Source organism: Fringilla coelebs (genome assembly GCF_963513975.1).
Source record: "Fringilla coelebs genome assembly, chromosome: 22".
Taxonomy (NCBI): domain Eukaryota; kingdom Metazoa; phylum Chordata; class Aves; order Passeriformes; family Fringillidae; genus Fringilla; species Fringilla coelebs.
This window is the reverse complement of record NC_140048.1, coordinates 2,278,185-2,418,529: the sequence shown is the minus strand read 5'-3', so window position 1 is coordinate 2,418,529 and position 140,345 is coordinate 2,278,185. Positions and strand designations below refer to the sequence as shown.

General features: G+C 48.3%; 8 protein-coding genes across 11 annotated transcripts; 3 read left to right on the top strand and 5 right to left on the bottom strand.

Moving 5' to 3' along the window:
- Positions 1-25,512: 25,512 nt before the first annotated feature.
- On the bottom strand, positions 25,513-52,935 carry CDC42 (cell division cycle 42). The gene is made up of 6 exons (XM_084220024.1): positions 52,857-52,935; positions 40,211-40,352; positions 35,866-35,938; positions 32,892-33,001; positions 32,599-32,796; positions 25,513-26,918 (listed from the first exon to the last, which is right to left on the bottom strand). The coding sequence occupies exons 2-6, from the start codon at positions 40,313-40,315 to the stop codon at positions 26,829-26,831; spliced, it is 576 nt and encodes a 191-aa protein (XP_084076150.1). The 5' UTR covers positions 40,316-40,352; positions 52,857-52,935; the 3' UTR covers positions 25,513-26,828.
- Positions 52,936-54,911: 1,976 nt separating this feature from the next.
- Positions 54,912-60,781, bottom strand: LOC311162142 (uncharacterized protein C1orf50 homolog). Its single transcript, XM_084220323.1, has 4 exons — positions 60,612-60,781; positions 59,620-59,706; positions 57,261-57,392; positions 54,912-56,296 (listed from the first exon to the last, which is right to left on the bottom strand). The coding sequence occupies exons 1-4, from the start codon at positions 60,762-60,764 to the stop codon at positions 56,105-56,107; spliced, it is 564 nt and encodes a 187-aa protein (XP_084076449.1). The 5' UTR covers positions 60,765-60,781; the 3' UTR covers positions 54,912-56,104.
- Positions 60,782-60,923: 142 nt separating this feature from the next.
- P3H1 (prolyl 3-hydroxylase 1) lies at positions 60,924-68,744 on the top strand. 2 transcript variants are annotated; one of them, XR_014616684.1, is made up of 15 exons: positions 60,924-61,456; positions 61,849-62,001; positions 62,169-62,358; positions 62,817-62,948; positions 64,767-64,906; positions 65,598-65,687; positions 65,798-65,850; positions 66,214-66,335; positions 66,512-66,639; positions 66,745-66,840; positions 66,955-67,105; positions 67,565-67,682; positions 67,872-67,947; positions 68,117-68,253; positions 68,331-68,744. XR_014616684.1 is itself a non-coding variant. In XM_084220289.1 (15 exons), the coding sequence occupies exons 1-15, from the start codon at positions 60,956-60,958 to the stop codon at positions 68,448-68,450; spliced, it is 2,211 nt and encodes a 736-aa protein (XP_084076415.1). In that variant the 5' UTR covers positions 60,924-60,955; the 3' UTR covers positions 68,451-68,742. The 2 variants fall into 2 exon arrangements, 1 of the variants encoding a protein (XP_084076415.1); XM_084220289.1 differs by having other exon boundaries at positions 68,113-68,253; positions 68,331-68,742.
- Positions 68,745-70,130: 1,386 nt separating this feature from the next.
- On the top strand, positions 70,131-73,762 carry CLDN19 (claudin 19; the record flags this gene model as incomplete). The annotated part of the gene is given in 6 exon segments (XM_084220179.1): positions 70,131-70,353; positions 71,274-71,438; positions 71,670-71,757; positions 72,188-72,334; positions 73,713-73,739; positions 73,741-73,762. Coding segments are annotated over 6 exon segments (672 nt in total).
- A 6,383-nt stretch (positions 73,763-80,145) lies between these two features.
- LOC311162175 (claudin-16-like) lies at positions 80,146-82,487 on the top strand (the record flags this gene model as incomplete). The annotated part of the gene is made up of 4 exons (XM_084220382.1): positions 80,146-80,259; positions 80,604-80,706; positions 81,644-81,808; positions 81,958-82,487. 4 exons carry the CDS (start codon positions 80,146-80,148, stop codon positions 82,485-82,487), a joined length of 912 nt encoding a protein of 303 aa, XP_084076508.1.
- Positions 82,488-84,979: 2,492 nt separating this feature from the next.
- Positions 84,980-94,372, bottom strand: YBX1 (Y-box binding protein 1). Of its 3 annotated transcripts, none has more exons than XM_084220438.1 (8): positions 94,055-94,372; positions 93,647-93,710; positions 90,265-90,298; positions 88,139-88,228; positions 87,617-87,919; positions 87,180-87,259; positions 86,812-87,089; positions 84,980-85,355 (listed from the first exon to the last, which is right to left on the bottom strand). In XM_084220438.1, exons 1-7 carry the CDS (start codon positions 94,209-94,211, stop codon positions 86,843-86,845), a joined length of 975 nt encoding a protein of 324 aa, XP_084076564.1. In that variant the 5' UTR covers positions 94,212-94,372; the 3' UTR covers positions 84,980-85,355; positions 86,812-86,842. The 3 variants fall into 3 exon arrangements, with proteins under 3 accessions (XP_084076564.1, XP_084076565.1, XP_084076566.1); XM_084220439.1 differs by having other exon boundaries at positions 84,980-85,350; XM_084220440.1 differs by having other exon boundaries at positions 86,812-87,077; positions 94,055-94,301.
- A 3,447-nt stretch (positions 94,373-97,819) lies between these two features.
- On the bottom strand, positions 97,820-106,994 carry PPIH (peptidylprolyl isomerase H). The gene is made up of 10 exons (XM_084220227.1): positions 106,907-106,994; positions 106,499-106,563; positions 105,875-105,898; positions 105,338-105,382; positions 104,883-104,925; positions 103,358-103,450; positions 101,767-101,854; positions 100,873-100,913; positions 99,598-99,686; positions 97,820-98,011 (listed from the first exon to the last, which is right to left on the bottom strand). Exons 1-9 carry the CDS (start codon positions 106,970-106,972, stop codon positions 99,618-99,620), a joined length of 534 nt encoding a protein of 177 aa, XP_084076353.1. The 5' UTR covers positions 106,973-106,994; the 3' UTR covers positions 97,820-98,011; positions 99,598-99,617.
- An 8,130-nt stretch (positions 106,995-115,124) lies between these two features.
- Positions 115,125-117,058, bottom strand: HIPK4 (homeodomain interacting protein kinase 4; the record flags this gene model as incomplete). The annotated part of the gene is made up of 2 exons (XM_084220381.1): positions 115,125-115,439; positions 115,583-117,058. 2 exons carry the CDS (start codon positions 117,056-117,058, stop codon positions 115,125-115,127), a joined length of 1,791 nt encoding a protein of 596 aa, XP_084076507.1.
- Between the last annotated feature and the right edge of the window lie 23,287 nt (positions 117,059-140,345).

Genomic DNA, 140,345 nt, shown 5'->3' with positions numbered 1-140,345 from the left:
CCAAGCCAGGGACCTGCTGCCTTTTGCCTCCATCGCTGTGATGCAGTTTGCTGGATTCGGAGTGGATGCAGTGCCTGATACCCAGGTATGCTCCAAGCTGCCCACAAAGTGCATTTTGCTTGTCCCTTGTCCTTCCTCCAAGCCAGAAGCATTGGCTTTTCACACTGTTCCCTACAGTCTGGAGCTTCTTGCTTCAGCACATGCTGCTGCTGGGTCCAGCTGTACACCCTGCCTCATCTCCTTTCTTTAGCCGTAGCTCTCCATTTGTGTGTTCTCAAAGCTCACCTTTTCATAGGCTCATGGTAAAACCAATGTCTTCTCTCCCTTTGGCCTCTGTGGTGGCAGAGCTTGAGGGATATTTTGTTAAGTTTAACTTGTTGCAGAGAGACCATGGTAGGATGGGAGAAAATGATGCCTGAGCCTCTGAAAAACCCTTACTTCCAACAGCTTCTCTCTTCCCCTGGTGGATCCCACTCCTCCAGCACTTCTTTTCCCCACTCCAGCTTCAGCCTCAGGTAAGGAATTGTCTCCAGTGAAAAAAAAAGATGCCTCACTCTTCTCCTGAAACAAGGTGTATGGAGACACTAGCTTCTCTGTGACCATAGACAGAGCAAGATATCTGTGTTCTCCTCTTCCAAGGCCCTCTGCCTACTCCACCTGTCCCCTGCATCCCACATGCATCAGACCACATCACACTATGCCTCTCCCCACCACTGCATCCTGCCACATGCTCGGTCCCATTCCAGCCCCACAGGCCCAGCACTAGGTCCTCATCCTCAGTCCCCCAACATCTTCTCCTTACTAAGCTCATCCCTCCTCTGAGAACTCACTGAGGCTGACATCTCCACCCAGCCTCTCCCCCTCATAAAACCTTTCTGGATGTCCCACTGCCAACTCGAGATCATCACAGCAAAAATAGGACATCACCTCCAAGTCCTCTCCACCCTGCTCCAAAGGGTAAATTCATTATTTTTTTCCCATTCCCTAAACTCACAACTTTACCAGCATGATCTGCTTCTTTGGTTTTCTTTGCCTTTTCTACTGGAAAATCCACCTAGGTGTCAGGTACCTTCAGCCTCAGCTACTTCAAACTCTGGGCTTCACATTTCCAATTCTCCATCCCGGATCCAGTCCAAGCCCGGCACAGCCAAGCACATGTGCAGAGCTGGTATTTCTCTCCAGCTGTTTTGACCACATCACGCTTATGCCCTTTACTAGGCAAGGACAATTCCATCACTCCCAACTATCTCATTCTCCCTCCCTGGGCATGTTCAGCCTCACCCACTGCTCCTTGCAAAGCAATTAAATCACTGTGGGTGACATTAATGATGCTGACGGAGCATAAGTTAGCACTCACATCCTTTCCCTCCTTCACACCATCAGTGAACATTACAGCAAATCCCTTTGCATATTCCTTCAGCAATGAGCACTCTAATTCTCCTGCATCTCCTTCTCTCCCTATATCCACATGACTTTACCAGCTAGCTGTAGGGAAGCAAGGTGATGGAGACAGTAGGAAAGAAGTGTCTAGGACTACCAAAGAGATACTTCTAGGACAGAATGGTGTCTTACTGCATGGGCAGGTAAAGAAGAGGATCAGTCCTCCTTAGAGTTGCCACACCACACACATCATGCCACTTGTAATTGGGCATGATGGGCCTCACATCAGTCTGGCACAGGAGATCCACACTGGGGTGACCATCACTTCCACCTGCACTTGCTGAAGATGTCAGTGGTGCCTTGGCCATGCAGTGTGTCCTTCAGCAGCACTAGGCTGCAGCACAAGGCCATGCTGAAGGACAGACACCCGGCAGAAGCTGAGCCTTTGACAGCAGCATGATACCGTGACAACAGGAGGGCGCCCAGCCAGCGCTCCTCAGAGAGGCCTCCCAACCCTGGCTGCCAAAATCCTGCTTAAGCACAGGAAAATAAATTGTGCAACCTACCTTGGACTCAGTTGTAACACTCAATGTGGGTGGAGGGGAGAAAGGGGCAGGAGCGGGGCTGAGGATTAGGCCCTGCATCACAGCATTTAGACTGGACCACACTAGTACCTGGAGCTCAAACAGCAGCTGCACCGGCCTCTGCCCTTCTCATCTCTCACAGGTATGCCCAGGGTGTTTCTGCAGCCACCAAACCACCAAGCAGGAGCTTACCTTACCAGGGATCCAGAGATGCAGCCACATGCAAGTCCCATCCTTGTGCCTGTGCTCAGTCCTCTCCTAAGCTGGCTTCCAGACCTGGCAACACATTCCTTCTCCCATCCCAGATCTGACCATCAGTATTTTCTCAAGTGCATGTGCAAGAAGTGTTGCCTAGGTGATCTCCATACCATTGTGGATCCCCAGACTGCTCTGGCAGTGCCTCAATGCTAGATGTTTGGTCCAAAGGAGCTAAATGATCCACAGGATCCTCTCCTTCCAGCTCTTCATCACCACAAATGAAATCACAGATTGCAAGCCTTAATTAGAGTCATTTGCTCAGCAGTGCAAAAAAATAACCCACCCCAAACCCCTCAGTGGCTGTTGAGCCTACTTGTCCCTCTTGGCTCTGATCTAGGACAGTTGTTGCATTATCACAGCTTTGCTCCCATAGTTTACATAGGCAGATAGTGATGAGACCATGGGAAACTATTTTAAGCCAAAAGAGGTGAGATTAGATTGGGTGTTAGGAAGAAATTCTTTACCCAGAGGGTTGTGAGGCTATTACAGCAAGACTTAATAAGAAGAGGTGGGAAAATGCAATCGCCTGTCTCTTCAGGTGTCTCAGCTTCCTGAGCTGGGGGTTGCCAAACACAGCCCATGAGAAAGTCTCGCCACCACCTCAAGCCCTTTCCAAAGGAAGACTATCAAGCAGGGTGGCAAAGCAGCCAACCAGCAGGTAGGTAATCTGTCTTCATTGGTGAATATACTATATTATAGGAACTGAAACTATGATGGCTGGTCACCTCTCACCTATCTTATCATCCCTAGATGCCCATAGGTAATCCCATAGAGCTACATAAACCACTGCCAGAATGATGTACCTGCTGTTTGCTCACCAAGTCAGAGCACAATGGACTGTGACTTCTTCCCTACAGCATAATCTGAGAAGCCATCAGCTTCTCCAGCTCCCATCCTTTGGTCTGCAAGATCATTTTGACTACCTTCATGTACATCATTATTTTGGATACATCATTGGTTAAGATACAAGAGATGCACGACCCCACAACGTGCCAAGGAACTGTCAGAAAATTACTGTGGCCAGGAAAGGATGTAGGAACCAGAAGTGCTGCTGCATCTTCCCTCATATCTACAGCTTCCACCAAAGACACCCAGGAGAGCAGCACCTGACATCATCAAATTTATAGCCTCCACTTTTCTGAAGGACAGCAAGATGGTGTATAGAAGTTTATCAGCAAATAGCTCATGAACCCAAGAATTAAAACTTTCAAAAGGGAGTTTTCAGGCTGCTTCTGTAAAAAGAAGTTCAGGCATCCTTTGTACTTCAGAATTTCTTGTTAAGCTACTGTCCAGGAAGGAAGTTGCAGAAAATTTAATGTAGCAGGGTTATAGAGGCCTTGGCTGTAAAACAAGATGCACAAGAATGACCACAGAAATATAGAATATGTTCAGAATAGAGCAGAAGGTGTAAGCACTATGGTTACTATGTAGCTTAATTTGAAGTGTGAAAAAACATGGAATTCTGGAGGAAAAATAAAAAGGAATTTTTCAATGTGGGTGGAGGGGAGAAAGGGGCAGTATTCATGTGGCATCTCAGAATTACCAGGGGTAACATACCTTGCACAGACAACCTCTATGAGGCCAATACAAAGTGATGGTCTGCCTGCAGCCACTTTCAAGGACACCATGAAGATCACAGAATCACAGTGTGGTTTGGGCAGGAAGAGACCTTAAAGCTCATTCAATTCCACCCCCTGCCATGGCAGAGACACCTTCCACTAGACCAAGTTGCTCCAAGCCCCATCCAACCTAGCCTTGAACATTTCCAGGGATGGGGCAGCCACAGCTTCTCTGGACAACCTTGCAGAACGATTATACTCTCAAGGGGTCTGGGACCACAAGGGAAGAGTGGGACAGACCAGACCTCCAGGATGCTGTGAAGAAAAGTGAACTTTGAGATGACCATGGGGAAAGGCAGAACAACCAAAGTAAAGAAGCAGCAGTGGAAGCCCCGCAGATAGCTCATCTGAGACCTGGCCTGGGGTGAGTATCTGACCAGCTAAAAAATATGCCACCATTTAATTTCCATCAAGAAACCTAGCATATCTGGGAGGGTCTCAGAGCTGAATTAGATGCAAATTAAATCAGTCCTTTATGACATTTTTTCTCAATAAAGTCACTTCATCATCTCAATTTTCCATGTGACATAGCTAGGAAATGTCAGGCTGATAAGAAATGTCACTGGGGTTATGGTGACCTTGGAGCCCGTGCTCTGGGGAACCTGCAGGTTCAGGAAGTCAAGGCATCAATTACTCATTGGCCTTAGATTTTTTCTTTTACCTTCTCTTGGTTAGAGAAGGCTGGTGTCTGTCACTGTACCTGCAAACCTCACAAAGGTTGCAACACAATGCTGGTCTTGGTGAGTGCCAAAGTGCAAAATCGTAAGTGCCACGATAAGAAAAGGCACTTATGGAATGGGAAAGCATCTTCCAACATCACGGCTGTGAGCTGCCATCCAAGGGCTTTGTCAGATGAAGATGCTGGAGGCAACAACGTACCATTTAGGGGAGCAGAGGTGAAGATGAAGATGTGGCTGTGGAAGGAGAGATTTCAGAGCTGTCCAGGCAGAAGGCTCCAGGCAGAGGCAATGGTGCAGGTGTTGCAACTTCCCCAAGCACTCTCTGAGTTTCTCAGCCAGCATGAGCTGGAAACGTCCCAGAACCAAGCAAACAGCCCAGGAGAAGTTGATCTCTGGGCTAGTGGGGATGGTGCCTGAAGAGCAGGTGAAGACAAGGTTGTAGAAGGCAATTAAGAGTGAGGGTAGTGGGACACATGTATTTTAAATCCTTCTGCATGGCTCTGCCACAGTTTAAGAGCAGCCCTTTGGAAGTGCCCAAGCTCTCCTAGCAGAGCACTTTCCCAGCTGCATCCCATGCATCTTCCCATAGTGCCAACACTCTTTCGCCCACATGCTTCCCCATGAAGAAAAACTCCTCGTGCTATGGAGGCAAGAGCAGAAGCACCTGGTTGGGCAGATGGAAAGCAGAGCACTGCTGAAGAAGTACTCAGCCCACCAGATATTTGGAAGGAACCCAATTCTGCCATGGGGCTGAGCACTCACAGCACACCGAGAAGGAAGCAAAGGATGCAGTACTCAGTCAGGAACGGCACTGGGTGTTCCACAGATCATCTCAGAACAAGGGCTGTTCAGGGATGTTCTGAGCACAGTAACAGACCCTGCACCTGTTTTTCAAGCCAAACCCAGCTCAGGAGGGTCTGTTCTGCATCCTGATACAGCAGAGACCCTGAGCTTAACTCTAAAAGTATAATAAAAAGCCCCTCTAACAGACAAATTCACAATGATCCAAATGATACCAACCCCTTTTTTTTCCTTTGCAGTAACCAGTGGGAAAGCCACCTCAAGCTGGTTTTGCCACATCCTATTTCTGTCTCCATCTCTCATTTCCTTCTATCTAATATTACCTTCCAAATTCCTATTCTGATCCTTGGATAATTCAAACATATTGCACTGCTGTACAAACTGTATTATTTTATCCCTTTCACCTGCCACTTTTCTTTTAGATAAACAGTTAAAACTCCCAACATATCACTTTAACTCTTTGACTGTCACTAGAAATTGAACCAGCTGAGTCTTTCGCAGGGGAAATTCTTTCTTCACCTTTTCTTCTCTGTTTTGTGTGTTAAGCCAAGCAAAATCTTACTTGTCTTAGCACTGTCTTTGGATAATTTTACTTAAACTCTGCCTAATAGTTTTATCAACTTCTAGCCCTATTGTATCTGTCTAGGCCTCACTTGTGGTAAAGCTGTCTTGATCACAGCTCCTTGTTAAGACCTACTTGTTTCTTGTCCCAGCCATCACCTCTCAGGATGTGAAGGCACTGAGTTGTGCACAGGATATGAGATTCAGATACACCCCCAGTATATCTCACACCAGTTTGCCATCCCCATGCAGTGAGCATGGACAGCACCATGAGCAGCAGCTGAGCAAAACACTCCCAAATGAGGAGCATTTTCCTGATGCTCCTCCCACACCACTGTCATCACCCAAAGTCCAGGCTTGCCTCATCCTTGCTGTTGGATCTGAGCTCAAAGATGCTCCAGCATCACATCTTGCAAATCAGCAGAGTTTGGGCAAGCCCCAAACAAGCCATGGTGGAGCTGGAGAATAACAAACACAGCAAGCAAAGGGAAAAAGTTGCAAGCTACAGTTCCCCTACAGACAAAAAACAGGAGCACTTCACTCCTCATCCTCACATTCATCACCCAGGGATCCCTGTTCAGTTCCTTGGGCTTAGTTGTGCCTCCACTCCTCAAAACCTAGATCCACCTCCTGTAACCATGGGATCAGTTAAATCATCTCAAATCCTTCAAAACATCTAATCCACTCAGTCTTCCCAACCTTAATCTGTTTGGTTTCCCCTAACTTCCTTCAGGACACAGGATCCAAGGGGGTTTTTGTTGGAGGGATGGCTGTTTGGAAACAGCTCACAAATCAGGGGGGGATCTCACAGCACTCTGAAAACTGCTGCTGGCTGCTTTGCCATAAGCCTTAAAAGGCTGCCAGGAGGTGCCTGGGTTAACAGGGCTGCTCCACTGAGATCCTCTGGCTCAGCCAGGGTCACTGATGATCTGCGCCACAATGCCTCTCTGAGTCATCTGTTTCCTTCCAGTCACTGAAAATGGCCTCAAAGTTTGTACATATGGTGCTTAATCCCCATTTGGACAATAGGTGTTTGGACTTTAAAAGGACAATTACTGAAGGAAAGCAGGGGCAGAGAGAGAAGGGTGGGAGATGGCACAGGGAGGATCACAGGAGGCAGGCCAGTGGGGCAGCAAGCCAGGCAGGGCTAAACATCCAGGAGGGATGAAGCCACAGGACAGGCATCCTGGTTTAGCCCACAGAGGCTCAAAAGCAACAGTCAATGCTAAATCTCAGAGGCATGAGGACCAAGGGACCATGCCCACCCCAGAGACCTGAGTCTGTCTGGGGTTTTCAGTCCCTGACCTGGCACAGAGCCCTTTCCCAGCACACTGCTCTGGGGTCAACATGCCTTGAGTCAGCAGCATGGTCATGGCTGCATGAAAGATGGTGGTAGGGTTGGTGGCCTCTTCCCAAGGCCAGGATAGCACCTGGTAACACCTCCTCCGGCCTAAATCCCACCCAGCTCTGGGAAAGGACATCCCCTCCCACCTGGATGGACAGCTGATGCTGCAGGAAACAGTGGTGAAGCTGACCTACTCAAAGGGGAATGGTGGTGTGTCCAACCTGCAAAGGTAAATGCTGAGCAGTCCACAACCAGCATCCAGGGTTTGGAAGCTAGCATGTCTGGAGGTCCCAGAAACACTCTGTACAACACACAGAGCTCCACTCCCACCAGTGCGAGCACTGTGGAATGTACAAACAAGCATGGGAGCAAACCTGGGTGAGCCAATGCAGGAAGAACCAGCAGGGCTTAGCATGGGGATTTGGGGCTGGGAAAGCCTCTTGCCCACCAGTTCGCCTCCCCATCCTAAAGGAGATGATGTGCAGTAGGGAAGGGGATTGCTCTCTCTCCACCAGAAACAGAGCATCACATCTCCATACTGAGGCTCCTGAGAAACAGGGTCACAGTCAAAACACCTCCACTCCCTGCAGATTCACTGGGGTGGTGCAGCCAGGAGATGTGAGATACAAAAGTCCTGAGAGTGCTGAGCAAAACAGCATGGGACCAACCTTCCTCCCCAGCCATGCTTGCTGTCCCTATCATGCATCTGTTTGACACAGCCCCACACTTCTGAAGCAATTAGCAGCTGAATTGAATTAATTCCTAGCATGCTGGGTCCAACACAAACAGCACAGGCTGGCCCATGCCCCACACCTTCATGCATTTTGGAGGGCCTGGGTGTGCCTGCCAAGAGCAACACAAATAACCCACTGCTTCTCCAGGTTAAGAAGCAGCCCTGGAGGACTGGAGCATGATGGCTGAGGCTGAACTCTGCTGCCGGCTTCTACGCCCACAGAAAAGCAGCCTCTGTTAACCAGTGGGTCAGGAGGGAGGCAAGTACAAGGGTCCATGTATGCAGTGCCTGTCCCAGGGGCCTGGGGAAGAGGCGTGAGGGCGGGGGGCAGGCAGCAAGGGAACCCTGAGCCAGGGCACGGGGGTATTTCATAGAGAAGGTACTTGCAAACGGCACCTGCAGGGTGTTTATCAGCCCTGCCAAGGCTCCAGCAGCTGAAATAACAACTTGGGGAAAGGGGAAAACACTGCTGGGCCCCCAAGCCCCAGCCCTGCTTGGCTAGGCACTGCTGGGATGCAGGCCAGTGGGTCACCACAAAGATCAACCCATCTCCTCTGGAGCCAGAGATGTTCCTGGGCTTGAGGACAGTCCCTGGCGGGGTTTTGGGACTCAGCCAAGACCTCCTGTTCATGTTAGAATGACTTGATGCAGCAGCGCAAGCAGGGTGGACAGGCTTTTCTGAAGCACATCACAATTTTGGATGAAACAGGTTAAAACCAGGGCCCTCCTCTCCAAGGACATCATGTGACAATGAAGGGACCCAGGCTGTTCTCCAGGAGACTGATAGATGAGGACAGGAGGCACAATGGCAGCAAACCCTGCCCCTTGGCATGCCAGCCTGCATCAGGCCAGCTCCGCTTGGAGCCGTTTGGCACCAGGCACTGTCCAGCTGCTGCTAGGCCAAGATGCATCCCCAGCAGGTCAGAGCTGCCTGTCTGATCAAGTGTGCTGAGACAGCCACACAGTAGCAGCCAGCACACACCAGAGCTGGCACACCAGGAGATGTGTTGGGAGCAGTGTGGGAGAGAAGTCGGTAGGCTTATGGTGATGCTGAGAACTGTCTTGCCTGCAATTAGCAGGTACTAGGGATCCCAGATGGCATCAGAGAAGCTGTAATCCCAGTGTGCCATCCTCCTCACCTTTCACTATATTGGAGCTGTACTTAGCCCACCCAGCATCCATGGCAGGACAGGGCCAGAATTATGCTGCAGTCATCTGCTGGAGGAGAGATGAGAGCTATGTCATCAAGGAGTGTCCTCCAATTCACATTTCCCATGTATGGCCAGGGACAAGCCTCTTCTTCTGTGGGGTCCCTTCAAGTACACTTGGACAGGCAGGGGCTTGCTTCCCATCCTCCCCATACTCCCTAACCAGCTCCATGACCAAACAATGGAGTAGGATGTAGGAACCAAGACACCCTGAAGAGCTGGGTTCAGACAGCCCATGTGGACACTCTGCTGCTGTGTTGGAGGGTCACAGTACACACACAAGTCATTGGCCCACAGACAGTTCTCTGCCACGAGCCAGAGTCTGTCCAGCCCCGCTTGTAGCACATGGCCAGGAATTCACTCCAGTGTCCAGCCTGGCTCAGGAGACATTTCCACCCACACTGTAAAATCACAGCTGCCGCCCTACTCATGGAGCCTTAAGCTGTCATGTCATCCTGGCAAGGAATCCCCATGCTGGAGCACCTGCTGGCACTCAGCAAACTGTGCCTCAGTGCAAGCATCCCAAGGACTGGGGGTTCTAGCACCAGGAGGGCCCAAAGGCTGCCAGCATGCACATAGCAGCCCCTTTACCACCCCTGCCTAGCCCTTGGTCTCCCTCCAATTGTGCCTGTGGGTACCCAGAAGCTTCCAGCCCCATAACACATCTGCAAAGACACAGAAGAGGAAAATGTGAGGCAACCAGGGCATAAGCTGGCAGATGGATCAGGGGTTGAAGGTTTGACAGTGGGAGAGCCAGACCACTATACCTGGCAGAACCAAGCTCTTCCTAAGCACCTACCCAAGGCAGATGGGCTGGGAAGAAGAGCTGGAAAAAGGATCTGGAAAATGACAGGCCTGCCAGCCTGACCGTGGAGCAAATCATCTTGACTGCTATCACACAGCACATATAGGACAACCAAGGGATCAGACCCACCCAGCAGGGGTTTAGGAAGGGCAGGTCCTGCTTAACCAACCTTTCTTTTTATGACCAGGTAACCCACCTAGGGAATGAAGGGAAGGCTGTAGATGTCTACCTGGACTTCAGCAAAGTCTCTGACATGGTCTCCCATGGCATACTCCTGGAAAAGCTGGCAGCCCACAGCTTGGACAGGTACATCTTACCCGACAGCCAGGCCCAGAGAGTGGTGGTGAATGGTGCTGCATCCAGTTGGTGGCCAGCCACTAATGGTGAGCCCCAGGGATCAGTGCTGGGCCCAGCCCTGTTTAATATATTTACTGATGATCTGGATGAGGAGATCAAATGTACCCTCAGTAAATTCATGGACAAAACCAAGTTGGTTCAGAGTGTTTATCTACTGGAAGATAGGAGGGCCCTGCAGAGGGACCTGGACATGCTGGATAAATGGGCTGACATCACTGGCATGAGGCCAAGTGCTGAGTCCTGTAGCTTGGCCACAATAACCACATGCAGCACTACAGGCTGGGGCAGAGTGGCTGGAAAATGGCCCAGTGGAATAGGACTTGGGGGTGCTGGTCAACAGCAGCTGAACGTGAGTCAGCATGTGCCGAAGAAGGCCAAGGTGGCCAAGAAAGCCAATGACATCCTGGCCTGTATGAGGAATAGTGTGGCCAGGAGGACCAGGGAAGTGATTCTCCCCATGTACTGGGCACTGTGAAGCCAAACCGCAAGTGCTGTGTCCAGTTCTGGGTACCTCAATTCAGAAAGGACATTGAGGGGCTGGAGCAGGTCCAGAGAAGAGTAGCAAAGCTGGTGAAGGGTCTGGAGCACATGTCCTGTGAGGAACAGCTGAGAGATCTGGTGGGTCTCGACCTGGAGAAAAGGAGGCTCAGAGGGGACCTTCTCGCTCTCTACAACTCCCTGACAGGAAGGTGTAGCCAGATGGGGGGGGTCAGGGTCTGCTCCCAGGCAACCAGCCCAGGAAGGTGGTGGAGTCACTGTCCCTGGAGATGTTTAAGGCACTCAGTGCTGTGGTCCAGTTAACGTGATGGTGTTCATAGGTTGGACTCAATGATCTCAGAGGTCTTTCTAACTAATTCTGTGGTTCAGTGTCTTCTCAGTGTATTCCAGTGTGCCCAATGGCTGCTGCCATATTCCCAGGGTCTTATCCTCAGCAAGGTGGACAGGAGAATGAAGGAAGCCATAAATACAAAACATGACCAGAGATTGCATATACAAATGCCACAGCAGTGGCAGCTAATTTTGGGAATGTTGTGTAGGCAGCTGAACTCCTAGGACATCTACCCTTCAGATTCTCACCCTTCCCATACAAGGTCTTCAAAGACAAGGCAAGAGCCAAGGAAGCAAACCTCTGAAACACATGACTGAACAGAGTCTGCCGCAAACTCCAGGCCAGCTGGGACTGACCCAGTACACCATGGCAGCAGCGGTGCCACCAAGCAGACTAACCCAGCATTGCCACAGCTGCAGACAGAATGATTCCCTTGGAATTAGGGCCCTACTGCAACCACTGCTCAGGCTCGCGAGAGCTTAGGAAAAACAATGTTTCTGTTTTGTCTTTGTTCCCCAGATGCTAGCTCTTCCCGAAAATAGAGGAGAACCTCCCAGCCAGAGATGCCAATATAAAGCAATCTAGACAGCTGGGTGTCAGCCTCTGGTGCTGGTTGTGTTGGGAGTGTCTGCTCCTTCAAGCTTTGACAGCACTTGTAGCGACTAAAATGATCCTTGTTGTCACTGCAGTGACACCAGGATAGATTCCTTCTGCCTTCCATGCCTTCCAACTAGCCTTCAGGAGGGAAGCATGCAAGGAGCCAGAACTGGCAAGCTCAGCAAGCAGATTTAGGAGCTTTTTGGATGGGACAGTGTCAAAAGACTGACAGACCCAGCTGTATACTGGAGCTCTGGTTCCCTGAGCTGTTCCCAGGAATGAAAATACAACACAGACCTTCCCAAATCAGCACCCTGGTCCCAAGACATGCCCATGGGTCACTGCAGTCAGCAGTAGCTCCTCCAGTGTCACTTGCTTTCATGTTCCCCCCTTATTCATCCTCATTTTCCAAGACTCCAGGACCCAGTGTTGGTCTTTGGATACATGCATCACTGATGCAAAGCTGCAGAATTGCTCAGGCACCCAGGAGGGAGCCTAGGTTCCCCCCAGCTTTTTTGGTGTGCCTTGGGGGTTGGTGCTGAGAGACAAGGGGGTGTGGCAATGAACATACAGCACGTGGAGTCTCCCCTACAGCTCCAGCTGTGGCAGGACCTGCAGGGTGCACTACGCTTTCCAGCACTTCCTGGATTGCTTTTCCAGCAGTTCCTAACTCCACCCAAGACAGTAATAAAAGGCATCTGGCACATTGTCCTGGTTTAACCCCAGCCAGCAGCCAAACCCCTTGCAGCCACTCGCTCACTCCACCACCAGTGGTATTGGAGAGAGAATTTGAAGGGTCAAAGCTGGAGAACTTGTGGGTTGAGATAAAGACAGTTCAATAGGGAAACCAAAAGCCACACACACAAGCAAAGAAAACCAGAATTAATTCCCTGCTTCCCATGGGCAGGCAGGTATTCAACACCTCTAGGGGAGCAGGGCCCCATCCTGTGGAACAGCAACTTGGGAAGACAAGCACCGTAACTCCAAATGTTTCCCTCCTTCTTCCCTCCAGCTTTATATACTGAGCACGATGTCATGTGGTCTGAATACCCCTTTGGTCAATTTGAGTCACCTGTTCTGGCTGTGCCTCCTCCCAACCTCCCATGCACCCCCAACTTCTTCCTCAGCGTGGCCTTAGGAAAAGCAGAAAAGGCCCTGGCCCTGTGTAAGCCCCACTCAGCAATATCAAAAGCACCTCTATATCATCAACCCTCTGTTCAGCACAAATTCAAAATACAGCCCCACATCAGCCACTATGATGGCAGTTAACTCCATTCCAGCCAAAACCAGCACACAAAGAAAAGGAATAACATGGCTGTAGCTCAGAGGCTCCATTATCAGTACACAAATAGATGTCCCTCCTCAGAAGCAGGGGACACGCAAGAAATGGACTGGAAATCTGGCTTCACTCATGACACCTATGGAGAGCACACCTGGAAATAAAACCAGGGCACTGGGGCTGAGCTGTGATTCTACCAGGCAAGGCAAAGGTGGGAGTCAGACTTACCTCCACCTCCAACGCAACCACCTTCTTGGCATCACTGCATCAGCAATGAACCTCTAAGTACACAAACAAGCCCTTCCACAGATTTAAAGCTGGGAAAGGGCATTGGACATCATGCTTGGCTATAATGGCATCGTAGTTGGTTCAAAATGTTTTCAGCAGCTGCCATCACCCTGGAACTCCCCTCAACAGAGATGGTCAATGCTCCATCCCCTTCTGACCCTAAAACTCTGCCTTAGAGGCAGTGTCCTGAGTCTCTGTGCTTCGGGAAGGGAGGCCACAGCCTCAGCTAACCCTCAGTAACACAGCAAGGGTGTCTGCCACCTCCTGCTCTCTTCATCAGGATGGCCCCCCGCAGGACAGGAGCAGCAGGCTGAGCAAGCAGCACCCTCAGCCACAGTGTGTTGCGAGAAGTTTTAAATATCACAACAATAAATTGCACCTTCTGCAGATCTGGAGCCCCCTATGCAAACTTGGTTATCTTTACAACCAAAGCTGCAATCTTCCCAAGAATAAAATCAGGTCTGTTAGAACAGGACTATTGTTTTCTAAAACAAACTGCTGTAGGTCACAGGAGGGGAGAGGAGGCAGAGATCCATGATCATCCATTGTCTGGGTGGGCTTGTTAGAAACAGTTTGACAGATTAACCCATGTTGGAGTGAGGCTGAAGCCAAGGCAAGATGAAACTAGAAGGGAGCAGAGTAAGGGGAAGACAGTTGAAGGAGGGGAGGTTGAGCCAGAAATCAAACTGTAGAGGCAGAGTCTGCACTATGCAGTGGGCAGGGACCTCAGGAAGGACCAGGTCAAAATGGCTTTAAATGGAAAGACAGTATGTTTAGATAAGGCATTAGCAAGAAATTCTTCCCCATGAGGGTGGTGAAGCCCTGGCACAGGTTGCCCAGAGAAGCTGTAGCTGTCCTATCCCTGAAAATGCTCAAGGCCAGGTTGGATGGGGATTGGAGCAACCTGGTCTAGTGGAAGGTGTCCCTGCCCATGGCAGGGGAATGAAACAAGATGAGGTTTAAGACCCCTTCCAGTCCATATTAGTCTGGATTACTGTAAAAAAGCGGATGCCCATAGCACTATGTGAAGGCTTTTCTGCATCCACTGTCAAGTTCATCACTGAAGGGTGGCACAAGTATTATATGCGCTCCACAGGTCCCACTAGCACTGTGGACACACCACATGGCCCAGACCCTTCCTCTTTCCAACCAGGGTTACAAATGTATCTGAGCATACACCTCAGTCATCCCAGGCAAATTATGCCCTATTCTGTCTCCATACAGGACTGAGGAACAGGTCAGGCTTGATCAGGGCATGAGGTCAAAGCTCACACTTCTAAAGGCCCATCATGCAACATAATCCCATCCTCAAAGTAATACTGCTCTCTAATCATGGCAGCTGAGCTCCAGCCAGACACCACAGCTAGGTTTTCAAAGGTATTTCAGTTCCTCATCATACAGATTAAAGTCTGGAGGGACTTTCAGAGGCACCTTAGTACATGTATCCATCAAGCTCCTGAGTTATTCAGGCATCTCAAAAGCAGGCATCTTCTGCTCTGCTGCAGCAACAGCCATGTCCCCATGTTCCCTGGCCAGTATCTGTAACTGGCAGCAGCTCTTCCGTATCCCATAAAACCTTGGCAGATTCCAGCTTCATCACTCTCAGCAGACAGAAGATACTCCCACTCTTTCACTGAACCACAAAGGGCCAGCCTGGAAACTCAAGTGGCACCTTCTGTTGATGCAAGAAAGGCAAAAGGCCCAGGAGCCAAAGCTGGGGAGAGCAACTGGTCTGCTGGCAGTGTACTCCCTCAGACAGGTTTGTCCTATTTAACTTATAGCAGTTTCTTTGACCAAAAAGTCCCAAACACCCCAGGTTCACCAGTGCTAACGACAACAGGGGACAGCACTGAAGGGACATCTAAAGAGATAGGGTTTCTGGGAAGCATTCTACCCACCCTGGACTATGGAACAGCCAAAGAAGGAAGGCATCCACAAGGATTTTCAAGTTCAACCCCTGAGTCTGCAGAGGACATCCCCAACAATCCTACCCTGTGCCTGAAAGCATTGTTCAAACACTTCTGGACCTCTGGCAGCCTTGGGGCCATGACCACTCCCTGGCAAGCCTGTTCAGTACCTCACCACCCTATGCGGGAAGAATCTTTTCCTAACATCAGCCTTAACATCCCCTCAGGACCTGTCAATGGTCACCAGAGGGCAGAAATGAGCCCCTGCCCCTCCACTGCCCCTTGTGAGGAAGCTGTGGACTGCAGTAAGGTCTCGGATCGGGGTACCCGAGGGGGATGGTGCCCGTAAAGCACTAACCGGGGACAGTGTCAGGGCAGCCACCAGGGATATGCTTCCTTAGCAGCCAGGCAGACTCAGGGAAACCCAAACTGCTCAGGATAGTCAGTGGAACAAACTATCCCACTAACCCTCAAGTCTCTGTCCTCTTCCTCCTGGTCCTCTTTAACCAGGGCTGGGTTCATCCGGAGGAAGCCAAAACCAACACCAGCAGCAATGGGAGCACAGCTGGATGTGGCTTGCTCAGCCGATGCGGCAGCTCTGGCACAGCTGTAAACATCTCAGCAGTTAGTGCACACCCCAGTATTGATGTTGCACAAAGGAGCTGGAAATGTAAATGACTGCACTGGAATCACAACCGGTGGCTGCTGGTGCAGACAGCACCAGCAAAAAGAAATCCAACTCCTCTTGGCACTGGAGCCAAGGACCGGGCTGACCAGGAACGAGCAAAGCCTTTACGTGTTTGCCATCTAGTGGGCTGGGAACAACCTGACATGGGCTGTCCTGAGACAGCCGGAACTCACCTCAGCCTGAGGCACGGCAATGTCCCAGTTCAGCCCCCTGATGCTCTGCGGTGCAGGCAAGACAGTGAGGTGGACCAGCACCTTGCAAAGCATCCTGCCGATGAGAGCCCAGCTCTGGGAGAACATGACTCAGGACAACATCCATTAGGGCAAGGGGGCTGTGTTTATGTGGTGAAAGCCAAAAATCCACCCCAGGCAGCCAGGGTGGTGCTGTCACAGCCAACACCACAAGCTGGGTGGGAGCTGGATGTGCTGAAGGGCAGGAAGGCTCTGCAGAGGTATCAGAACAGGCTGGATTGATGGGCCAAGGCCAACTGCACAAGGCCAAGTGCCAGGTCCTGAACTCGGGTCACACCAAAGCCAGGCAGTGCTCCAGGTATGCAGAGAAGTCTGGAAAGCTGCTGGGCAGAAAAGGACCCGGGGGTACCGCACATAAGCCAGCGTGTGCCCAAGTGGGCAAGAGGCCAACAGCAAAACAGGACCAGGGCAGTGATTGTTCCTCTGTGCTGGCCACTGGTGAGCCCCCGCTTCAAATCCTGGGGTCAGTTCTGAGCTCCTCACGACAGGAAAGACCCTGAGGGGCTGGACTGTGTCCAGAGAAGGGAATGCAGCTGGGGAAGGGTCTGGGGCACCAGGAGCAGCTGAGGGAGCTAGGGGGTCTCAGCCTGTAGAAAAGGAGCAGTCATCCTGCACATGACAGGAAATGGAAAACTACCAACCCAAATGCTAGATTTGATCCCAGGTAAAGCCCCATAACCAGAGGAGGGGACCCCATGATGAGGTTGTCTGCACAGGCCCCAGTGACGCACATGCTGAGCAGCAGTGAGAAATTCCAGATTACTTCCTGCAGCCAACTCCATCTCCACCTGTTCGCCCGCTGCACAAAAGTGACAAATTCCCATGTTAACCAAACACATCCCAAATCAGTGATCAGTAAATCAAACAAGGAAAGAAGAAGATGCTGTGCAAAACGTTTTCAGGTTTATTTTAAACAGGCTTTAGCTATCAGCCAGCACCTTTTTGTTTGCCCTTGTTTTCCATAGGAGACTTATTTTTCTTTAGTTTTCCCTTTTTCTTTTCATTATTTCAAAGGAAGTAAAAAAAGGCCTGCAGCCTCACAGCATCCCTGGAACTTGGGTACCACCACCAGAATCTGTGAAGAAGCCCAGATTTATCTTCCTCAGGCAAAACAGACAGCCAGTCAGCTAGCCTCACTAGGGCTTGGTGAGCTCATTTCTTTGTCCTGAAATCCAAAAAAACACCCAGCCCTGCAAATACCGTGCCTGTACCAATACCTACCTGGTTTACTGCTGGAGCTCTGCTCCTGGTACAGAAGATGAGCTGGGAAATGCAGCTTCATGGAAAAGGCTTTTTCCTTGTGCTTCAGAGGCAGATCCCTGGAAAGCTGCAAGTTACTGGTGCACACTTCTGTGAGCTGAGCTGAACGGAGGCAACACAGGACAAGACTGTCCCTCCCACAGTAAACCCTGACAGCGAGCGAAGGGTCCCATGTCATACCAGTTGTGCTCACAAATCTCTGATTTGCTCTATAGGAGCCACTGAGCTCCAGTTACTGTCACACAGCAATCCTGGAAAACTGAGCAGACCTTATCTGCCACCAGGATCCAACCCCAGGCAGTCATGGCTGAATCAACATTCATTACCTCACCTTTTGCTGGCTCAAGACACTCCAGCTCTGAAGTAGGGCTAAATCCCTCCAGGGATCTGGACATGCTGTGGCTGCCCCATTCCTGGAAGTGTTCAAGGCCAGGTTGGACAGGAGAAACCTGGTCTAGTGGAAGGCATTCCTGTCCCTGGCAGAGAATTGGACCTAAATTATCTTTAAGGTCTCTTCAAACCCAAACAATTTTAGGGTTCTAGAATGTGCCATAACAATCCCCTCAGTTTCTGAGTATCCCCTGCCATGAATTGTGGCTTCACCAGCCACCTACATATCCCAGCACTGTCACCACCAGCAATGAGCCAGGGATGCTGTGCTCCAGAGTGGGCCACCAACATCTCTTAAAGCCACATGTTGGATAAAAGCAGAGAAAACCACACAGCCCTATCACAGCCCCCCCCCCACCCCAGCCCATCACCCTGCCCTCCCACCTCTGCCTGCTCTGCTTTTCAGAAAACAAAGTGGCTTCTCTTCTGCAGCAGAACCAGTCCAACATGGCCAGATTTCAGAGCTCACCAGGTTCACAGGAACCAAGCCTCTTAGCTGCCAGGATGATGCCTCAACAGTTTCTGAAAGTGATGCCCAGTTCAGACTCTCCACAAAAGAAGGGAAGAAGCTAGAGCAGGTTTCCAGGACAAGCCTTTTTCATGCTCTAAGTTCCCACATATATCCAAACATCTTCCATGGAGACTCAGCACAGTCCTGCACCTCCACAGCACACACAGGCTGTAAGGAAGAAGTTGGTTGCATTGCCAGGCCATGGCACACTCCTTCAGGTCCAAAGCAGTCACTTACCTTGCCTGGAAGACATCAGGTCTCAACTCTTGCAGGCTTCCAATCATTTGAGCTTTGCCCCCACTAGCCTCAGCTGCATTTAAAAGGAATTGCTTCTCACCGTATGCTGACCCTGGGATATAAGGAAGGTCCACAGCCCAGAATGGCACAAGCAGGTGACAGCCAACAACTCAGAATCAAGGAGGAGCCCACACCGCTACAAGCTCTGGGAAGTGTGCAACATTGTGCTAGCATCTCCAGTTCCCCTTGGATAGCCAACAGTGAAAGGTAGGAGGGAGGAGATCTGGGAAACACATGATCCAAGCCAGGACTAGCTACAGATCAGGAACACGGGGCTTTTTGACGGTTCCCACTTGATGGGAAGAAGAACATCACCAAACCAGCAGAGAACTATGAAGGAGGGGGCAAGATACCCATGCGCTTCACCACTGCCACAGCATCTGACAATGGAACCTCTGCTCCAATCTTATCCTCCCAAAACATTCTGGAAGGGCCAAGATGTGTGTTTCTCCTGGGGTAAGCTCCCTCCAGCTGTAACTGTTGTTGGGAGCACAGGGAGGTTGTCACAGCTATGCGGGGGACAGCAGCCTAGACCTAGGTCCTATACTAAATTCAAGGAAGATGTATGTAGCACTCTGCTTCTGAGACCCCCATCCTTCCAGAGCTGGGTGCTGGATTAAGTAACCAACCTTTCCCCTCTGTGGAAAGAAATTCTCTCTCCTCCCCATGCAATTACAGGTAGACTTTGGTGAGCACCATCCCCCCAAAATAAGTGACGCTAACCCTACACAGTACATGTCCAACTCTGGATAGGATTTCCAGGGACTGTACAGACAGGACCAGTACATCCCTTGTACTATGGGGTTTAGGCTTCTCCCTCACACACTGAAAACACCATTTACACAGCCACTTCAGGCCGAGAGTTGCAGCACAAAGAGGCACAGGGGCATTGCCACATTTCTCTTCACAGAGAAAAGCAAGGCACAATTCTTCCCAAGAATATTTCTGGGTTTCACAATCTCTGAACCTCAGAGAAAGGAAAAACAATTCTTATCTCATCTGCTGTGCCTGTGTTTGTGCAAAAGTAGAATGCAATATGGAGATTGTTTCCCAAAGTGATAGTGTTTTGTTTCTTGGCTTATCAGGGCCAAGCGTGTGTGTGTGTCGGGACTGTCGGCTGACAGTCACAAGATGCTGTGCAGTTGGAGTGCAGTGGAGCGCTTGGCAGGTTCAGTTTAGATGTAATGTAATATAGTGTAATATAATAAAGAATATTATAGTAAAATAAAGTAATTAATTAGGCTTTTAATAAGATGGAGTCCTCCTCATCATTCCTCCTTCGTCGGGGGAAAAAATATCCACTATATGGGTGGGTGAGCAGATGCACATACACATCCAATATGTGCAGGCCGCCACCCCAGGCTGCCCTACACAACCCTCAGCAGGGTCCTGATTTCTTCAAAACCAAGGAAGAGCTGGAATTTCAAAACTAACAGAAGTATTTTCACACATACATCAAGACTAAAGGTCAGGAACTCAGTATATATCCAGTTTAATTTTATGTAGTTTATTCCAGCACTAATACTGATGGCAAGAGATTAAAGGTGATGGCAAATCTGTGCTTCAGAGCTCACACCCATTTCTCACCAGAGCCCATAGAGACGCCTCCCGTAGAGATTTTAGTCTTCGTTTTCCTGCTCCAGAACTCCACCCCCTTACCTTGGAACACGATGCCAACTCCCTTGCAGGAACCAACCTGTATGACCCTTACAGTCAATTCGTTTACCTCATCAGGCTTTATTAGCAGCTGTGACCCAGGCATCACTGCAGGTCACCCAGGAGGCCCGGACGGCTGTTTGAGTCGAGCCCACCATGTCCCACCCTGCGGGCTCCCGCTCCAAGGGTCACTCAGCTCCAAGGGTCACTCAGCTCCGGAAGGTCCCATTGGCCGCGGAGGCTCTCACAAGCATTGGGCCAAATTCCAATCTCAGCCCTTCTGTCGCAAACCACCAGAGGGCAGCTGGAAACGCACCACAGACAAGCACACAAGGTGAAATGTTCCACTGCTGAGCATTCCCCTTGCCCAGCTACTGCACCACAGGAACTGAAAAGAGCCCAGCACACACACTGTCCTCCAGGGGCCAGGAGCTGCCTACCCATCCATGCCTCAGGGAAGCACTCTGCCAGGGACCTAACAGAATACATTGCACAGGGCCCGTGTTCAGCTGGTCCTTAGCTCACAGGGCCCACATTGACAATTCAAGCCAAAAACCTCCCTGGCATAAGTTAGAAAATTTACTAACTTCCAGGAACCACTGCATTAGGGGGTGATAAGATAAATATACCCCCTTGCTTACTCTGACCTTCCAAAGCTGAGCAGTAAGCAGAGGGTAGCAGCATCAGGATGGGTCTAAAAAAATACACAGAGAGAAGTCCAGATGCTGATCAGGATTTCCCAGGTCCCTCATCCAAGCTCCTCCATCTCTTCCACAGTCAATTTATTTTGCATTCAAGCTTTTTACCTAAGCCCATGATAAGCTGTATTTTCATCTCATCTCACTGTAGCGAGGAATTGGTCAGTCAGCACCACCTTCCAAAGGAAAAACAGGGAGGAGCCCTAGACTTGCTAGCGTGTTTGTGGCAGGGCAGCAGGATTTCTAGCTAAGATAACCTTGTTGTTGAGCTCCAGCCTGAACCAATGCTGCCAGGTTCTTGTGCAATCCTGGACAAGTCATTTAGGGCAGAAGTTCACAGAGAGCTCCAGCCAACTCGCAGATCATGGCTGTTTTATTCCCAGGCTCAATTTCAGGAACTGATTCAGCCCATGAAAGGGACAGATCACCACTGGGACCAAGGTGACAAAACTAGCAGAAATTCACGAGTGCATTTTGGTAGCTAGAACTTGTTTATTTACAGTTTAATCAGTTCAGGATTATTCTTTGCAGTTTTTGAAGCAGTAATTTCCTCTGTCATGCTTGATCTTTTTAAAGAGCAACAATACTGAGGAATATTCTTCAGAGGATGCAGAGTTTGGGCAGCCAGAGGAAGCAAAGTAAGACACCTTCCAAGCACAGCACCCCAGAAGTACCCCATGGAAAAGAGTTGGACAGGAAGAGTGAGGAGGCTGGTTAACACTAGATAAGGCAACAGGAAGGCTAGGTCAGGTCAGTGCTGACAATGCTCTTGCAAGTACCACTGTGAGTCTGGTTTTAAAAGGAGGCAGCTGCTGCCATCTGCAAATTGAGACCTAGATGGTGACCAAGTACCAGAGGACACTGCTGTCTCTTGTGAACATGAGAAAATCATTGGTCTGTTTTTAGCTGTGTGCAGCAGCAAGCAGTAGAGGCAACAGGAACAGATCCACCAAGCAAAACCAACCCAACAGCTACACTGAGATTTTGGGAGCCCTTCAAACTCCCTCCAGTCGGGCCTCAATGAACCAAATTCCATTCTCTACTGAAGGGCAATACCAACTCACATTTCACCTAATGCAAATCTCAATAGCACACTCCAAAACCACTCTAGGATGTGAAATAGAGCACATAAAGATAGAAAACTCAGGAGATTTGTACATCAATCCAATGTAGCACTAAAGCAGCTCCACAGCTGCATTCTAAGGTCAAATCTCCTTTTTGAGAACCCCTTAGGAAGGGCAGACACAGAATCAAGGCAGAGACAGTGAAGCACAAAGGGAACTATCCCAGGTCAGATGAACTAACACAATCCACAGAAAGCCCTTCGAGGCCACAGTCGACAGATAAGTGGGGGGTGTATGACAGGTTTGTGTAATGCCATGAAACCTACTGCTCAGAAGCCTGGGTGACTCAGTTGTGTTGGGGAAGATGCCACTGCTCCTGAAAGCTCTTCTCTCAGAGGTCCTATCAAATATGCCCATCTCTCCTTACTTGATACCCTCCCCATACTTTAATTAGGGCCCCACTATGTATAATGCCCAGCACATTACTGGGAAGGAGAGGGAGGAGAGGAGTGAAGAACACAGCTGACCAAAGAAGCTGCCTTCTGGGAAAGTTGCAGAGCTCAGCCTGTCTCACTGATCTCCCAAACACTTCAGTAAAGATGACCCTCACTGCATCTGATGTTCAACAGTACCATTTCTTCCACAGCATAACGGTATCCCATTGCCCCACAGGGAAAGAGGCAAGAGAGAGCAAGAAAAGGCTCATGACTCCAACATAACAGAGCTCAGGAACGCTTGGAAAGAAAAAATGGCCACTAGTCTGCGAGGTACAGAAACAGCAGGATTAGCTGAATCATCTTATATATAGTGGGAAATTTCCACATACTATCTACATCAGCAAGGGAGGGACTGAACTTAGGTTATGCTTAAAATTATCTTCTGCTCAGGAAAGCAACTGCTGCCCGAGAGCACTCTTCCCAACAGTAATCAACCTTGAAGTCCAGTGTCTTGGTGTGGATTTCAGGTGGAAGTACGTCCCCTACAAGAGGCAGGGTTTTTCTCCACATTAACTACTTCCATATTTAGTTCTCAATTTCCATACGTCAACTCCATTGACAACAGCACAGTGGGAAAACAAACTGATTCATGCTGTCTGTCACCGCAGCACACAGGAGTTTACCTGACACAGCTGTAGGAGTCACACTGTGGGCACTCTCCCACCTACTCCCTAGCCCTCTACAGCAGATATGCTCTCCGACCTTGCACTCTTTTTGGTATCAGCTTAACCCTGAAAATGGGGTCCACTAGTTCATCAAGAAAATATTGTGTAAGATGTCAAATTTCCATGCAATGAATGTAACTGTCTCCCTGTACAGGAGCTGATGGAACTAATGTGAAGGACGTGTGGGAACACACAGCCCAGACAGGGAAAAGAGATGATTCCTACTTCAGAGACAACAACCAGCTGATCAAGTGCCACTTGCTTTGAGTAGCCAACAGAAGCAAGAACCTGACTAATATTAGGAACTAGTGGTTCACAATGAGAGCCAACCAAAACCCTCAAATCACAAACTTAATCCTTGTGCAGAAAGAAGTGTCTGTTTAGTAAGAGACTTATATGAATAACCCAAAAATTTTAATAAGAAACTGGAGTGTCCTAGCCAATAAAACACAAAGCTGCTCTTCAGCCTCCATGTAGCCCCCAGCCCAAGCTTGATACAATTCTCAGGCATCTTCCCATCAGAGATGTTTGGCCCTTTACACAGGACCCCATTAGCACATGTAAGGCCAAGCTGTACAGGACTTGGAGCTACCAAGTCTAGTGGAAGGTGTCCCTGCCCATGGGAGGGGGTGGAACGAGATGGACTTTCAGGTCCCTTCCAACCCAAACCAGTTTGGGATTCTGGGATTTTTTGTAGCAGCTGGTTAAGCAGCCAGTCCAAACCTCATGTCCTATTTGTGCATATGAGCTGCTGCAGGTACCTCAGTAGCCCTTACAGGTGAGAGGACAAGAGCCATTAGCCACAAGTACATCTGTGCTAATGTAAAGAAGCAAATCCTCTGTCAGTAACGTGAGAAAATCCCAGCTCATACTACAGACTGGTTTGCCATTCTAGGACAAAAAAAGTGCCACATATTCCCACCTGCCTCCAAGCCCTGTGCTCTCAAACCCACTAGCTGAAAGTGGCAGTTCCAGAAGGGGAAGCAAGTGGTGGATTTGCCTGCTTTTGACAGTTTTTCATGCTTTCATACGTGAAGGAAGACAGTCACCACAGAGCTCATTCGAGAACCTGGCAAGAGAGAGCACATCTCACACATCTAGCCTCAGACAAACCTCTCCACCACACTCCAGAAAAAAACAGGCATAGTGTGAAACAGCATGAGAGCTGTTTGAGCTTGTTTAACCAGTCACAGGCCTAGGACAGCTATATCCTAGCAGATCCAGGGAGCTGCAGACTTCTGCAAAGCTAATGAACACTAGGAAGAAGGAAACAGCACCACTCCTTGAAAAGTATGCTTTTCCATCTAGCACCTCCTGGATACCCTCCAGAGCCAAGTTTAACCTTGTGGCCTTGATTCAACAGAACAGACTTTATTGCTTGAAAGGACTGGCACAGATCACTGCCATGAAGATGTATGCAGAGGGACCACTTAAGGACATATCCAAGACAGAAAAGGCTTGACAGGGTAACCATGAAGAAGTCATAAGGGTTCTCCCTCCACTCCAAAGGCAGTTTCTTGCAGGCAATCCCTTGGTCTTGCTGCTGGCTTTAGACATAGGAATTAGGATTAGGTGTTACAAGGTGAAGGAGCTGTAAGAACAGCCACCAACACATACCAGCATAACCTTCTCCAGGAAGCCCAGGGTTCCAGCCAAATCTCCCCATAGAAGGCAGCAAGTAAAACTGAATTGCAAAGTTGAACAGCAGCACTAATCACTATGAAAAGTGAAAAACCACACATTTTACACTAAGATTACACTAGGATTAGAGTACCCAAAAATCAGCTTCTTAAAAGAAAAGTGAGGCTCTTTCTAATGTGTTTTAATAATAAATACAAGTTTGTATCAACAGTGTAAGACTTCACTATTCTTCTCAAGCATGAACAAAAAGGTGTGAAGTGTGTGCAGTTTTGGGATAGGTATGACATCATTTATCCCTTTAGGCTTTCTGCTATCCACCCATGAGCAGGGAACAACAGGAAATTTCTTGACAGAAGAGATTCAGGAACCCAATAAGCCCCAAAAGCCAGCTTTTACTATTTGGGAGCATGCACACTGAGTACTTCTTTGTTTAAGAACTACCGAACCCTCTTCTTCAGGGGGTCTGACAGGAAAGATGCTACACTAAAGATTAGAGCGATTTTGACAGGACTGAGGCCAGAAGCAGACTGACAAGGATTAAACATTAAGGAAAGACCAAAGCTAGCTCACAAGGAGGAGAGAGGGGCTCACAAGGGATAAAAGCCATATTTACAAGTCCTTCACACTCAGGAGAAAGGCAAAGGAAATAACTACCCTCAGGCAGGCTTGTGAAGATACTTTAATACATCTGAAAAGAATGCATATACAAAGAACTTAGACATGAAAAAGCATTGGTTCAACACTAATGAGTCTACAAGAAATTGAAATTGTGGAAGATGGAGAAGATTCCCTAAGTATTAAAATTATTTGAATTTGCAAACCAGAATATATTTTTGGTAAAATCCTTATGATACTGCAGATGGTCTATGGAGAGACACTGCACATGATCCTCAGGGGCTGAAGCCCCTCTTACAGGTTCAAGGTTACTCATGAGCAAAATGCAGAAAAAGGGGTTCCCTCAACTGGTCCCAATATGGTGTCACACCAAACACCAGAAGCCCCTCCCTGCACTTCTTTTCAACTGACACAGGTCTATCTTTCCACCTCTCCCTGAAGGATGCCAAGCCATCCAGCAAGAGATGCACCATCAGAGCCAGCTCCAAAACCCATTGTAACACATCCCAGGTCCCTTCAGGGTGTCCAAGCAGCCATGTATGTGCTGGTCATTGTAAGCACTTCTCTAATAATTAAGGATTGGCAGAAGGTAGATTCATTAAAAGCCAACTGACCCAGCTAGGCGTGCTTCCAAAGGCGCAGTTATTTCTTCAGCACAAGCCAAAAGAATATGATGGCAAAGATTAAGGAAGAGACCGGCAAGTTAGTCTCAAGTCTGATGGTGCATCCAGAGAAAATCATTCTCCTGTTCCTAAGGCTTCGTAACTTATAGGATGGGGTATAAATTTATTACCTGCACAGTTAAAAAGCCAGGGCAAAAAGATACAAGGCAACTTCAGAGAAGATGTATTTTCTACAATTCTTCTTAGAGGAGCACCAGCTTGGGACATTTTGCTTTCATGACTAAAGTCTGCTCATACCCGGGCTGCTGGCTGGCTGCAGAACAGCCCTACAAGGTCTAGAAACCAGAACCAAGTCTTGCCACACCAGCGTAAGGGGCAAGACTTCAGTTAAACAGCCTAAAATTAGTCTGTTATAGAAAAAGTCATTGAGCATGCCTTGATGTTAAACAAAAAAAATTAGAAACAATAAACAAAATTAAAAAAAAAACTAGTAATGATCAGTGTCTTCTGATAATACATAATTACTCAAAATTAACTAGTTTAAGTGAATTGAGGGGGCACTGGGGAATAAACACTAACATTCTCATCTCACACAGGGATCGTGTGGGGGAGATGGGAGTGCAGGGCATTTGTCATTATTGCAAAAACAAATTTTAAAATTTGTATCTTTAGTTTGATTTTAACATTGCTTTTAGTATGACATCAAACACCAGCTTTGCAGAAGGGGCTGTGGAGGGACGTTCATAGCAGCACACACCTGCGAGTCTTCTTCGGCTCCGGGGGCTCCAGGGCAGCCAATATCGCTTCGTCAAATACATTCTTTAGGCCTTTCTGAAAAGGGGCAAAGAGAGAAAGGGGCAGTTTCATTTTTGATTTTTCACACAAACAAAACCCCAGAAAGCCAAGTGGCAGCCACACCCCTCTAAGGACACATGGAGATTTCCATCCCTAAAGCCTGCCTGCCCAGCGAAGCTCCATACCAGTGCTCTCAGCAGCTTCTGAGCAGATCATCTCATTTTCAGAACAAGAAAACTAATCCTCAGAGAGCAGACCAGTGTGCTTCACAAGTGGCAAAACACATGCACCAAAGTAATTTCCTTAAGGCAACTTTTATGAGTAACTGGCTACTCATATTTCACCTGCTAATAACAAAGTAGAAAGTGCTGCATTCAGATGGAAGAACTTAACCTGGAACACACCTGTGACAACACACCCCCGTGTGTCAGTGGAGGAGAGACAAGGTAAGTATGCAATTATAACCTTGTCCAGTACATGCTCTGGTCAGGCATCCAGCCCTAAACATCCCAGGGTTAGAAGCAGCTAGGCAGAGCCCAGAAAGCTGCCACGGTAACAGAGAAGTCAAGCTGGGAGGAGTACAGAGGGGTACCATACATTCTGGTAAGGATTAAACTGGAGCCAGGAAATGCAACTTCAATAAAGTTTCATCAGTCATTTATACAAACAACTGCAATTTTTAATTTCAAAATTTAAAGACAAGCTACAATCGATGTTTTTTCCTTAAAACAATAAAAATCAGAAGCACGATAGTAAGCAGCAGCTTTACATCTTACAGTAACAGGCTTTAAGGATCTATTATTGAAATGAAGAGCTCTACCATGTTAGTGAAAGCAAAAATTTTAACAGTTCATAAAGCAGTAGCAAGTACATCGATATTTCCTTCCCCCCAAGGACTGACAGATACTCCACTAAAGCACAGATAGCCAAAGCAACAGCAAACATCGCACTGCACACAGGAGAACCAGAAAACCCTTCACTTTACATCATCATTTGCAGATCACCAGTTCAGGTACTTTTGTCATGCAAATACAGTTAAGAATCACAAGTAGAAATGGAAAACACACCCATTGTTTCTTCCAGTTGGATTCAGGAAGATCAAACATCATCTCTCATTTTTTGGTCGTTCTTTAAATAACAATGTAACCAAATCATTTCCCCCAACAGCCTGAATTATAAAGCTAGCCACACCTGGCAACCCAAGCAGCAGGGAGTTAAGCGAGTCCAGTTCATGTTCCAGTCACAATGTTTTACTAAAGATCTCAAGTACTGTTTTCAGTCCAAGAGCTAATACAGAGGTTGCTCTAAGATGGCAAGCAGGCACAACAGCTTTCAATCAAGGTGGTTTGATTCATTTTTAACCGGGTTTCTACAGTAGTGGGACAGAGGAAGCAGCAGCAAGAGGGGAAGAAGAAAGTTTAGAATATACAGCACTTCCTTTTGGGCTGAGTTTCCGGAGGCTCGAGGGCAGCTAGGATAGCCTCATCAAACACATTCTTCAGACCTCTCTACAAGACAGAGGGGAGGAGAAAAAACAGCAGCCAGGTTAGAGGATTAGAGAAAAACAAGCAGATACAAAGAGCATTCAGGAGCAGGCTGAATTCACAGAGGCAGTAAACAGATTTACTTTGCAAAAAAACAAAGTAGATCCCAGGAGAACATCTCATTTAGATAACCCAGAAGTCAATGACAGAGATAGAACATGTGACAGGCCAAGTCGGACAAAATCAACACTCAGAGGACAGAGGCACAAACACAGCAAGAACATGGGGGAGGGGGCCACACAAATGGTGACGGTTTCCGCTCCACTGCTGTACTACTCTGAGTTTACAGGGGAATAAATCAAGCACAGAGCAGCTTGCCCCAGCAGGGGGACCCAAAAGGTCAGTTAAACCTTTTGTCATCACCCACTGTGGATAAGTGAACACCTTGGATGCACAGAATATTGCTCCCAACACCCCAGGTCCAGAGCAAAGGCTCCAAACAACTCCTCTGCTTTGTGAATTCAGCCCCTGAATAACTGAAGGTCTCCAAATGGCTGGGAGCACACATTCTGGGATGGAAGCAGGACCACCCTGGTAAGCCATCATCACTGGCAGTCACTAACTCCCAGTCTTTAGAAGTGATGCAATACCTTACCAGTGCTACTCTGACACTGGGAGCCAGCATGGAAATGGTGCATTTCAGTTATTCAGTTTAGTTGCCAAAGCAAGTGTAACCACAGAAAGACAGGAACAGCTTTATGAGTGCAACAATTGGGATCCAACACCAGAAAAGCAGTAACAGAGCTGCAGGACTCTGCAGGGGTTACACTGGAGCACGGAGTATGCGCTGCATTTGCTATAAGCACAACAGGAACAGTGCAAGGCATTACCACTCCCACCCAAGTCTGCCAAGTTACACACCACACCAGAAGTGAAACCTGGCTCAGTTTAGGCTAACTGGACTCGCCTAAATCTACTGTCATGAGTGCACCCTTCAAAAATTCAGGAGAACTGCTTTTTGACAGCTGAAAGCAAACAGAAAAGCTTCAATTACATCCTGTAAACAACTGCAATCTGTGCAAAAATTAATTTCTTTTCAGATCATTCAAATGTAACTGGTTTCTCCCTTACAGGTTACACTGGATATATCCCTTTTAGAAGGTCTTTAATCTTATTTTACTGAAGCACATACATGGGAGACCTCTAAGGCAGTGCCATCTGGAAGCATTTAAGGCCATCACATAATATGCAAGATTATACTTGAAAGAACAATAGTTTAAGAAAACTACAGTGTACATTCTGTACATCCTCCCCGGCAATTTTTCTTTTTCTTTAAGTGAGTTGCAACTCAGGCTCACAAAAGAGCTAAAGACTTCCAATAAATAATGCCTCTGAAGTCTAAATAGTAATTAGATTTAATTTCTCTGTGAGAATAAGGCTGTAGCATAAAATCAATTATGTACGGTTAAACAGATTAAGAACCCAGACAAGGCAAGAGTCAAGAAGACAATTTTACTTAAATTCTCCCATTCAGGGATTCCTCTTATTTTTGTATCGCCTGCAAGAAATTTGTTCAGCAGTGCAGAATTTGGGATTTGTTTTGAAGGACCTAGCAAAAAAGGGAAGAGGATAAAAAAAAGGACTGAGACAAAACTGTTGTGAAAATGGACCAGGGTTAAAAGCCTGGATGACCAAGAGTACCAACATGAAGGGAAGAAATTGTGTTCAATACCACAGGCACACAGGCCTGTTAAAATAATGACTTTTGTGTTACACTGGAAACAGGCTGAGATCAGGCTTCCTCTGTTTATGGACAGCTTAAAGCACTTTATATATCTGTGTAAAAACTGGCAACCCACCATCAGGAGGAAAAAGAAACCAAATACAGCATTCTCTCTGGTGTGAGGTACTAGGATCGGGCTACAGAAAGTGCAGACACTTGTGCCCAGGAGTAATAGAAGTAACAAATCACCGTAGTTGCAATCTGTCAGTCACCCTTTCCTAACAGCAAAGCCTCACCTACTTGTCACAGTAGCACTGGGCAATTTTATAAAGCAAGGCTGGAGACAGACACTGAAAATGCCTTCATCACAAAAAGGGATTCCACAATCTGAGGAAAGGGGGATAGAACTGGCTCTCCAATACAGCAGTTATCCAAACTTGGGAAGAAGATACTCTGTCTTTACAGAAAAAACTCAAAAACTCAGCCTCTCATGACTCACACAGTACAGAAACAAGTAATGCCAGCTCCATGAGTCTATGAGTATTCGCTACTGCGGTGTCAAAGTAATTTGTAAATTAGTTGTGAAGGAAAAAACCACCCTGCACTGCTGAAGTGAACTGCACAGACAGTATCCAAGGCAAAGAGAGACTGAATACCCAGTTGAGCCTCACTTCAGCTAAAATCAACTACTATAAGCATCGCCTTGCAGGTAGGAAAATAACGCTCCAGGCCAGGGAAGCAGCTGCCTTCTGTGTTCAGCAAGCTGCCAGTGAGATCACAGCAGGAGCTCCACACAACCCTTTGCAGATCAGTTACACTGCTGTTCACCAGCTACTGATGACAGACCCAGGGAAAAAGTGTTTGGTAAGTCAACAACAAATGAAGGGAGAAAAATGGAGCAGATGCAAACCAACTAGTTATCCAGGTGAGAAGGCTTCTGAATCCTCCTCCCAGGTCACTCCTGACTGCTAAAATCATCACTTGGTATAGAAGCACTAACGCTCTGGAAGAAAATTCAGGCTGAGCTTCCAAGTGCATAAAGTTGTTCACTGCAACAGATCCAGATTAGTCTATCGGGAAATAGAAAGAATGGATAAACACCAACATTTTTTGTCATATCAACTCTTGCTCTAGTAATTCTAAATGATTCCATGCAATTTGAGCAGACACAAGCTCAAGTCGAAAGCAAGTCAAAAGCTACAGAGGAAAGGGTCTCAGAGAGCAATACAGGACAAAGGCCCTGGCAGGTATTTACCCAACTAGCAGGTTCTACAACCTAGTAAGCAGCAGCATTCAGGCTGTGCCAGACACCATCTAAAACAGTATTTTGGGGCTGAACAGATCCAAGAAAAAACTACAGCTCAAGCATAAACAGCCCTCAGCTTGCCTGTGGTCAGTTAGGAAGCACGGCGAAGAGAACCTTTTGATCAGAGATTCCCAGGATGAACAGCAGCATGCCTCACCACACAACCTCCAGTGCCAGTGTCCTGCACAACTCCAGCAAAGCCACTTCCTTCACAGGAGATACCCAGGCAAATCTTTGTTACAAAAAAAGTCTGAGAATTTTAAATGGAAGAGTAAACATGCAATCTGGGAAAAAGGGGCAAGATAAGTAGAACTTCAGGATTTGCGAAGTTTGGTAATAGCTTTGTGCTCAAGGAGATGACTGAACAACATAACTGGAAAGAGTGAGGGGCTTGATACTGTGCACCCCTGGTTCCATGCACATCAGAGATGAACAAATTCTTTACAGACCAGCATTAAGGAAGCTGTTCAGAGTGTTATAGTCAATTCTGCAAGAGTAAGAACCTAGGATGAAGTTCCCAGAGCATCCAAAGTCAAGGCAACAGGTCAGCTAGCTAGAAAATGGCTCCCACTCTAGTATTCCTAACTGAAAGGGAAAAGATAATTGAGTTTCTTGCTCTCAAATCAGCTACTGTAGTTGGCTTTTGACTCACATTCACAAGTTATAAACATGATGTAAGAACTGTCTTAAGAACTATTTAACTGTTACTTTCTGTTTTAACAGAACTTCTATCTGGAGGAAGGACACAGGAAACAGTTCACCACCAGCTGCACAGGAAGAGAAGGCAGCTCTCAACTATGAAGGTTTCCAGTCTTCAAAGTACCAGCATTAACTTTAATGAGAAGCATTTTTTCCTTTTGCCTGCTTGTTTCAGCAGTGACGTGCACTCTGTGTTCCAACCCAATTATTGTCCATAATGTACCTTCTAAGTTATCAACAGTTATTTTTCTCCAGCACAGAAGCAAACACAGTAAGTACACCCTCCTCCATCACCCACACTAGGCCTAAACCACACAGGCTGATTTTCTTTGTACCACTGCCAACTCTCTGTGCCTTAGAACAACACGACAAAGAGAAAGCTACACTGTAAATAGCAGAAACAGAGCTTACACCCTTTCACATCCACACTGAGTTACTTTTCCCTGGAACTGAAAAAAAGTATGGAATAAAAGTAAGCAAAAATGGTCAAAGACCAACCCTTACCTGCGTAAGTGCAGAGCATTCCACGTATTTTACAGCCTTCAGGTCCCGGGCCAGCTTTTCAGCAGTCTCTGGAGTTATGGGCTTCTGCTTGTTCTTGGCAAGTTTCTCAATTGTTGAGGGATCATCTCTTAAATCAATCTGGGTCCCAACAAGCAGAAAAGGAGTCTTTGGACAGTGGTGAGTAATTTCAGGTACCCACTAAAGACAGAAGAGACACAGCATTTGTTACTAACCACCTAAGATAACTCCTGACACACTTCAGCAGCTCCGTTTTCATGCAGAATTCAACCAACCTTTTCTTTCACATTTTCAAATGAAGAAGGAGAGACCACGGAGAAACAGACCAGAAATACATCTGTCTGTGGATAGCTGAGGGGTCGTAATCTATCATAGTCTTCCTGACCTAGAGAGGAGGAAATTAACATTGTATTAGACCCAGACAACAAAATCCTGCCCTTTACAGGGAGTCAGAATGCACATTTCATCACAATAACATGGCTGTGATTAATCCTAACTCTTAAACAAAGAGCCAAGCACATAGTGAACTCAAACATTTGAAAAATCTATGTTTCAAATCCAGAATTCATTCAGTTGCTACATAACAGTGAGCTGCTGAAAGTCACAGGAAAGCTGGGAAGCCTCCAATACATTTTGAGATCAAACACCCTCAGACTGCATAACACTCTCTTCAGTTATGAAGGAAAGTTGCGGAACGTCGATCCAGTTATAGATGACCACTCATTACAAGTATTATGCCATCAAATTTCACTACCCTGCAAAAAAACCCCTCCTCTCAGGAAGGGAGAAAAAAATAGTTTTGTTCTGATTTACACTGTGAGCACTCAGTGAAGTGTCTCCAGGCATGAGGAGGAGAATGTTGCTGGTACACATGACTGTGACCAGGCCACCCAGCAGTATTCCCCTAAAACCTCACCGAAGTCCCAGCATGGAATGTGCTTTGGAAGAAGCCAGCCTCCTCCTTTTGAGTCGCTATGGGCGCGCAGTCTCTGCAAGGCACCATTAGCACTGATCCACCAGCCTGACTGTTCAATTTCATTCTTAAACCTCCTCCTGCCCAATTCAGCAGCACTGCCTTTAGAAACCCAATTTGGCACCGAAGCTGCTGCCCTTACTGGCAACAAAATCCAAAACACTTGTTTAAGATGTCTCAGATTCTAACTAATGCTGTCTCACTCATCATACAGGACAAAGACCTACAAGATCTTGAAGGAGCCGACACAACAGCTAGGACACTTCAATGGGGAAGACCTACAGTTTGAAAATGGAAATCTAGACATTCCATCCTGTCTACTGTGCTTGGCTGAACAGAGACGAGTGAGCACTGACCAGAATCATAGTCTCAGTATGGTCTGAGGTGGAAAGAATCTTGGAGCTCATCTTATTCCAACTACCTGCAATGGGCAGGGACACCTTCCACTAGGATCAGATTGCTCCAAGCCTCGGTCAACCTGGCCTTGGACACTTCCAGGGATCCAAGGGCAGCCACAGCTTCTCTGGGCAACATGTGCCATGGCCTCACCATCCTCACAGGGAAGAATTTCTTCCTAGCATCTACTCTAAAATATCGTGTTGCAATTAACAGACCACTCCAAAAGTCCGTCTTCGAAGTACAAGCTCAAAACAAAGCCTTGGGTTTTAATCTGAGAACTAGCAATAGAGGCTTCATACATCGCTAAATTTTGTCATCTATGCTAGCTGTTATTTAGAAAAAGAAGGCAACCATTAAGAACACATACTTTCCCCTCAACAGTCCAGCTCTGGAAAGAAAGCCTTTACATTCACAAGTGCACAGTCACCAACATGCATTAAAGTCATTCTCAAAATTACTAGCTGGATCACTGCTCATGTTGATAACAGAAAATGTGTGTAACTACACACACAACACCTCTCAGAGGTCTGAGCCCTCAGCCAGAAAACAGGCAGAGAAGGACCAACACAACTCCCCACCCAGGGACCATGCAATGCTCGAACTGCTGTAGGACCACCAAGATTCCTACAGCAGACCATACAACGTGTCAGGAAGGAGTCTCTTTTCCACCTAACTCCTCATCCATGAACTAGGGAGCTTACAATAATGGGAACACAAATCATATTTGGGAGGAGAAGATGGAGAGCTAAGTGAAGCCATGCTGAAGAATACATTCAGTACAGACAGCTCAAGGTACAGATGCAGTGCCAGCTGCAGGTTGAGCTCTGGGTGTCTGGTAGCTCCAGAGGAGCTGGCACTGACCCTCTGCACCACGAAGGGCCCAGGGACCTGTGGCACAGTCAGCTGATGCACATTCAGAGATACAGCAGGAGCCAAGGACTCAGCTGGAAGCTCCCAGACTTTCAAACACATGCTGTGAGGGATATAAAAGCCCACGGTTTGCTTTGTTCAGGGTCTCTTCCCAGAGGCACTAGCTCAAGCTGTTATTCTGGTTTTGCACCACAATTAAATTTTAAGGTTCTCGATGCCTGAGACATCTATGGGAAACCTGGGGCTGAGGCAGTAAGGAGACCTTGTCTGACTGTGGAGTGTGTACACACTGAGAATCAAGCGAGGCCCCACTGGGTCACTGGAGTTGCCACTATGAACAGGCTTCAGCCCCAGCTCAGGTGGTGAAGTGTGACCGGATGGCCAAAAAGGAAAGTTTCTGTAACAGCTATAGGGTTTAACTGGAAACCTAACACTGTTTCATTAACCAAATTAGACACTAATGATGCATGTAAGAACACAGCTGGAAACAGATTAAATTATATCAGACAATTCTAGATGAAAGCTTATGAACTAAGCTCTCCAGAAGGGCTCTTTTGAAGAAGAGTTTACAATACCAGTTACTGCCACATCACTTCAGTATTATTAGGAGGTAGGCACTGAGTATCCAGCAGCTGAACCAGTTTGTATCATTTCTTTTCACACATGCAAAGCAATGTTTAGCTGTTTCATCGTGCACATTTCTCCAGCCTAAAACTGAAATGCAGCTTAAACAAGAGGCCAACAGATTTTTAATTTTTAAAAGGAAGCAGTGAGAGGGATTATGAAATCCACACCCTGACTACATCCACATTAAGGATGCAGAGACATACAACACATTTAAGAGGTTCTAATATTAGTCATTCTGTCTTGACAGAATCAAGAGAGATTTCCCCCTTCTATTAAAAGAAAATCTCAACCAGAAAAACCCCAACTGTATGTCTTCATGTTCAACATCACCTCAGGTAAATCTTGGTAAAGTACAATGACACAAGCACTTGGTTTCTCACCTGCAGTATCAAAGAGGCCGAGGGTGTAAGGCTCTCCTCCAATCATCACTGTTACAGCATAGTTATCAAAAACCTGGCAAGAAAAGAGACACATGTTTCAAGGAGACATGACTCTCAAACCATCATCCTACCCACTTTGCCAGAGTACATCTGATTTGAATAAGGGACACCTCCACAGGAAAACAGAACCATCAGGCTTACAGTGCTATAACCACTAATACCATTAACAGAACAATTCCACATGTAATAGTGATACTCCAGCTGTTTCCATGACATAGTCAAGCAAAGGCATATAAGGTACACCACTGAACACCACATAGTAAAAACCACTGAGCAAAACACCTGCAACAGTGTTTGCCTGTTACTGCAAGGAGGCTTCCCATGCTGCCACAGAAATTCCAAACTTCAACCTTAGTCTTAGACACAGTAAACACATCCTCACAAGGACAGAACAGGTAGAGTCAGCCCTGCCATTCAAGGGCACACAGTGATGGGGCTGCATCTCACAGTACCTAAATCCTCTGAAGTCCATATTTCTGAGTATCTAGGGAACTCTATAATAGAGTCCATCCTTTCAAGAGAGATTTATCCTCCATCTTTGAAGGAAGCAGTATCTGGTAAAATATCAGGCTGTGTCAAATCCAATCTAAAAGGAGAGCCTGGCTCCAGATACCAAGTTCTATTGCCTCTGCAACAGCACCTGGTACAATAGTACTGCCTTCCAGGACATTGCACAGATTAAAACCAGCACTACCTAGTGTTCCACCCACTAAGTGGTTTACAGTAAAACTGAGCACAAGGGCCTACCCAAAAGCTCAACTCCTACACCCACCCATTCAGGAGAGCACTGTCTGAAGTCAGCATCCTTCATTTCAATAATGATATTATCCTCAGAACCACGACAGTACTGCAGAAACTACCTATGGCAAAAGATCCTCTCCACTGCAAAAAAAAACCCCAAACCCACCACCTGGCCCTGCAAGTTGCTGCACGGTCACTTGGGGCCAGTCAGGATCTCAAAGAATGACGAGGAAATTCTGCTTCCTCACAGAACTGCAGCCTGAGCAGTTCTCACAGCTGAAGTAAATCCCAACAGGAAAGATGTCAGCAGCCACCTCAAAGGCTTTTCATGGAAGTGAGCAGGGAGGGATGTGGAAAACAAGTAGTCACATGCATCTGTTGTTAATATAGTAAGAGCTTAGATCCTTGGAAAAAGAAAAAACAACAAAAATTGAAGCAAGAGCAATGAGACTGCACTTCAAAGCTGTACTCCCCAGAGTTCAGATGTCTCCTTCCCACCTGACTGCTCAGGTTAAAGACAGACCTAACACTATCCTAATTTTTTCAGCTTTCCATAACTTACAATGACTGAGAAAGCAACTATGGCCACTGCACACTGCATATCCCCAGAACATCATCCAGAAGCAGAAATCCACTTCTCACACTATTTGGAATTAGCACATTCAAGATTTTAAAGCACTGGAAGAGACATCACCACTCGTCCCCACTACCTGCAACCCAATCCGTCACACACCGCACTGGGTTTGCCTTACTGAACACACAAGAAAGGGTCTAACTCCATATCACACCTTGAGACTGAGGGATGATTGAAAGTATTTTCACAGGGCACATTCAATGTCCCATGACTATACTGCTTCAAGACCCCAAAAGACTTATCAGGATGAGGACTCCTCTGTTCCTAGGAACAGAACAAGGAACCAGAGTGATGAAGGTCAGAGCATTTCCTCTTCCACATGTCAGAAGATGGTCGGCAGCTCAATCTCCCAGCAACATCCCCCCATTTTTGTTCAGCTACCACCTGCAGCTGGCCTTTCAGGGCAAACTAGCATGTCTCCTTTCTCATATCTTTTTGTTTTTAAAGCTCCCTATCTGCAAAATGGAATTGCTTTAATTTGAATTTTTGTGTTAAGGTACAGCTACTATTGAAATGCTTGGGGTAGAGCCCTAAGGAAGGCCAGGGTTATGAGGCTGGCCTTCACAGAAACCAGGCAGTAGTACAATTCACAGACAATTTCATCCTCACTTGTGCCAAAATGGCTAAAAAACAGAGCCCAAAGCAGTTCCTGCCAATGCCAGACAGCCCACTGCAGCATGAGCTCTCATGGGACAGGACTCACACTTGAGCAGTCACAACCCAAACATTGCCAGTGCCTTTCCAAAGATGTGCCCCTCACTGCCTTGATTTTTGAGAATGGCAACAACATCAAAAGCATACAGGTAACAAACTACGTGCAGTACCACCACGAAACCCATATTCCACTGGGAAATATCCTGCATGAAGAGAAAGGATTGCAAAACATAGCACTAACTGAAGAGAACTATCAATCGGACTGAATGATGTGCTCTCCATCCGTACTGTGGCCAGGCCACTGTACAAGAACAGAAGTATCCGTTCTATTTCTCTGTCCATTTATTACTAGAAGCATTAGCTGGAATATCAGAGGTGACGTACCAGTTTCCAGAGTCTGAAGTATGCCTCTAGGCTCTTCACAGAATTAGGAAAGGGCCTCTGATATTTCCAGAACCGTGAGTTCCTCAAGCCATGAAGTTCAGAGGTAAACAACATTTTGGAAACATGAGGCAGATTTAAAAGGCACTACAGAGAAGCCTTAGCACACCTTGAACACACTTCACTGGCAACTAACTTTTTGGCACATTTTCCACATTCCTTGCTAGCAGAGATTTACAGCTAGTGCTACAGTGTGCAGGACAGGAGACCAACTTGAAGTCTTTCAAAACATACATTTTAAGATTATAACGTTTTTCAGCTTAATCACTTCCTTTAAGGGATAAGTATAGAAACACTCACTACTGAACTCACTGATCAATTTCATTTTGCCTTGACTATAAAGAACACCTTAAATAGGACAAGCAGCCTTTCACAGGTTCAGCACAGAATGTAGCTGCCCTACAAGCATCACATCAGGATATCTGACACCATTCAAAACTTAAGAATGGCGAAACAGTTTCAAATGCCACTTCTCTACCAATCCATAACAGAGCCCATGAGAGAGGCTGATCCCAGGTCTCCGCACCTACAGCACAATCCACTAGTGGCCACTGCCCCTACCCTGAACATTATGAGGTTTGGGAGTCCTTTCACATTCAGCTCCTGATCTACAACTAAAGATTAACATTTCTATTTTGTGAAACTCTGTCCTACCCAGGACAAACCTCGTATCTGGCAAGTTGAAAAATTCTGGATAGCCTATAAAGCCAGTATCTCAAAAAAATGTGATGATGTTTAATGCAACTTCTTTCCCACAAGGAGAAGACATTTTTGTAAAGTCGTATTCTGAAAGCGCTATCAGGCAGAGCTACCTGCCATCTCAGAGGATCTACCTGGTCTTCTGAATTACTTTGTAACACAGAGAATACTACCAATCCTTTCACGGGCAGATGTTCTCTGTAACGCATTTCCTCGTCCAAATTTGTTTGGGATACATAGATAAACTCTTCAACTTGTATATTAACAGAAGATGGCCTTTTTGGTCCATAACAGAGAAAATTAGTAAAAAGAGCATCCAGCTGCCAGTCTCTTGCAGCAACCTCACTAAAAATTGACCCACCTCAGTGGCAGTACACCGATCTTGCATATGCAATATTAAGTAGAAAAGCACTTTTCTAACAGGAAGACTGTACACATGCCTCACAGGCAGTCAAACTGCTCTCAACTTGAACTTTGGATAAATCAAGGGATTCAGTATTTCAGAAAACTGAGCCTGTGAAATTCAAAACGGTTACTTCAATGTAGTTAAGGACTATGCATACATTTGGAAGTACAAAAGAATGTGACTGCATTCCAACACACTCCTCATACTTAGCTGAAGTTGACCAATCACCCTCCATAATGAGGGTGAGAAAAATGAGTGAGAAAAATGAGCCTCAGAAAATGTTAACTGTAGTCACTGACTATTCTAGCAACATGAAACACTCCCTTCCCTAAAAACAAAGATGTAGCAGGAAGTGAGAGCACAAAGGAGAGCAGGCATTCCTACTGCTTACTCTCCACTGATCTGCAGTTATTCGCACTGCTTATCTCACTCACAGAATCCATCCGCAAAGAAAACGCAGATTCTGCACAGCAGTCAAGTAGCAAGAACTGACCATATACAGGTCAACTGACTAGCACTACCAGGTGCATGGAAGGCAGCAGCATGGTATCAGACTGATTCTCACTTTTCCATGCTGTATTAGTCAGTCTCCAAGAGGCCATAAGAACATGTATTAGGGCATGCATACCATCAAGGTTAATTCGAAAGGGAACTCATGCCACCCCACCCCACCAAACCCAAAGAACAATTTGAGCCATTCTCACACTTACCGTTGGTACATATTCCGATGGGAATTTATTTGTTGTATAAGAAATTAAGAGACAGGTTTTACCAACAGCACCATCACCCACTACTACACACTTGATCGTCTGCATTGCTGAAATCTACTAGAATATCAACTCCAAAGAGAACCTAGAAGAAAAAAAAAGATACATATATTTAGATGTTTCCCACATGCACTAGATAGCCATGCACATCACCTTTGACAGGAGCCCAAACCACTAATAGCACATGTGAGATATGAAAACGTGACATTCCTAAATGAGTTCATAGATCCTTTCCCTCCACCACACACACAAAGCAGCTCACATTCATAAGTGGAAGAATTTTTGCCAAGTTACCTAGGGGTAGGCAAAAACATCTTTTGGCTTTTCCAGACTCGATTTTTATGCATGGAAGTATATAGCCTCAGACACACTGGAAACTGGAAGCATAAGCTCTGGTCTTGAGAGCTGCTCAGGAACACACCTGCCTTCCAGAGAGTTCCCTCTGGAGAGCAGCTCAGTGTGAGACACACCAGAAGTGTTTATGGAACAGAAATTAACATGTACAGACAGAAATAAACATGATTATTTTCTTCTCTCCCTGCCTTTTTTAAGACCTAAGCATCATTTTACAATTTTCTGCTTAAAGTTGCTAGTTAACACATACCTTTATGCCCACTGTGAAGTGTTAACAGCACTGAGAGCTCAGGAGGCCATTCAGATCCCAAGGAGACCAGATTACTCTTGAGACATCACAAAATCCAAATGCACCCAGTTACTCCAACACAGTCTCAGCAAAAACTTTAGTACACCAATATCTCCTCCAAACACTTGCTGGCTATCTCCAGTATTGTACAGCTGTCTTTCTTTTGTGTATTACTTTAATTAGAGGTGTACCGAGCCTCTGGTCATGCCTTCACATAGATGTGTGAAATCCTGATCCCAGGAAATCAGTGGCAAAGCTCTCACTGACTGTCGGCGTAGTATCATCCAAAACTTTTATTTACGGCAACAAAGACTTGCTGCAAAATCTCTGTAAAGTCGTGAGGGGGAGCAGGAGGTGTTGCAAGCAGCAAATTTGCCATCACAGGAACAGCGAAGCTTTAGCAAGCAAGGATGCTGCCATGGCTCTCAGGTCAGGGTAACGGCAAGTCAGGGTAACTATTAAAAAATCTGAATCAATCCCTCCTGAACTATGCATTCTGGAGATTTCACTTCTTACAGTAATGTAAATAAAGTACAGTGGAAATCCAGATTTTTGAGGCTTTAGTCACAGTCAGCAATATGATTTGATACTGTATATCACACCATCATACCTGCAAGGAAAGGAAGTTGCTAGGGAGTCAAAAGAAACATACCACCCCCAGCTCTTCTTTAGATACCACAGGGTTGCTCTAAGATTTCAAGAAAGACAGCTACCTTCATAATAAACATCCTCAAAAGTTCCTAAGAACAGTACTTAGAGGGGAATACTAGCTACAACCATGCCCACAAGACCTGGACAAAACCACAAGCAGTTTTAGGAAATGGCAGCAAAGATTCTCAGGGCAGGCCATCAGCGAGCACCTGGTACACCAGGCAATCACACTGCCATCTTCATCTATAATTTTTCTTTCAGCAAGCACAGAGATAATAAATTATGTGTGTAAGCATCAGGTGTTTCCACCAGTGCCCCATTTCAATATCAACAGAATCTATTGATTAATGCAGATCTCAGATTCCCAGCAGACATCCAGAAGGATGTACTGTGCGGATGTATCAACAGGCCCTTCATTAATACAAGAAAAAGCTCTGCAATTTGGCCGTAAAACAAACACATATTTACTCAGAAGAAAAAAGCAACTACTTACATTTCAAAAGACATCTTCTGTGTTCAGGCCAGTTCAACTGTTTACATCCAAGTACTATTATTCAGTATTGCCTCAGTTGTGAAGGGCTCCCACAATTCTGCCTTGCCATGCTGTCAGCACTGACTGATCCCAGAGAAAGTCCCATTTCAGAAGAAAAAAAAGCCAACCAGACAGAAAGCGGGCAGTGGAGCAGCACAGCTCAGGCCCATATTAAGAAAGTCTTCATGCTCAGAGAGAAGGTGCAGAGGGATGAGCCACTCATTACGGTGATTTCAAACGGAAAATATGCCAAAACACAGGCAGAGCAAATGAACCCAAGTGCATTCCAGCTAATCCCAGACACAGTCAGCAGTATGCCCTGCTCACATAGGCAATACAATTCTACCATCTACCTTTCAGTTTGGCAAAGCCCAAAGCATTCAGGTCTGCCGCTGCTCAATGCAGGTAAGCTGCTCCCTCAAAGAATTCCTCTCAGAGTCAGTAAATGAAGTACAAAACAAATCTCTAGACTGGGTTTTCCCAGCCACTTCTCATATGTTCTTCCAATTTCCACTCAAATTTGTTACACTACCCAGCCAGTCCCTGGAACCTCTGCTCCAGCTGTCCTTGCTCACCCTAGGGCTAGCACAAGTGGAGGAACATCCCTCTCATGTAAAAGCACTTAGAGTCAAACCTTTAGAGAAGCATTCTTTCCACGCAGCTCTCCCCCTGGCAGACCAGAACTCCTCCATGCTGTAATCCTCCCTTCCTCTTCCACCTGTAATTTGTGGGTTACACATCTGCTTTAGACCACCTGTCCAGAGCCCAGAAAGTACACTACAGATAAAATCCTGGCTCTGAAGCATTCCCTGTGCTCACTGCAACAGACCAATCCATGACTCTCCATAAACCCAGATTTTGTATATTACCAAAAAATTCACATACAACTTTGTAAAAAGAAAAAGCATTTAAAGCTCATTACTCCAGAGAGCATCAAGCAAGCCACAATACTAGAAAGTGTCTCAGGTCACAGAGTGTGCTGCAAGCCTTTGCTTCTTCCCGGTCCTTGCACATAGGCAAGTCCCCACAGTGACACTGGGAGAGAAGCTGTTGTTCTCTGGCAAGGGCTCAGGTCAGAGTCTGGGGCTGACACAGCACCAGCTGCACATATCTCATATTATGCCTACCACAGCTCCGACTCTGGCAGTGAGCTATAAGCCCTATCCACACAGCTCTCTTGAAGAAACACCAGCACTGCAAATCAAGAGCATCTACAGGAGCACTGCTCATTCATTCTCCCTGCACCTCCAATTCCCTCCGTTGATCTGTGGTGCAGATCAACGACTCAAACACACACACCACTGCATGGGGTGAGGCATACACTACCATTTTCTACCAGGTGACCTGATCCTTTCAGTTTTCTGGCAATGGGAACAAAACAGAGAGCAAATAACCCAAAGCCTTGTCTGGAGCCTAAAGTAGAATCTGAATGGCGCAACAGGAGTCTGTAAAAGCCCAGGCAGAGCTGCTTTCTTTTTGTTTTTTTTCCTCCTTTCTAAAACACAAAACTAACAGCATTTACCAAGAAAACAATTGAACAGGATCACAGGAAATTCTCTATGAAACAAGCAAGTACCACTGCTCTCACATGAGTTGTTCAATTCTGGTTGCCCCCACCACAATTAGATGCTTCAAAATTATACATTAAAAGAAACAAAAATTTGAGCACATCCCACAGGTAAAGAGATCCCCACACATTTTTTAAATGCATGTATAACTTTATGCTTAAATACTGAAATAAGATGTGTCAGTTTTAAATAGATTTAGGCACAGGCCTCCAAAGTCTTAGCAGTGGCAAAGTAGCTGGATGAGCTAATGTTTTGCACTTGTAAGAAGTCCACAGATCACAGCCGAAAACAAGCTCATTTATAAGGAGCTTAGATTCACTATCCTGGGACCTCCTCTTCCATAGGAATTGCTTTAAGGATACATACATCATTGACTTGTGGTTCAAAAGTAATTTAATCCAATTTGAGATTAACCACAGAATAACTCATCCCCAGAGTACAACGACAAGGAAAATAGACACAAAGAAGTTACAGAGGCTTTGGGCTTGTTGCCCCCCAGAAGCCACCACCTACTAAAAGGGAGTCTGTACGTACAACACCCAGCAGAGAGAGCACTCCAAGCAGTTTTAAATATCTGAAGGAATTAAAAGAGACTGGAAAGCACTGAAGTCATTCCAGCCTGAGGACAGTAAGTGGATTTTGAGCCATGTAATTGTGTGCCATCTGGCCAAGCCCAGACAGGAGAGCTCATACAGACTAGGAATGCAATGCAGGTCAATATGACTTAGTTCTGTTCAAGGAGCTCTGAAGACTTCTTAAAAACATAAATAAAAAAATACAAAAAAAAAGAAACAGAGCATTGCACTGATTTGATCCCTCAAACCTCTCTGTAGTGTAATCAAAACTTTCAGCAATTCAGTAAAGTACATGTTAACTAATGATACTTGCAGTATTTGCTGGATTTTAATCCGCTCAGCATGTGACCACAACAGCAGGATTTCAGAGAACTCAACACTGTCCTAGAGAACTGGGATCTGGCATCTGGAAACTCTGGATTACACAGCCATGTAAACTCTGTCAAATTCATAGGCCCATTTTACAGAATTTTGCTTTAAAGCTCAATTACACTTTTATGGAAGACAGCTGATCTGCATTTAGGATTAATTCCAGAAGTGTTAACAGACACGTGAGTAATACAACAAACAAGGATCGGAAGTCTCCAGAGGGACATTCTGGAGCTCGGTAATCCTTCCTGGAGCAAAGGAAATTCAGGAGGGATGCACTTTGGTCACACAGGCCTATTCAAGCACCAAGACACTGACTGATCACAAGAGGCTGAAGAAACCATGGTACCACAGTACCTATGGCAGGTTCCCACTGACTAAGCACTAGCCATACCATCCCAAACACACTTGCACCTCCTGTGCAAGTCTGACTTTCCCATCCTAAAGGCAAGCATATGAAACATGGTGGTACTATGGGGGCACTTGGCTTTCACAAACTTTATGTAACTTAAGAGTAGCTCAAATATGTTCCAGTACCCATGTGCACTATTAACTGGAGAATTAAGTGAAATTTTGTGGGGTTTTGTACACAGTCAGTGTTCCCTACTAAACCCAGAGTTAAGAATTCGCACGGTCTCACCTTCACTCTTGCTTCATGTGTAATCTGAAGAAGAAATCACAAGCCGTCAATCTTGTTAAAATTTCTCTAACTTCACTACTGAACTAACTACGCTACTGAAGTTTGTTTTCAGGTTAAAATGTGCACATTCTCCCAGCTAAAGGAAACTGTGCTGTCAGATCTGTCTGCATGTCCTGAACTCGCTTCCTGCCTCAGCAGCACCACCACTTCCTCTACCAGGCAGGACTGAAACTGCTGCCATTTCATCACTACAACTGGCTACCTTAGCTCACTGAAAGGTACTGCCAACTAAGAACCAATTTGTGGTGCTCTCTGGGATACACCATTAGCATAAGAGTTGAACCTTAACCAGTTCATCACAGCTTACAGACCCAGTTTGGCTCCTGCTCCTCATTCAAAGAAAACAAGCAGCCATTTCTGAAAACTAAGATTTTTTTTCTCCCCATCCAATGTCATTTTACTGTTAACAGTTTATTCATCCAACTCAAAGCACTCAGGAGTCCACACTGGCAGGAACAATATTCACAGGATTTTATTCATGATCTCAGGCAACTTACTTTTGCCCTGCCATGGTAGTTTCATTTCATATCCTATAAAACCACACAGTTCTAAATAAAGTCCTCCTTTGTAGTTGATAATTTCTTCCCAAATTAATCTAATCCATTTCAAGGTCCTTACCCTCAGCCACCTCTTCTATACCTACTACAAACACTTTTGCTTTTCAAAGTGACAAATCTCTCCAGTCACAGGGGCACCAAGGAGAGGTACTTGGCTGCTACAATCCCAGCAACCTGATTTGCCTCACCAGAGATACCTACCAACATTACATTGAGGAGGCACTCTATGCCTGCATTACAAACACTACATGACAAAGGTCACCACATACAACACACTGTTTCTCTGCAGAGATCCCAGGCCACTAACGAAGGGACCACATGAGCTCAGCTGCCAACAGCACAGAGAGAAGACCTTGGACCTCTTGGTACAGTCACAAACCTGTGATGTAAAACACAAACAGAATCCACTCTCTGATTAAGAGCTAACTACAGAAGGATGAACTGGCACAGAAAGCAAAACTGGTTTTAAGAGTAGTATCACCATGGCCAGAATTCTCCTCTGCACATGCACAGCAACCATCTACAGACACAATGAAAATCCTCCAGCCCAAAGTCCACCTTCCAGCTTGCTAGGAATTATCTTCATGAAGATCTCACCCCAGAACTAAACACATCTGCCAATTCATGCTAGTAAGGTAGTAAATGACACATAAAAAAATATATTAGGATCTAAACTACCTGGCGCCCAAGCTCAACTGCCCATCCTGCCTACAGCTTAGGCTGATGCAGACAATCTCTATACACAAACACATGTGCTCCCAGAGGTTCCAAGTCAAGCTTATCACCTGGGTCTTCAGTTTCTTAGGTGAGGCTTAAAGCGGCTGTTGAATTACAAACCAGCAAGGTATTGGAGTTCCACTCCTCTAGAACAAGGCAAATCATGAAGTCCAAGCTAAAGCCTGCAAAAGCACAAGGGACGGACCTGAGACACAATCTTGTACTCCATCAGTTCAGGATCTTGAAAAGGCTATCCTGCTTTAAGCATTGTTTTGGGCTTAACTGTCACTAACAGATCAGACACAATCCTTTAAATACCACCAGTTTTCCCTGCAGAGTACAAATTCTGTCTCCAAAAACCAGTGTTGCTATTTACTTTATAAGCATGTCTAATTATAAAACAAAGGCACAAAAGTTCAGTTGCACTAGAAGCATTGTCAAGATAAACACAAGAATTCAGGGAAAGACCTGGATCTGCAGTGAGTGGGTTTTTATCTGAAGTTGAAGAGACCGACAGCAGCAGAGCATACTGCTGGGCTCCATCCCACATGCTTGCCCACATCAACAGTCTCAACCTGGTGTTGGATGTCAGCATGAAAAATTTGTGGGCAGGCACACAAAAACAAGCAGTGGGAAGAGCCATCACCAACAGAGCTGGATCAATACCATGACAGCCCTGATTTATCTCACAGGTTCCTGTTGTTCTTGAAACCCACCACGTTTGCTATCATCACAGGAAGCCCTGTTGGGAGATAAAGCACGTATCTGAGGTCCTCGAGCATCCATGAATCTGCAGATTAAAGGACTCACTAGAGCCTGTATACCCCAGCACCTCTGCAGGTTTGAAGTTCCATTTCTGGACAAATTACTATGAATTGCCAAAGAAGCAATAAGAGATCTCCTCTCAAAATGCAACTATCATAGAGCTATCACAGAATAGAACAGAATATGCTGAGTTGGAAGGGACCCTACTGTTTGAGGTCAACTGATATTTTCTATACTTAATGCAATTTTCTCTCTACAATTCTGTAATATGAGAGCTGCTTTGCACATCTTCCTAAAGACTCCTCACAACCTCCTGGTACACACACACAAAACAGGAAGTGAAGACAGCTGGGCAGGGGAATTTGAATAGCCTGAGCTCAAACTACCAGCAGCACTGTAACATACATTCCAAGTTTTGAAACTTCAAAAAAAAGAAGAGAAAAAACACTCCATCCCATTTTAGCCCTAAATTCAACACAAGAAAGCTGACTAGCTAGATAGTGTGACTCAGCAGGCTCTGCTGCCATATCAGTTACACTGCGGAGCAGCTGTGCCTGCACCTCCTTAGCCACAGGTAGTGCCCACTATCCCACTTCAAGGCTCCAACCAACCACCTTCAACTGAACACAAACTCCACAGAAAAAAGCGACAACTTTCCCATTATCACTCTGGTTAAGGTTACACTGTCAAAAGTAGCATCACCACTGGAAAAACCTGCCCCAGATTAAGCACTGGGAAGTGTGTGGGGTTACATTAAGTCCTTTTCTGCCAAAGGCATTTTAATCTTATCATATTACTCTTCACTTTCGCCCTCTACAGGAGGCTGTATTCCTCAACCATACAACAAAATCCTGTTCAATATTTTACTACCACTTAAAAAAACCTATTTTCACTAACTTAATTGCATACTGATAATATTTAAAAATACAAGATGGACCTACACTCTTATTTGAACACAGCATCCAACCAAGGCCCACGTGGCCCTGATGGTTCTCCCCACTTTCCCCTGGCCAGCTACATTCAACAGAGGTAGAAAAGATATTGGGAGAAGATCCTCTATTTTGAGGCATGTTTTCCTTCATGAGAAGCACCCTGTCTTGCACACTGCAGCAGATCCTGCTTACCCCTGTTAGGCTCAGGGAACAGAACAGCTGCAGGTCATCTATCCACACAAACAGAAAGTTCTCATGAAGACGTGTTGTGTTCAGGGAGAATAGCTCAGGCTGTGTACCAACATGCTGTTTGAAGATTCCAAAGATAAAGCCTGGTTAAAAAACACTGCGAAAGCAACTTTTTCTAGATACTGGGCTATCCTGGATTGCTGTTAAAATAAAGTAGCTGGAAGGCTCACCAACACCATGACAGCAGCAGGGAAGCTGCCCTTCATTCACCTAACCAACAGAAGGAACCAGAGCAGCTGGAACTACCCCACTTCGCCCAGCCTAAGATGAGCCCCAGCAGCCCTCTCCTCAGGACCAAGAGCCTGCTGGGCAACTGGCAGTTGTTCAGTCATTGCCAAATGCACAAGAGGCTCACGAAAAATTAACAGCATTCCAGGACACGGGAGACTCAGCAACACTTCACACGCACTAAACCCCGAAGTACCACTGGACTCAAGATAACTGCTCAAACACACTGATGCAGGCAGATCCAGACCCCACAAGAGCCCCTCAGCATTCAGCTGTTCCCCAGCCGCTTGGTGCGCACAGTCATCCAGCTCATGGAGTGGCCGAGGCCTTCCTGACTTGCATGCAAAGCTGCAGGAGCATTTTTGTCATTATTTCCCCAAACAGAACACTCATCATTGGCCAGAAACACAGCACAGCATCCTTCAACTTGAGAAGAGCTGAGCAATTCAAACCAGCTTGTTCCAAAGCAAGACAATTCTGGCAGTCTCAGCTACTGCTGTGAGTCTAGCAACACACGCCACATCAATCCTCTGCAGCTCCCCCAGGATCTCTACCGGTCCCAATCCACAGCAGCCTAAGGCTTGCTCTAACACCATCTCAGCTTGGTGAAAACCTTCACCTGCCAGAGTTTGGTCTATGCTGGAAACACATGCGGATCCCACACAATCTCATCACAGGCATGGACAATTTGGCAAAAACATAACTGGAAATACCTACAGAAGACTAGGCGTGCCTTTCCAGATGAAGGACCCAAAGAAGCCCCCATGTACTTTATTAAAAAAGCTTCTGTATTCTTTCATGAGCCAAGAAAATGGTGCATGGACCCACTCTCCTGGTAGGAATTATGCCACAACACTCTAAAGTAATGGGGTGAACTGGCAGCACAAGAGCTTAAAGCAGAATAATAGCTTTTAAAAGCTTTTCAGAACAAATTTTTTGTTTTCTCTTTATAAAATATCACTTGTTTGGAAGAAAAATCAACACTCTCAAGGAAAGAACAGCTGCTCTACTGAAAACAGGCCAATTAATATTTTGAAGTTTTACAACTCTTTAGGTCAGAGTCATTCTCTGAAACTCCAAGGGGAGATTACAAAGATTAATTACATAAACTCTGCTTCTTGTTCTCACTGTTCGCAGTTTTCTGCACACTCAGGGCCAGGCAACCAAACCCAGTTCATCCACTCAAAAGCAACCTAAAGGATCCCCCACAAGAAGCTGGGAATTACCTGCCTTAATGCCATTCCTGTCACTCATCTCAAGTATTGACATACAACACTATGGGCTGCAAGAGGTAGCTGACCACTATATTGGAGCGGCCAGACATCCTCAGGGAGAGAGAACTTTTGTGCTAGGCTTCAGCCCTTGCAGAAACTCTGGAGAAAGGTATTTCTTTACCTACCACTCCTAATGGCAGTCCTTCCTGATGGATATACACTTAGCTTGTATAGTGTACAACCATAATAAAGTGTAAAGTGTAGGGTCTGGAGGAAGCCAGACAATTAAATGGTGACAGGCTGCAGAAATGTAAAGATATGCAAAATTTTAAAAGAAATTTAAAGTAAAAGCTTATCTGGTCAATAAATTGCTGTATTTGTCATATATTAACAAGGATACTTTCACCTACATTTAATGTAAGGGAGTGAAAGGAGCCAAGGAAGAAGACTAAGTGGTTAAAGAGGGTTTCTTGCTACCTGAAGCACCAGAAACCAATTTTACTTCCATTTGATTTCAAAGAACTTTCATGTTCTGAAATGAAAAAGATGTCATACTTTCCTCAGCAAAGAATCTTTTCCTAAAGGACAAGGATAACTACACCCCCTACAATTCCTCCTAACTGTCTCTTGCTCCAGAAACTCATATCATAAATTCATGATGGAGTCAAAGGACAGCAGGAGAGCTCAGCTGACCACAAAGAGCAGGCAGAGGAATAAGCAGAATAAAACACACAGGCCCACAGACAACTTTCAAAAGCTGAAAGCACTCACATGGGCATCAAGCAGATTACATACACCTCACCTACAACATCTTACATAAACCTCAGCTGTAGGTTTGTTTATTGTCCAAGTCTTCCGCAGCTAACAGCAGAGCTGGAACGCAGCTACACCAACCCCCCATGGTAACAAGAGAGTGGCTGAAAAGGTTTTAATTGTAAGGTCCAGCTATATATGCTCATAAGACATGGAAAATTATTTTAGTACTACAGCTGCATTTTAACCAAAAAGAAACTTTACATCAAGATCAGTAGCCAGCTTCATGCTGCACTTTTCATCAGCCTCACACACGGTTTACAGCAAGGAAAGCCCACAACACACAAGAGAAATCCCGGGCAGTTTCACAGGGGCTCCATTTCTGTTTACTGTCGGTTTTTAGCAGAACGACAGTTCAGTTTTAGGTACTTCACACTCTACAGCTTCCAGAGCTTTTCTATTTAAACAGTAAAAACATCATGAACTCCCCTGCCCGACCATCAGTTTTAGGCAAACAAACAATTCTAAAGCAGAGCACTTAATGAATTCAGAGCATCAGTTGCAGGTCATGAATAACCAAGTTCAAAGTATGCAAATCTAGTGATTAAAATTTCTGCCTAGGATATGTTACTGAAGCGAAAACATGTTTTATCTTGCACCACAGTCAATTTTTATTCCTTGCCAAGACTTAAAAGAACTATTTAAACACCAAACCATTTTTGCAATCAGCAATATACTCATTCAAACCTTATATGCATGTCTAACACCTGACTCAAATACACACTTGCCTATACTATCTTCCTCAGAACCTTATATTGACAACAAGAGTTTACAAGCCAGAAGTTTACAACAGAAGGGAAGTTTACAACAGCTTCCTCACACACAACCAGCCGAATATAATTTGCTTACTGAGAAAGAGAAGCTGTAATGCTTTACTGAGTTATCCCAATCGGCAATACAAAGAGCTTGATCCAGGTTTTAAATGCCCCTTCCCAAAAAAAAAAAAAAAAAGTGTTTGGGACACTGCCTCTTCGCCAGAGCTTTTCTTCCTCATGCTGCTGGCAAGATGGGATCTCTGGCTGCCCTGATCACAGCATCCACACAGACAGGACACCAGGAATCCTGAGCATGACGATGTTCTTTGTTAAGCACAGGTTTCCAATGCTGGCTGTTATGTTTACAGCTACCTGGCCCTGGGACTGTCCCCTACTGCTGTCACCAGCTGCAAGTTCTATCTACTTACAGATACACAACTGAAGTCTAGATCACTAAAACAGACCTTTAAAACACAGACAAGCGTGATGTTGCTGCAGTATATACATTTTATAAGATTTCCAAGGAGAATGAAAAATACATGTCAACACAAACCCTCGAAGCAGTGTTAGCTGCTGCCCCAGCTACAGACAGGGGCATCACACTGTAAGGAGAGCTGTGGGACAGCTCTGGGTAACCCACAGCACTGGAGCTCGTGAGGCAGACGCCCAGAAGAGTCTGCGAATTCCCGACCGAGCGCTGTCTGTGGAAGGCACATAGCAGGAGCTCAATCCCTCACCATGCCCGCACCCCGCAGCGGTTCAGGGCTCCTGTAGCACGGCACACCTCGCCCAGCCCGTAGCCCCTTGGGGCTTCTCCCACAGCCCCGGGCGTAGCCAGGCTGCACCGAGAGTGGAGGGCCGCGGCCGGAGACGGGACGGGCAGGGCGGGGCTGGGACGGGCAGGGCCAAGGGAGTACGGGCGAGCCCCGCCATGGCCGCGGGAACGCTTCCTGCGCTGCTCCGAGGGTCCAGTCCGTCCGCCGCCCGGAAGAGAGGGAAGGGCAGGCAGGAGAAGGGGCGGCCAGGCCCACCGTCTCAACAGACCAGGCCCACAAAGCCAAGCGCCCGCCAGCAGCCACCAGGACCCGGCGAGAGGAGACCGCCCTTCCCCCCGGCAGACGGCTGCCGGGGAGGCCTCGCACAGCGGGCCCGGCAGGGCGGTTCCCGCACAGCGGGCGCTCGGACCGAGGTGAACGCCAGAGGTCCATTGGTGGGTGCTGCGCGGAGATCAGGACCAGTTGGTCGTCCCGGGGGTCCCAGTGCTCTCCCGGGGGTCCCGTCTCCGCCCCCCTCCCCCCCCCCCCGCCCCCCCCACTCTCACCTCGGACGCTCCGCCGGGCGTTGGCAGCTCACTGCGGGGTCTCCTCGGCGAAGGCTCAGGGGCAGCCGATTGACGTCACCGCGCAGCGTGCTGGCGAGGGGCGTGCCAGCCACAGCGCCCCCTGCCGGCCACGCGCCGCTGCTCGCAGGGCGCTGCACGGACCGGCAGGGGGCGCGCGCGGGCACGGCCTGCCCCATGTGAGGCTCGCCTGGGCAGCACCCAAACTGCCTCTAGGTTTTTTTGGGGTTTTTTTTGGTTTTGGTTTTTTGTTTTTGTTGTTGTTGGTTTTGTTGGTTTTTTATTTTTGTCTTTTTGTTTTGTTTGAGTTTGTTTTTTATTTTTGTCTTTTCTCCCTGGACCTGAGGCTGACATAAGAAGGGCCAAAGACCCACAGTTCCTCATGCTGGGACACTCCCCATGGCTGAGATGACACCCTAGAGCAGTGGGCATTTATGGGAGGTTAAATCCCCCTAACCACCCACATCGTTCAGGAACAAGAGGCCAGAAAAAAATCTCCAGGCATGGCTACTTTGAGAAGCAAAGCAAAAATCTGGCCTGAAACAGAAAACTCCAGGCTAATTCAAATTTTAAAAGCTGGAAAGAGCTGCAAGTACCAGTGCCAGCAGCCTCAAGTCACCAAACACTGGCTCTGAGGAGCACCTGGAATGGGTCAAACCCTCAGAGCATCTTTGTGTTGGACCTCTTAAATGAGCCCGGTTCATCTGCATGGCCAAAGACAAAACAAAACCCACTTTGCCCAATGTAATGGTGTCAGAAGCACATCTATGCCTTCTGCAAATATTGGACATCCCTGGGGATTTTGGAAAGAGCCACTGCCTTCCGAATATGCTCACTGCTGCCCTGAGCACTCACAAAAGAGCAAAGGAAGAGGAATATTTTCAAAAGAATTTTCAAGATTAAATCATTAATAGGTATCAGTGTCTCACTGTCTCTTCCAGATGAATTTCGAATGAAATCCCTGCCCTGTCAAGCACAAAGGCACCAGCTGGGTAGAAGCTGAGATCAAAAAGCCGGAGAGACCCTGGAGTTTCCCACAGGGCACCATCTTGTCGTTCCTCCAGAAACTCATCCTCACCGCAAGCATCACAGGAGGCTCCACCTCAACCAGCTTCATCCTTGTCTGTGTTCCAGATTATGTGTTGCTTTGGCTCTAGAACACCTTCCAGTATTTCTGATGATGCCCCAGTTCTTTGGCTTTAATTAGATCCCAACAATGCATAAGCAATATTGGGGGAATGGTTCCCCCTTTCCATCAACCCCTCCCTGCACCAGCCTCATTCCCCACTTCCCACAGTGCCAAGAACACTGAGCATGACTATGGCTCATCACCTCCATGTCCTGTCTCTTGAGACCTCCTTTGTCTTCTCATGCAAAGCCATAGTGGTTTTGCTTTTTAGGGACAAATCCAAGAGAAAGACTGGACAGTGCCTAGAGAAACTGCAGAACACTGGTGAGCTGTGGGGTAGGGAGGGCCAGGGCCTGTAGCCTTTGGTGGGATGTCATATGCGCTGGACATATATGACATCCCACCAAAGGCTACAGAGGCCCACAACCACCACCCCCAGTCCTCTTGTGCGTGCCATGGTACAGATATTAATGATGGAAACAGATAAGACCAGGGCAGGAATCCCCACTTCCCAGAGGAGCATAAATCCACACACGTAAAGATCTGGTGTTGCTGTAATTAGCAACACACAAAGTCCATGCAGTAATTAACTTTCTCCCTTCCAAGTTAAGATATAATAGCATGCAGTAAAATCAAACTCAAGGCAATGAAACAAGCAGAGAAAAACCCTGTCAAATTTGGCACCTGTAACTTGATAAGGAATTAATTATAACCTCGTCTAATACTACTACTACTAAATTGCTGTTAATATGCCTTTCTGCTCCAAGTGAGGAAAGATATTGAGAAAAATGTCCCATATTGAATCCAAGGAACAGGTTTCTGCCAAACAGAGGCTCTGCCATGCTGGGATGTAGGTGAGCTACAGCACTGGACAGAGCTAGAAGAAAATCTGGGACAAAAAAAATCCTGGGCTGCTAGGGAGCTGCCCCAAACCTCCCAATCCTCTGTAACACCAGCAGGGTCAGAGTTCAGCTCCTACAAGTGGTCCCCAACCCTCCCATGTTACCCATGGAGATGGCAAGGCAATTGTGTACGTGCAATGCCTGGAGTAGCATATAAGATCATCTTGTAATGTCAGGAAAGTGAGCAAGTCATGGGAGAATCCAACCAGATCTAATGTTACATACCAGAATCCAACCTGAACAGCCTCTCTGTCAATAAATTCCAACTTTGGCTCCTCACAGAAAAGCAGGCAAGTTCCTGAAGAAGCCCCACGTGGCTGGGCAGAGAAAGGATATCTCCTCAGTAACTCTGATCTTTACTTCTCCTTAGTTTTCCTAGGTGGAAAAAACATGCTGGAAGTGTCCTACCAGCTCCACGTGCCACTAAGTCTTCTTGGCAAAGCTAAAGGTATTTTTGCCTCGCAGGGAGAACACAGGGCCTGTCTTGGTGGTACACATGAGATAACGGTTGATTTATTTTACTCTCCCCACTGCTGTGGCATAAAGTCATCCAGTATCCTGCCTCTACCTGGCAGCTCATGCACTCACATCCAAGGGGGAATGCATGAGGATGTGAAGCACACATCATCTGAAGAGCACCTGAAGCCTGCATAGCACTTTTGAGGATGCTTTTTCCAGAGAAAAGAGCTTCAGGTCACCCAAGTTCCCAGCTCAGGGATTCAGACTAGCTAGGACAGAAACCAGAAGATTCATCACAAGAGACCCTTTGCACAGGCTTTTGACTACTCTTCCCAGGCCACAGAGCTCTTTAAACATGTGGATTTTAATAAGGGGGAAAATTCAGCCCTGAAATGATTACCTGACACACTCACAGTGAAGTAAACCAGAGCCAGGCAGATAGGAGATATTATTTTACAGCATTAGCACATCTGCCCTAAGCATTTCTGCTTTTTGCTCCAAGCACTCTTGGAACTCACACCTCTTGGTATTACCAGCCTCTTGCTACAGCTTGGCACAGGTCAATGAAGTAAATTATTCAATTACTAGAAAATCCAGTAAGACTGAATGCAGAATTAGTCTCCTTAAAGCACAAAAACAATCAGCATTTTTGTTTCTTGGTCTCTTTCCACCTCGCCTTTGGCAGCACACAGGCACTGTGTCCCCTCACTCAGGAACTCTGAGCAGGGGGTCCTGTGTGGTCACTTGTGTGACTTGGTCAGGCCCTGGAAATTGGGCTCCATGCACATGGGTAGTGCTGCCTGCTGGTTCAGCAGCTTCTCCAGGACAGTTATTTCAGCATCTCGTCCCTCTATGTCCTCAAACGGAGTCCAGGACATGTCATGCTGGAGCTTATAGGCACCAAGAAATTCATGAGGAGTGGTACCCCATTCCTGGTGGAGAAAAGAGAGATTCCATCAGTGTTCAGTTTTCCTTGGAGCTGGGCTGTGCTGTCCCTAAGACCTACTACCTTTGAAGCAGTCCCAGCTACATGACCATACCATTTCCTAACCTAAAAACAGGCTCAGCTACCCCAAGTCCAAGATCAGGTCGAGCTCTGTCACCCTGATTTTTTAAGATTTTCTAAGCCTCCTGATGTTAACATTCTTGTAGAGAACTTTCTCACACACTTTCTGTAAATAGCACATTGTTTTGCATTCTTTTATGGAGGAGGAGAACTTTGATAGACTGTTGGTTTGTTCAGTGTCATTGGAAAGGTTGCACTGTCACCCTCCAATCCACTGCCACTTTTAGAAAACTATAAATGTTGGAGTCAGAAAATAAACTTCCTTTTTTTGCTCTTCACCTTGAGAGCAGAGGTGTGCGCCTCTGTTCTTTCGTGTTCCATAGCGACAGAGCTCCAGCACTGCTGACAGAGGAAGGCTTGTAGACACAAGATCTCCCTGACCTGCCCTGAAGCCTTCACCCTGCATGTAAGAAAATAGGTAGTCTGGAAGGAGGAGCTCTCTAAGACCGTCCCCTCAGCTGCAGGCAAACTCAGTTCCTGGGCTGAAGTACCTAAGAGACTGTCCTGCCAGGCAGCCACACCAGCCAACGAAGGCTCAGGGCACGTTGGCAGTTCTTTACTTCCAAACAAAGAACCACAAGTACCAAAAGACAAAATTCAGATCCATGCCCCAAAGGGCTTCTTGGCATTCTCCATCAAGAGCCAGAGAACTCCATAAGATGGCTCTGGCCCCAGCAGACTAACCCAGAGCAAGGGCAAACACTAAACCTGAGTAGGGACAAACAAATGCCCGATCAAGCTGGTGCTTTTGCCTGAGCTCCATATGTTCCCAAGCACCAGAAACATTACTTTTTCCCATCCCTACTTCCTCATGGCCTGTAACCACCCACCTTAGGAGACAGGATGGAGAAATACCGCTGCCCACTCTCTCGCCTGTACATGTAGTAAACATTTCCTGGCTTCTTCACAAAGTTGCAGGCCACGTGGTTCAGATCAGCATCCCTGTTAGCTTCATCTAAGACCTGGAATAACAAAACATCTTTACACTTGAAATAAAATGACAATATGCTATTGCCTCTCACCTATAGCCCAAGACACATCACTTGACCTATGGGTCACAAGGCCTTGATCTCCCTGGCACACAGGAAGGAGATGCTTTCCAGAGAGATAAAGTTTTTTCCAATTCTTCCCTGTCAGAAGGACTTCAGAGAACCACTCCACAGAGGTGGAGATACCTCTGCATCTCACCCCAGATTCATCTCTATACTTGATGTTACCACATGCTGGGCTTATTCCTCATCTCCACACACAGCTGCTGGACTGGGGCCTTGTCTTGGTTTGAAAAGACAGGTGTCTGCTAAGGAAGGCAGTAGCCTCTCTTGACATGGAATATGTAAACGTCCTCCCTCCGAACTGCTATAATTTTGAAATTAATGGGACTCTCAGGCAAAGATACGGGAGTAGGAATAACAGTTCTTTATTAGGAAAAAAAAAATGCAGTAATACAAAACAACACTGACAAAGTCAGAAATAAGACCTCACACCCTGTTGGGCAGGCTTTTGGTAGCAGTCTAATTAAATAATGGCTGCAGTCCTCCTGCAGTGCCAGCTGTGGTTCTGTTAAAGCAGTGATCCTGTAGAAGGGTGGAGTTTTCCTCTGAAGGTCCAAGGGTGGTGTAAATGGGCCTGGTATTTCTCTGGGAATCCAGTGGAAAAGAAAGCTGCTCCTCTGGGAATCCAGTGAGAAAAGGCTGACTGTGGTGATCCAAATCTCAGATTATATTCAGGTAGGAGTACTTGGCTCCTCCCCCTGGGGAGAGCATCTCCCAATGGGATGATGTAACTTTATCAGTCATGCAGTGACACTCAATGGCCCATTGACAGAAGGTATCTCCCCCGAAGAGGATGGGTCATGGAAGAGATAAGGAAAACTGCCCCACTTGGTTTCAACAGGTGGCCCAATTAACAGAAGATAACTGCCCTACCTCTAACAGATGGTAATAGAATATACACCCCCAGCCACAACTTGCATTTGCAACCTAAGACAGGCCTTCCCACTGTGCCCCGAAAGGGAAGGGGCAGCAAACAAAGGAAAATTCACCTCCCCAGTTCCACCACCTAACTGCTCCAGCTCCACGAGTTAATGATTACATGATGTAATGGCCTCAATGGCAGTGGGCCAGTTGCAATGACTGGCAGATCCTTCCCGATTCTGGCTCCTGATTTTACTCCCAAGAGTGCAAGGTTAGATTAATATGCATCCACATAAACGTGACAACAAGCTTATGATCAGATAAAGAACTCATTTTCTCCGTTGGGATGCCTGAGCACCAACCAGTAGGACTATCACCCTTTACGGCCCGGGAGGCAGAAGCAGGCAAGGAGAAACACCCTTCTCAGGTTAGGTGAGAAGTGCCTCATTCCCAAAGGCCTTTGCAGGCACATGTCAATATCTAAAATTCCATTGGTTTGTACAGTTGCTCCACCCCAGTTCAGCCCCTATTTACCATATTTGTATATTCCCTAGAATGTTCTTCCCTCTCCTCATCCCCATTGATCTCAGTTTGATGCAGTGTTCCACCCTTGTTACCCTTTTGGTTCCCCTGGCTGGCTGCCCCTCCTCTGCACCATTTTTACTTGTTCCCATTGGACCTTGACTTTTTTCACCATATAAAACCCTGTGCCCTCAGTCGAAGTTTGTCCTTGTCCCTGGATTCCCTTTGAGGCTCAATAAACCATCCCTGGATTTCCATACAAAGACCTGTCCTTTCCCTTTGTTGTCAGCTGTCATAGCGAGCGTGCTTCAGGCCCTGAAAGCGCTAGTCGCTCACAGAGGAATCCATTGAAGTGCACCACCTTATCCCAGGGCCTCAGATCCAGCTATGACCACATCGTCACTTCCTAAGATCCTTCAAGAGCACAGTGCACACATAAGTCACCTGTTCCAAAACCAGAGTCATCTCTTCTGTCCTGATACCTGCGAGCTGTTTTGGACCACCCGCCCTTGCTCCCCTACTTTATTCATAAAGTTCTTCCTGGTTTGCTGAGGATGCAGGGAAAGCAGAAAAATCAACCCTCCCCCATCCACCTCAACACTGGACAATAAACCTCCTTATTTTTCCACTAAATCTTCTCTGCTCAGCTCCTGGCCCCAATTCACGTGTAGGCCACAGCCCTCCGCAAATGCCCAGCAGCGACAGCAGATGCTCATCTCCCAGGGCAATGAGCCTTCTGCCCATCCTTACTCACCTTCCGCGCCTGCTCCTGCAGGTGCCGGATCTGCTCAGCAATGACTGTCAGTTTGCTGCAGGCATTTGCTCGGACAAAGTCGTTGGCCTGGGAGAGAAAATCAGGGCTGGTCACAACAGGAAGAACCGCAGCCCTCTGGACTGTGCTGAGCCAGCTGTGGTCAAGTTCAAGGCATCCACAGAGTTAGGAGATGCAGGAGCTGCCCTGGCACCCCTAGGCAGGAGCAAGGACCAGGAGCTGTCTGGATAGGCTGAGGGGCAGTGAGAGGGAGCAGCAGGACATACTGCGAGGCAATGGGTTGGACTGGGAGGTAGTGGGCTACACAGGGAGCAGGCAGTAGGACATACACTGAGCTTTTAGGTGAACTGAGAAGCTCTGGGGGACATCACCGGAGATCAGTAGGATGTGCTACAAGGCACTGGGGAAATAGTATAACATACTGGAGCCCACTGGGAGGAACAGTAGAACGAACCAGGAAAAACTGGGGAGGACTGAGAGGCAGGATGGACTGAGAATCACTGAAGCAGTCATAGAAAATAAGAGAGGTGCTAGGATGGACTGGCAGTATGGTAGAGGGAGGCATCTGTTTATGCTGTTGTGAACTATGTATAGTGGGACATACTGGGAGGCAGCAGGGCATACTGGAATGGGACTTCAGTGGGATGCCCTAAGAGTCACCGTGGGACAGCAAGGCACAGTGGGAAGCACTTAAGTGCAATGAGAGGTTCTGGAGACAGCAACAACGTGGGAACTCGGGAAGATACTGGCAGGGCACTGCGACATACTAGGAGGGCACAGTGGGAGACTGTGGGAAACAGCACTGGACACACCAGCAGGCCGCCGGGGCCACCGGAGAGCAGCGGGACGTGCTGGGAGGCACCAAGGCCGCCGCCGCCTGAGAAGGCCCCGGAGACGTCCGGGAGGCAGCGGACAGCGCGGACAGCGAGGCCAGCCCTGCCCCCGCAGCCCCGCCGCTGGGACCCGGCCCTCACCTGCTGCACCTGCTGGGCCAGGGCCACTAGGTCACCGGGGTCCCCGACGCGGCCGGAGCGGCCGGCGCTGCCCTCGACCAGGGCCAGCCCGAGACCGGGACCGGGACCGGGGCCGGGGCCATCATCCCCAGGCTCTGAACCGCCCTCCGCCATGCACAGCCACGACCCACCGCTTCCGCCCGGTGCAGAAGCTTCCGCTGAAGCGTCAGCACGCACCGTGAGGGGTGCGGCCATGGCGGGGCTCTGCTGTCGCTGATTGGCCGGCAGGCGGGGCGGAGGGGGCGGAGTTAGCATCGCCCCAGTGCCCGGGGTGGCTGGCGCCGCGGTTCGGCCGGCGTTCGGACATGGTGCTGTCGCCGCCGCTTCTTCTGCCGTTGCTGCTGCCGGCGTTGCTGATGGTGCTGCTGGCGTGGGCGGCCACGCCACCGGAACCGGTCCCGGTCCCGGTCTCGGTCCCGACCCTAGCACCGGGTGACCCGCCGTTGCCCGCCCAGTCCCCGGACGCGCTGTTCGCCGCTGGTACCGAGGCGTACGCGCGGGGGGACTGGCCCACCGTAGTGCTGCAGATGGAGCGGGCGCTGCGGGCGCGGGCCGCCGTGCGCTCCCGTCTGGTGCGGTGCCGCCTGCGCTGCGCCAACGCTACAGCGGGGCCGGCGGAGGGGACCGAGTCCCAGCCCGACCCGGTGCTCCGGGACTTGGGGTTCTTTCGGGCGCTGCTTCGCCGCGCCGCCTGCCTGCGGGGCTGCGGGCCCGCTGCGCCCTCCCGGTACCGCCTGGGCGAGGAGCTGGACCGGGAATTCAGCCGGCGCAGCCCCTACAACTACCTCCAGGTCGCCTATTTCAAGGTGCGGCACCGGCGGCGGGGAAGGGAAGGGAAAGGGGGAAGGGAAAGGGGGAAGGGAAGGGGTGTCCCGCTACGACGGGTTTTGGGACGGACGGGATGCACGGAGGATCACGGAATCAGGCGGGAGGATGGATGGGTGGGACCGGGTGAACCGGCCGGTGGTGATCCCTGTCCCGGGACGCCGGGAGGGTTCGGTGTCTGCCCCGGCGGAGTGGGGTTGCCGGTCGGCAGTCTCGGCCTTGCCCCGCCGCCTTCGCGCCCCCCCACCAGTGCCACGTCGGAGCGCGCCGGAGCCGCCCATGTCACCGCCCTCCGCTCCGGCTGCCGGGATGCCCCGGGGACGGGTGTCCCCTCCGCTCTGCATGGGATCTGTCTCACCCTCATCCCACCCAGATGAACCGGCCAGCGCAGGCGGCGGCGGCCGCTCACACTTTCTTCGTGGCCAACCCCGGGCACCAGGAGATGAGGCAAAACCTGGAGTACTACCAGGCCATGGTGGGAGTCCACGAGGATGACTTCACTGACCTGGAGGCCAAACCCCACCTGGTGAGAACCTCCCCTCTCAAAGTCCCTGTCCGCTATGCAACCCAGGGCAATCACACCACAGCTGCTGGCTCAGAGAGCTCGTGAGATGCCATTGTGGTGGGTATGAGGTGATCCATCATGGGGAGTGAAGCATTGAGATCCCCTCATTGTTTCTCATCCTTCCACAGAGCGAATTTCAGCTGGGCATCCGGTTTTACACAGAGGAGCAGCCAGCTGCTGCCATCCTGCACCTGGAGAAGGCGCTGAAGGAGTATTTTGTGGCAGACACTGAGTGCCGTGCTCTCTGCGAGGGACCATATGACTACGAGGGCTACAACTACCTTGAGTACAATGCAGACCTTTTCCAGGCCATTACAGGTGGGAACCATGCCTTCTGTGTCCTGTCACAAGAGTTGAGTACGATTCTCAGGGGGACCTGGGGTGGGGGTAGGGGGTCCCTGAAGAGTGGAAACCCTATCCTAGCTTTCACTAAGGTGTGACCAGTAAATGGCAGGAGGTGTTCATCTGCACTTAGCCCTGGAGCTGATGCCAAGGAATTATCCAAATTCCAGAGGAACATGGAAAGACAGAGTAGAGACCAGTAGAGGGTCACCAGGATGTGATGGGAGGCTGATGATGGGTAGTCTGTCCTGAGAGAGCACCACAACCCCACACTGGTCAACTCTGAGGCGGACAACCCCCATCCCTGAGGGTTTTCCACTACCAAAAAGCTTGCAACAACCCCAGTATGAGCAGGAGATTTGATACCCCTCAGGGTCCTGCCCATCAGCCTGTGGGTGACTGTGGGCAGTGACATGGGTGTTTTTCTCCACCAGATCACTCCATGCAAGTGCTAAGCTGCAAGCAGGGCTGCGTCACAGAGCTGGCCTCCCAGCCTGGCCAGGAGAAACCTCTGGAGGATTTCCTGCCCTCGCACTTCAACTATCTGCAGTTTGCCTACTACAACAGTAAGCAGCTCCTCACGTCATCCTCTGTGGTTGTCAGCACTTGGCACTGTGCATGAAATCATAGATCCTTGGAGTGGTTTGGGTGGGGAAAGGACCTTCAAAGAAAATCTCATCAGTACAACCGAAGATGAAGGGACATCTAGCACTGGTCACTCAGATCTCCCACAGCCCCATCCAACCAGGTCTCTAACACTCCGGGTAGTTTGTGCCAGGGCCTCACCACTCTCATCAGAGAAAATTCCTTCCTTATGGTCAACTTAATGCTGCCCTTCTTCAGTTTAAGACAATTCCCCTTGTCCAATCACTATAAACCTTATAAACTACAAACAGTTGTCTTCATCTCTTTTGTGGCCACTCTTGGTATGGGTAGGCCATCAAGATCTCTCAGGAGCCTTCTCATGTCCAGGTTCAAAAAGCCAAATTCTCTCAGCCTTTCTTCACAGGGAGGCTCTGACCATTTTTGTGGCCTCTTCTGGACCCACACTAATGAGTCCATATCCTTATGCTGGGGAACCCAGAGCTGGACGCAGCACTGCAAGTGTCATGTCACCGGAGTGGAGCAGAGGAGCAGAATCCCTCCGTCACCTGTTGCCCATGCTGCCAGGGATCAGCCTGGGGAGGCGGGTGGTTCTGAGCTGCTAGTGCACATGGATGGGTCCTGTGCAATTTTTCATCCACTATTATGTCCAAATCCCTCTCCACTGGGTGCTCTAATCCCATCCATCCCCTTATCTTCACTGATACTGCTGGAGAGCCTTCCACTGGGCCTTGTACTTCATGAGGTTCATACAGGCATGTTCCTCCTGCCTGAAACATTCGCCAGGAGATTAGATCTCTCTGTGCTTGGCTGCAGTCACTGTCCACGTTGCCTTATTACTGGACAGCTTCACTTTTCAAGTGAAACAGCCGAGAGAAGCATTTTTTTTCCTGCTTGCCAGCTGTCCACCTCTTGCCTCAAATCACAGCAGCACACTTCCACTGCAGAAGAGTTACAACTGAGGAAAATGCACCTGATTTGATTTCATTTTTTATTTACTTCTTTAGAAAAGTATAAAATGTTTCTGTGTGAATTTCTTCAAAAGGAGGGGAAAAAAATATGAAGTCCAAGAGGATGGAAATTCTCAAGAAGAGACAGCTGTGAGGGGACCTCATCAATGTCAGTATCTTCAGGGTAGTGCTGGAGGATGTGATCAGGCTCTGCTCTGTGGTGCTGAGCAATATGACAAGAGGCAAAAACTCATGGCTAGGAAGTTCCATCTGGATATGAGGATGTTTGCAGCAACTGAGCACTGCAGAGGTTGTCCAGAGAGGGTGTCACATCTCTCTCACTGGGGATATTCCAGGCAATCTGGACACAGTCCTGTGCTGTATGCTCTCAGAGGACCCTGCTTGAGCAGAGAGGTTGGGCCAGATGACCCACTGTGGTCCCTTCCAATCTGCCTCATTCTGTGATTGTGTGATTCTGTGAAAGACCACATGAAAGTGGGGTTGGATGTTTCAGTGGCTGGGAACTACAGGTTTGCCAGTTGGGTCTGGCTACCTCTAAGTAGGCTTTGTAATGTTTTTCAAGTTAGAAAAGTACTCAAGCTGTACAAGTACCCCTGGTTTCTGTTGTGATGGTTTCTGGAGATAGGAGAGCACCATGGAGGTCTGAATTTTGCCTTTGTGGTAGCAGTTGTCCTTGCCCCAGGGGATCTGCCCTGCTCACGACACAGTTTGGAACACAAGGACTATGTCTTTCATCTTTCCTCCATATCTGTCTTTGTTCTGCCTCCAGTGTCCTTGGACATGCCATTAACAGCCCATTTCTCATTGCAGATGGGAATTATGAAAAAGCCATTGAATGCGCCAAAACCTATTTGCTCTTCTTCCCACATGATGAGGTGATGAACCAAAATTTGGCCTATTACACCACCGTCCTGGGGGAAAACCTGGCCAGACCCATCCAACCGCGAGAGGTGAGCAGTCAGAAGGACGAAGGATTGCAGGGGCATCTTCTCACTGGGGACCTTTGCAGAAGCTGTAGGGTCTCCTCCAGCTACTGAAGGTGGACAGGAATGGGTGGATTTAAGGTCAGACAAGCTGGAAAGTAGCTGAAAAGCTGAAAAACATCACTGACAAAATGTCTTAGGCCAAGTGAAGCTGGATGATGGGCACACATGGACCCTTTCTTGATAGAGGGGGCTGTGAGAGGCAGGTGGACAATCTTTTTAGGAAGATCTGAGGCCACCTCTGTTGCACTTTTCCACAACTGAAGTGAAATTGCTTAAAAAGGAGAGGATTTGGCTTCAAAATTGCCAAATCTGGATGGCTAGGTCCTGCCTAGGATGTGATAGGCATGGATGGGAGTCTCTGCCCCACACCAGTTGCAGTAGGGGAAGGGAAACTGCTCCTAAAGAGCTTCCCACAGAAGGGACACACATGTGCCTCTGCTCAACTGTCATCTCCCCAAGGCTTGTCCACAGGGAAGTTCAGACAGGACGGGGAATGCCACTTGCTTCCCAGCTGCCAGACAGAGTAGGAAACTAGGCTGTGGCTCTGGAGCAAGGACCACAGGAATGGTGTAAACCTGCATCTTCCTGCCCACACTTGGGGTTTTTCAGAATCCTCCTGCTGTACCTCACCCTGTCCCTCTGCCCCTTGCCACAGGAGATCCAGGTATATTACCAGCAGAGTCTGATGGAGAAGGAGCTGCTCTTCTTCAGCTATGATGTCTTTGGCATCCCTTTTGTGGACCCGGTGGGTGATGTGAGACCAGGGTGATACAGTGGCCAGATGGACTGCAGATGAGGGGTCTGTGTCCTGGCCAGATCTTTGTCCAGTTCCTGATGTTGTTCTTCTGGTGGCAGGACACATGGACACCTGAAGAGGTGATACCAAAAAGACTGCGAGAGAAACAGAAGTGAGTGTTGTCCCCAGCCAAGCTCACCCAATGGGGGTCTGACAGGACAAACCCTTCTTCTAGTATGGGCTTTGGGCCAAAGGACATGGCATAGAGCTTCTGCCAGGGGTTGTTTTGATGTTGGGACTGGAAGAGGCTGCTGGAGGGCAGAACTTTATTTCCCATCAGCCCATGGGATGATGGGCATGTGTAGGTAACCCCAAACACCTCAGAGTGAGGGATGCATTGAGGTGACTCTCTCCAGTCTGGGTGTGAGCTTTGTTACCAGCACCTGAGACAGCTTGTCTGGCCCTTGTCTTAGTGGCTCTCATTTCTGATGTGGGGACAGTGGGGTGGTGGTGCTGATGGTTGCCGCATGCCCAGGGTGGAGCGGGAGACAGCAGCACGCATCTCTGAGGAAATCGGCAACCTCATGAAGGAGATTGAGACACTGGTGGAGGAGAAGGCCAAAGAGTCTGCCGACATGAGCAAGTTCATCCGAGAAGGTGGAGAAGGCCAGGAGGGGAGGTGGGATGGAGACCTTTGTGATCCCTGCTGCCAGTTCACAGTTCCTCTACACATGGCTGGCAGCAGGAGCAGGTGGAAGGACCACAGCTTCCCCCAGCCACACCAGAGTTGGTGGCATCTCTCCCCACGTCCACCAATCCCATTTGTGCCACAGGGGGTCCTTTGGTGTACGAAGGAGCCAGTGTCACCATGAACTCCAAGGCCCTGAATGGCTCCCAGCGTGTCGTGGTGGATGGAGTCCTTTCTGCTGAGGAGTGCCGAGAACTGCAAAGACTCACTAATGTGAGTGCAGGAATGGGTGAAGCAGGCAGGGATGGATAGAGGATGCCAAGGGGTCTCATCCTGCAGCTCACACATCAGACCAGTAACACAAATTGGGTTTTGCAGGCTGCTGCCTCGGCTGGAGATGGCTATCGGGGGAAGACCTCTCCTCACACTCCCAGCGAGACTTTCTATGGCGTGACTGTCCTCAAGGCCCTCAAGGTTGGGGTGGCTGTGTGAAGAAACAGGCTGTGGGGACAAGGGAGGGTAGTTCTGGGGGAGATAGTTGCCCATGCCGATCTGGCGCTGAGTCCTTGTCCTGTCTGTCCTCCACAGCTGGGGCAGGAGGGGAAGGTGCCCCTGCACAGTGCCTACCTGTACTACAACGTGACAGAGAAGGTGCGGCACATGATTGAGTCCTACTTCCGCCTGGAGGTCCCACTCCACTTCTCCTATTCCCACCTAGTGTGCCGCACAGCCATTGATGGTGAGCGTGGCCCAGAGAAGCAAGTCTTTTCCTGTCTGAATCTCCTCTAACAGCTGGAGTGGTGTAGTCTTGAGCCTTTCTTTGGAGACCTCCTTGCTGCTCCCTAACCCACTGCTCTTCCCAGGAGGGCGTAGGAAGCTTGTCCCTAAGCCCAGTTTGGGAAGATGAGCAGCAGCTCTGCTGGTTGCCTCTAACAGGGCAGATGGCTTCATGCCATACAGGATTTCATCACTCTGAGGCATTTTGGGATGGGCGCTGAGAGAGGTTGTACCTGGAAGGCCATGAAAAAAAGTCAACAGTGTTTTATGCCACCCAAATGGCCTTGCACAATCCACACTCCAGCAAGTGGAAGTGCTTTAGGCTAACACATGATTTTCTTGTTATCTGCAAGCACAGGATACTTGGGGATGGACCCTGTTCTTGCACAGAGGGGTCCTGAAATGCCCTGTTCTATCCTAGAGAAGCAAGAAGGCCGGAGTGACAACAGCCATGAGGTGCATGTAGACAACTGCATTCTCAATGCAGAAGCACTGGTGTGCGTGAAGGAGCCCCCAGCCTACACTTTCCGTGATTACAGGTACTGGTGGTGGCTGTCAGCTGCAGCTTCCCCAGCTAAGGGTACCATGATTTGGTGGCACCTGAGTTGGGAGGAGCAAGGTAGGAGGTACACCAAACCTGGGCTTTCTTGCTTCTGGTTCTTGGCATGGTGTTGGAGAGCTCTGGTGATGGTTACTTATCACCTCCACTTGTCCTCTGCTCCCTTTAGTGCAATCCTCTACCTCAATGGGGACTTTGAAGGAGGAGCTTTCTACTTCACTGAGCTGGATGCCAAGACTGAGACCGTGAGTAGCTCAGCTCTAAGGATCCATGTGCAGCACCAAATCTGGCTCCTGCCTGTTGACCCTGTGCCCTCGGAACATCCCCTGAGGCACTGCAAAAGATGAACTTGGGTTGAGGGGAACCAACTCACCCCTGACTGGGGTCTCCTGGTCTCCCACCCTTGACAGGCAGAGGTCCAGCCACAGTGTGGCCGTGCTGTGGGCTTCTCCTCTGGCTCAGAGAACCCCCATGGGGTGAAAGCTGTGACCAAGGGTCAGCGCTGTGCTATTGCCCTCTGGTTCACCCTGGACCCTCGGCACAGTGAGCGGGTAAGCTCCCTCCCAGCAGCGTGTAGGGGTTTTGGGTGGGACGGTGGCTATGCTTACCACTGTGGGTCTGCCCACAGGAGCGTGTGCAGGCAGATGACCTGGTGAAGATGCTTTTCGGCATGGAAGAGGGGGATTTGGAGCCAGAGACAGAGAAGGAATCACCAGCTGCCATTGTGGTCAGGAAGGATGAGCTGTGATATCCTATGGGGACCAGGACATCTCTGCTGGGACTAGTCATGTCAGCATTGTGGCTTTGGGCTGCATAGTCATAAGGGTAACATATGGGATCCCCTCTGCCCCCAACGCAGTTGGAATGCTGTGTACTACCCCTGCAGCATCCAGTATCCCCCTGTGGAGCTGATCTGGGGTGTGTGATGGAGGCTCAGGGGTGGGTGACATGGGGACAAGGGAGGGATGCTCTGTTAGGGATGGGCTCTGGTGCCAGCAGGTGTAGATGTGTGCCTTTCCTGAACTTGGAGCTATTTAAGTGCCTTCTGCAGAAAATGGGTGAATAAAGGTATTTTTTTTCTAAGCTGTTGCTTTCTGAGTGGGGACTGAAGGCTGGTGTCACCCTTTGGCTGTCGTCAGTGTTGGTGTGCAACCTTCCCTCCTGGCATGCATCTGCCCAGGAGTATTGTAGCCCTGTGAGCCTAACAAAGGTGTTTATGGGAGACAAGGTGCCCCAGGGGCAGTAGCAGCAATGCGATCTCTGGCTGAGCATCCCCTGGACCCCGCTCCCATAACGTGGGAAGGCACCCACCATTCCAGTAAGGAGGGAACTGTCCTTGAACAAGAAGGACATTGAGCACCCTGGCACCCCCAGACAGGGCATTGAATTGTTCCTGCAGATGTCTGGCCATTACCATAACCATCCCGGGAATGTGGGCAAATAAATCCTGCCCCATGTGCACCCACCCAGCACCCCTATTTCACTTGGAGGGCCATTCAGCATTGGGGTGGGCAAGGGGGGATCTGGAGGATGTTTTCTCCAGGATGAACATACAGTCCCAGTGGAGGCTGCCCACCATCCCAGCGTCCACCCCCAGCTGCCTGAGCTCGTGAGTAGACTGCTGATGAGGCCATGGCAGTTAACGATTGCCAGGTCCTGGGGCTGCAATGGGCTTGGTGTCACCAGGGTGGTGACACATGTTCCCCACACCCCCGCAGACGTACACCACTGACAATGGCTTCTCTTGTTGGTGCCATGGTGGCATGGTGTGCCTGAATTCCCTCACTGAATGAACCATTCCCCTGCTCCCTGCTGAATTCCTGGAGTGACCCCTGGGGGCTCCCAGCCCGTGGCAGAGGGTCAAGGATGGTAACTTCCCACTAACCCACTCCCTCCTCCTGTCGGGGAGCCCCATTTTCACATATCCGTCCACTGTCGTTAAGAGGTTTCCATCTCTCTCAAGACCCAAATCTCTCTTGTAGTACCCAAATACCCTCCATGCCCCAAATCTTTCCCCTAAGACCACATTCTTCCCTCTAGGATTCAAATCCCTTGCCTCCAACCCCAAATCACTCTCCTCAGATTCAAATCTCTTCCCCCTCAGACCTAATGCTCTTCCCTGGGCCCCAGTGCCCCCCCTCCCTCCAGTCCTCTAATTCCTGCCTCCCGTTACCCAATTCCCCCTAAGCTCCAGATAACCCACCCCCTGGGCTCCAGCTCCCCACTCGAGATTCAAAAAATCCCCCCTGGGACCTAAATCTCCCCGCGCAAGACCCAAGTCTCTCCCTTCACCTTAAATCCTCCCCCGACATTGCCCTCCTCCCCCCGCTCCGACCGGTCTTCCCCCTCAGAGCCCCCCCTCCGGCCTTTTCCCTCCTCCCACGGCCGCTCTCCGTCCGCCGGGGCGGGCCCGGGCGCGGCGGCGGCGATGGGCGGCGGGGCGCGGGAGCTGGCCGGGTACCTGGCGGCGCTGGCCGGCTGGGTGGCGGGGCTGGCGACCGCCGTGCTGCCGCAGTGGCGGCAGAGCTCGTACGCCGGGGACGCCATCATCACGGCTGTGGGGCTCCACGAGGGGCTGTGGATGAGTTGCGCCGCCCAGAGCACCGGGCAGGTGCAGTGCCGCCTGCACGACTCGCTGCTCTCCCTCGAAGGTGGGTACGGGGGACCGGGCCCCGTAGAATGAGCCCCGCTTCCTGTCCTGGATGCAGTCCCCCCTCCCCGTCTCCACCTTGGTCTGAGCTCCCCTGGGATCCTGAGATGCCCTTGCCCTTTTGTAAGTCTGAGTCCCGCTGTGGGTTTGACCCTCCCCCGTATGTCTCTGAGCCCTTCTCTGTGTTTGAGCCACCTGTATAAGTTTGAACACACATCCCCAACAGGTCTGTACCCTCTTCACGTCTGGATGCCCCCTTCCCCTATGCATCTGAGCTCCCCTGGCTCTTCCTGGAGCCTGAGTCACCTTCAGGTCCAAGTCCTTCTTGCCCCCACCCCTATTGTATATCTGCCCCCCCCCCCCCCCAGAAGGCCCTGAGTCCGCTCATCCACTGAGCTGAGCCTCAATGTGGGTCCAAGCTTCCCTCTCCATCTGGGCCCCCATCCCAGGCCTGAGCCTCTCTTGGCCCTGTGGGTTTGAGCCCATTTGTGTGGCTGGGATGCTCCTAGCCCCAGCAGGTTTGAGCTCCAATGTGGGGATCACATTTAGATACCAACAGTGCCCCATGGGAACATCAAACACCGCCCCCCCCCCACCCCCCTCTCCATGACTGTGCATCACCCTTTTGGTTTTTGGTGACTGTGGTGTCACTCCTGGCAAGGTGTTTCCTAGCCCAGCACAGTCATGACCAGGATGAGAGTGGAAGGGAGGAAGGTCAGGGAAGGCACTGGGAGCAGTGCCTTGACCTGAGCTGAGGTCCCCTTATCTGCCAAATGGGGAGGATAATAAAATGGGAGCTACACAGCAAGGACAGGGTTAAGGACAGATCCATCACCAGCATGGAACACAGTGACCTTGCTTCCAGTGCCTGGCTCTGTTCAAAGGCACCTGCTGGGAGCAGTTTTTCTTCTGCCCTTGCAGTTCACATCCAGACATGCCGGGCTCTCATGGTCATTTCTCTCCTTCTGGGCTTCTTTGGCATCATCGTGAGCGTGGTGGGAATGAAATGCACTAAAGTTGGGGAGGAGGATCCTGTCACCAAAAGCCGCATAGCTGTTGCTGGAGGTGTTCTCTTCGTTCTTTCTGGTAAGGCAGCTCTAGCCTTCATACATCACTGGTGCAGGAATCCTCAAACACCTTTCAACACTGATAGAGGAAGGGGAGCAGTTTGGTAAGGGCTGGATGTCACTGACAGTCAACATTTGATGTTTAGTGGAACAGCTAGGCAACCCTCTCACTGCAGGGGCTTTGGACTAGGTGATCTTTAAAGGTCCCTTCCAACCCAAACATTCTGTGATTCCATGATTCTGTGCCCAGGTCTGTGCACACTGGCTGCCGTGTCGTTGTATGCAACACAGGTGACCTATGAGTTCTTCAGAGAGAGCACCATCCCCATCAACGCTAGGTAAGAGCCTGGCTCAGGGAGTGCCCTTCTGAATCCTGTCTTGTCCCTGCGCTTCCCATTGGACCTTTCCATGCTGGTTTTGGTGAGGCACAGCATTGTGAGCCAATGTGCCCCATGGGTGGGACCTCTGCCAGCCCTCGCTGCCACCTTGCAGAAGATGTCCCTGATGCTAAAGCTTTAGCTGTTACCAGCTGGGACCGGGTAGTGCTGCACATGTGGAATTTCAGCCCAGGGGAGGATTAAAAGATGGGGACATGTGGTAGCTGGATACAGCCAACAGGAAAGATGAGGATGGAGAGAGAAGACCTAAAATCTGCCTTGACATCACCTTGACCACCTCATCAGGGCTTTGAGCATCCTGTTGCCCATCTCAGTTTGCACCTGTGCCTCTCTGCCCCTCCCTGATGCTCCCTTACCCCTTTCATCACAGGTACGAATTTGGCTCTGCTCTCTTCGTGGGCTGGGGGGCCGCCAGCCTCTCCATGTTGGGGGGGTCCCTTCTGTGCTGCTCCTGCCCTGCCAAGGAGCGTCGAGGACAGCAGTACCATCAGCAGTCACAGCTCTCCACAGCCCAGGAGTATGTCTGAGCCCTAACCCTGCGCTCCTGCTGCCCAGTGCCTCGCTTCCCTCTCAAAAAGAAGCAAGACCCTGGTGTTCCCACCCTGCCTGGACTCTGAATGCCCTGTGAGACTTTTCTCCTTCTTGTCTTCCAGGTTTCAGCACCATTTTCAGTGCCAGTCTCTAAAGTAAAGGTTTTAAGTGTCACACCTCTCATATCCATCATTGCCATGTTCTCCTCAGCTGGGTGGGGTGGTACCCCCAGCCCCACATTGTGCCCACGCCGTGTCTGTCTGTCACAGTGATTCTGTGGGGGTGATGCAGGGAGGCTGATGCCAGTGGCACAGGGACACAGAGCCCATTGGCCAATCCCATGGGAGTGTGCTGCACAGAAGTGCTTTGTACCATGGCCACCCCTCTCTCACTTCCTGTTTTCAGGAGCAAGTGGGAAGGAAAGCCAGTGTTTGGTTTTCCTTGGATGAAGTTTTTACTTCTAACAGCACCAGCCCAACTCAAGGTTCAAGCATCCCCTCATCCCGTTCTTGGCAGAGGGATGCTTTTAGTGTGCAGCATTACCCTGCCTCGTTGCTACTGAAAAGCAACACTTTAAAATTATTATTAATTATTATTGATTCCTGCCTGGAAGCCAGTTGCTCCAGCTGAGCTCTGCCAGCCCAAACCTGCCTTGGACTCATTCCTGTCCAGGACCAGGCTATGACTTGTTAAAAAATAAATGGGTTTGGGCAAATTAAAGCATCAAAAAGGGGGTCTGAACTTAAATTATTTGGTTTTAGTTTTGGTGCCCAACACAACTATTTTGAGTAGCAGATGGACAGAGCCCTGAATTTTGGTGCCTCCCTGCTGGGTCCAAATCCCTCTTCTCCCGCCAAGATCCCCTAGAGCAGACAGTGAAGGTTCCAAATACAACCTGCTAATTGCCTCCACCACTTTGTACCTCTATTCTACTGCTACTAATTGTTTTGCAACTGCCAAAGCTCCAATTTCATCTGTAAATCCTCCAAACTCTCTGTACTCCATTCCTCCAGTCCTGCTGCAGGTGTTGCGCCAACCCACCCACAGGGAAGGACACTGGAAATTATCCAGACAGCTTCATTATCTATTTTTTAATTTTATTTTTAAACCCAAATAGTAAGAGAAAGCTGATTTTTTAAAATTTTGGGTTGCTCTATTTTATTTTATTTTATTTTACTCTACTTTTCTCACTTTTGTTATCTTTCCTTCTGTTTTATTTTCTTTCCCTCTATTCCCTCTATCCAGCCCAGGTCTGGGTCCCTGGCTGTGCTGGAGGAGAAACAATGCTATTTTTTCCCCGAGGGGGGGCGTGATTTCTCTCTTTCTCCCTGGAATGAACTTCCTTTATCTCTTTTAAGTTGCAGTCCCCCTGTAAAACTGTCCTGCACACCACAGGGGAGAGCAGTGCTTGTAAACTGGCATCACCCATCACGTGCTGAACCCAGATTTTGGGATTCGAAAAACACAACCAAAGCCACTGCAGTAAGGATTGAAAAGGAACCTTGTGCTTTAAAACAAACAAAAACAAACAACCGCTCCCCCCCAAAAAAAAACCCCAAACAAAAAAAAACCACACACACTAAAAAGGCCTTTTTTATTTCAGTGTAAAGAATGCATTTTATTCTATTAATATAAATTTCATTAACTTTTGCTTGGGATCCATGGCCTTGGAATTTTTTGTACTTAAAATTGTGACTTGGTGGTATTAAAATATTTTAAATCATGGGCATCTTTCTGGAACTGTCTTTTTGATCTCCCCTTCTTCCATTCTGGACCACTCCCGTCCAGTGCTGGTTCAGAGCCACTTCTGCAGTGTGGCAGGAGCCTCTCCCCCCTCCTGGCTAAGTATATTGCATGTGAAATAAATGAGCAGGAGATTTTTCTCCTTTTAATGCCCTTATTAATAGTGATCAGCTCAAGGTTGGGGCGCCCGACATGTCTGCAGTTTCGCCGTCATCGCTCCCAGGAGTGATTCAGAGGAGGACAAGGTAGGTGCAGTTTTGTCCCCCCCGGGGGTAGAGCTGGGGGCCTTCTCCTCCCTGCAACAAGCCGGAGAATACCCTCCTGAATCACGGTTCTTAAAATCGATATCTCGACTGCCGGCTCCTATTAACATTATCTTAGGTTGTGGTGAGGGGCCATTGAGGTTTTCAGAGTCTCTGCCAGTTCCAGACTTCGCCTAGATGTCCAGACTCTACTTTGACTTCTAAGTTCCAAATTGGCTCGCCGGTTTAGGGGTTTATTAGCTTGCGTTTGGTGCATTTTGCTCCTGGTGCATCTTGGTTCTACTTAATATGCATATCAACTCCCGATCCCCTTCCCTCCACCGTCCGAGAAACAGTCATTTACCTGTTCCAGGCAGGGTGATACTGATACAATTCAGTGTTAACGACCACATTAGCATACCAATCTGTCGGGGTGCCATCTCCCGGGAAACAGCAGGAAAGGGGCTCGGGCTGGTCCCTGTCCCCCCATGCTATCCCCGGGGTGCCCCCTCCCCGGCTCAGGTGGGACCCGTGCCCCATGGAGGGGGGTCGGCCCGCCGTTCCCGGGCCGGTCCCCGCGGACACCGCCCGTGGGGGCTCCCCCGGCCCCCCGGGACCCGCGCTGGGCAGGGGCCGCTCCCCCGCTCCCGCATCATCCCCGGCCCGGGCGGGACCGCGCCGAAGGTGGGGGTCGGGCCTCACCACTCTCGGGCAGTCCAGCAGCTACTGAGAACCGGTAATTAAAAGTATACTGTTAACAGAACATTATAACATGAAGTTATAAACCATAAATAGTTAGGACTCCCACTTGGCAGTTATTGGTTTCAGTTGTGAGCTTTGCAATTTAAAAAAAAATTGGATAACCCTTTTTTTGTTCATAACAGCATCTTTTGCCGCGTGTTGGTCTCAAAGGTGGGGATGTGGTCTTACAAATTTCTTAATTTCTGATTAAATCCTTGGGAATCCAGCTTGGACCCTCCACAGGTCTCTTCCCAAGGCTGAAATGCCACCAGCATCTTCCACCTGTGGGCCCTCTTATGAACCCTCATAGCTGAAGTCTCCCTGTTTTCTCCCATTTCCCATGAATTCAGAGCTGACTTGTGCCTAATTGGGTATTTACTTATTTAAGCTGATTTTTACTCCACTATGCAGGGACGTGACCCCTGCTGTGCATGTTTTTCTTCAGAGGTCATGTTTTCCATCCAGGTTTTTGCATGGCTGCTGTGTCGTCTTAGCATCCTCGTCTTGCCTCCTGCACCTAGTCCAGAAATACATCCATCCCACCTCAAACCCAGGGATTTGCTGTCCTTGGTGGCTGCTGTCACATCTCCAGTAGTCACCTGAAGGCTCCCTGGGGATGGACACCCAGGCTGGAAGCACATCAAAGAGGGGGATCAGTCTATGTTCACAGCGCAGGCAGGCTGAAAGTTTCTCCCCCTCCAACACACATCTTTTGGTCATTAAACCAGTTGTTGGGGGTTAGGGTTTTTTCCTTTTACTTACAGATTTTTTTTTCCCCATAAATTGCTAGGAAGCTAACTACTGTGTGCTACTTATGGATACTTATGGGTACTTAAGAAAGACAAAAGACTGTGTCTGAAGTCGGGAGAGGAATGGAGCATCTGGCTATACCTTTTTTCCCTCGAGGAGTCACGAGAATGGGGGCAGGTAAAAAAGACGGGGCTGTATACAGCTGGGTGCTCTCGCTCTTTGGCATCGGAGGAGGACGGCCAGACTGTCGCCTACTGCAAGGGAGAATTCACCGGCACCGCCAGAGTTCAGCCCTGAGGGATCGTTCACCATCTGCTCGTGTGCCCTGGGAATCCTGAACCTCGCCTCTCGCTGCCCTGCTCGGAGCCGGGCCCCCGCTGCCCCGGCCCCGCTGTTTTTTTGGTCCGGCTCTGGGTTTCTCCATGCTGCGGCCGGCACCGTCCCTGAGTTCCAGCTACCACTGTAGAACTTCTAATACATCTAGTTCACCACCCCGGGATTTTTTTGCTCATTTCTGCCAGCTGGGACGGTAACTGTACCAAAGGGGAAAGTGCCAGCAGCCCAGAAGGCTTTTACTAGGTCCCTGGTTCTGTTTGTTGTTAATGTCATACTTATTGTTTTGTTTGCCTTGTTACACATACTAGTAAAGAATTGTTATTCCTATCCTCATATCTTTGCCCGAGAGCCCCTTGATTTCAAAATTATCATAATCCGGGGGGAGGGGATTTACATTCATTCTCCATTCCAAGGGAGGCTCCTGCCTTTCCTGGCAGACACCTGTCTTTCAAACACACCAGATTAATGAGCAATATGGAGGTTTTGGGTCAGACCTCTTGCTTTCAGCCAAACCTCTGTGAAATAACAGTCATTTTTTCAATAGGCAGAAATGAGGGAAAAGAGAAAATTACCCCCACATATAGGCATGCAGAAGGGCTTTTCTCACACATCTGAGACGTGGCTGTTTGAATTTGGTGGTGATTTTAATAATTCTTGTTCACTGTCCTGCCCCTACAGCATCTGCTGAGTCCTCTCTAGTTCTCTGAGATGATCCCATCTCAGAAAACATCTTTATTTTTTTTTCCCCTTCCAGCCACAGCAAGTCTTTTTAGTAAAATATATGCTGAAGTTCAAGGTTTGGGTCTTGTCAGCACTTTTTAAACACATAGTTGTGACAAACCTCATAGTTTTGACAAACCAGAATTTTTTTACAAACCCAAGATCTGATTTTCACTGTCATTAACCCGGGAAAGGAGCTTAATCATTTGACCACTGTTATGTGGAGTCCTGGGTGGGAGACAGACACATGACACAACACAGTCACCAGCAAAGAGCATTTAGCTGAATACGGCTGTCCTTTTTATAGGGCATTTGAATCTCCCAGCTTAGATAGCTGATTGGATGGGACCTCTCTCCCCCCAGCTCTCTGGCCAGTGGTGTATCTGCATCTAAGCTTGAACAGAGTAGGCTGAGGTCTTTGTTACCTCTTTTCTAGAACGAGCCAGGTCAGATGAATTGGATTTGTTATGGCCAGATTTACCTTGTTCAGCTACAGACTAGCTGTGCTGTGACAGACTGCTCCTAGTTCTGCTCCTCTACCTGCCTCTTTTCACCCCCAAAAAGGTTTCAGTTGGGGATTAGCAAGGCAGATTAGTTTGATATATCATAAATTGAGTGTTTAAACAGAGCTGAAAATATAAATACACCTATTTTATAGGTGTTGCCAAGACCATGGAGGTGCAGTTTTGTATCACTTGGGGTCACACAGTATTTCATGCGTCACAAATGTCCAAGAACCATAAATTCTTGATCTGTAAAGGTTGGGAAATGAAGGTTCACAAACCCTTTTGAACATTTTTGGCCTTAAATCACTGCTGCATTCCAAAGCATTAGACTTGCCATGTGCCAGAATTCTGGTAAAATAGAATAACTCAGAGCCCCAGGAATCTCACACATCAGGTACTTGGGCGTCTCTGCAGGGCTAAGGGATTTGCCAAGATTGGTGTTTTGCCAAAATACCCACAGTAAAATACTGCAGAGGATTATCTAGAGTGGAGAAAAAAAAAAAAAAAACCAGAATACCAAAACACAATAAAAACCAAACCCACCCTAAAAACCCAAGTGCACCTCAACTGTGCGTCATGAATGGAAATGAGAGATGAGGGTAAGCGGTGGTAGAGCCATGAGGAGCTGCTGAGCCCAGGGATGCTCTGAGGATGCTGTAACAGAGATCCTGTGTAATCCCCAAACAGTGGGGGATTAGAGAACAAACCTGAAGCTTTTAGGGCAGCTCCAAGTGCCAGGCAGCTGGGGTGCTGCTACTCAGGTTCTGAGGCACCTCCTTGGGGGCTGACCAGACCTGTACCTGAGCCATCACTGCTGCAGAGGTTTTCACTTGTTTTCTGCTTAATGGGGAAAAAAGAAAAGTCTTAATTGCCAGTCAAAGAGGTTCATTATCACCCTGGCATTCCAGCTCCTTTCTTTGGCCCCTTCCAACCCTCTGAACTCAGGTATCACCCCTGGATCTTACACCATTCTAGTGTCTTAGGCCACTCATTCTTAGGCAGTAATTGAAAGGTCTAATAAAAACCCAATTATTTGTCCAGGACACATAGTCCCCCACCTGGGGAGAGTTCCCAGCAGGTTTCCACTGCTTTCCTCGTGTGACGTTTTTGGGGAGGCTCCATTCCCAGCATATGACTGCTCTAACTGCAGGGATGCCCATCATGTCTCAGAGCACAAAACCCAGCTGACGTACCTTGGACAAACCTTAAATAGCCCAGCACAAGCTCCAGCTGGTGCTGCGTATCCCTAACTCCATTAGATGAGTCAGGATCCAATCCCATCAGCACTTAAAAGCCTTCCAGACTTACATCTCTTATCCCAAATCATCAGCAACAAAGAGATTCTGTCATCACCCCTCTGCAACAAGGATAAGCCTGCAGTGAAGGTAACGCTCTCCATGAACACCTTTTATTATTAACAAGGTTTAGAGCTGATTTTTCCCAGCATTAAGAATTTCTTTCTCTTCCTTTTTCTTGATTATATAACTGAAATGGTTGAACACATTTTCTTCAAAGGCTCCAAAACAGCTGGGCTCTAGCAGAAACAAATAATGCTCTGGGGAATTAGCACAGAAGGGAGCCTGGGGAATTGAAAAAACATTTTAAATTGGGGTCTAAAAGACTGCCCACTTGGAGTGAAGCTGATGGAAATGGTCAGAGATGATGGGAGAGTGATGCCTTTACTACCAGTGACATCCCAAGAGGGGATGTGGGGGGACATGGGACACACTGGGTATGGGGACAATCCTCCTTCCCACCTTTGCCCCACAGGGAGCCTCTGGTTGGGTGGGCAGCCTCTGGTTGGAGGTACTAAACCTGTTGATGATGAGTTATCATTTTATGGTAATTAACTCATGTAGCTCAGAAACTCATCTGGTGTTGCTAATTAACACATTTGTATGAATCTCTGTCCAAAGGGTGGTTGCAGTGGTTGCAAAAATTCAGCCAGTAAAATATTTGGCTTTTTGGGTTGCAAAACATGACAAAGCAGGATTCCTGCCCAGGGTTTGCAGACACAATGTCCCCTGCTCATACCTTGGGCACAGCTCCCCTCTCTGCAGAGTCCCTTCATCTAGGAATGGAAAACATCCATCCAGTATGGAAAACAAATGGTGCCCTCCCTACTCCTCTGTGGAAAGCCTTGGCAGCTCCTCAGGGCACCCACATCATGCCCCAGCAGCCTTTGTCCCCTTTGGAATGGGAGATATGTCTTTGGGCATGTGCTTAAGATTAGGACACCTCCATGGGACACTTGCTTGTACTCCAACCTGGATGCTCAACACTTCATAGCTTTTCTTGGAGTGAAAAGCAAAAGCAAGAAAAGGCAGAGGATGTACCCACCAAGTCATGTGGCAGGGATGAAGGTCTCTAGAGGTTCTCTGGAGACATGCTTAGGTCACAGGTTTTCCTAGCAGCAGTTATTTGACAGTGGTTTCCAGCAGCTCTAGATTGCCAAATGGTAAGTACTGATGGTTAGCATCCTCTATTTGGAAGAGAGGGAACCAATGTGGGAATGTATCCAATACAAAATTACTGCGTGTCTAAAAGCTCTCTCTACATGTAAACCTGGTGGCCCAACCTTGGCTGAGGATATTAGAGCATTTTGACGGCAAGTGGGCGCTGTAAGACAGGACCCAGATGACTCCAGAGGTATCCAGAGGATGCCTGTCCTCGGTGGCACTTTGTCCTTGTAAGATTGGGTTTCTGGAAATAGCCAGAGCAGAGTTGGTGAACATCTCTGTGCCCTTGCAGGTCTCCCCATGAGTGCAGCCCTGCAGGTGACAGCATTCGGGCTTGCTCTTCTCTCAACACTCTTCCTACTCCTGGCCACGTGTACGGATTGCTGGATGGTCAATGCTGATGACAGCTTGGAGGTGAGCAAAGTAGCCACCTTTAAGGTGAGCAAAGCAACCTTCACCCTCAAGGTGAGCAGCTGAGAGTGAGGTGGGTGCCTTGTCATCTATGAGGTTGCAAAATGGCTTCACAGGCTTGGAAAAGGGACATGGTGGGGCAAAGCCACTGCTTTTTAAATTGAATGATTAGGCTATTATAGAGATGGAGCAGGAGAAAACAGAGAGCAGGTATGGGCAGGGAGTCACCAGGACATGTCTAGGTGTAGTGGTGGGAGCCTGAAATCTGCCTTGCTGGGCTGGGAGATCCATGGGAAGCTGGGGGGACCCTGGTGCTTTTTGCATGAGTGGCTTTCTTCTGCTTCCAGGTAAGTCACAAATGCCGGGGCCTTTGGAGGGAGTGTGTCACCAACATGCAGGACGGGGTCAGGACCTGCGACCAATATGACTCAATTCTGGCTGACCACCCAGGTGAGCTGACCTGGCCTGGAGGTGTTTATTAAGGTCACAGCTCAGAGTCTTCTTGAAAGGCAAGAAGGAAAGTGATTTTCATTGCACCAAGCTGCCTGTTGTCAGTCAGCCACACCGGCCTAGGGCTGCTCTTGATCTCCTGCCCGAATAGCCTGGTCTTGGCCGAGACTTGGCAGTTAGACCTGCCATGGGGTCATAAGGCAGGAAAGAAGCTGTGCCACCTCACGACAAACATGCTCCAGCATGTCAAGCCTAGGATTTGCAACCCTCTATGCTGCAGTCAGAGCAAGGACCATTCCCACTGGCCAAGGACTCATGCCCACAGCTCAGGGACAGTCACATCAGCATAGGGATATTTCTTCTGGCCTGCACAGGGCATACCAAGCCCTGCAGAGAGAACCTTTGTGTTGGGTCATGACATGGAACAACACAGATTCAGAGAGTGGAGAAGGAAAGTAGTTGGTATGGACTAAGGGGGACTACCACCTTGCCCTGTGGAGAAGTGAGCTTTGCAGAGCAGTCCCATCACAGCTAGGGATATGATCCATGCCAGCTGTAGTTTTTCACTGGTTTATTGCCATTTGCTGTTTAAAACACCTGCTACACAACTTGGAGGAAAAAACAGTGTGAGCAGCAGTGCCTTCTGCTCAAGAATGGCTTGAGCAGGTGACTATATACCAGGTGCTGATGGGTATACGTTGAGTTGTTTGGTTTCTTGAGCTGGTCTAATCATGGGTTTAAGTCCTTATTAAGTTTCTGATGAGGTTTTTGAGCACCTTCCCTTGGCCCATGGCAGGGATGGAGTTGATGGATTCCAGTGTGATGGCTACTGGTGAGCTGGGTGACTCAAAAAGCACATGGGCAGAAATCTGGAGATCCCTGTTCCTCTGATAATTCATCATTCCTGTTTCTGGTTGTTTTTAACTTCCCTGCCCAGTGAAGATCGTGGTGACACGGACCCTAATGATCACGGCAGATCTTCTGGCTGGCCTGGCTTTGGCTATACTGATCCTTGGGCTTGACTGCATCACCTTCCTCAAGGAAGATCCTTGTGTCAAACTGAAGATGTGCTATGGAGCTGGAATCATACTCTGCGCTGGGAGTGCGTGACTGGGAGAGCTTTGGAGCAGACAGACTTCATGTCCCACAGGGAGCTGGGGAGCATAGTGGGAGCTAGTGGCACCCCCTCAGCGGGGCTTGGGGAGCATGGGGTTTTGTATAGTTCTTTTTAACAAGCCCCATTCCTCCTAGGCGTCCTGGGTCTCATAGGCTCCTTGTGGTATGCAGTGGACGTCTACGTGGAGAGGGCCATGCTGGTGTCACACAATATATTCCTGGGAGTCCACTATGACTTTGGGTGGTCATGCTGGCTGGGGATGGCTGGCTCCATGGGCTGCTTTGTGGCATCTGTCCTGCTGACCTGCTGCCTCTATGCCTGCACAGGTCAGTCTGTCTCATTTCACCCCATCCTATTTCAAGTAGCTTTTTGCCCTGCAGGTATAAGGAGTAAAGGACCAGCTCAGAGGGCACAGAGGCTTCTTGCAGGGCCCAGCCTAACCAAGGGGGACCCCTCTGTGCCCAACCTGTGCCCCTTGGCTGGGAAGGCTACACAAGGCAGAACAGGGCTGAGTGAGGGGCCGCATAAACCCTACAAGGGCATGAAGAGGGTGCAGGGATCCATCCACATCTGTGGGCCTCCAGGTCCTGATGGAGGTGTGCTGATGTTTACTCAAAGCAGTAGCTGTGCTGGAGTTGAATCTCTGTCATCAGCCAAACCCTGAGACAGTGGCTGCAGGGATGTGCTGGTTGAAATACAGCCCTCCCACCAGGGACATTGGGCAGATGATGCCTCCCCAGACATCGTCTCCAATCTTTATGCCTGGTCCCACGGGGTGGAAGTTAACCCTGCTGGCTAAGTTAATTTCTCCTGCCGTGTCCCCATGCTGTGGCAGTCCCAAGTCACCCTGCAAGTGCCGGCCATGACATAACCCAAATTCTTTCCTGGTAGCCCACAGCAGCCGCTGTGATCCTCAGAGGCATCCCCAGCCCCGGGGCCGAACAGCCACCCGGACAGCCACCAGCAAGATGTACGCCATGGATTCCTGTGTGTGATGGCCGCAGCACCTCCTGTACCCAGCCCCGATATGGGACACTCTCCCTGCCAGTCCGACCCCATTAAAGCACTAGCACCTGTACTGAGACATTTCTGCAACTGCTTCCAGGCTCTGATGCAGCCAGCTGACTGCTAAAAGCAAAGGTACTGCAGCAGTCAGCCAGGGAAGGGTTTTTTCCCCACTTCCAGCTAGGTTTCATGAAAATAAATCCCAGAAAGTTATTGCTTTAAGGAAAGATGCCCCTGTTCCCTGGGAAAGCTGACAGGACACTGAGGGCAGAGTAGCTCCTCTGACATTGCTCAGCCCATGCTTTCGGAGAATTCAGTGGGAAGTCTTTTCCACACACAGCAGCACTGACTCCATGTGGCTGGTAGCCCTCCCACACCAGCCCCACTGGAAACCTTCACTCGGCTCAGACTCAGGAAGGCAGGAGGCTTGAGCTCAAAAACTGGGTAAAACCAGGAGTCTGGAATACTTAGTTATCCATGTTTTCATGGGGGATCATGAAGGAACACCGAAGCCATACACACAAGGAGTTGAGTCAGTCTGAAGCCTGATGGAGATGCTCTACCAACAGTGTGGTTTTTAAGTTCACACCAAATGGGAATTCTGTTTTCCAAATGAATTATTATCTTTCAGCATTTGTAAACCATTATGAAAACAAACCAGAACCTGAAACCACCAACTCAATCCCCACCACCCTCAATTACTCAATGCTGGTTGTGGCCTCATTCCCTTCTCACCCCAAGCTAAGCACACAGGCACCACTGCAGCACAGAGAAACCAAGCAGAATCTCCTCGGCACTGTCACCTTGAGAGGAAGAAAGTCAAGCTCCAGGCCCAAGCAGATGGTGCTGCAGGGGCACAGTCAGTCCCCAAAACAGACAGGTGTGAAGACTCACAGTCCCACTCCTGCAGCCCAGCCAGGCTGCAAAGCACCTGCATCCAAAACCCAGAGGTGCTGTGGAGCTGTAAGGGTCTTCTTGAGCCATCTGCCCCCTCTCATCAAGCCAAAAGGCAGCAAAGCTGTTTTTTTAGTGCCGCTTCTCACACTTCTGCAAGATGGAATGTCTGGGGCAAGTCTGTCCCTGTTTCCCAGGACCCCAGGGACCTGGGAAAGGAGAAAATCCAAACACTGAGTGACAGGAAGGAGCAGAGATGAGGTTGTGCTGTCAAACAGCAGTGTCTGGAGGGCAGGATGCTCACAGATGGCACAGCCAGGGGATGAGCACGTGTGAGCATTAGCAGGTGGGGAGAGCAAAGCCTGGAGCACGAGGACTGTTGGCACACCTGGGGTGATTTGGACACTGGAGCCCACATGAAAATTAAGAGCACAGAGCTCACTAGTATGCAGAAGGGTCCCAAAAGCTGCCATTGGATAGTGACCCCCTCCTGCAGGTGCTCTGCAGTGGTTTTAACGGCTGTTGTCAGACCATGGCACAGCTGTGAGCTCCATGCTGAGGGAGCAGCCCCCACTTGGCAGGTTCTCACCAGGGCAGTGGGGTGCAGCCAAAGCCAGTTTTGTCATAAGACACAGGTCCATCATCATCTCCATGCTTCTGTACCCAGCTGGCTCTGCAGTGCACTCAATTGTGCTATAGTACAGCCCCAATGACAAGTTTGGGACTTTTTTGGTATCTAGAACCTGGCACAGGCTGCCCAGGGAAACCATGGCTGACCCATCCCTGGAAGTGTTCAAGGCCAGCCGGGACAGAGATTGGAGCAACCCAATCTGCAAGCTGCAAGTGGAAGGTGTCCCTGCCCCATTGACAGGGTATGGGATGAGGTGAGATTTAAGGTTCCTTATTCCTCCAACCCAAACCAATGTGTGATTTTACCATTTTTGGGGAAGGGTTTCCCCCTTTTTTTTAAGCACCATCACACCAAGTCAGATCTGCAAGTGCTGTATTCCAGCAAGGACACAGCCAAGCTGTACCAGCAAACAGCTCCTGGAAACACACTGGGCTAGCACTAGAAAATCCCACACCTCTGTGCCTGCCCATCATTCTCCAATGACTCAATTGCACCTTTATTGGTTATTTTACTTCATCTTCTCTGCTTTACCCCACCAGCCTGTATGCCTAAAGAGCAAAGCAGTCATTTTTTTCCCAAACTTTCTATGAATACTGAAAACCTTTAAAACACCTAAGCACACATGGTAACTCTTTAAGACCTTTATTAACAGATGCTTGCAGTTTGACTTGAAAAAATCAGGCGTATATTTCATACAAATTAAAAATGAGGTTCTTAAAAATCTCAACGTGACCAGATATGAAACAATTTACAAACTTTTAAAGGTATATTGAGAAAAACCAGGCTTTTAAAAAACGCGTTTATCATTTCCAAAAAGAGAATTCTTTAGGTAAAAATAATAAAAACCCCATGCTGCATAGATAATGCAGATAGTTCTAGTAATCTGGTCAACAGCAAAAAGCAAGCACTTAAGGTCTTCAGTTCCAATTCTTTTGTTCATTTCTTATTGCTGGAATTTCATTTTCTTCTTCATTTCTTGAAGTCTTTTCTTTGATGACTAAACTGAAAAAGATGAAAAGAAAAAAGGCTGATCAGACAAGTGCCATAGGGTTACAGGGGTGCTTTGTGTACCAAGGCTCGCCTGCAACTCAAAAAGTCACCCTAAGATGCCTGTCACAAGCTCACAGCCCAACCCTCACCAGCTACTTCTCCTTGTCAGCCCCACCCCCCACAAAGCACCAGCCACCTTTGCAAAGGAACAACGCCAAGGACTCCAAAGAGTCAGTCAACTTAAACCCACAGGGATCCCTCCCGTCATGGGGAGGGCTGCTTCCACCAGGCTATGCCAACATTCAGCCACCGCTCAAAGCACCGAAACTAAACCAAATATTCTCCAATGCTACCAGACAGCAAGAGGAACCAAGGTGACATTGTCATATTCTTCTGAAGTCTATGTTCTAAGAATTCATCCAGGAGGTTTTGACCACGAAGATGAATACTTGGATACAACAAATGTTCGCCAAAAGTGCACAGAGATCACTGCAGCACAGTCTGGACAGTGAGTGAATGATCCATCCACAAACAGAACATGAAGCAGTAGAGCCCATGCAGATCAAGTCCCCAAGCTCCCACAGTTGGGAGAAGCTGCACCTGCGGCCAATATTGAGCCATCTCCCAGCCCAACTCCTCCAGCCCCTGTCCATCCCATCAATGTGACCACTCAGACTGCTCCCACTACGGCCTAAATGCTTCTTTCACTTTCCTGCCTTCCAAGTAATAAGCAAGGAACAAAACGAACGGGATACACACATGGGTGACAAGAAATGCAGAACTAAGTCCTGGCAATGAAAATATTCCCAAATTAGCAGAACTGTCTCTCAGGAGTCAGCACCAAACAAGCCTCCATCACAAAAAGGTTCCCTTGCAACTAATCCAGCCTCTGGCCCCTGCCCTGCACAAAACCCTTTCAAGTCCACATCTCAGCACTGCCACAACAGCTCCCACATGCTCTGACAAAGCCACCATTTCTACCAGTTTTTCCAGCACTCTGATTAGATAAAAAGCTGCTCCTGAGACACTCCTGCTAATTCTGCATCACCTTTGTAGAAATGGATGCCAAGGTCTCAATGCCACCCACCTCCATGTAGGGACTCAGCTCAGGCACTGATGGAGCTAGGTAAATCCTAGCATGTAAATCCCAGCTTCTCCTGACTACTTTCAAGTCTTTACATTTGCACTGCTTGAATTTCTGGGTGAGCAGAGACTGCTGTACACCTTAACTACCGCACACAGCCAAGATTTTAAGTGTAACAGTATTCCATCAATGACAATTAAAGCTTGTAACTAAGTCCTCCCAATTAGTCAGCATTGTTTCAACAAAGCCTCACAATTCAGTTCTCCAGACACACTCACAGATCAGCATGTGTGAGCAAGAAGAGTCCAAACACTGCAAGGCACAAATAAAAAGCAACAAAAGAAAAAGTCAGCAAATGGCATCCCCAGGCCCCTGGTCACGCACCCGGATGATGGTAGAGATGTTAAGCCGGTATTTACTCAGCCCCGCCCTGCTCAGCCTCGGGAGCGGACGTGTTCTCAGCTGGTGGTTCGGCTGTCTTCGTCTCTTTGCCATCTTGTGGTTTAGGGTTCTCTGGGCGTCTGCGTCGGTAGTTGAAATTACGGCGGTACCGACGTTGAGGTGGCTGCTGACTTTGGGTTTCATCCCCTTGGTTCTCTTTATCTTCTTCATTTCCATCCTCTCTAGGCTGTCTTTGACGAGGAGGACCCCTGAAAGTCAAGCTAGGCTTTAACTATGCAGCACCTGAGCATCACCATGTCCCGGCTCTGTTGCTGAACAAGGCTAAAACCAGCAGCTGATCTGCAGCATACCTGCGAAATCTTGGTCTGTAACCCCGGTACATGTTTTGCCTGACTGGTCTGCCGTCTCCTGCACCCTGGTTGTCAGCACCCTGCAAGACATCAGGCCACAGACCTCCTCAGCCCCAACCAGAAATGTGCTAACTCCACAGCTTGTCACGCTGTGAAAAAGGAGCTGGAAGGTCGTCAGTTCAGTCAAGGTGGACAGCAGTTCTAGGGAAGAGGTGCACACATGATGGAGAATCCTCCACTTAATCAATCATACAAACTGGAACACTCTGGTTTTTAGAAGCTGTAACATGAAGACCTTCAGCTACTTCATTTCACACTATTGCCAAACCTTACCAAAATCATCTGGAGTACCTACAAGAAGTGTCAAAAAGTGCATCCCATCACACTGCTCCAAAGCAACCAAGCCCGTTTAGCATCATATGTCAGGCAAATGTTACCTCCACTATCTCTCCCTGTACGGGAGGGTTGGTGTATTGTGGACGACGCCCGTAGGGCCTACGCATATAGTAAGGTGGGTACCGCCGCCTGCGATAGGGACGGCGTTGCTGGGCTTGGCCTTCTGGGATGTTCTCTCCTCCTTCGTTCTTTTCCCCACTCTCACTGTTCTGGTAGTTCTGCTGATAGTTGCGTGGAGGACCCCTACGACGTGGATATCGTCTGTAATGGTTACGATCTGCTGCGTATTTACTGCCCTGCACTGGAACTCCACCAGGTCCTGTGACATTAGCTGCCTCCGCACCCTAAAGAGTGGAAATAGTATTAGGAAAACAGTCACCATCCCACCAGCTACAGCATAACAGTCTAGTACCGAGCAAAGATTTACGTCCACATTGTGAAGAAATGAAAAACCATTCACCTACTTGGATGTCATCAGGCATCAACTCAAACCACAGGCACCACACCAAAGCCTGCAACCTGAGTTTTCCATGTGCGCTCTGACACCCGAGAGATGTGTTTACCTTTTCTCCCTCAACCACATCAAACTCCACGGTCTCTCCATCTCCTACGCTGCGGAGGTACTTCCTGGGGTTATTCTTCTTTATGGCAGTCTAACAACACAATAGTGCAGGCACAGCATAAGAACACAAAGGAAGACTTTTTTTTATAAATTACTAAATACTCAAGTATCTTTATCTGAGGCGAAAGACCTGTACTTCTGAAAAAGCAATTGAATATTTGGGAGAATCCAGGAAGTCATAAAATGTACCTGTATTATGCTCTGGACTATCTGAAATGTGCAACAGCTTTACCATTAACTGGAAGCACCTGTCTGTTGACTAAAAAGGCAGTTTGAAAACAAAGAGGAAAACTCTCACACCACACACTGGCTAATGCACTCCTATAATCAGTTTAAAATTCAACATCACTATGATAGTTATACATTCCTCTGATGCCTATACACCAATCTATCACAGCCTTTCCAATCACCCTCTTGGATTTCCAGCCCTCCACTATTTCCCACACATCACAGGACACAGCAGCTTCTGTGTTCCATCCTCTGTAAACATAGAAATGGCCAGATATCAAGAGATCTCCTCCTTCAAGGCTTCAAACACCATAGTTTCTACTACAGGCCTAACCAATTAATCCTAAATCTACTCCAGCTGTGTACTGCACAACAAGGATTGGTCTTTTTCAGGTGTCAGCACCAGACAATCCCCTGTATCAGTGGCCACCTGTCAAACAACATTACTAGAACAGACTAAGTTTTCAGTGCTCTGCAGTACTGGATGACATCCTCAACAGACAAGTTAATACTCAATACACACTGTGCTCAGGTATGTCCTGCTTATCAAACACTTTAACTGAAGGGCAATAAAAGTGTAACAACTTTATATGAATACCAGCCACACAATTTCATTAGATTTCTTCTGCCTAAATTCTAAAAAAATCAATGGAAAAACATGCCCACAAGTCTCAGTAACTTTAATGAAAGCCTTATTACAACAGTCAGTCCAACAGCTTTTTGTGACATCTGAGCTATAAAACAGGGATGGAGAAAAGCACACACAGCTAGACTTCTCAAACAACCTGATTTCTTTCTGATTAGAGCCCTATAATGGTTTAATTGTAAAAATATTACACTAAAACAAATCACTACCAAATTTCAGAAACATAGATACCAGCTACATGACAAGTCCTGTAACAGTATCAGTAAGTCAAGGTGACTTACAGGTGGCCCTACTTGCCCATCGGGTCTGAAAGCCTCCCCTCAGAGTATGTATAACCTCTCACAAACCAGTGCCTCCAGAAGGTGGTAATTCACACAAAGAATAAGCATGAAGCTGAGAGATGATGAAAACAAAACACTTTCCAGGCATTGTTTTTCCCTTCCTTTGTGTTAACATCAGCAGCATATCCCTAACTTGAGACAAAAGAATGACCCATGGACTCCTAAATGCCAAAGTAATGCAGGCTCCACTAAGAATTCTTTGTGGGCTGCTTACTAAGGAGATCCTGAGCCAGAAAGGGAAAAAAGCAAATTGCTGATCACAGCCTCTCAATTAGACAAAAACTAAACAAAAGCAAACCTGCTCCATCAAGTAAGACACAGGTGCGGTGTGCAGTCTTGGTCTACATTCCAGAGGCTTACCTATTTGCCATACATTGTATCTAAGGATACATATCAGTTAAATTGAAAAGCCCATTCTAAAATGTTGGTAGACTTTTACTGAAAGCCTAGAGCAATAAAATCTGTAATTCTGCCTAGGAAAAAGAAGTTTCATTGGCACTTTATCCCTAAGTTAAACTAATTTCTCTCCCTGCTGCAAGCTATTAACTTTATTTCCAGATGCTTACTTAACTACTGTATGAATCCACAAGGTGACTGGACTCCAAGCAGTTATCCCCAAGCCCCTACTAGCATGGAGTGCAGTTCTCATCACTGTACAACATCACCCCACTTGGCTGATGTGCAAAACCCCACAGTGCAAGCAGGCTCTTCTTGCAAGGCAACCAAGAATCAGTTGTTTGTGTTCAAGTAACAGTGAAAAGGCAAGGCTCTTCCACAACTTCAATCTACTTAAATGGGTCAGAACAGGCAATTTCTGAGAGAGAATATGTTTCAGTTTCAAGAAAATCTTACCTGATGGACAAACACATCTTCCTTGGTGTCATTCCTGCAAGACAACAGGAAATTGAACTTCATTAATAAAATGCACAGTAAATTAAAAATTCAGTTATTTGGTACAAAGGCAAAATGCAGATCTATCATAACAGGCTTTCAGCATTACTCCTCAACCTGCTCTCAACTAGTTCCTATTAGCTTACTGTATGTAGGAAAGAGATCAGCTTACACAAAGTGCAAAGCACAATCCTGAATGTTCAGTAAGGCACATTCCTCCTCACTGCTGCACATCCCTCTATCCTTCACATCCCATCACCAGAGATGTTTGAACACCTGACAGTGACCACTCACTCCTTCCCAGCAGTGCTCTGTGGGACACTGGCTACTGCAGCTTTTGGAAGCAGCTCTGCCCTTGCCACTGTAGCCTCACTTACATCCCCTCAGCCTCAATGTTTCACTTACCTTAGGAACAGCAACACCAGCTGCCCGTGAAGGCAGCACAGCTGGTCAAGCCTTGGTCTCCCCTCTCAATAAGCAGAAAACAGCTCAGCTCTATATCTATAAGGACCCAAGAGCACCCATCCTTCAGCATGACCCTGGCAGAGCTTTCCCAACTGCCATGAGCCTGAACAACCACAGCTCAGTACCAGCTTCAGTCAGAAGTTTCGTTTCTGCTCTGAAGAGGTACAACAGAGACAACCTTGCGCTGATTAGGGCTGCACAAGCCATCTCCCCACTCCTGAAGCATGGACATCCCACCACACCAACCCACCCTCACCGCAGTGTTAAGTTTCATTACAGCATGGAACAGTCTGAATCAACAGCAAAGTGGCTTTTATTTCCTAGTTAAAGACATAAGCATGCTTGTATGAAAACATGCTCTGAACTGGAGTGCTCATGGCTAGCGGTAACAGAATACTTGCACTGGTTTTTAGTAAGATAAAGCCGGGTGCTCCTTACCCCCAGCTTTAAAAAGTGAGATTTGACAATTCAACTTCTAGAAACTCCATCCAAGCTACAGCTATTCCATCGGACATCATCAGTAAAAATAAGTCCCCTTGTATTTCCTTTTGAAATTGATGCCTACAGACCTCAAAGGTTACTGGGAAAAGGCAACCAAGAGGCAGCCAAGAGCCATCCCAATCTCATCTCCAAAGCCCCAAGAACGCAGCACTCAGAAGCCCTTGCAAAGCCAAAGCTGAAAGACTCTTCAAAACATAATGTCCAAAATGCTGAAAACCTTCACAAGAGAATAGTAACATGCTTCTAGTAAAAATGCTGAGCACCTTCTTTTGTCCTCAGCTGAAAAACAGTGGTAGGAAGTGCTCATCCACAAATGTGGACGCTTTGCACTTTTGTCCAGGTTGAATTTTGGACAACCAGACCAGATACTTGTTTTTAAAATCCATTTGCAAAGCAGTTTCCATTTAAGAGAACATCGGAGTTTTGGCTTGACAACTAACAAGGTCATGCAGAACTCACTGAATCAAGTGAAAAACACGCCAGGTCATTTTTACAGCCTCATGCCACTGGCCACATCACTCCCAATGCTGTTTTCCAGCAAGCACATCTGGAAGCAGCAAGCATGCTGTCATATTGATGATGAAACAACAGGACCATCACTTTTTCAAAGAAAATTTGGAAGGGTACAAGAGAAACACCCATTCTGAAGGCCAAACAAATTATTTAACTGATCTTTGCATTATGCCACTCTTCCATTCACATCTTTTATCCACTAAAATATATTAGAAAAAGGGAAACAGACAAACAGACAAAGAACATGCCAAGTCCAGCAGGGCACCAAATACCATGCCAGACAGTACAGCTCCAGTTATGGCACAGACCAAGCCAGCGGCTTTTTGCACATCCACTTGTTATTTTGTCAAACACAAGAAACAACCATCAAAGACCCAGAATTCAAACTCCTTCCTATTCTGGAACAGAATCACACCTCCAACATTAAGAACACACAGAAAATACCAGAAGTGAGCATGCACCTACACTAAAGCTCATTTCAGTTCCATAGCCTCATTTTATCTGAAAGCAGACCTGGCTAAAGCAGAGCCATGTAAGGGCAGGAGCTCCTGCACAGCTTCCCTGCAGCCAAGCAAAGATTCCAGAGCTGAGGAAATGTCCTCCCCTTCAGTTACCAGGCTCTAATCTTTTGATAATAAGAGATCATGCTGGGTTTCTCATTACAAATGGCAACCTCAGGGATTAAACAGCTGCCAAAGTAATGACTAGGGAAGCTACTCGGATGTCTCAACTAGCTGCTGCTGCTTCCTTGCTTGACTGACATCACAGAACATTTTCACTGCTGAGGAACAGGAAAAGCCTTCCCTCGAGGTGGGGTTTGTGGCTGGGACTAGGGAGGCGTTTCCAAGGCCAGAGACACGACAGCTCTCAGCACTGGTGACTCCTTAAGACTGGGAGCTGAAGCATGGCATGATGAACAATGCAAACTGGGCAGACTGGGAAGCAAGTTTGTAAAGCTGCAGACACAAAACCAATTCAGGAGCTTGACAGAAAATTTAGACTGGCTCATAAAGTAATAGGCAGTTAAAAAAGGAAGTGTTTAAACCAAACATAGATAAAAGTGCCAATAATAACACTATACTTGCTTGCCTAAAGAGGAATTTTCCAGTATGCAGCCTCATTCTGAGACTATGAAGCTTAAGTACCATGAATTAAGGGAAAAAGCTCTGGCAACACTCCGGGGAGGTCCCCTCAACCTATGGGGCCAAGAATTACCCATTTTTAAGAAACTTGTTTGCAGAGCACTTCCTCTCCTTGACAGGCCTACTTCAGGTACTTAAGAAGTCCCAAAGCATTCCAATTATTCTTTCACATCAACTACTGTCATAAAAAGAATCTTCTAGGCACTTGGCTCATGAGACCAGTCCACACACTTGAGTGTGGCTGTAGACAGTGTGAACTGTGCTCCTTTTGCTCATTTTCCCACATGTTGAGGGCGTATTCATTAGAGTGTGTTTTAATTACCAAATGCTAAAATCAATTTTTGCTTGCATTGACTGAACTTCACGCAGCAGTTGAAACAAATACTGTGTGTGCTGACAGCCAATGTACTTTTGTATCCTTAAGGAGAAAAAAAACCCCCAAACACCATAAAAGGATGGACTATAATGTAAGACACATCGCCGTGGAAACAGACTCGCTTCGAGAGCACAGCTCTTGCCTAGGTTAAAGGACTCAAAAGCCAACCAGGCGAGCCCCGAGCAGGTCTGAAACCCCGGGGTGGAGAAAGGGCGCATCTCACCAGCTCCTTCTACCAAGTAGGCCGAGAAGCGGCCAAGGCGCCGCCTGTCACCCGCGCGACACAAGCGCCGCGCCCCCCTCCCCGGGGCTCCCCGTGACAAGGCCTGCGCGTCTGTGCGCTCACCTGTTGATGAAGCCGTAACCGTTCCTCACGTTGAACCATTTCACTGTTCCCAAAACCTTCGTTGCTGCGGGAAGGGGCAGAGTGAAGAGGGGAAGGAGGGGAGGGAGCGGCGCGTCAGGGGCACGTGGCGGGGCGCGCGCACAAAGGCCCCGCGTGGCGGACATCTTGCGCCGCCCCGCCCCCACCCGGCACGCGGGGCCGGCGGCGCGCGGGGAGGCGCGGGAGAGGGGGGTGACTAACGGCCGCCGCGCGCGCGAGCGAGCGGACGAGGACACGAGCCGGGGGCGGGGAGGGGGCGCGCACCGCCCTTCGGGGGGGAAGGGAGCGCGCGCCACCCTCAGCCATGGCGGGGGAGGGGCAGGGGATCGGGGCTTCCCACCCCACTCCAGGACCCCAGGCTGCCCTCACCGATGACCTTCTTGTCCCCGCCAGCGGGAGGCGCCGCCGAGGCCAGGCCGCTGCCCCCGTTCCCGGTCCCACCGTTTGGCTTGGAGTCGGCGGGGGCGGCGGGGGCCGCCGCGGGGACGGGGGCGGCGGGCGGCTGGGTCTCGGCCTCGCTGCTCATGGCGGCGGCTGTTCGGTGCGGACGGTGGTGGTGACTGCTGTTTGCGCCGCCTCCCGCGGTGTGATGGTGACTGAGGCCGGCCGTGGGGGGGGCTGCTCCCTGCTCCGGGCTCGCTGAGCTCCGCTCTCCGCTCCCGATACCGATCGAACTGGCCACAATGGCGGCGCGCACCGGCTAGCCACCCCGCGCGCCCCGCCCGCACGCGCCGCAATTCGCCACCCGGTCCGCCCGTTAAACGGAGAGCGACCCCATTGGCCTTTCTCCAACCCGCCACCGCCCCCCGCCGAAAACCTATTGGCGGCGACACCTGCCTTTCCTCAAGAGCGCGCGCCCATTGGTTGCATCGCCCGCGGCTGCCAAGCTAGCTTTTCTCACCGGCCGACCCGGGGTCCCCGCCCCCGCCCCTGATTGGCCGTTCCGGCCGCCGCTCCCGCCCTCAACGGGCACGAACGGGGAAATGCGCGCGACCATGTGGCGGCGGCTCCTGTCCTATGCCGCCCCCCGATCCCGCTTCCGCTCGCTGCAAAGACCCAGGGCAGAGCGATCCTGCGGGCGGCTCCAGTCCTAGCGCTCCGGGGGCGTCCATTCCCATTAGTGATTGCCAGAAAGGGCCTGGGAGCGTTAAATTCCAGCGGAAAATGACGGATTTGGAGCCGAGTCAGAGCTCCCCAATCCACGTGCAGTTACAGCACTGAGCTGACCCGCGGGGAATCAGCTTTTCCCTAAGCATCCCGTGCTTCCCTTCCCGGCGGGGCAGGGGCAGCTCTTCACCCTGAGCCCTTCTACCAGGCTGTCGGGAAAGCACTACTGCTGGGTCCTTTACCCTGCTGGAGCCTTTCTTCAACCACTACGTCTCAGCTCCTCTTTGCCTCCTTTCCCCTATGTCTTCACCTTACAACGTCCTGGAGATACTCGACATCTCTTGCTGGACTCCCCAGAGGGAAGGTCGAGAGGAAAACCCTGTCCTTGTTCAACAATTAAATTTTCCTTAGGCAGTTGAAGAATGTGGTTGGTGGCCACAGATTCCTAGCTCTGCTTTGGCTATGTCATTTGTCTAACATGGGAGGAGGGAAAGGTCATCAGCAACCACCCAGAAGGTCTCTGGGATATGACCCACCACTCCACCATTTTTGCAACCAACATGTATCCCCTTGGGATCAGCCCTCTCAGCACTGCACACAAATTCAGTTCAGTTCGCCATCCCAGTTCCCCATATTCCACCCTGGCCAGGTGAGGGACTCCAGTGAGGCCGAGCTCAACCCACCACATCAACCCATTAGGAACACTGGTCTCATCCGCCTCTCTTGCGAACTCTTCCACCTGATCTTCAAATCTGTTAATGAAGGGAAGGGCTTGAAAACAATAACACAATCCCACAAGGATCTGCACCAGGATGATGACCTGGATAAAGAAGCTAGAATGATGTCAAAATTGGATGCTGCTTAGTGACTGTCATAGTTTTGTATGAGAAAAAAAACCCAAAAAACCCTATTTTAAAAGTAATAAACTAACAAAAAATTTTACGTTTTATTTTTTTACAATATCAGTTAAAAAGTTATAAAAGAAAAATATTCTTAAGAGTTTGTTTTAATTCTTACTACTTTTTCCTTTTAATTACTGTTAATAAAATTTTTTTATACCCTTTTAAAATTTTAAGCCTACTTTACATTTCTCCTAATCCTATCTTCCTATCTCACAACAATAAATACGTAAGTAATTAGCCAACACTAAAACCCACCACAATCATCAACACGTTAATTAAAAAAACTGAACATTAAAGAAATCTTAAATTAACAAACCAAAACCACTACAGTGAATCACCTGAAAAATAATCTTACTATAGAATCAGAATTAGGGAATACACCAGGCAGTAACCCATGACAGAGAAAACTCCAGGGAGGAAATCTGTGGGGATGTGTCAGGGCCAGGCACCTACAGCCGAAACTGTGGGCCCCAACATCTTTGGGAGGTAATGCTGTGGGATGCAGAGGCAACTCAGACCCTCAGGGAAATGCACAGGCCACCAGAAACACCATCTCCAGCTGCAGCATCTACAGCTGGAGGAAGATGCTGGAGCTGAGAGGAGGTCCATCATCTCCTCTACAGGACATTCCAGGATTTGCAACATACAACACAAGGGCGACATCGTCATTCAAACAAAAAGTGTGGCTTTTGAGAAGACTTTCAGCAGGTAAGAAACATGGCTCAGAAGCTGGAATCCTGCACACTCCATGTTGAAGGGAAATATAATGGGATGTAAATAGCCATTGTAACAACAAAGAGGTAGTAATGGATTTGCCACTCTTAATTAATCTGGGGAAGCTCTGTGACCCCTGTATGCAGGAAGTGAGGCCAGCTGATGGCAGTGGTACAAATACATCAGGCTGAAAAAATGCTGCTAAGCCTGAACCAGAAATAAACTGGTTTCTTTGGTGAAAAAATGGTGAATTTGGTACCAGCAGCCAGAAGCGCAAACCTCAGCACAGCACTGCCAGGCATAGATCCCTGACGCACCTGAGCCAGCCTGTTGAGAATCTTCAACCCTCCTCTTACAGGAGAGCCCTCTGCAAAGCATGTCTGGGACTGGGGAAGAAAGGACTGGGGTGTCTGTGCTTCTTTTATCACCTGATGTTCTGCGGGTACAAAGTGATATGCCTCAGGCTGGAGAGAATTCAGTGTTCTCAGCTACTGTGCAATCCTAGGAATAAGGACATAGGAATCCTGACAGCCAGATCCTGCTGCCAGGATTTCAAAGAGCCATGAGAGAAAAGAGCATAGCCAAGCCTGTGGGAGCTTCCTCCAGCATGTCAGTGCTGGGCAAGGCCAAGCTCAGGCAGTGAGTGCATCCTACACCTGCTGCCCAGGCATGGATGGGATCTCTTCACATGGGATGAAGCACCTGCATGTGGCAGAACAGACTCTGCCCTAACTTTCATCAAGTGCTTTACCTTTAAACAGCTGGATGAAAAGCTGCTGGAACCAAGCCCTCTGCAGGGTGCTGGCTTGTCTCCTGCCAGGAGGGTGAGCTCTCAGCCCTGTTCTGGGAGAAGAAAGGCAGCCTCAGCTGCACTCTCCTCAATACACAGCATAAGCAGCCCCAGTTTCATTCCTATAGCATCACTATTCTGGTTTTCCCATATGACAAGCCTGATCCAACACCCTTGTAAGCACCCAGGTGAACCCCTCCTCCAACACATGCGGCACGTAACAGCTCAATGGCCTGCTACAACCATCTGCTAGGGGAAAGCTGAAAGACACCTGTTAACATCAGAACTCTCCTCAGAGCATAGCACTCATGGTGATGGAATCTGTGCTATACCAATTCATCATGCCTCAGAAAGGCTATACACACAAAGGTTCTGGATATTCCCAGGATGACAAGAACCTTTCTGCCAACCAGGCAGTTGTAATTTCCTGCTGAGTTAAAGAGCTGGTGCAGCACAGCTCTGTCAAGCTCCTTTCACCCCTTCTTTCTTTCAATTCCATGCAGTAAATGTTCCTGACTGAACCAGCCAGGGATAATACATTTTGCTGAAGATGTTACAGCCCTTCTCACCTAGGGAGCAACCCATTCCCACTAATGTTAATTGATGTACACTGCACATGTTTAAAAAGTTATTTATTTACTTTTCAAAGTGTAAAAAAAAAAAAAGATGCCCATTATTAAATAAATTCAGGAGAACCTCAAGAGGATGGATCTGAATGGATCTGACCTGTGGAGAAGTCTGGGGCAGTAGGTGAGCTGGCTGGAATTGGAAGTGCACAGAGCCAGCACAGGTCTAATCACCAGTAAAGGAACACTGAAAATAAGAAGAAACAGGTACGTGTAAATGCTGGACAGCCATTCCCAACAGATCTACAACAGCCAGGCTGTGCAGTGACGCTGGGGGCCACACAGTGATTTTAAGTGCATGCCAGCTGCTACACACGCCAGCTTTCATCATCCAGAGAACTCAGGAGTCCCCCTGAGTCTGCCTGCCAGGCAACCTATCTACTTCTGAAGTTAAAAGCAACAGTGCCTGTTTCTCCCAGCTGATTTTCAAGGATCTTGACAAGTAGCTGATGAGGCTGTGTGACATCAGGCAACGCAAAATCTGTTCTCATCTCCAGTCAGATGAAAGACATGAGAGTGCAGCAAGGCTGGAAATAAGTAAGGTGTCACCAGCCTTGCACCTATGAATGAAAAGCTTCCAGGCTCAAGCTGGGCATTGGCCAGAGATCCAGTACTCCAAACCAAAATGATAAGAAATTCTGGGACTGAGCACAACCCTAAAGGGGACCTGACCCTTCAGCACAGCTCTGCAAGAAAAGAAAGAGCCTTGCTAGCAGGCTTTTTTCAAAAGCCTGTAAATGCCACCAGAAGTACCAGGGGAATGGAAGAATGATTACGTTCCCTGTTGTCACGTCAAATAGCAAGAGCTCCCCAGAGTTTGAAGCACTGCAGGTCTCCAAGACTTTATTACAAAAGAAGGAACATTGTGGGCAATTCCAGTTGCCTTTGGATATCATTTAATGGAAGATCAAAAACTTTGAGGATGTGCTTTTGTCCAAACTGCCTCCTGAAATGTGGAAAAAATCAGCAACCAAAAGGCTAATACAGCAGATTTTTGACAAGCTGAAGTCCAACACACTGAAATCTACACAGATTTGTTTAAATATCTCTAGTTTTTACAGTAAATTGAGCAGACAAATGGAAACAGAATACTTACTGTACGATAGCCTGAGACTCCTGGTTTAACCAAAATGAAGCCTGAGTAACAGTAAGTAGTGGAAACATCTCTCTTCAGATAAAGACAGTGGTACTCTTTTCAAGTCAAGGTAAGACTATGCAAAATGGTAATTCCTTGGTCCTTCAGTAGTGTCGGTCCTACAGCTATACTGAGCAAGGAGGCTCAAGCCCTCCCTTTCTCTTCTCCTTTTCTTGATCCCTGCCTGTCCCACCCATGGATAGTCTGCTTTTTGTAGCTGTTGGAAAGTTCTCCAATCTGCAGGTCAAAGTGAGGCATCCCACCAGCTAGACTGCCTGGGTAATGCCAGAGGGATTACTGTTGTAATTTCCTTTCATCCACTTTCTATAATCAAGGCTTCAAGGCAGCTTAACCCAATCCAAGAAAAAGCTCAAACAAACCCATCTTCTCCTCGACTACAGCTGCAAAATCTTATCCCTGCTGTGCTGCCTCTGGTGTTTGTGCAGCTTGGAGGAAAGCCAGTTCTGGGACTTCAGCTGACAAAAAACAAATGCTGTTAGAGAAGCACTTTCTGGTGTTTCAATGAGCTGACACAGCTCTCTGCAGGTTCAAAGAAATGTGAAAATAAATCAAGAGAAAAGTAAGAAGCAGAGCAGCCCAGAGTTCATGGCACTGTGCCTGTGAAGATTGAGACTTACCACATTGCTTTTTCATCACTTCACATTTCCCCACACTGAGAGATCACAACTGGCAACTTGGGTTTGTTATTGGGACCCGTAGGCACATTCTGGGGACAAATAAATACAGAACATTAAAACGCATAAAAGCACAGCAAACTCAGGCAGTGACAGGTACTGGAAGATTGGCCAAGAAAGATCTCTGTAACATGAGGAACAGGGAATTCCAGACACAGCTCTGAGGAGCAGAAAAGCACCATTACACATTTGGCAACAGGCCCAACCATAAGCTGGTGAATTCCCTCTCTAAGCAGAGGTTTGGGACACAGACCAGAGGCTGGTCCTTTGAATTGGAGGGAAGGAATACAGTAAAAACTGGAGAGCTCCTCATGGAGATACTTGAGGCTGCTCTGGCTTTGATACTAAAAGCAGCTGCCACAAGCAAAACAAACCTGTGCTCACACAGAAAGGAAAGAGACAGTGGCAAAGAAACCCTCATTCTGAACCTCTTGATGCGCTGGACTCAGCTGTTCTCTGAATCTCTCATTTTCTTTACTTTGGTCTCACTGTACCAATACCCAAAGCAGGCTCACCACAATGCTTCACGAGATTATACCACGCAGTACTACTCCTTCCGTGTAACTTTTTCTCAAAGCCCAACAGCTCTATGTTTTGCCCTGCTTTCCAGACTAGAGACCCTTATGCACATTATCCCACATGTGTCATGGAGTCAATGCTGGCTGTCTCAGAGAACTTGCTGCTATTTGTTAAATCTACTCCTTATCCTGTCATGACACCCAGGCCTGATGTTGGCAGCAATCATCACCTGGACTGTATTTATCTTCAGCTCCTGGAAGCCTATCAGGAGATTAGCTTAATTTTTTCTTATTAAACATGCTGACCATAGATCGGCAGAACTGATGATTTTGCATCCACTGAATAATCCCAGGCAACGGCAAAGAAGTGAGATGCTTTACACTCTTGTGTGAGCTGCTGATGGAACAACTTTCTAATTCAGCCTCTGAACAAATGCAAAGCAAATAAAGCCAAGAGCGCAATCCCCACTCAAAGACTATCACAGTCACAAGATCCTAGCATTTCCAAAGCTAACTTATATGACAGCCTGTGCTTCAACAGATTTCCTGCTACATTATAATGATGACAACCAATAATGCCAGTTATCAACACTGGTATTCACTGGTATCCTGTAAACAGACAGCAGGACAACTCTACTAAATCATGTACATAACTTTCCAATGCAGACATTCACAAGGAAGTAGCCATATTCAAACTTACTTCAATTTTTCTCATGACCAACAGCCCATCGACAATTTTACCTAGAATGAGAAAATTTATCGACTTCAATATGGCTGGTTTTTACCTTTGTTCCCCTCCACTCATCACAGGTACACACATTTCTGTCCTTCCTGAAAAGCCCTGGGCAGTGTGTAGCTATTGGGCACTTCAGGATTTGTTACTGATCTCTAAACTCATAAACAATCCCTCTTCAAACATTCTCCACATTCAGCACAGATTAAGTGCCTCTTCCCATCACAGGGGTAGTGTGTCTAGAAATTTGGGGGTTGAGACCACCAGCTTAAGACTGGTTTGGAACTCCTACAGTTTAACCAGCAGTAAATGCAAGTTAGCAGATATGGTTTCACAGAATTACTGTCCAAAACTCTGGTGAAAGTTGAGCCCTCTCTGATAATGGGAGAAGAAAGGAATCCTTCCAGTCATATGTGCCCTCTGCACTGGCACAAGGATTTGTGTACAAATACAGTACACTGAACACTCATCTGGATAAAAGATAACCTGTGAAAAAAATTATTCATTTCAACAGTGATCCAACAGTGATCCACAGTATCAGGTTGCACAGATCCCTCAGATAGCACAAGCGAGGAGGGAAGAATGAGCAGTCAATACCCAGAGGTGGCTGGGCACTGAACAGGCACCCCAGGGAATGATCACAGTCCCAAGGTTGCCAGAGCTCCAGGAGAATTTTGACAGTGTTCTTAGGCAAAGAGTGGGATTTTTGGGGTGACCTGTGCAGGGTCAGGAGTTCGTCCTGATGATCCCTCTGGGTTCCTCCCAGTTCAGAAGATTCTGATTCTCAGTATTTATTCTAACAGCTTTCCTGCAGGGATGTCTGTGAGCTGCCACTCCAGGACTTTTACTGCAGGTACTCACCGAACACAACATGTTTCCCATCTAACCAGTCACACTTGGAGCACGTGATGAAGAATTGGCAGCCGTTGGTACTTGGACCACTGTTTGCCTGAGGGTTGAGAATAGCAAAATACAACAAGTGTACAAAACCGAAGGCAGACACATAAAGATGAGGTGTTGTTTAAGTATGTATTATTTTTAGCTTATTCCTAGACAAACCAAAGGAAACAGAATACATATCTGCAGGAGACCCTGTGCTGGGATGCAGCATGTCACCACCTCTGGTCACACCAGAATGCACAAGAGCCACGTCACCAACTATTTATTATACTTCTACAAAGGCATGTTCAATACAAGACTGTGCCGAAGTCCATGCTTTAGAGCAGACTCCTGAAAAAGGGCTGAACGTTTTGGTGAAAAGTATTTATTGGCTGCAGCATTACCCTGAGGAAAACTGAACACCAGAAACCAAGGCAAGAAAAAAACCCAGCTGATTTCTGGTTTTTGGGAGGTTTCCTCAGAATACAAATAAAAAACTTTCAATGATCATGACAAGAAAAGTAACAACTGTATTGGCACAGGACTCACAGGAACCATGGGATGCAGATGTGAAATTTTATTCACACCCAAGTACAAAACCCCAGAGCATTTGCACTCTGTTAAGAAAACATCTCTGCAACACTGAATGCCACTTGCGATACTGACAATCAGGAGCTACTAAAGCAAGTTTCTGTCCTGATGAGTGAACAGGTGAAGTTTTGCAGCTGCAGGACTGCAAAGGACAGGGTCATTTTGGCTTTCTAGTTAATGCCAGCCAGGTTTAAAAGGATCCAGCTGGGATCCATGGTTCCTGGGATCCAAGGTTTGACCCAGTATAATGACTTCAGAGCCATGCTACTTTAATACAAAGCTGGCCATACTGGAGTGAATCCCTTCTCCCACACCACAGTACACTAGCTGCTTAGCTGTGCCATGACATCTTTTTGGGCCATGTTGTCAACATGGATGAATAACTAACCCAAATTACTAAATGTCCTAAGCAAGTGGTTTTAAGGGCAGCTGAAAGAGCTGGGGAAGAAGCAGTTGTGGATAGGAACACTGAAGCACTGGCTCCATTTGCTTTCTATTCCAAAGGTCAGTGTATTGTTCCTACCAGACAATGTGGAATGGTTGCAGTTTCTCCTACTATGTTGAATAGGAAGGTCTGTTTTAAAAGATACCATGGTAACACTGCTGTGGCTTTAGAACTCCCAAATCTCGCTGCTTCATCCTTGCCAAGGTCAGTATTTGATAACAGGATCAGGAAAGAAGAAAACACCAGCAACTCAGCACTGTATGAAAACTGCAAGAATTAAGCTCTTCTGAAAGCAATCAAGCTAAGCCTGTCCCAGCGCTCCAACCAGCAGCAAAGAAAGGATGCTGCAGGATCAGGTCTATTGTGTTACTCAACATATTAACCTAAGAGAAGCTGCTTGACTAGTAGCTACAAAGCAGATCTTGTACCCAATGGCAGAGATTCTGCTGCCAAGCAAATACTATATAGACTTAAGAAAAGGGCACAGAGAAAGTTCCCAAAGCTTTTTAGTCTGTAATGTCATTATTTGATACTCACCATAGAAAGCAGACCAGGAGCAGAATGTTTCAGCTTGAAGTTTTCATCGGCAAAAGGACCTCTATATATACTGGCTACTCCAGTGCCGTCTCCCTGCAGGACAGAGGTACCCAGTCAGCTACAGCATTTGTTCTGTAGCACCTACTATAGAACAATTAAATTTAAAAATTAATTTAAAATCTGCAAGCAAGAGGAAAGGGCAAAATGGACTTTGTATTGCCATTTACATACATCAGCAGTGAACACATTCAGTATTTCATTTCTGAACAAGAAGAGCAACCAGTTTATAACTACACAGTGCATTGTTCATCACTCTTATGTTGGCAGAAGCCCATGCAGATGGTAAGTAAGTCCAAGCCTCCCAGAGTAAAGTGGAGGCTACAGATTGCTTGGTACAGACCCATCAGGACTTGGAAGGGAAAAGGGAGGAGACACAGAAGTTTGGGATGGTGTGACAAAGAAAGCAGAAGTGTGGCAAAAGTTGGCTTACAGTGGTTTTATGTATTTCACCTTATTTTCTGTGACTTTATCAGAAATAGGAAAGCAATCTTTCTGCTCTACAAGGACAGTTTCTAAAATAAAGATTTTCTGTTTATGTTGTACTTTCTACTAAGTCCTTTTGCTCTACTTGCCCAGCCCTTGTTTGTTTCCCTCCTGCTCTCTGTAGTTTACTTAAACTTTTGGCTCTGAGAAAGAAACTCGCACCCTGTCTCAGGGGTCAGTGTGACTGTGCTTGCTCCCCAGGTGGCTTTGTAATAAATATAAAATATAAATTCCAAATACTGGAGCAATGTGTAAAGCTTGTTGAGATGCAGTGACAGTGCACTGGGACATCTGAGCAGTGTCACGATTAGCAACTACCACAGAGTCTGGTGTTGCTGAACTGGCCGCTGTGTGGTCATTTCTCTCACAGACCTTCATACAACCAAGTTTTATATTAAAAAAGCTTTATTGCTTTCATCATATTTTGAAACACTTCCAAAAATAAAATAATTTTACTGGATCCTAGAACAGTGAAAAGATCCTGTGGCCCTTCAGCCTTACTCATATGCTCTGCTTATCCCCATGTCAGAGCATGACCACCATTGTGGGCACAAAGACTTTTTTATTTTGAGAAAATTTAGTAACAAAAGGCTAGTTTTGATTTAAATGACATCTTACATTACACACTGGGTTCTGTACATTGAAATTCACTGGGGTTTTTGTCTGGAGGAGGGCAACTGAAGGAGGAAGGAAAACAGGGCAAACAAAATTTTTCAAGTTTTGAATGCTTCCAGAGTTTTGGCAGGTTATTGCAGAGAGAAAATATTTTGGGAAGAATGCGTGTTCACCCAAGGCTCCAGATTTGTTTTCAAGTGGTTTACTGTCCGTTGCAGTATGATAGCAGCAATGCTATGAGGATACCTCCAGTTACTACTGGATACCTCAAAAAAGAAAGAGAGCCCACAAATCAGCACAGACCCTTGGAAACAGTAGCATGTTATACCATAGAGGAAAAGGACAAAAAGAGTACAGGAGTACATACATTTACGAAGTCACCTCCTTGGATCATGAAATCCTTTATTACCCTAAAGAAGTAAAACAACACTTAGTTCTCAGTGGCCAAAAGCCTCAAGAAGCTCAGGGTAAGATCAAAAGGGGTTCTGCCTTGTTGTGCAACAGAAGTTAACAGTCTGTGAATGCTGCAGCCTAAAATCTACAACAAATATTAATTAATGGTTTATACGAAGTCATTTAGGACTCATTGCTTTTGAACAGGGATAGTGATCATGTCACAGATGCCATATCTGATGTGGCACACCAGAACCAGGGGATTCCTCCCAGTGGGGAGGACAGCATCCCCAGGTCCCTCAAAGCCACAGAATTACATTAGCCATGATCCGCAAATGTCTCCAACACCACTTATAGCTCAAGGAAGGTCACAAAACCCCATATGGCTCAGGCTGCTATTTAGTGTCAAAATAACAGTAGATGATTTACCTGTGGAAAGTGCTTCCTTTATAACCTATAGGAACACCATCTTTCCTGCAGGCAAGTGAAAAGGAGAATTATTGCAACCTACTGGATATCCCAACACAAAACTGTCTCAGCAATTCAGAGTCCCAAAGTGTTGCTGTATACATTAGCAGCTGCCTTGAAATACAGCCAACTGCTGCAGCCTCTCAGCTGCTGCTGTTGGAGGCAAAGAAAAGCCTCAAGTGGGCTCTGCACATGAAATGACTCTGTTCCCTGCAACACCCATACCATCACCTTCACACAATCCCACTGCAATGTGCAGCATGAGCAGGTAGGCTTTGCAGACAGGGCTTTTTAGAGCCACCGGGGCACAAAAAAAGTCATATCAGAAAGAGAAACCTGCCATCTCTGTGAGTCTCCAAGCCCCTCACAATTTCCTCAGAGCAATTTCTCTTCCATTTTGTACTAGTACAACATGAAAAAGTTTAAGACAAACCCTTTCTACCTCACCCAGCCCCATTTCTCCAGTGGGACACTTAAAGGACGTTATAATCCACTTACCTGAATTCACCTGTACAAAACTGCCTGGCAAACAAAAAGAGAGCAGAGTGTTAGGTGCATGTGAACTCTGAGGGCTGCACCAACAGGTGCACATGATTTTCCTTATTGTGTCAGAGATGTTCCCAGAGAAACAGGAACAGGAAATGGTAACTCCTTCCCCCTGCCATTTCAAAACATATTTTGTACTCTTTGTAGTGAGGAGGTCAGAGAGTTAACACCAAGGTTGTAAGAAACCGTGAATGTGGGCCAGGCACAGTTTGACAGAGACCAGGGTATGTCCATGCCTCCAATGGAGGTGGGATTTCACATGGTGCATGCCTCAGTTGATGGCAGGAGAACTGGGTGGCCAGGAGACCTCCACCATGGCACAAGGCACTGCCTGCTCTAAATGCATGGAGCAAACCAGGAGGCTTCACAGAGGAAGCAGAGGAGGACTCCTTCCAGCCAGACTGAGTCTTCAGAGAGACCAGGATGCCACACAGCATCTCTGAGAACAGACACAGAAAGCAGGTGAAGCAGTTTGGGGCGGGTGTCAGCTAATCAGTTTGCCACCAAAAGCCATTCTTGCACCAGAAAGCCTTTGCAGTTCCAGTCCAGGCTGAGCTGCAGATAGCTGCCTGTTACCTGAAGTTCTCTGCTGTTTTGGGTACAACATCTGCGAACAGCTCGATCTTCATGCGGCCGACCTCCTAAGGAGACGAGTGCCAGGTGAGTCTTCCAGGTCCCCTCACACACAGACGCCTGCCGCCCGACCCCGGGCACTTCCACAAATCCGGTCACCTCATTCACCCCCATTCATCCCCATCCCTCCAGGTCCCTCCTGCGTAGTCCTTCTCCCCCAGTGACCCGGCAGGCCCGCCATCCGGCTCCTGGCGGCGCCCCTCCCAGCGCTTCCAGCTGTGGCCCCGCAAGCCCCACGTTGAACCCCCGGCACCGCCCGTGCTCTCTCATCCCCACAACACTACGACATCCGCAATTATCCCCGCAGTCCCTCCCCGGGCACCGCCGCTCCCCGTCCTGGAGCACCCCCACCTGCCCGCCGATGGTTACATCGAAGAAAACCACGGGGTTGTTGGGATTCGCTGCCAGCGCCGACATCGCGACTACCTCTGCAGGAAGCGGAAATGGCGGCGGAAGTGGAAACGCCGACGAAAGGCGAGACGGGCGGGAGATGGCGGTGAGATTGTCCGGAATGTCTGGGAAGTGTGTGGTGTGTCCATACCGTGTCTGTGGTATCCGCGTGGCGTCCGGAGCTCCATCCCGCTGGAGCAGCACGGACTCCCCAGACTAGACTGCTGCTCGGCTGGGAAGGCTTGCCCGTTCATCCCCCTGCCGCCCTGGGCACGCGCCGGCTGAACATGAGCTGAGTGGTGCCCAGGTGGGCAAGGAGGCCAATGCAGGTGCGCTGTACCAGCCACAGCGTGGCCAGTGGAACCAGGGCAGTGACCACCCGGCTGTGGTGAGGCATCTCTAGTCCTGGGGTCAGTTCTTGGTGCTTCTCTACAAAAAAGACATTGCGGGTCAGGAGTGTATCTAGAAAAGAGAATGCAACTGTGGAAGGGTCTGGAGCGCAAGGAGCAGCTGAAGGAACTGGAAGGACTCAGTCTGGAGAAAAGGACGCTCGAGGGGACTTTCTCGCTTTCTGCAACCCTCTGGCAGGAGGATGTAGTCATGCGAGGGTCAGGCTCTGCTCCCAGGGAACAAAGGACAGGACAAGAGGATCTGGCCTCAAGTTGTTGCAGGGGAGGTTCAGGTTGGACATCAGTAAGAATCTCTGTGGAAAGGCTCATCCAGCCCTGGCACAGACTGTCCAGAGTAGTGGTGGAGTCCCCATCCCTGAAAGGGATTAAAAGCTGTGTAGATGTGGCACCTGGGGACATAGTTGAGTGGTGGCCTTGACAGTGGTGGGTGAGCAATTGGTTCAATCCTCGGGGTCTTTTCCACTAATTCCATGATGGCAACAGTTAGGTCTGTGCTTGTTTACAAGGTTTGATAACTGAACACTGGCTTTGAGAGGTTTACAGGACATCCTTCAATGTCCTGACTGTGCTTGAACAGAAGTCATGCTTTCTGTGGCAGAAAGATGAGCAAGGTATGTAACCAAGTGCACTACAACTTCCCTGCTTGAAAAGAGATCTTTCCTGGACAAGAATCCTGATTTGGAAATTGTTATGTATGCACTCAGTGGCTGAGTGCAGCTGTCTGTGTACAATCAGTGCTGTAGCTGGGCCTTGCCCTTTTCCTTGTAGCAAGAGAAGGATCCAGTGTGAAGATCAGCCCTGGCTTGGCTTGTACAGAACTGGGCTGGCCCAGAGCACTTTTCTGCCACTGAAATGCCAAAATGGCAATGCCTGCTTTTGGTGAACAAAGGTGATCTATTTCTACACCTTCCGCCTGTGATTTGTGACAGTTTTTTCAGGGCATTTCCTAATGACTCTAAAGATAATTTTTGAGTCTGTTACTGTTTCCTGAGAGTGAAAATCTACTCAGTGATTTGCATTGGTGAATTGTGTCCTTCAGTGTGTCCCAGCTGTGGTTTTGCTTTAAAAACCCCTGCAATTCATCTGAAGGTACCTTTTTTTGCAGGCCAGGGATGGGCAGTGGTACAAGATGATTGATGCCTCAAGACATCTCTCTGCCAAAATACATATTTACTTTTCTATGCCAGATAGGAACAAGTGTGAAAGGATGTTCAGAATTTACTCCCTCTTGTGTTACTGATCTTGTTGCTGTTCTTCTCTGATGGATTTTGCTTTTTGTCATAGGAGAGAAGACTGTTTATACAGGTGAGTTCTCTCTGTCCTGCAGTTTGACAGGCCATTTCTTCTCCTTTCCTGTATGGCACTAAACTGGGCTTTTGTAAATTGCCAGATGCATGCTTTCTGAGGAGGGCCACCTATGAAAAGGGGCAAAATGGACATCTGAGAGCATAAAGATGAGTCACTGCTTGAAAGGAACAGACATGACTGGAAAACAGTGATCTATTTTCCAAAGCCTTGTGCTGCTTCAGTCTCCTGCATGTCATTTCAAGTGTGCCAGAAAATGACAGGCCTGAAGCTGCAAGGAGACTGTAAGAAATCAAGGAGGTGGAGAAAGCCCACACACACTGAGGAGGGAGAGAACTTGAACAGAAGCCAGCCAGACATTCTATCTCCCAGGAGGTGCAGGGCACCCTCACCACCAGCTGGGCCATGGCCGTGGGAACCTGCTCAGCTGTTCACTCAGGGAGAGAAAGAGCCTCCTGATGGCAGAAGCTCGGGGGAGGATGATGCAAGAATGAAGAAAGGGAGCTTTCTTCATTCATCCTCAAGAGAGGAGGAGTAAAAAGTAGCAACATTTGCAACATTGCAACAGTTGCCTCACTCTTTGCCAATGATTTCAAGTGCATATGGGTTCTCTATGGACCTGTTTAGTAGTGGTCACCAAGCTTCCCAGCATAACCTGCCAGTGACCATCGAAGGCTGCAGATATCTCAGAAGAATGTTGACCTTTTTAAAGCTGACATTTATGATTGAAACAATAAAACCATCGAACCAAACCCAGTCCCAAGTGGTGCTTCTGATTTTCTATAGAGAGTTTGACCATGCAAAAAACAACTGGGTTTTTAAAAATTTGTTTAACTCAAGACTTCCTTTATGAACACTCCCCTAGGATGCAGAAAGGTGAGAGCTTTGTACACTTGTATTGACAGAGCATGCAGAGATCTCAGGGAAAAAGAATTCTCAGGAACAGTGTCTCCAAGGGCACCTGGATCAGAGGCTCAGCTCCCCTATGTGTGGCTCATGTTCTCCCAAGTGCAACACCCAGGGAGAGATGTCTCTGCAAGAGACAGGGAAACCAAGCGACTGCAAGCATGGACACTGACAGTCCCCATCAGCAGGGCTGTTTGTTTAAGCAGATGGGTTTCCACTCTTTTTACTCCTTCTTTTGGTGAAGAAATTGGTTTCCTGGCAGACTTGGGCAATGGAGTTTGATTAAAAAGCACAACACTTCACCTTGAAGATGATTCTGCAGTGTCTCACACAAGCTGCAGTTCGTATACCTTCTGTCCTATTTCTCAGCTATCCCAGAAATCAGTTTCTGAGGCAAAACCAAGACAAACATTTAGGCATTTCCTATCACAGAAAGTATTAAGCACCAGCTCCCAAGTCTGCTGTGAAGCTCACTCCAATGAGGAAAGCATTGTCTTTGATCTCCACTGCCGGTGCTCAGGACTGCTGTGCCCTCTAGCAACCAAGTCCAATGAGAAAGGTGTTGGGAGTAGGGGATGTGAGCAGGAGCAGAGTCCAGATGAGCATCCAAGTGCAGGGATCTTTTTTGGCACCAGTCACGTTCTGGTGACCTGTGTAAAAGTCACTTCTTCAGCAGCCTCGGAGAAAGGGAAAGATACTTTACTATAAAATTACCAAGATAAATTATTTTATTTTTAACTACATATATTGCATCTGCATAAACGAGTTCTTTGTGCCTTGTCGTCTTACCTTCTCGGGCACACATGACATCAAAAAACACCCTTGCAAATAATGTAAATATTGCAATACAAGCCACATTACTCTTCCCCATCATCTGCTCAACCAACAGTGTCTCTCTCCGCGGCCTGCACGCTTTGAGTGGCCTCAGTTTCCACTTTCCATCTTTTTCATGTCCTCTGTCTTCTTCTGTCTCCCTGGGCTCTCCTCTCTGCTGGGCACTCTTCTCAGTCACTCCCTGACCTCCCAATGCTTTTCACTGTAATTGTGCTGGCAGATGTTACCTAAAAGCACAATCCCAGCTTGGTGATCTGCACATTTTCCTCTTCTCTTGCTGCTGTTTAATGCATTTTTTTAATCTTATGAGCCCTTGTGCCCTGTCTCCCTCCTGCTGTTAAATCCAGTTCCTGCAAGAGAAGTGACAGTCAGTGTCTCCTCCATGGTGCCTTACCTGCATCTCTCTGACCGGGACAGCTGGTGGGAACTATCACAGCACCTCCTGGTACAGGCTTGTCTCTGGGTGTGGAACATGGTTTCTGAAGGAGAAGAGGGAAACTTACAGTAATGCCTCGACAATAGCCTGCTGGTAGAGCTGATTGGAAGGCAGATCTGCAGGCTGCCAGGGAGGCACGTTGGCATCAAGTCCCAAGGCTGGTTCAGGGATGCTTTTGAGTATAAGTGACACATTCTCAGCTCCACAGCTTCTATGGGTAAGCCATGTCAGTGCTTCACCCCCCTCACAGGGAAAAATTTCTTTCCAGTGTCCCATCTAACCCTTCCAGAAGCCTTTCTCCCTTTTCCTGTCACACCAGCTTGTCCCAAGTCCCTTTCCAGCTCTTCTGGAGCCCCTTTAGGCACTAGAAGGGGCTCTGAGGTCTCCCTTCTGTTCTCTGGGCTGAACATCCTTGGCTCTTAGTCTGTCCCCAGAGCAGAGCTGCTCCAGCTCTCAGAGCAGTTCCATGGCCTCTGGACAGCAGGTCCACATCCTTCTTGTGTTGGATAACCCAGAGCTGGAGACAGCACTGCAGGTGGGGTTCTATCTGAGCAAAGAAGAGGGGCAGAACCCCCTCTCACCTGCTGCCCATGCTGTGGGGATCAGCCCAGGACACAGTTAGTTTCTGGGCTGCCAGTGCATGTGTCCAGCTTATGTCCAGCTTCTCACCAGCATCCCACATCCTTTTTGGCAGGGCTGCTCTCAGTCTCTTTATTCCACAGCCTGTATTGATACTGGGTGTTACCCTGACCCATGTGCAGCACCTGCACTTGGTTTTGTTGAACCTTATAAAGTTCCTATCAGCCCACTCATTGAGCCTGTCCAACTCCCTCTGGGTGGCCCTGTTCTCTAGGTCTGTCACCCGCACTGCTCAGCTCGGTGTCATCTGCCGAAGTGCTGAGCGTGAACTTGATCCCACTGTCTGTTTCATTGATGGGGATATTGAATAGCACTGATGCCAGTACAGACCCCTGAGGGACACCCATTGTCAGAGGTGTCCATCAGCCATCTGTCCATCCATTCATCTGTCCTTTTGTCCTTCTGTTTGTCCATCCATCCATCCATCCAGGCAACTTACCATCTGTCCACTCTCCCATATATCCTATCCCCATCCATCTCTCCATCCTTCCCTTTGGCCTGGCCATCTCTGCTCTTTCCATCTGTCCAGCCATCCACCTGTGAGAGCCTGGAATGTTTATGGTTAAAGACTCAAAACAGTTGTTCCCCATATGAAGTGTTACATTATACAGCATAGAACTCCTGCTCCAAGGGAGGTACCTGAGTGTTCCCACCAAGCCTGGCTATATATTAACCTATTGATCATTGCATTTTGCAGGCTTCCTCCATCCCTGATAAATCAAGACTGTGAACATCACTTTGACCAACTTACATAAAAATTGTAACAACCAGGTTTTGTTGCTGGATTTGTTTGTGGGTGGTAACTATATAACCATTCTGTTCTTATTTCTTTCTCTTTCTTTTTCCTTATAAATTTTATTTAATGTTATTTTTATGCTTTTATATTACTGATAGGAAAGTTGAATGCTAATGTCATTACAAACAGTTCCATGGGTGTGGGTATTAATGTCTTTGAAATGAGTCTTAATGTCTCTACTAACTTTAAGCTGCAGGTTTGTTGCAGAACCCTGACTTTTTGACTCCTGAAATGGCAAACAGGTCTGCAAAAGTCTGAGTTTCTGAACTTGGGTTAAAATTTTGTGTTTAAGGGGGGAATATGTGGTAGGTGATATGGGAAGGCTGTGCATTCCTAGTACCTCAGCCAATGGGGAAAGGAAGAGGGCAACATGTGTCTGGGAGTTTAGGATAAAAGGAGGCTCTGCCCTCCAAAACTTCAAGAGAAAACCCAGCAGGCATGTGCCCTAGTGGACTCTCTCCCTTTATTCAAATAAAGTTGCAGGACCCCCCTGTCTTCTTTATGGACACTGGCTTTTCATTGTGTGATTTTCTGCCCATTACTAGAGATAATAACTGAAACAGCTACATTTTAAAACTTGCTAAAAACCTTATTCTACCTAATTTTCTAAAGTTTGCAAAAAAAAAAAAAAAAAAAAAAAAAGAGTTCTTGAACTTCTTGAGTACTTTGTTGTTTCTCCCACACACTGCCCAAAGTAAATCAAAGAACCTTCCCCTAAACCATCCAAGCAGACCCAGGGCGTGACATCACTGCAGCCAGTCATCCAGCTGTGCATCCATCCCTCATCCTGGCTATCCCTGCTGTCCATCTGTCCAGACAATCTCTGCCATCTCTTCCCCCTGGCCTGGCCCTCTCTGCTGTCTGTCCATATGGCCTATGGCTGGCCAATCCTACTGTCCACCTACCCCTCCGTCCATCCATCCATCCATCCATCCATCCATCCATCCATCCATCCATCCATCCATCCATCCATCCATCCATCCATCCCTCCTCCCAGTGGAGAGAAGATGTTTGTCCATCCATCCCTGGCCCCACCCCCTCAACAAGCCTTCTCCACCCAATTTCCCCCATGACCCTGAAGGGGACAAGCTGGACAATGACTCTTCCTGCTGCAAGAACAAGGGCAAAGTGACACCTTGCAGGGGAACAGAGAGGGACAGGTGGGAATCCCCATCTCCCCCAGGCATAGGATGGGGAGGAAGAACATGATGGATGCCATTCTGGAGGAGCAGGCAACCCCTACATGTGTGACAGTGTAGGGCAGTGTGCAGGGAGATGAACCCCCAAAATTGACCCCCACCAGCACAAGTGCAACAGCATGACTGGGAGCTGAGGAGCTGGGATAGAAGTGTGGATGGGAACTCAGAACCCTGCTTGGGAGAGTTCCAGACCCCATTTGGAGACCCTAGGAGTGCTGGGGGAGACTCTGTCCTACTTGGGGGGGGTGCTTCTGGGGATCTTGGCCTCTTTTAGGGGGCCTCATATGTTGTGGAGGAGTCCCACGGGTGGTGGTGGGGGGTTTGCCCCTTGCTGCATTTGAGAGTGCTGTGTGGGGATATTGGTGGAAGGTGTCCTGAATGCCTGTGTCGCCTCCACTCGATTTTGGTTGAGGTCAGCATTTCTGGGTAAGTCACCACCAGCTGCTGCTGACTGGCTTTGGGGCGGTTCTTGCACTGTTTTGTCCTTCCGCAAAAATCTCCTTGCAGGGATATCCGACTGGTCTTGGGACTTTGTGCAGCCAGCAAGCTCAGTCTTGGTGGTGAAGCTCAGGGTGAGTGGAGCTGTTGCTGGCCACATCATGCCACCAGCAACAACCAAGAGCAGACACAGGCAGTTTGTAAGCAGGCAATGCCAAGTGCTGGGAGAGCCTCTGCAGGCTCCATTCAAGGCCAAGGAATAGACCACTGAGGAATCATTGCACTAGGTCTGGCTGTGCTGAGTCTGGCTTCTACTCACCCCGTGTCATTCTCCAGTTTGGGGAATGTTACAGAGTGAGTAGAAGCTTTAGACAAGCCTTGCCAGTTTAAATTTAAGAAATTACTCTGGCCAACTAGTTCTAAGGACAGCACATTAGGTCTATTTATAAATGAATTATTTATTAAACAGAAGGAGATAACATGAAAGATTTTAATCAGAATTACTTACTACTCATTATAAAATTAAAGGAACTACTAGTAGATTATGCAGAACAGTGCACAATATCAAGGTACCTATATTAAAGCTAGTAAAAGAAATAGTACTGATTAGGAGTCAAATGTAACTTACTACGGAGATGTTGATAATGTACACAGAGTTCTTTTACTCAGCCTCCAGAGGAGTAATTGGAAAGCAGGTATCCCTGTTATGGAGAAGAAGTACACACATTTCCAGAAAAATGTGCAGATTTTTGCTTTGTGAAAGTAGCTTTTATAGTTTGTGAAGTGAGATGTCTGTCAGTCAGAAATCCAGCTTATCTTGCTAAATTTCCCTTCAACAGTAAGGTGTTTATTGGCAGTTGGGAGATACCAGACTAATGTTAATCCCATGGCACCAAAATAATTCATACAAGACAACTTGCCCTGTTTGAGCTATCTGACCGGTTAACAAGCTACAGATAAGTTTTGTGAGGTGCAAGATGCCCTGCTACAGGAGAAAAAACCAGAAAACCCAAGTTTTCTGGAGTTCATGTTGTTGTTGAGCCTGGGGATGGGGGTCCCCCATGCTGCAATGGTGAAAAGTGACTGGCCTTTGCCAAGTACTCTGCCAGCCCTGGGTGAGAAGCTGGGACACTCCTCAAGTCTTGGCAGTACCAAACTCCCCTGGCAAATAATCAGTTGAAATTCTCAGTTTTTGGCAAAACTATTTATTGGGGGATCAATGTGAGAAACATAGCCGGTAGCATTTGGCACAGTATGTTCTGTTGCAGCCCTGACTGTGGTCTCCACCAGCAAGGCGCTGGGTTTTGGTGGTTGGGGTGCTTGAGGGTGAGGAAGAAGAAGGTCTCTTGCAAGCTTTGGACTGCTGGAGTGTATGCAAGGGTTGCAGTGGGATCTCAGTGGTGCTGGGAGTGCCATTGGCTCTGTGGTAGGAGAAGCGTGCTGAGTACTGCAGGGGCGTCCCAGCCCAGCCTCTGGAGCCCATTCTCCAAATCCCTGGAGGCTTGGGGTTGCGCCACATCACCAGAGCTCTCTGTGGTGGGGAACAGGGGGGGAAGCATGGGGACAGGGTGAGTGTTACCTCCTTTTTTGTGGGAGCCTCAGGCACCCGGGAACATGTGGCAACAGGAAACCCAAGTATGTAAGGGACCCCAAGCACCCTTTGTCCCAGAGTGCCCATGCCCAGGAGCCCCCTCCCTGTACCTTGGCACAGGATGAGCTGTAGTATCTTCCAGGCAGGTTCTGTTCCATGATGCCAGTGACTGGGCTGCCATACCAGTGGCTGTACTGTTTCATTTTGCTGGGAGACCATGGCACAGCCAAGTGACCATCGGTGGGCTCCATCTGGGGACACCGGTGATGCTGACAGTATTGGCTTCCACAGTGGACAAGACTGGGGGCTTGACAGATGTCCTGCTGACACTTGTCACCAGTGTCCCCAGCTGGCTCAGCCAGGCTGAGCCCATCCATCTGGGCAGTGGCCTTCTGGATGCCTCCCTGGCTGGCAGGGATAAAGGCACCTTTCTCTGTGCCTGGGAAGATCTCGACTATGCTGGCATCCTTACAGGGTGCCCTCAGGTCTTCCTGACTGAGCTGGTAGTACTGGGTGGCCTCAAAGCTGGCCTTTACCTCCTGCATGGAGATGAAGGGATGATGAAGAGCAGCACTGGGTGTGATTCGCTCATGCGAGTCCCAAGTGAGCATCCTCTTGACCAGCTCCACCATCCTGTACAGATCACAGTGCTTGGCTAGCTCCTCCTGATCAGGATCAGGCATTGGGCAGACATTCACCACCGCCAACTGATCCAGGGAGGAAAAGATATGCTCCCTCCTCTCCATTGGCTTTGCCATCACCTTCCCTGGTGGTTTGAGCTGCCAGGTACCAGTGGAACATGGCACACGTTGGAAGAAGGACTGTGTCTTTTGGGCAGCACAGAGCAGCTCACCCTGGGGTAGCCCCAAGGTAGAGCAGATGTAGCATACCTGGTCATATTCATCATTGCCAGGGTAGAGTGGCCAACCCAAGTGAAGCTCAGCCATCACGCAGCCCAAAGACCAGATGTCTACCTTCTCGCAGAAGGGCAACCCCAGCAAGATCTCTGGTGCCCGGTAGAAGCGGGTTTGGATGTAGGGCTCCTGGACATGGCAGACCTCAGGGAGGAGGATAGCCGAACCAAAGTCAACAAGCTTGATGCGGAATGGATAGCGTGCATGGTCCACCAGCATGATGTTCTCTGGCTTAAGGTCAGCATGGATGATGGAGAGCTCCTTCAGCTTGACCAGTGCCACCAGCACCTGTGCTGTGATGGTTCGGATGTGTCGGACTGGCAGTGGTGAGAAGTTGTTTTGCTTTTGGAAGTCAAAGAGGTTTTGCTGCAGCAGCTCGAAGACCAGGTAGGTCCAGACCGTGTCACTGAAGGACTCGAGGAAATGGATGATGTGAGAGTCCTTTGTGTCCCCCTCCCGCAAAGCCTGCAGCAGCCTCAGTTCATTCTTCACTATTTGGCCATCATGATCACAGTTCTTCAGGATCTTGATGGCCACCATCTCCCCAGTGCTCCTGCACTGCCCCTGGATCACCTGTCCAAAAGTCCCCTTCCCCACCATGGCCATTATGTCATAGCACTCAGCACCTACCACTAGTGTCACCATGGTGGGTTGGCTCTTCACCAGGGACTCAGGATCCTCCAGCTCAGCATCCAGTGGGGACTGCAGACACCTAACTGTGCACAATCCAGCCTCACAACACTGTAGGTTCCAACATCACCATGACAACACATGATGTCACAACAGAAGCAACCTTGGTGGAGGAACCCCCTGAAACCAACATTGGTCCCCCCCAAATCCAGCCCTGTTGTCCCCAGATTCATCCACAAACCAAATAACACATTCCTGGTCCCTCCAGAATGAATCCCAGCCCCCTGAAAATTAATTTTCAACCCCCTAACCCCTTTCTCTGGTCTACTGTGGAGGGACAGTAACGGGACATCATGCCATGACCAATATGATCAAGTGAAGCCAATTTATTACAAAAAGCAAGCCATTTTTATACTGTTCTCTATTGTTCACACCTCAAGCTAATACATGATTGGTTAAATCCTTTTTACACACGCATTTTAATATTTTAGTTAATTTTAGTTAGTCTTCTTTCTTCATGTGTCTCGCTGCGGTTTTCTTGTCTGCCTTTGCATCCTGAACTGTCTGCTTTTGAGCGTGTTCTTCTCCTTTCGTGTCCTTCAAGGGCATGGTGACCTTACTCAGTTTCTATGGAGGCTGGATTGTGCATATGCTGTATATGTCCATTGTCCTGCAAAAAACTCTCAACAATTCCCCTGTCTTGTTTTTGCACAAGCCAGACTGAATTAATAGCACGTTCAGTTATTCTTTGCACACACTGTAATAAGCAAGGTACAATAAGCAAAATTGCTAAAATAATGCAAAAAACCATAATGCCAAAGTGAACTAAGTCTTTAAGCCACCCAGTAATGCCCCAAGATTTTAACCACTCATCAAAAGAATTATTAACAACTGTAAGTTTCTTCATGTTTTAAGTTGCGAAAGTTTCTTTTGAATTGATTCACAGTGATCAGAGAGGTTCATGCAACACATCCATTCAAATTCTTCACACCTGTGCCCTTGTGCTAGCAATAAAAAATCTATTGCAGCCCTGTTTGTGCAGCATACACCATGCACACAGCATGGTGTATGCTATCAACATCAGTGGTCAGTTCATCTAGCACTGTGGAAGTAATGTTAATTTGTTTCCCTGCCCAACACGCTAGTCGCCTTAATTGCGTGAGGGCCTGTGCCGGGGCTACTCCCGGCGTAAAAAATGATGCCAATATAACTGATGGTGAGTCCCATAATTGTACTTCATCTCTACATTCAGGGCTCAACTGATGCACACTACGTTTCAAGCGCTGGGACTTGTGACTGATGTTAAGCATCTGATGGATGTTAGAAGCAAATAATGTTAGTTTGCCAAAATAACATGGTCCTCCCAATGCTTTCTGGGGCACTGCAGGCCAAGCTCTATCTCCACAAATGAGGAAAACCCCAGGAGGTAGCATTTTTGCTCCGCCTTGCTTTGTTGGTAAAGGCCTTATCCAACTGTTACAATAATCTGTGGTATTATAGTACCATGAGGAGCCAGGGGATATCCAAGTGCTATCATTTTTTTGGTCGTCCCTCTTTCATGCTAAACAAATCTGAGCCTATAGAATAATACCCAAAAACTAAACAGTAATTGCCTGGCATAGAACCCAGGATGTCTAGCTCTTGTGGCTCCATGCTAGTGATATTCAATCCCTGGGCAATTGTAAAAGCCTGTGCTCCCAGGGGTTCACTGAAATCCCAAAAGTGTTACACCAATTTGCAGAGGTTGATCCGCTCTCGATACTCCACCATTGGACTGTGCACCAACTTAACCAAGCGTAATTTAAATTTTTGTGCACTGTGGCTTTAGTCCAAGGTCCAAATTCTTCCATAGAATCTAATGGAACTCCAATTAAACAAGTACGAAAAGGATCAGAAGGTGTAGCCAATGATAAACAAATTGATTCTTGCCCTGTTTGATTAGCCCATGTAACCCACGTTTGTTCGCTGATCAATGTTATGCAATCCCTGAGTTTTCCTTATTACCGTAATGATTATCATCAATATTATTTGCTGGACAATTGCCATTGTTGCCACCTTTGCTGATCCTGTGTTTCAATGAGGGTTAAGTCTTGGTTAAAATTCCAATGTTGTAAAAATATCCTTCTAAGGGGTTCAGGGGATGGCTGTTTTCTATAACTAGGCCTTAAAAATATTTCTAATGCACACTCAACATTAAGCGTATTAAGTATACATCTATTGCAAGCTAAATTAGCAGAGCTAAATTTTTGCTTTTTCCTGCAAGCTATAAAAAGATTATATGACTTTTTGCTGTCACTTCAGTTTGCATATAACACACTGGACTCTGATCCATGGTTTGCAAAAATAGCTGTGAACAGAACAAGCTCATTCAATTTGGTTTAAGACCCGTATTGGAAGTGATGGTAAGCTGTCGTTACTGGTTACCGTGACCTCAGGTCCAGCTAGTTGGCCCGCATCTGTTAATAGCTGTGGAAAAAAGTTCAACCGTTGTTCAACTGTCAGGCGCTGGAGTATCGGGTTCAGCTGTGTCTGGAGTTGGTGCTGTCGCCAACATTCTGCTTCTGGTCAGAGCATTAGCTGGCAGGTGTGACTTTAGGTAAGGTTTCACCCATTTAGCTGGAATCCAGCGAATTCCTTTATCTGTAAGTAAGCACATGCAACCTCTTCCCATTAATTTCACTGTTGCTGGCCCTTCCCACATCCCTGTTTCTGGGCTTTTAAACATGACTGGAATACCGTCAGGTAATTCCTCACTTGGCCTACGTGTGACGGCATGATGCACAAGAATAGGTGGTTCATCCCTATCTCCTGTTCTGAGATAATTAAGCACAAAAATAGCCTTAGCTGTCCTTTCTTCTGGGGATAACCCTATCATTCCCCCTTTTTCTTTTTGCAGCATGCCCTTGAACGTCTGATGAGCACGCTCGATAATTGCTTGACCTGTAGGGTTATGTGGAATACCAGTATCATATTGAATACCCCATAAGTTGCAGAAACGTTGAAACTTTAAAGAACAATAAGCAGGGCCATTATCTGTTTTGATGGCTAAAGGGACTCCCAACACTGCAAAGCAATTGTACAAATGTTTCTCAACATGATGTGCTGTCTCACCTGTTAAAGGGGTAGCCCATATAACACAAGAGTAAGTACCAATGCAAACATGCACAAACTTCTTCTGGCCAAATTCTGCTACATGTGTTACATCCATTTGCCATAATTGCAAAGGTTGAGTACCTCTTGGGTTTATACCAGTGCCTAAGCCAATGCCATCCTTTTCACAATCTGGGCAGGATCGTACAATGCCAGTAGCATCAGTGAAAGGGATACCAAATTGTTTAACCAATATCTTTGCAGATTGATGTAAAAAAGCATGAGTTTTTTTGCTTGTTGAAATTTATCGGAGGTTCGCATTGGCCAGACAGCAGCTACCAACTGATCAGCTCGAGGGTTACCTTCAGACAGACCAGGGAGATTTTGATGACAGCGAACATGAGTAATGAAATGCTCCTGTCGGCGTTGGTTCAAATTTCTCAGTAGTCGGCTTAAAAGTGAATACAAATGTTTGTTATTAACTTCCTTAACTACTGCCCTTTCGAGGCGTTGTACACAGCCAACCACATAAAGTGAATCAGAAACAATGTTAATAGCATGCTCATCCCAATTCTCAAAGGCCCAAAAAACTGCCTTCAACTCCAAGGTCTGTAATGTATCTCCTACCTCCCCAGGAATTATATGCTGATTCCATGAACCCTTTTGCTGCCACGTACAAGCAGCCCTTTTGGACCGTTTGCCTGCATCAGTAAAAATTGTTAGCCCTAGTACCGGACACTCAGATCGCCATGGTCTGTCCTCCAGCCTCTGCTGCTCTAACAAAGACAACACACGATGTCGCGGATAGGTATTATGGACTCTTCCACCATAATCAGTAAGGGCTATTTGCAAAGGTACAGAATGCCTAATTCCCCATTCTAAATACCAATTGGCTAAAGTTACTGCAATTGCGTACGGTTCCTGTCCCCAGATTTCTAGTATCCTCCCTCTGCCTTTCATAATTAATTGAGCAAGTAGTTCTAGGCGAGTGGTAATTGTTCTAGGCTGTCGCACAGGTGAAAATACCCATTCCAGAATGGTCAAAGGATTAGCCCGAGTCTCTGTCTATTGACAAATCAATGCAAAAGGATGTTTGGCGTACTGGTTACCCTCCTTGCAATGGTTGATGATCATCAGTTGAACTGGGACACCTTCAATCAGGCGATGTGCATGTGCTATGGCAACCTTTGAGGCTATGTGTTCCAAGGCCTGATGTTGCGTCCTGTCCAGTGATCGGCGCTCGTCTGCCCGTGATGAGGTACCTAGCAGCTGTATTAACGGTTCAAGTTCTTCATTAGTTATTCCACAAATAGTTCTAATCCACTGTATATCTCCTACTAATTTTTGAACATCATGTACAGTTTTTATCTGAGTAGTAATGGTAATCTTCTGAGGTTTCACTACAGCTTGATCAATGTGCCACCCAAGATACTTCCATGGAGCTGAACGCTGTACCTTTTTAGGGGCAATTTTCAACCTTCTCTGTTCTAGAATAGTTGTCATGCTTGCTAAAACATTTTCAAAGTCCAATTGCTGTCCTGCCACCAAGATATCATCCATGTAATGATATATGATACAGTTAGGAAATTGCTGCCGGACTGGCTCTAATGCCCAGGCTATGTAAACTTGGCACATAGTGGGCGAGTTCCGCATTCCTTGTGGCAAAAATATCCACTCATACCTCTTGTAGGGTTCTGCTTTGTTGATGGAGGGGACTGAAAAGGCAAAATGACTGATGTCGTTGGGATGTAGAGGAATAGTAAAAAAACAGTCTTTGAGATCAATAATCAATAAATCCCAAGACTCAGGTAGCATAACAGGGGATGGGAGTCCAGGTTGTAATGCTCCCATACTCTGCATTACTGCGTTGACTGCTCTAAGATCATGCAATAACCTCCATTCCCCATTGTTTTTTGGAATTGTAAAAACAGGCGTGTTCCATGGGCTAGTTGATGGTCTTATATGACCAGCCTCAAGCTGTTCTTGAACCAACTCTTGAACCTTGAGCAGCTTTTCCTTTGACAGCGGCCACTGATCAATCCATATAAGGGTATCGGTTTTCCAGCTGATTTTGAGGATTGGCTGCCCCCCAGTGGCCGCTATTAAAAAGGCCGTGTAACAATTGTGGCCTTCAGTTGACTTAACAAATCCCTGCCAATCAAACCTAGTAAATTTCTGGGAGTCTGCATGACATAGGGTCTTGTTGTTACATTCTCTCCATCTGGGAAAGTAAAGGTAATTACCTCTCTGCTTAATCGAGTTGCCTGGGTTCCACCAATCCCTGCAATTCCCAAAACAGGGTTAACTACTGGCCAATTTTTGGGCCATATAGTGCTTGAAATGAACGTTAGATCTGCTCCGGTGTCAATTGTGAGTCTCTTGGTGATAGAATTACCATTGGAATGTGTCAGGGTTACCTGCTTATCCGGTTTACCTCTCGTAATGTCCATTGCCCAATACACTTCTGGGTTACCGGTGGAACCAAAACCGCTTGTTCCCCGCTCCCGCTCCTTCAATCCTGTACAGGGAACACAAGACTTAAAAGGAACAAGTTGAGCAATTTGTGATCCTTTAGGGATAGATACAGGAGGAAAAAATGTCCTAACCATAATTTTGATAACCCCTTGATAATCTGCATCAATAACCCCAGGAATTACATCCAGTCCCCTTTTGCTAGCAGATGATTTTCCTAACAGGAAAGCACTAAGCCCACCCCCCAGAGGTCCCTTTACATTAGTCTCTACCAGATGTACTGCAGTCAGTGATGGTAATGTCTACTGTGGTTTCCACGTCCATTCCAGCGCTTCCAGGAGTTGCGGATTGGAGTGAGTAAAGTCCTCCAGAGGAGGTCGTGCCACCCATGCAGCTCCCCGAGCTTGTGTCTACTCAGGTGGGGCCGCGCTGCAGGACAAGTTTCCCTGGAACTTGCAGTTTCTCGTGTGGTGATTATCCTTCTTGCAGATGGAGCAAAATTTCTTTATTGGCACAGATCGACATTGACTCTATAGATGTCCGATCTTCCCACATTGAAAACATTTAACATTTTTCCCTTCTGCTTTCTTTTTTAATTTTGAAAGTAGTGGCTTTGCAGCACCTTGTACTGCAGTAGCCACATAGGCAGCTTTTTGTCTCTCTGGTTCGAGTCATTAATTCTAGCATGTCAACAACTTCCGCTCCCTTTTACAATGTGCCTAAAATCTGCCAAGTCTTATCGTTAGCATTGTCAAAGGCAAGCATCTTGAACAGCTTCCGCTTTGTTTCCGGATCCAAGTCATGGTGATCATAAATAGCTCTATGCAAGCGGTCTACGAATTTGTCAAAGTCCTCACTTCCCCCTTGACGTATCTGTGTAAAAGCCTGAGTATGCAGCCCATCAGGCAATGCAAGGGTTGAGTTGTATGCAAGCTGTTGGCTTAAATGCAAAACTTCATCAATACTTCGGGCTTGGGCAGTTGCTGTGGACCAGGGACCTCCTCTTAATAGCTGTTGTGCTGTAATTCCAAACAATGGGTCCCCCTGAGCCCTAGGTCTTGCTTCCTCTTTTTTACATGCACCTTCCCAATTCTTATAAAACTGAATCTGCTGATGAGGAGGCATAATTAATCTAATCAGAGTTTGAACATCAGCTGGAATAAGGGTATCTGCAGTAAAAATGAATTGCAATAATGATTGTGCCAATTGAGATTTTAAGCCATATTGTGTAACGGCGCTTTTCAGTTTTTCTAATATCTTCCAATCAAATGGCTCCCATCCTCGTCCTGTAGCTTGGGTTACCACAGGGAAAGCTTCTAGAGTACTAGGGGAGAATGTCCCCTCAATTATTGCTTCAGTAATGACTCCTTTCCATTTTCTTTTTTGTGCTGTTTCTATTTCAGGATCTAGCTCTAACTCCCGAACTTCCGTGGTTGAGGGGGGTATCCGCCTCCCCCTCTGCTCCTTGAGAGCCCTCTCAGCGCTCACAGTAGCTGGCAGCTCTCTCCTTTCAAAGGAATAGTCCTTTTGGGGAGCGACTTGATTGCTTTGTTGAATTACTAACTTCCGCAAATTTTCTACCAAAGCTTTTAATTCCTCTTCTACTGAGGCAGATCTTGAATCTGAATCTGTCTTTTCTTCTTCAGCCTCATCTTCAGATGATGAGTGCATTATTTCTAAAACTTCACCACCAGCTGCCCCCTCTTCCCGAGAACTTTTATTCTCGGGCTGGCAGCTGGAACCTCCGAGGGAGGCTGCTTCCTGACTCTGTATTTCATCTGAGGGTCTTGAGGTTTTGAGTTCCTCTTTAGTTAGTGGAACTGGGCTAGAGGGTCCTGGGCAGCGCAAAGGAATGTCTAATGTAGTTGAAAATAACTTGCTAGCAGGAAATGCCTGTGGCTCAGGGTCGGGGCTTGGGGAAAAAGCAATGCAAGCAGCTGCAGCAGCTTTCTTTTCAGCCTTCATTGCCCGTAATGCCTCTATGATGTTTTTCCACAGGGTAGCATATTTAGATGCCTCTTTAGCCTCACATCCTCCCGAAGCAATACAGTCCTATAGCACGCTGCCCACAGCTTCCCATGTCAATACCTCAAAAGCGACCTGCGCTCCTGGCATGAAGTTTCGTTCCCATGGCCCAGCAAATAAGTCCCTTCAGAGTGGAAGCATCATATTTCTGCCCTCTCTTAGAGAGGATATGTTGGAGGAGTTTTTGGACCCCATCTCTTTCATGGTCCAACCCCATTCCTTCCTCGGCCGCTGACCTGATCAGGGCGAGATCACTTCTTCTTCAATTTGGAGCTCCTTTATTCACCTTTTCTTCTCGCCAGGGCAGTGAGGAAACTTTCGACCGGCTTCTCTGCCTCCCGAAGGCTGTCGCTGTATCTCTCACCACAGTGAAATAGCCGTCTTCGGGTACCTCGTTCGGGTACCAAAATATGCGGAGGAACAGTAACGGGACATCATGCCATGACCAATATGATCAAGTGAAGCCAATTTATTACAAAAAGCAAGCCATTTTTATACTGTTCTCTATTGTCCACGCCTCAAGCTAATACATGATTGGTTAAATCCTTTTTACGCACGCATTTTAATATTTTAGTTAATTTTAGTTAGTCTTCCTTCTTCATGTGTCTCGCTGCGGTTTTCTTGTCTGCCTTTGCATCCTGAACTGTCTGCTTTTGAGCGTGTTCTTCTCCTTTCGTGTCCTTCAAGGGCATGGTGACCTTACTCAGTTTCTATATAGGCTGTATTGTGCATATGCTGTATATGTCCATTGTCCTGCAAAAAACTCTCAACAGTCCACCAAAATCCATCCAAGTCTTCCATGACCGATACACAGTCACCCAAAACCAATTTCTAGTCCTCTAAACACAGTCCCTTGTTCCCCAAAACCCATTCAAGCCCCCCAAGATCTCTCCCCAATTCCCCAAAACCCATCCAAGGCCCCCAAAACTTCCCCTAGTCTCCCAAACCCCTCTGAGCACCCCATGATACATCCCCAACCCCCAAATCTCCAGCCCAACATAACCCACCCTAGGCCCCCCAAACTCAGCCCTAGCCCCTTGAAATCCACTTCTGTTTCCCCCTTATTCCAGTTCCAGAAAACCTGTCTCTGGCTCCCCAACCCCATGCCCAGACTGCACAGACATGCTCATTACTTTTTTGGGCATTAACATTTATTTCAGCCTAGCCAAGTGCAAGGAGCTATTAACCACCTCCCCTGCTTGAAAGTATACAGAAAATCTTTGAACACCCACCAAAAAAGATGGATTTAGGGGAGTGAGTTAAAGACTCACTGAGTTAAAAGTTTGGGGCAGTGATTTTAAGGGATTGCCAAAGATTCCCATGCTGGGTGAGTGGGTTCATTGCTCACCAAAGAGTTGGGAGCTCAGTGCCAGCTTATGCAGCTGAAATTTGAGGGTTCCCTTACCCCTGAGTCACCCCAGACTGAAACAGGGGGTGACTTCCATCATCACTGGCTGCTGGTTGAATTGGGGGGCCCTGGGGAAGAGCTCAACATTGGGCAACAGCCTCTTCTTCCCGTTGTGCTGGGTGATGGGGGGCTCTGGTGGGGACCCCCCCCAGAGGAGAAACCCATTCTGGGCACCCACTGCCAATACTGGACTTTGCCCTCTGCAGCCATGTTGACATGGGGCTGGAAGTTCTCCACCTGTTTGGTTTCTCCTTTCTCCTTCAGTTTTACCACTTCTGCTGTCTTCACGCTGCCCATCCTCATCCTCCCCTCACGTTGCAACCCACTCCAAACCGAAACTATACCAAATTTTTGCAATTTGATTCTAGACCACCACCCCAGAGTTGTACCCTTCCTGGTGGTCTCCATTGTTCCATCCATCCCCAGTGGTGCAAATTCAATACTAGCAGCTTCAACAGCTGTATGCTGGTGGGTTTTGGTATCCTCTGCCTGACTGGATTCTCTGGTTGTTGCACTGAGACAGTGCAACCCACCAGTGGAGACAGCAAACCACTGGGTCAATGGCTGCACACACTCATCTCCTGTTGTTCCCTTGGTTTTCAGTTTGAACTGGATTGTGTCAGGAGACTATGATTTCTTCCTTCCTGCTGCGGCAATGATTAAGCTCCTAGGTTTTTCCCCATGTCTTATTGTTTTGGGGTCCTGTTATGATCCGATTTAAACCTAAAAGAGCCAAGAAAACTAAGTCTCTGTGTATAAAATAAAAAATAATTTGAAGGTTCAAAATATACCCAAGAATGTAATTAAAACCAAATAGGATTACATGTTGGTGCCAAAAAATTGATCTATTTTATTTAATAGTAGAAGAAGGAAGGAAGTGGCAGAAGTGGCAGAAGTGGTGGAAGGAAGTGGCGGAAGGAAGTGGCGGAAGGAAGTGGCGAAAGGAAGTGGCGAAAGGAAGTGGCGGAAGTGGCGGAAGTGGCGGAAGGAAGTGGCGAAAGGAAGTGGTGGAAGTGGCGGAAGTGGCGGAAGTGGCGGAAGTGGCGGAAGGAAGTGGCGGAAGTGGCGGAAGTGGCGGAAGTGGCGGAAGTGGCGGAAGTGGCGGAAGTGGCGGAAGTGGCGGAAGGAAGGAAGGAAGGAAGGAAGGAAGGAAGGAAGGAAGGAAGGGAGGGAGGGTCATGGGTTGACCCTGGCACAGTGCCAGTGCCCCCATGAAAGGTGTATTTCCAAAATGGTTACTGTGAGATGTGACCCAGGAACAGAACAAAACAGGCTCCAACTTGGGAATGGAGGGAAAAAAGACAACATTTTATTAATCTACATAGACACAAAAGGAGAAAAGGGAAAAAAAACCCCCCACACAACAATCCACAATGGAACATCTTCAAAAACACTCCTCCTTCCCCCCACCTCTCCAACAAACAAATCCCCTCTAACACATCAATTCTCAGTCCAATATCCTCCTTCACACACGCTCTCCCCAGTTCATCAGCAGAGAGAAGTCTTCCTCTCACACCATGGGCCTCCCCAGGAAAACACTGTAAAGTCCCCAGTGCTTCCATGTCACACACTGCAGCCGCCCCAAGAAAATCTGCCGTGGTGACCATCTTCCTTGCATGTCCAGTGCTCTCACCACTGTCCATGGATCCAAACTGCTCCTTAGGTCTTTTTAAGAATGCTTTGCCCAGTTCCAAGAAGTGGCCGCCTCTCACCATTTGGGACACCTGTCCCCCCCATATTCACTCCCCTGGGGCCTGGGGCTCTCAGGAACAGAGATCCTTCGCTGAAGGCAGAGGGCTCATCCACACCCTCCCCCTCAGTCTCTGTTCTCTCTGCTTCTCCTCGCAGCCTTGTCACTCCTGGCTTCTAGCCAACCGCCTCCCCCAAGGAGCAGTCTCTGTATTATCAGAAGAACTTGGTTTTGCCCGTGGCTGTGTAAGAGAAAAGTCCAGCTAAAGCCACTCCAATCATCTCCTCCACCTAGGGCACTCTCATCTGCTGGCATTTCTTCACCTAGTCAAACTTCTTCTTCTTTCCCATCCTCCGTCCCCTCTCACTCCTCAGCTGGGGAGGATCAGTGTTTTTACAGCTTCCAAAGGTTCAAAAAGGTTAAAAGCTCGGCCCAGTCTGCTGGCAGCTGGGCTCCTTGCCCCCCCCCCCCCCCTTTCTCCTCCTGGCTGTGCTCCCAGCACAAGATAACAAATTTCCAGCCTGCACAGTCTCTATCATTCTCTCTCCCGGGGGCGCTGCCGAAACCATCCCAGGACTCCTCCACCCCTGCACCTTGCCGGGGCTCCGGCCTTCCTTCTCAGGCCGCATGTCCTCCCCTCCCCCACCCAGACGCAGCTGGGCAGGGGAGAGGTCAGAGCAACTCACTGGCCGGACTCCAAAGAGGAAGTCCTTCTCTGAATCCTCCGCTTTTAACCCCTGTGTGTGTTCTCAGAGGCGTACCCAAGTCCTCAGTGGCCACACCAAGTGCCAATTTCACATCTGGCCACTGATTGGTTTGACCATAACTTTCCAAAAAACCTCACTTCTGGGTCAAACCATGACAGGAAGGAAGGAAGGAAGGAAGGAAGGAAGGAAGGAAGGAAGGAAGGAAGGAAGGAAGGAAGGAAGGAAGGAAGGAAGGAAGGAAGGAAGGAAGGAAGGAAGGAAGGAAGGAAGGAAGGAAGGAAGGAAGGAAGGAAGGAAGGAAGGAAGGAAGGAAGGAAGGAAGGAAGGAAGGAAGGAAGGAAGGAAGGAAGGAAGGAAGGAAGGAAGGAAGGAAGGAAGGAAGGAAGGAAGGAAGGAAGGAAGGAAGGAAGGAAGGAAGGAAGGAAGGAAGGAAGGAAGGAAGGAAGGAAGGAAGGAAGGAAGGAAGGAAGGAAGGAAGGAAGGAAGGAAGGAAGGAAGGAAGGAAGGAAGGAAGGAAGGAAGGAAGGAAGGAAGGAAGGAAGGAAGGAAGGAAGGAAGGAAGGAAGGAAGGAAGGAAGGAAGGAAGGAAGGAAGGAAGGAAGGAAGGAAGGAAGGAAGGAAGGAAGGAAGGAAGGAAGGAAGGAAGGAAGGAAGGAAGGAAGGAAGGAAGGAAGGAAGGAAGGAAGGAAGGAAGGAAGGAAGGAAGGAAGGAAGGAAGGAAGGAAGGAAGGAAGGAAGGAAGGAAGGAAGGAAGGAAGGAAGGAAGGAAGGAAGGAAGGAAGGAAGGAAGGAAGGAAGGAAGGAAGGAAGGAAGGAAGGAAGGAAGGAAGGAAGGAAGGAAGGAAGGAAGGAAGGAAGGAAGGAAGGAAGGAAGGAAGGAAGGAAGGAAGGAAGGAAGGAAGGAAGGAAGGAAGGAAGGAAGGAAGGAAGGAAGGAAGGAAGGAAGGAAGGAAGGAAGGAAGGAAGGAAGGAAGGAAGGAAGGAAGGAAGGAAGGAAGGAAGGAAGGAAGGAAGGAAGGAAGGAAGGAAGGAAGGAAGGAAGGAAGGAAGGAAGGAAGGAAGGAAGGAAGGAAGGAAGGAAGGAAGGAAGGAAGGAAGGAAGGAAGGAAGGAAGGAAGGAAGGAAGGAAGGAAGGAAGGAAGGAAGGAAGGAAGGAAGGAAGGAAGGAAGGAAGGAAGGAAGGAAGGAAGGAAGGGGCGGAAAGAAGGAAGTGGCGGAAGGAAGTGGCGAAAGTAAGTGGCGGAAGGAAGGAAAGAACGAAGAGGTGGAACGAAGAAAGTGGCAGAAGAAAGGGGCAGAACGAATTGGCTGAAGGAAGTGGCCTAAGGAAGTGGCGTAAGGAAGTGGCAGAAGGAAGTGGCAGAAGTGGCGGAAGTGGCGAAAGCAGAAAAGTAGCAAAAGTGGCGGAAGTGGCGGAAGTGGCGGAAGTGGCGGAAGTGGCGGAAGGAAGGAAGGAAGGAAGGAAGGAAGGAAGGAAGGAAAGAAGGAATGGAGGAAAAAATGGCAGAAGTGTTGGAAGTGTCGGAAGCGGCAGAAGTGGCAGAAGGAAATGGAGGAAGAAGGCAGCAGGAAGAAGGATGTGGCGTAAATCACAGATGTGGATGAAGGAAGAGAGTGGTGGAAGTAAGTGGCGGAAGTCGCGGAAGTGGCAGAGGGAATAAGCGGAAGGCAGTGGCGGAAGGAAGGCAGTGGCGGAAGGAAGGAAGTGGCGGAAGGAAGGATTGGGCGGAAGGAAGTGGCGGAAGTGGCGGAAGTGGCATAAGGAAGGAAGAAAGTAAACAAGGAAGCGGTGGAAGGAAGTGGCAGAAGGAAGTGCCGGAATCCGGGAACCGGCTCTTGCCTTCGGACAGCTCCAGATGCCAGTCTAATGCGTCTCTAGTTGCCTACATCGCAGGGAAAAGCTTTTCCACTCTGTCTAGGACAGAGAAACTGTGCCAGCACAGCAAATACCTCCCGCACCTTCCCTAGAACTCAGCAAGTTCTTTGCATCTTGGATTTGTAAGGAAAGTGTAAAATTCAGCACCCAGAGCTTCCAGAGGACCATCAGCGAGCAGAGCATTGTTTTCAGGAACTCCTTCCATATGAATGTTGTTTTGATTTTAAACGGTGGAAGAGTTTTAAAGTGCTGTTTTCTCTCTGATGGAAAGCTGCACATTCAGTTCCAGTGTTATACGGCTTCTTTCTTGACGTTTATAAAGCCACCGCGCCCTCCGTCTCCCGGAGCCGCAGAGGTGGCTTCTTCACCACATAGGCGACTTCCTCGATGCAGTAGCGGATGCCTCGCCGCAGAGGCGGATGCTTCGCTGCAGAGGCGGATTCCTCACCGCAGAGGTGGCTACCTCGCGCACAGAGCATACTGCCGGTCGCCGTGCACTTTGGAGTGGGGCTTCTGCCGAAACGCGCCGGGAACTGGCTCTTACCTTCGGACAGCTCCAGATCCCTGTCTAATGCGTCTCTTGTCGCCTACATGGCAGGGAAAAGCTTTTCCACTCTGTCTAGGACAGAGAAACTGTGCCAGCACAGCAAATACCTCCCGCACCTTCCCTAGAACTCATCAAGTTGTTTGCATCTTGGAATTAAAAGGAAAGTTTAAAATTCAGCACCCAGAGCTTCAAGAGGACCAGCAGCGAGCACAGCATTGTTTTCAGGAACTGCTTCCATATGAATGTCGTTGTGAGTTTAAATGGTTGTAGAGTGTTAAAGTACTGTTTTCTCTCTGATGGAAAGCTACACATTCAGTCCCAGTGGTATGCAGCTTCTTTCTTCACGTTTCAGCAGCCACTGCGCACTCCGTCTCCCGGAGCCGTAGAGGTGGCTTCCTTGCCGCAGAGGCGGCTCCTACGCCGCAGAGGCTGCTTCTTCACCGCAGAGGCGGATGCCTCGCCGCAGAGGCGGATTCCTCGCTGCAGAAGCGGCTTCCTCGTCGTAGAGGCAGCTTCCTCGTGCACAGAGCATACTGCCGGTCGGAATGCACTCCAGAGTGGGGCTTCTGCCGAAAGATGCCGGGAACTGGCTCTTACCTTCGGACAGCTCCGGATCCCTGTCTAATGCGTTTCTTGTCGCCTACATCGCAGGGGAAAGATTTTCCACTATGTCTAGGACAGAGAAACTGTGCCAGCATAGCAAATACATACCGCACCTTCCCTAAAACTCATCAAGTCCTTTGCATCTTGGAATTGTAAGGAAAGCGTAAAATTCAGCACCCAGAGCTTCAGGAGGAGCAGCAGCGAGCACAGAATTGTTTTGCAGGAACTCCTTCCAGATGAATGTTGTTGTGAGCGTAAACGGTTGGAGAGAGTTAAAGTACTGTTTTCTCTCTGTTGGAAAGCTGCACATTCAGTTCAAGTGTTACATGGCTTCATCCTTCACGGTTAAGCAGCCACTGCGCACTCTGTCTCCCGGAGCCGTAGAAGTGGCTTCCTTGCCGCAGAGGTGGCTTCTTTGATGAAGAGGCGGACACCACGCCGCAGAAGCGGATACCTCGCCGCAGAGGCGACTTGTTTGCGCACAGAGCATACTGCCGGTTGTGGTGCGCTCCGGAGCGGGGCTTGTGCCGAAAGAAGCCGGCAACAGGCGCTTACCTTCGGACAGCTCCGGATCCCCGTCTAATGCGTCTCTTGTCGCCTACACGGCAGGGAAAAGCTTTTCCACTCTGTCTAGGAAGGAGAATCTGTGCCAGCACAGCAAATGCCTCCCGGACTTTCCCTAGAATTCATCAAGTTCTTTGCATCTTGAAATTGTAAGGAACGCCTCAGATTTAGCAGCCAGAGCTTCAGGAGGAGCATCAGCGAGCACAGCATTGTTTTTGCAGCAACTCCTTCCATATGCATGTTTTTGTGAGTTGAAAGGCTTGCAGAGTGTTAAAGTACCTTTTTCTCTCCGGTGGAAAGCTGTACACTCAGTGCCAGTGTTCTGCAGCTTCTTTCTTCACGTTTCAGCAGCTACCACACTCTCCGAGTGCTGGAGACGAAGAAGAGGCTTCCTTGCCGCAGGAGCGACTTCCTTGCCGCAGAAGCGGCTTCCTTGCCGCAAAAGCATCTTCTTCGCGCACAGAGCATCTTGCCGGCCGCGGTGCGCTCCGGAGCGGGGGCTTGTGCCGAAAGACGCTGGGAACAGGCGCTTACCTTTGGACAGCTCCGCATTCCCGTCTAATGCGTCTCTTGTCGCCTACATCACAGGGAGAACAGTGGTTTCTGAGTTTTGTTTCCCAGGGAAATACCCGATAGAGTGGTTCAGGGTCCTGAGGCCTAAAATGGCCAGGTGCCTCCTGGAATTCGGCTTCTCGCAGGATGCCTCCCAGACGCAAGGTGGCACCAGTGCCAACTTGTTCTAGTTTAAGAGTGCCAAGTGGGTCCTGAAAACTGACACCCACAACAGTGGCTTGTTAAGTTTGTTGCCCAGTTAAAAAGCCTGTACAATGGTTCAGGGTCCTGAAACTTTAGAAGGCCAAGTGCCTCCTAGAATTCGGCCTCTCGCAGGATGTCTCCCAGACGCAATCTGGCAGCAGTGCAAACTTTTTCTGGTTTGAGAGTGCCTAGTGTGTCCTTAAAATTGACAGCCAGAACAGTGGCTTGTGAGTTTTGTTTCCAAGGGAAAAGGCCCGTAGAATGGTTAAGGGTCCTGCGGCCTTAAATTGCCGGGTTCCTCCTGGAATTCGGCCTCTGGCAGGATGCCTCCCAGACGCAAAGTGGCAGCAGTGCCAACTTGGTCTGGTTTGAGAGTGCCAAGTGGGTCCCGCAAACTGACACCCAGAACAGTGGCTTGTGAGTTTTGTTTCCCAGGGAAATACCCTGTACAATGGTTCAGGGGCCTGAGGCCTTAAATTGCCGGGTGCCTCCTGGAATTCGGCCTCTTGCAGGATGCCTCCCAGAAGCAAGGTGGCACAAGTTCCACCTTGGTGTGGTTTGAGATTGCCTAGTCAGTCCTGGAAACTGACACCCAGAACAGTGGCTTGTGAGTTTTGTTTCCCAGGGAAAAAGCCTGAACAGTGGTTCAGGGTCCTGGGGCCAAAAATCGCAAAGTGCCTCCTGGAATTTGGCCTTTCGCAGGATGCCTCCCAGACACAAGGTGGCACCAGTGCCAACTTGGTCTCGTTTGAGAGTGCCGAGTGGGTGCTGAAAACTGACACCCAGAACAGTGGCTTCTGAGTTTTGTTTCCCAAGGAAACAGGCATTACAATCGTTCAGGGTGCTGAGGCCTTAAATGGCCTGGTGCCTCCTGGACGTCGGCCTCTCGCAGGATGCCGCCCAGACGCAAGGTGGCACCAGTGCCAACTTGGGCTGGTTTGAGAGTGCCAAGTGGGTCCTGAAAACTGACACCTAGAACAGTGGCTTGTGAGTTTTGTTTATCTGGGAAAAGTCCTGTACACTGGTTCAGGGTCCTGAGGCCCTAAATTGCCGGGTGCCACCTTGAATTCGGCCTCCAAAGGATGCCTCCCAGACGTAGGGTTGCAGCAGTGCCAACTTGTTGTGGTTTGAGAGTGCCTAGTGGGTCCTGCAAACTGACACCCAGAACAGTGGTTTGTGAATTTTGTTTCCCAGGGAAAAAGCCTGTACAATGGTTCAGGGTCCTGAAACATTAAATGTCCAAGTGCCTCCTGGAATTGGGCTTCTGTCAGGATGCCTCCCAGACGCAATGTGGCACCAGTGCAAACTTTTTCTGGTTTGAGAGTGCCTAGTGTGTCCTGAAAAATGACAGCCAGAACAGTGGCTTGTGAGTTTTGTTTCGAAGGGAAAAGGCCCGTAGAATGTTTCAGGGGCCTGAGGCTTTAAATTGCAGGGTTCCTCCTGGAATTCGGCCTCTGGCAGAATGCCTCCGAGACGCAAAGTGGAGCAGTGCCAACTGGGTCTGGTTTGAGAGTTCCAAGTGAGTCCTTAAAACAGACACCGAGAACAGTGGCTTGCGAGTTTTGTTTCCCAGGGAAAAAGCCTGTGCACTGGTTAAGGGTCCTGAAACCCTTAATGGCCAGGTGCCTCCTGGCATTCGGCCTCTCGCAGGATGCCTCCCAGACGCAAGGTGGCACCAGTGCCAACTTGGTCTCGTTTGAGAGTGCCTAGTGGGTGCTGAAAACTGACAGCCAGAACAGTGGCTTGTGAGTTTTGTTTCCCAGGGAAAAAGCCTGTACAATGGTTTTGGGTCCTGCGGCCTTAAGTTGCCGGGTGCCTTCTTGAATTCCGCCTCTTGCAGGATTCCGCCCAGACCCAAGGTAGCACCAGTGTAGACTTCTTCTGGTTTGAGAGTGCCTAGGGGGTCCTGCAAACTGACACCCAGAACAGTGGCTTGTGAGTTTTGTTTCCCAGGGAAATACCCTGTACAATTGTTCAGGGTCCTGAGGCCTGAAATTGCCGGGTGCCTCCTGGAATTCGGCCTCTCGCAGGATGCCTCCCAGACGCAAGGTGGCACCAGTGCCAACTTGGGCTGGTTTGAGAGTGCCAAGTGGGTCCTGCAAACTGACACCCAGAACAGTGGCTTGTGAGTTTTTTTAATCTGGGAAAAGGGCTGTACACTGGTTCAGGGTCCTGAGGCCTTAAATTGCCGGGTGCCACCTTGAATTCGGCCTCCGAAGGATGCCTCCCAGACGTAGGGTTGCAGCAGTGCCAACCTGGTCTGGTTTGACAGTGCCAAGTGGGTCCTGCAAACTGACACCTAGAACAGTGGCTTGTGAGTTTTTTTTCCCAGGGAAAAAGCCAGTAGAGTGGTTCAGGGGCCTGAGGCCTAAAATAGCCAGGTGCCTCCTGGAATCCTTCCACTCCCAGGATTCCTCCCAGACCCAAGGTAGAACCAGTGCACACTTCGTCTGGTTTGAGAGTGCCAAGTGGGTCCTGCAAACGGACACCCAGAACAGTGGCTTCTGAGTTTTGTTTCCCAGGGAAATACCCTGTAGAGTTTTCAGGGTCCTGAGGCTTTAAATTTCAGGGTGCCTGTTGCATTTCGGCCTCTTGTGAGATGCCTCCCCGATCCAAGGATGGAACAGTGCCAACTTGGTCTGGTTTTAGAGTGCCAAGTGGGTCCTGAAAACTGACACCCAGAACAGGGGCTTGTGAGTTTTATTTCCAAGGGAAAAAGCCTGTAGAATGGTTCAGGGTGTTCCGGCCTTAAATGGCTAGGTGCCTCCTGGAATTCCCCTCTTGCAGGATGCCTCCCAGACACAAGGTGGCACCTGTGGGGAGATGGAATGTAAGAAAATAGTGTAGCAGTTAATCTCACAGCTGAGGCTTTGCTGCAGAGCCAGTTACTAGAGATTAGAAACAGGCCCTGCTCTTAACAAGTCATACCTGTATCCAATAATGGCAAGTGCTACAGAAGAGCAGGTTGGCTAGTTGTGAAGAGAGCTGCAGTTTACTTGCCAGATATGAAGAGAGCTGCAGTTTGCTAGCAAGCTGAGAAGAGAGAAGATGTTTGTTGGCTGCACTGTGAAGCAAGATGGATGGTTTGGCTGTGAAGAAGAGGAGTCAGATGACTGCTGCAAGGACCTGGGACAGGCAGCACATAGAGGAGCTGCATTGTGAAATAACTCCAAGGAGGTATGAGGCCCTGGAGATATAAAATCCCTTGCACTATAATGACCCTAGAATTCGTGCTAAGATGACAAATGGTGACCCCGACAGAATAGCGATGTGATTTAGACGTGATACTGACCTGAATCAGACGTGATACCGACGTGATTCTGACATGATATTGAATTTATTTACGATGACGTGATCCCATGGTGATTTGGCCTTAGAACTTATAGCTGGAGAGCCAGAGAGCTCCCCGTGGATTCGGTCAGTGAGCTGGAGAGCCAGAGCTCGCCGTGGATTGGGCCAGAGTGCCGGAGAGCCAGAGCTCGCCGTGGATTGGGCCAGAGTGCCGGAGAGCCAGAGCTCGCCGTGGATTGGGCCAGAGTGCCGGAGAGCCAGAGCTCGCCGTGGATTGGGCCAGAGTGCCGGAGAGCCAGAGCTCGCCGTGGATTGGGCCAGAGTGCCGGAGAGCCAGAGCTCGCCGTGGATTGGGCCAGAGTGCCGGAGAGCCAGAGCTCGCCGTGGATTGGGCCAGAGTGCCGGAGAGCCAGAGCTCGCCGTGGATTGGGCCAGAGTGCCGGAGAGCCAGAGCTCGCCGTGGATTGGGCCAGAGTGCTGGAGAGCCAGAGCTCCCCGTGGATTGGGTCAGAGAGCTGGAGAGCCAGAGCTCCCCGGGGATTGGGCCGGAGAGCCAGAGCTCCCCGTGGACTGGGCCAGAGGGCCGGAGAGCCAGAGCTCCCCGTGGACTGGGCCAGAGGGCCGGAGAGCCAGAGCTCCCCGTGGACTGGGCCAGAGGGCCGGAGAGCCAGAGCTCCCCGTGGACTGGGCCAGAGGGCCGGAGAGCCAGAGCTCCCCGTGGACTGGGCCAGAGGGCCGGAGAGCCAGAGCTCCCCGTGGACTGGGCCAGAGAGCCAGAGCTCCCCGTGGATTGAGACAGAGAGCTGGAGAGCCAGAGCTCCCCGTGGGTTGGGCCAGAGAGCTACAGCCTCAGCTAGAGCCAGGATACTAGAGCAATGTTGTTCAGGTCATACAGTTATTGATAAAATTATGTAACTGTTGATTTGTTAGCACCCTAATATATAGGCTTTAACTTATTCTTGTGAGTTGTCTTATAAAGTTGTACAGCCATTGATACTGTTAATGTTCTAGAAGTGCAAGTATAAGAGTTTCTGATAATATGTAATGTAAGTTTGAGTAATGAATCAAGGTCAGTGCACAGACATTCTGATTTAAATAGAAATAACACAGAAGATATCTGTACTGGGTTTGCTGCCTTTTGCAAAGGGCCCTGCAAAAGATAGAAAACAAAACAATAGTTTGTGAAAAGCCTTGGGTTGATGTTCTAGAGTGTGAAAAGCAAAACTAAATCAGAACTTAGAAATGTATGTTCTTACTGTGATGTGTTGCCTTAGAATTTGTATACTGTGAATGTTATCAATTTACTCAAACATATGCTTTTCCACTCTGTCTAGAAAGGAGAAACTGTGCCAGCAGAGCACATGCCTCCCGGACTTTCCCTAGAATTCATCAAGTTCTTTGCATCTTGAAATTTTAAGAAAAGCGTCAGATATAGCACCCAGAGCTTCAGGAGGAGAACACGGAGAGTGTGGTAGCTGCTGAAACGTGAAGAAAGAAGCCGCATAACACTGGCACTGAGTGGGCAGCTTTCCACCGGAGAGAAAAAGGTACTTTAACACTCTGCAAGCCTTTCAACTCCCAAAAACATGCACATGGAAGGAGTTGCTGTAAAAACAATGCTTTGCTCGCTACTGCTCCTCGTGAAGCTCGGGGTGGGAAATATGGAATTCCGCCTCTTGCGGGATGCCTCCCAGACTCAAGGTGGCACCAGTGCCAAATTGGTCTGGTTTGAGAGTGCCAAGTGGGTCCTGAAAACTGACACCCAGAACAGTGGCTTGTGAGCTCTGTTTCCCAGGGAAAAGGCCTGTACAATGGTTGAGAGGCCTGAGGCCTTAAATGGCCGGGTGCCTATTGTAATTCGGCCTCTCGCAGGATGCCTCCCTGATGCTAGGTGGCACCAGTGCCAACTTAGTCTGGTTTGAGAGTTCCAAGTGGGTCCTGCAAACTGACACCCAGAACAGTGGATTGTGAGTTTTGATTCACAGGGAAAAATCTTGTACAGTGGTTCAGGGTCCTGAGGCCTTAAATGACCCAGTGCCCCCTCATATTCGGCCTCTCGCAGGATGCCTCCCAGACGCAAAATGGCACCAGTGCCAAGTTTCACTGGTTTGAGAGTGCCAAGGGGGTTTTGCAAACTGACACCCAGAACAGTGAATTGTGAGTTTTGTTTCCCAGGGAAAAGGCCTGTACAGAGGTTCAGGGTCCTGAGGCCTAAAATGGCCAGGTGCCTCCTGGAATTCTGCCTCTTGCAGGATGCCACCCAGACGCAAAGTGGCACTTGGCCTGGTTTGAGAGTGCCAAGTGGGTCCTGAAAACTGACACCCAAAACAGTGGCTTGTTAGTTTTATTTCCCAGGGAAAAAGCCTGTAGAGTGCTTCAGGGTCCTGAAGCCTTAAATGGCCAGGTGCCTCCTGGAATTCCGCCTCTCGCAGGATGGCTCCCAGACGCAAGGTGGCACCAGTGCCAACTTGGTCTGGTTTGAGAGTGCCAAGTGGGTCCTGCAAACTGACACCCAGAGCAGTGGCTTCTGAGTTTTGTTTCCAAGGGAAAAAGCCTGTACGGTGGTTCAGGGTCCTGAGGCTTTAAATGGCCAGGTGCCTCCTGGAATTCTACATCTCGCAGGATGGCTCCCAGACTCAAGATGGCACCAGTGCCAACGTGGTCAGGTTTGAGAGTGCCAAGTGGGTCCTGTAAACTGACACCCAGAACAGTGGCTTGTGTGTTTTGTTTCCCAGGGAAAAGGCCTGAACAGTGGTTCACGGTCCTGAGGCCTAAAATGGCCAGGTGCCTCCTGGAATTCAGCCTCTCGCAGGATGCCTCCCAGAAACAAGGTGGCACCAGTGCCAACTTGGTCTGGTTTGAGACTGCCAAGTGGGTCCTGAAAACTGACACCCAGAACAGTGGCTTGTGAGTTTTGTTTCCTAGGGAAAAAGCCTGTACAGCGGTTCAGGGTCCATAGGCCTTAAATTACCGGGTGCTACCTAAAGATCCGCGTCTTGCAGTATGTTTCCCATACGCCTAGCAGCACAGGTACTCACTTAGTCTGGTTTCAGAGTTCCAAGTGGGTCCTGAAAACTGACACCAAGAACAGTGGCTTATGAGTTTTGCTTCCCAGGGAAATACGCTGTAGAATGGCTCAGGGTCCTGAGGCCTTAAATGGCCAGGTGCCTCCTCGAATTCGGCCTCTCGCAGGATGCCCCCCAGACGCAAGGTTGCAGCAGTGCCAACTTGGTCTGGTTTGAGAGTGCCAAGTGGGTCCTGCAAACTGACACCCAGAACAGTGGCTTGTGAGTTTTCTTTCCCAGGGAAAAAGCCTGTACAATGGTTCAGGGGCTTGAGGCCTTAAATTGCCGGGTGCCTCCTGGAATTCCGCCTCTCGCAGGATGCCTTCCAGACGCAAGTTGGCACCAGTGCCAACTTGGTCTGGTTTAAGAGTGTCAAGTGTGTCCTGAAAACTGACACCCATAACAGTGGCTTGTGAGTTTTGTTTCCCAGGGAAAAAGCCTGTACAATGGTTCCGGGGCCTGAGGCCTTAAATTGCCGGGTGCCTCCTGGAATTCGGACTCTCGCAGGGAGCCTCCCAGACGCAAAATGACACCAGTGCCAACTTGGCCTGGTTTAAGAGTGCCAAGTGTGTCCTGCAAACTGACACCCAGAACAGTGGCTTGTGAGTTTTGTTTCCCAGGGAAAAAGCCTGTAAAATGGTTCAGGGTCCTGCGGCCTTACATTGCCGGGTGACTCCTGGAATTCCGCATCTCACCAGATGTTTCCCAGACGCTAAGAGACAACAGTGCCAACTTGGTCTGGTTTAAGAGTGCCAAGTGGGTCCTGGAAAGTGACACCCAGAACAGTGGCTTGTGAGTTTTGTTTCCCAGGGAAAAAGCCTGTACAATGGTTCAGGGGCCTGCGGCCTTAAATTGCCAGGTGCCTCCTGGAATTCGGCGTCTTGCAGGATGCCTCCCAGACGCAAGGTGGCACCAGTGCCAACTTGGTCTGGTTTGAGAGTGCCAAGTGGGTCTTGCAAACTGACACCCAGGACAGTGGCTTCTGAATTTTTTTTCCCAGGGAAAAAGCCTGTACAATGGTTCAGGGGCCTGAGGCCTTAAATTGCCCGGTGCCTCCTGGAATTCGACCACTCGCAGGATGCCTCCCAGACGCAAGGTGGCACCAGTTCCAACTTGGTCTGGTTTAAGAGTGCCAAGTGGGTCCTGAAAACTGACACCCAGAACAGTGGCTTGTGAGTTTTGTTTCCCAGGGAAAAAGCCTGTACAAT

Coding starts and splice junctions, on each gene's coding strand:
- CDC42 (XM_084220024.1), bottom strand. CDS start 40,315: ATGCAGACGATCAAGTGTGTAGTAGTGGGTGATGGTGCTGTTGGTAAA. Junction 35,939..40,210: donor CATCGGAATATGTACCAACG/GTAAGTGTGAGA, acceptor TTTTCTTGCCAG/GTTTTTGATAACTATGCTGT. Junction 32,797..32,891: donor TTGAAAATGTGAAAGAAAAG/GTTGGTTGAATT, acceptor TTCTGTCTTTAG/TGGGTACCTGAAATTACTCA.
- LOC311162142 (XM_084220323.1), bottom strand. CDS start 60,764: ATGGCGGAGGGCGGTTCAGAGCCTGGGGATGATGGCCCCGGCCCCGGT. Junction 59,707..60,611: donor TGGCCCAGCAGGTGCAGCAG/GTGAGGGCCGGG, acceptor TTTCTCTCCCAG/GCCAACGACTTTGTCCGAGC. Junction 56,297..57,260: donor TCTCCATCCTGTCTCCTAAG/GTGGGTGGTTAC, acceptor TTTCTCCACCAG/GAATGGGGTACCACTCCTCA.
- P3H1 (XM_084220289.1), top strand. CDS start 60,956: ATGGTGCTGTCGCCGCCGCTTCTTCTGCCGTTGCTGCTGCCGGCGTTG. Junction 64,907..65,597: donor GACCCATCCAACCGCGAGAG/GTGAGCAGTCAG, acceptor CCCTTGCCACAG/GAGATCCAGGTATATTACCA. Junction 67,106..67,564: donor GTGCCGCACAGCCATTGATG/GTGAGCGTGGCC, acceptor GTTCTATCCTAG/AGAAGCAAGAAGGCCGGAGT.
- YBX1 (XM_084220438.1), bottom strand. CDS start 94,211: ATGAGCAGCGAGGCCGAGACCCAGCCGCCCGCCGCCCCCGTCCCCGCG. Junction 93,711..94,054: donor CGGGGACAAGAAGGTCATCG/GTGAGGGCAGCC, acceptor CCCTTCCCGCAG/CAACGAAGGTTTTGGGAACA. Junction 87,260..87,616: donor TACAGGGAGAGATAGTGGAG/GTAACATTTGCC, acceptor GATGTCTTGCAG/GGTGCTGACAACCAGGGTGC.
- PPIH (XM_084220227.1), bottom strand. CDS start 106,972: ATGTCGGCGCTGGCAGCGAATCCCAACAACCCCGTGGTTTTCTTCGAT. Junction 105,899..106,498: donor AAAACAGCAGAGAACTTCAG/GTAACAGGCAGC, acceptor TTTGTTTGCCAG/GCAGTTTTGTACAGGTGAAT. Junction 100,914..101,766: donor TGGGAAACATGTTGTGTTCG/GTGAGTACCTGC, acceptor TTCTCATTCTAG/GTAAAATTGTCGATGGGCTG.